The sequence below is a fragment of the Dreissena polymorpha genome, chromosome 1 (assembly GCF_020536995.1).
Source record: "Dreissena polymorpha isolate Duluth1 chromosome 1, UMN_Dpol_1.0, whole genome shotgun sequence".
In the NCBI taxonomy this organism is placed as follows: domain Eukaryota; kingdom Metazoa; phylum Mollusca; class Bivalvia; order Myida; family Dreissenidae; genus Dreissena; species Dreissena polymorpha.
The window spans coordinates 184,758,348-184,902,526 of record NC_068355.1 but is presented as its reverse complement, the minus strand read 5'-3'; the positions used below and the strand labels follow the sequence as shown (position 1 = coordinate 184,902,526).

At 35.5% G+C, this 144,179-nt stretch overlaps 3 protein-coding genes and 2 long non-coding RNA genes across 6 annotated transcripts in view; 2 read left to right on the top strand and 3 right to left on the bottom strand.

Annotated features, from left to right (window-relative positions):
• LOC127864235 (uncharacterized) overlaps positions 1 to 12,157 on the bottom strand; it is a 181,755-nt gene extending 169,598 nt beyond the window's left edge. Inside the window, exon 1 of the mRNA XM_052403927.1 lies at positions 12,059 to 12,157. The gene's annotated coding sequence lies outside the window, so the exon portion shown is untranslated. The remainder of the gene's footprint in view (positions 1 to 12,058) is intronic.
• Positions 12,158 to 21,204: 9,047 nt separating this feature from the next.
• On the top strand, positions 21,205 to 22,361 carry LOC127864237 (uncharacterized). The gene is made up of 2 exons (XM_052403931.1): positions 21,205 to 21,267; positions 21,761 to 22,361. Exon 2 carries the CDS (start codon positions 21,798 to 21,800, stop codon positions 22,311 to 22,313), a length of 516 nt encoding a protein of 171 aa, XP_052259891.1. The 5' UTR covers positions 21,205 to 21,267; positions 21,761 to 21,797; the 3' UTR covers positions 22,314 to 22,361.
• Positions 22,362 to 35,714: 13,353 nt separating this feature from the next.
• LOC127864246 (uncharacterized) lies at positions 35,715 to 61,057 on the bottom strand. 2 transcript variants are annotated; one of them, XR_008041633.1, is made up of 10 exons: positions 61,043 to 61,057; positions 60,368 to 60,425; positions 56,015 to 56,737; positions 54,268 to 54,435; positions 52,379 to 52,505; positions 49,543 to 51,112; positions 48,420 to 48,571; positions 47,846 to 47,934; positions 38,573 to 38,717; positions 35,715 to 38,133 (listed from the first exon to the last, which is right to left on the bottom strand). It is a non-coding gene; the product is annotated as an uncharacterized LOC127864246 (long non-coding RNA). The 2 variants fall into 2 exon arrangements; XR_008041634.1 differs by lacking the exons at positions 54,268 to 54,435; positions 56,015 to 56,737; positions 60,368 to 60,425; positions 61,043 to 61,057 and adding an exon at positions 53,902 to 54,194.
• On the top strand, positions 49,235 to 49,497 carry LOC127864274 (uncharacterized). The gene is made up of 2 exons (XR_008041669.1): positions 49,235 to 49,352; positions 49,459 to 49,497. It is a non-coding gene; the product is annotated as an uncharacterized LOC127864274 (long non-coding RNA).
• A 200-nt stretch (positions 61,058 to 61,257) lies between the features above and the next one.
• Positions 61,258 to 93,511, bottom strand: LOC127864962 (golgin subfamily A member 6-like protein 1). The gene is made up of 13 exons (XM_052404857.1): positions 93,393 to 93,511; positions 90,374 to 90,432; positions 89,781 to 89,983; positions 87,092 to 87,145; positions 83,906 to 83,995; positions 82,095 to 82,247; positions 74,511 to 74,606; positions 73,907 to 74,095; positions 69,284 to 69,433; positions 68,754 to 68,876; positions 66,777 to 66,862; positions 62,319 to 62,839; positions 61,258 to 61,322 (listed from the first exon to the last, which is right to left on the bottom strand). The coding sequence occupies exons 3-13, from the start codon at positions 89,940 to 89,942 to the stop codon at positions 61,258 to 61,260; spliced, it is 1,689 nt and encodes a 562-aa protein (XP_052260817.1). The 5' UTR covers positions 89,943 to 89,983; positions 90,374 to 90,432; positions 93,393 to 93,511.
• Positions 93,512 to 144,179: the final 50,668 nt, after the last annotated feature.

Here is a 144,179-nt window from a genome sequence, read left to right as displayed (position 1 = left end):
TGTAGATATTTTAGCCTGATGCCTTTCGAAAAAAAGATAATGTCTCTAATAAAATTATGTCTCTAATAAAATTATGTATATGCTTCCTAAATGTGTTGATCATTACCATGTGTGTATTAATAACTAAAAGTGTTTATAATACTTTAATAAACAGAGTATACATTGATCTACAAATGTTCCAAATTTCATGAAGATATCTCTAAAAATAAAAAAGTTATGGCAATTTTACTATGTAAAAATGTATGAACTTTAATTTCCGGTGCCGCGAATGTCGCGCTTCCTTGTTCACTTTATATAGGGAGAAAATTCAGAATTTGTGCGCATTTTAGCAATATTCAAATTCCCATAACTTTTTTATTTTTTAAGATATTTTAAAAAGAAAAACTGTTCTGAAAAGCTCTTAAAGAGCTCTTTTCAAATATGCAATTGCCTTTAAAAACAGATGTTGATGAAAAATTAGCTGGGGTTGCTATATTTAACTATGCTAAAATAATTATCAAAGACCCTGGATGCAAACTTGTCAATTATTGAATTAAATGGATTATTTGTGGATTTTAAGGGATTATTAAAGGTAAGATACTAGTTCGAACGTGTTTTGTTTGTACTTTTGTTGTTCCCTGTTTTTGGAGAAATGATTTTAACATGGGCGCCATTGATGCATCGGATCACACACGGCATACCCATAACAGAATATAAGAAACACGTTCTGTGCGTCCTTAAATTCGTCGTCCGAAGTCGGAAATCGTATTGCTCTGTAAATTAAGTCAAATAAAGTGTCAGTTGCTGCAATTTGTTGTTTACTCGTCGACATTGTGAAGGTCGTCGATGGTTAGCTTTTATAGTGTCGCGCCGCGGCCAGTTTGTGTAAGTTACCTCTCGGTTACTTGTACTTACCCACCTAGGGAAGCAGGGTATGTTTTAACTGGGTTTTAACCGATCGGTATAACTAACCAATTGTATACAACGCTTACCGACCAGTAACCAACATGTTACCGACTTTTAACCGCTGGTATGTGGTTAACCGCCGGTTTAACTGTTTATACAATCGGGTGCCAGAAGAACTTGCAACCTTTCCATTATCATCATATAAGCGCGCTTGAATAACTTGCCACCTTTCCCTTATTATCATTTAAGCGCGCTTGAATTATATACTTGCCACCGTTCCCTTATTATCATAAAAGCCTGCTGGAAGAACTTGCCACCTTTCTCCCAAAGGTTAAAAAACACTGATTTCATTCTCTGTTTATGCAAACATGTGATTGTCTAGTCAGTAATACAAGAAAAAAAGTTTATTTTAATAGCTCGATTTTGATTTGCATTATATTTTACAGCCTGTGCGTTTTGGATTAGCAAAAAATAACACTATAAACCATGAGTTTGGGAAAACTTTAACGTTATTTATATGAATATCAATAGCAGTAAACATGTATCCCAATTGTTTGTATGTGCATGTTTGATAGCATTTTTTAATTCATATAAAACAAGTTCTGCTTAAATCTCTTCTTACAATCAATACTATGACAATCTTTGCTTAATAATATCCTTTTCATATGCATGTTAAAGGGGCATTTTCACAGATTTTGGTATGTATTGAAGTTTGTCATTAAATACTTTATATTTATAAATGTAAACATTGGATCTAAAAATATCAAGTTAAAAACAAGAATACAATTAAAAAAGAAAAAAAAGTAACCCACAACTGGGCTCGAATCACTGACTCCTGGAGACCCAGAGTAAAAGTCAACCGCTTTTGACCACCCGGCCATCCGTGCTCACACAATTAGGGATGTATTTTATACTTTATGTAAGAAATCCATGTAGAATCACAAAATATAACGACAATAGAACTCTCCAAATTATTCATTCGTTTGCCGTTGCAACACTTGATAATTTTCAGGTGTTTAAATCGTCAAACGCCTGACGTGATGTTCATGTATTTATACAACACAAAATACACCCACACTTTCCAAACGACGTTCTACATGTCTGCATAATTTTCGCGCGCTTTTTATGAAACAAAGGATATTTTAGCACTGTTTATTTGACGCTATAATTTGCCAAAGGTCGCGTTTGCATCTAAATTCTGAAGTGTGTTTCGCATTTCAAATGTAATAATGATAATTTGATAATCGAACGAAACATTAACAGTTGCGTGTAATTAATTCAACCATAATTTGTTAAAGCGCATTACGCGTCATATCGCTTATTAAAACGTGAAAATAATAATTATGAAACCAGCGTAAATCTTGGTTTTTACGCTACACATACATGTAAGTACATGTAAGTGGATATCTTTTCACTCGATCTGCCGCATACGTATGCGGCGGATTTACTCCGCGAAAGTACGCGAAGTTAATACAGACTCAGCGTCGTTGCGCGGATCTATGCCGAGTGCCATGGCGAAACGCCGCGTGAACACACGATTCGGCCGCCGCGTACTAATAATCTGGCCGTGGCATAGCCGCGGATTATGTTTGTGCCGCGTTGGCTGTACTGTAAATGTTCAGTAGTACTGTTTCCTCAATAAAACAAAAATTTGCGAATCTGAAACAACGGCCTTTTAAAGTGTGTTTATTTACCAAAACCTTAAAGACCCCGTTATACTTGCAATAATCTATATAATTTTAAGTACACAGTTTTAACATGTTACTTTTTAATGTTATGAATTTAATACAGTAAATGATTTTTTTTAATAAACTACCTGGAAAACATATACAAATGTAAATATATACACTTAAGTGTTCTTGTTATGTTTTTGATGTATTAAACTGAGTTTATTTTATATTGACCTTAAATTAATGTGTACTTTTCAATATCTTGCAACAGGTTTTGTCCCCATCTTTGAGAAGACCTATTTTTCCCCTTTTACAGAGATTTTCCCCAAAACAATAGTATCTAAAAAAAAAGGAAAAAATATTCAGCTTTTTTGGGGAACCTTTAATTATATAAATTAACTTGATTCAGTGTAGAAAATAGAAAAATATTGCATAAATAAATTATCAGTTGCCTTGAATTTCTTTTAAAAACAGTAAAATATGTTAAATTGAGTATTTAGGACATTCCTTATTTTTCCCCAAAAACTCAGCATTTCGCGCGATTTTTCCCTCAACAAAGGCCAGGCCCTTTCCCCCAAATCAGAAAAAAAAACTGTTGCAACATGATATCACATTCAAGTTCCATGTTTTTTTTTACTTAAGTTAACAGTATATTGTGACAAGCACAATACAATAAAGTAGAATACGTGTATGCATCTGATTATACAAAGATCTGCTAATATAAAAGTCAATTCATGTTTGTCTTTTCAAATGATAATCTGATCTGAACTGTTCTTACTTTATACAAGACTGAACTCCAATTAGCTAACATTCTTTTCCTTGACATACTTTAATGTGTAAATTTCCAATAAATACGAGATGTTTGTAAATAAATTTTTTTTCACCATTATCAATTGACATACGCATTACATTTATCCTGCATAACTATATGATGTCCATCATTAAATTTGATTGTTTTTGTCATTTTCATGATAATGACATACGCGACAGATGAGCAAAGCAATGTACAATAATTGTTTTTCAGCGACAACTTGACATGTTCAATCTGCACTACGGAATTCATAATCACCGTATAACCATCTTATTGAGATTATTGGAAAAGCATGGCATTTTGGGGGCAAATTGTGGTCAGACTTCCAGGAACAAAAAATACTTTTTTCCATTGACAGGATGCAAGAGGCTGCAATTTTCAACAAAACAATGATCAATCACTGCTTTATATTGACTAATCAAACTAAACCTGCATTACAGAAACCACGTGCTGTATTGGCAATTCAGAGCACCGCATCAATGAACTTTAAAACATGCAAACGGAAGTTTTATAGCTTCGGCCATGCAAACTGGATCGAACCTTCGTGGGGCCAATCATCAGTGTCATGATGTGGTTTAATGTATTTTTTATGATTTAATATATGGTATACAAACACTATAAATTTATTATAAAAAAGGCCTACCACACTTGCATCGTTGGTGTTGCAGAATGGAGATTTGTAGTCCTTTATTGGATATACACGAATTTTTACCGCGTTTTTTACTGCGTCGATATTTTATGTGGTCGTGATAATCGCTGCTGTTAGATCAATTCGTTCCTCCGAATTTCGTACCAAAAATGTACGTAAATTTCTTATCCCAACTCGGTGATAGCGTCGCTGCTATGCCGAATAATAGAAAAAGTATAAAATTTCCATAAAAATAATGCCAACTAATATCACAGGTGGTTAGCGTGTGGCTATGATATTAATTAGTGAAAACATCATTTTGAATGATAAATAATCATATTATAACGAAAAATTAACTTTTCTGAAAAAAAAATAGTTCACTATCAAATATATATATAACAAGGTATGCAACTCAAAATCAGCCCAAAACGGGGTGCATCGCTTTGAACAGCCATATCTTCATAAATTTTGCAGCGATTTTCACGATCTCGGTCTTATTCAACGCAGAAATGAATTTCCTTTCTGGAAATGTATATGTCTTGCAATATTTTAACAAATGCTGGGTCAACTTTTAAGAAATAACACGATACACAACACGCATGACCCAGTTGACAGTGATCATGCTGTCTTTAAGACTGAAATCTTCACGGAGTAAAGGGCAACTTCCCTACAAAGTTCATGTAGTTCGATACCATAATTCAATAAAACGTATGAAAAAACATTATTACCGTTCTTGTCGTTACATTCTGCATCAAGACTAACTGTCCAGCGCCGTTTGAAACCTGTGTTTACATACATTTCAACTAACTGACATTTTAAACATACGAGTGATTTCATTGGTCCAATGCGGAGGTGTGTCTTTACGACTGGAGATTTCATTCATAAAGAATACATGATCACTGTCAACTGGGTCATGCGTGTTGTGTATCGTGTTATTTCTTAAAAGTTGACCCAGCATTTGTAAAAATATTGCAATACATATACATTTCCAGAAAGGAAATTCATTTCTGCGTTGAATAAGACCGAGATCGTGAAAATCGCTGCACAATTGATGAAGATATGGCTGTTCAAAGCGATGCACCCCGTTTTGGGGTGATTTTGAGTTGCATACCTTGTTATATATATATTTGATAGTGAAATTTTTTTTTTCAGAAAAGTTAATTTTTCGTTATAATATGATTATTTATCATTCAAAATGATGTTTTCACTAATTAATATCATAGCCACACGCTAACCACCTGTGACTAATATCAGTTGCTGCATAATCACATAAATTCACTTAACAAGAGGCACGTTTTCTACCTTTAAAATATCGAAATAAATTAAAATATTGAACATTCAAACGTCGCAGTCTTATTTAATTTTTTTGTCTTTGATTAAGTTTCAGCTCTTTTACAAACATTGATACTTGTATTTTTTAAGAAAAAAAGGTGTCAGGGTTCCTACGCTTAATAGGGGTCAGGTTTTGAAACAACGAAATTTGTATGCGTTCTATAACGTTGTAGTCGTTCACTGTAAAAATCGCACCGGTTTTGGGGAGAGAAAAAAACGTGTACCTTATAATATGTTACAGGTGTGCAAAGGATATTTGTACCTTTCTCAACTTAGGCACTATTCATCCCTCAACATTGGCGAAACCTGGCAATTCTCTATTCATTAACCAGGTTTTCCGAAGGAAAAAACTGGTTATTAGATTGGCGAGTGTGGGCTGGCTGGCTGGCGGGCTGGCGGGCGGGCGGAACAAGCATGTCCGGGCCATAACTTTGTCGTTCATTGTGAGATTTTAAAATCATTTGGCACATTTGTTAACCATCATTAGACGGTGTGTCGCGCCAAAAAATTACGTCAATATCTCCAAGGTCAAGGTCACACTTTGAGGTCAAAGGTAAAAAACAGCCATAAATGAGCTTGTCTGGGCTATAACTATGTCATTCATTATGAGATTTTAAAATCATTTGGCACATTTGTTCACCATCATGGGACGGTGTGTCGCACGAAAGAATCACGTCAATATCTCCAATGTCAAGGTCGCCACGACTAAAAATAGATTTATTTTAAAACAAACTTACAAAGGGGGTTAATTTTGTTTGTTCATTTCAAAAGTTCATTTTGGGTTGACTCCCTTTATCAGATTTTTTTCACAATGAAAACCTGGTTTTGTGACAATTTTGTCCCTTGTTTTAATTTTAAAATCGCGAATGTCTTTGTGTATGATTCAGCCAATTATAAAGTCGCGAATGTCAAAAAATGCACAAATCGACAGATTAACACAACTTATTAATTAATATAGCTTTTTTTTTATTTTAAAAGCAAGCGTCTTTAAATTTTGCAAATTGATAGATTGCATACATCTCAACTACCTCTCAACATTTCATAAAGATATCTTGTTTTATAATACATGGTTTGTTATTTCAAAACTTTTGAAGCGTTTTTTTCAAAATCACTTTTTGAACTATCTTGCATTTATAATAAGTGCGACGAAATATTGAAATTAGCGAATGTTTTTTGTTAATGTTGAGATATTGGTTTGTTATACGTATGTTTTCAACCTAGTATAATGCATTAAAGAAATTCAATATTGATCTGCGCAAAAACGTATATATATATATATACGTTCTAATATACAAATATCATACCACTAAACCTATTTATAAAACAAAAAAATCTTAACCGCACCTCCCTCAGCAGTTATCAATGCAATTATAGCAAACATCTTTCCAGATATCGAATCAGTATAGGTTTGGTATGTTTTTATAATTTAATGAAAATGAGAGGAATCTTTTACAAAAACGTCATTTCTTTATTGATCTGTGTTTAAGAGACAAGAAAGTTAAATGTAAATATTATGTCAATCGTATTTCATATTTGCTTGTAAAATAAGACACTATTAAGTGTGACTTTTCGCAACGGTCTGCGCAGTATGAATATTCATGAGTGTAATATAACAAATCAAAACTAGGTAGCGGCACATAAGGCTACCCGCTTGTTTCAAGAAAGTGGTAAACGTTACAAAGTGAGATAATAATATTTTACAAGAAAACCAGTTAATAAATATTTAATGAGCCACGCTCTGGGAAAACGGGGTTTAATGCATATGCGTAAAGTGGCGTCACAGGTTTCTCTGTGCAGTCCGCAAAGGTTGATCAAGGGCGTAAGCAGGAATTTTTGCTCAAAACAATCTTCCTTTAAACGAAAACACAAAAGCATACAAGCGGACAGTGTAATCTGGAACAACAATTACTCTTATTCATTTAGCCCCGCTTTTCCCGGGGCGCAGCTCAAATTTAAAGGTGTTTATGAAGCACGTCGTTTAACAGTTTATGCTAAGCTTTCTGAATCGGTTAATACTAATTTGAATTTAATTAAAAAACGGCGGTCATTTACAGTTGTGATATTATTAACCAAACTGTAATATGGTGACAGCAAAGAAGGAACTGGGATTTTGAAAGTAACTGTTTTAATGTACTTTGTCTACTTCCATTTAGACTTTGTCACATTATTTCCATAGCTGACACACGCTAGCGTCCGTTTTTGTTTTCATCAATTTTCTTCCTTCATTATTTGTTGCGTGTATTATTATTATATCCGTTTGCAAGACATATGAACACGCAGGAGATCATTACAATTTGATAGATTTTTATTGATGTGTAACTTTAACTTGAGATTTTATTGTTCGATAAAAGTGTTGCTTGATTTGATTTTGATCAAACCAATTATGAGCGTATTAGTCAATAACAAAATGTGCTACGTGTGAAACAATACGATTTACAAATCGTATTAATGTCGGCTACATACTGCAACATACTGTGTCGGATTTAATTGTATATACAAAAAAATGGGTGTACCAATTAATTAACTAGAGTGTATGTTGATATAAACATGCGCCAGAGTGTCCGTATGGGTTCGTGACGTTTAATAAGTCAAAGAAGTCTTGCAAATGAAAGGGATATATTTAAAGCCACATAAATACTCAAAAGCAACAAATATTTCGTAAAATAAAGATAACCGTTAAAAATCAGTGTTCCTTAAAGCGATATATAAACTTTCAACGCTAGATGTGGTATGGTAATATACATTTAACGAGATACAAAATGTTCGTTTTTATTTTTAGTGTGACAATATTTTCCATGTGAATCGGCCTCTGCGATATCCGAAGATTTACGAGCAAAGGCAAGATCGGCTTCGGGCGGCGTAGGAAGCACGATGTTATTCTCATGTTCATCATTAGTATTGGTAGGATATAAGTGCTCCATGATATTGTCGGTTGACCGTATTGGTGGGATATAAGTGTTCCATGATGTTGTCGGTTGACCGTATTGGTGGGATATAAGTGTTCCATGATGTTGTCGGTTGACCAATTCGTGAATAAAACATAAACACCTAGGAAAGTGACCGACGCAAATTACTTTTTTTTCCAAAATCCGAAACCCATAAATGAACGTGTCTACGAACAAGTAAACACAAAACACAAACAAATTCCATGCGAACAAATATAGATTATTTTACAGAATTTTATTGACTGACACATCTGAAATGTGGAATAATCAATAGAGAAATGCGCAAACGATAGTTAAGTACTTTTTTAGCTGGCTTGGTGGACCGACAGTTCCCAGTTTCTCAAACATACTTCTGAACAGTGGACGTATAGTAACCACTTTTCAAAAAATATATATATTCTCGAACAGTGGACTGATCGTTCTCAGTTCCCAAAGTCAGTTAATAAATAGCGGATGATAATTCATTGTTTCCAAATCTAAACCTGTGTAATCGACCGAAAGTTCCCAGTTTCTCAAATATAATAATGAATATTCGATCGATAGTTGCAAGGTCCCTAATATTTACCTGTAATTTGAACCTATTGTTCCCAGATTCCCAAATATTTATCTGACTTTTGGAATGGTTATTCCCATTTCCCAAATATTTACCTCAATATTGGACCTATAGTTTCCAGATTCCCAAAATCTTTACGTGAATAGAGAACTGATATATTTATAGATACCCAAATCTTTAGTAAACTGATATTACTTGGTATTCATACATTTACCCAAACGGATTTGTCATGTTAATAGATTGCTTCTCAATTGGTTTAATCTTTGATATCGCTAAGTTGTTTTCGAGTGTTACATTTTCATTGTATACGGTAATATCAAATACCACTTATTGCGTCATGTTATTATAACAATTGGCATTGTCGACGACCGGATTTAATAGATGTTCGATTTCGTATGTAAATGGGGGTTATTGGCAATGTAAAATTATATATATTAAGCTCAAGTATAGTTTACAGTTATGATAAAGTAATTTAGAAGAAGGAATCGAAATATAATACGTCAAACAAATGTGTGTACACTACTCTAAAACTGCTAAATCTAGTTTGAAAAAAGATACTTTTTAACACATGCAAACAATCAGTGGCGTATTTAGGTGGGGGGCTAGGGGGCTAAAGCCCCCCCAGCTGGCTGGCTAGATATGATTTAAAAAAAATGAGCCCCTTACAGTTCCAATCCACTTGTGTATTTCCTGTCATATGCTCCTAATTAGGCCACTAACAGCTGTCAGTTTGTATGATAAGCCCCCAGGCATGTGTACAGACAATCTAACCTTCGCCAGCTAAACTGCACGCTTCATTGACTGTAAGTGATAAACTGCGCTATTTGATTGGCTGAAGGAGATACATTCAACTTATGAAATTCATCGATACATTTAGCTATAGGTAAATGTTTACAAATGGCTGCCGCATGGGACTTGTGAAAAACAATATCCTCCAATTACCTTCAGTCGAGCGGTTAAGGAAACAACTAAAATAATTTCTGAATGAATTCAAACATTGCCGCAATAAACGATGTACCTAAAAAGATTTATTTCATTCCTGTTAAATCCATGTCAAAATTGTTTATTTATAGCGTGTTTAACCATACAAAGCCGATAGTTCCATACACATCCACAAATGACATACACTTCGCGCGTTGTTTACCTTGAGTCGAGAGGTAACATCCGAAAAGCGAGAGTACTGGATTGCAATAGACATGAGGTCAACAAAACTTCGAAAATTCGATTCACTGAACAAATTTAGAGAAACATAAAGATTAATTTTACTTTTTTATAACTTTTATTTACCATTTAACAAGTTTCTGTTTTAACGGTCGATCTTCTTTTGAGCAACATTGACATGAAAAAGTGCTCAAGAACTGAAAAAAACTACATCGTTCGCAATTTGTTCCAATACAATTTCGGCATATATATATATATATATATATATATATATATATATATATATATATATATATATATATATATATATATATATATATATATATTACTATGGAAAGATTTGATAAAATTATCATCAAATCGGGACAGGGTATACCCACTGAACATGTGGATATCGGCATGTCTCATATTTTCGCGATGATTGTTCCATGCAACAATTTCTGGGAATCGTGAAAAAGTAAACGAATTTTCTTTAAAATATATCAAATACTTGAAATTATGTTATTACACTAGCGCAGTGGTCTGCAATTTATGCGCAAGTTTAATGAAGAGTACCGAAAAAATGCACGGAAAAGGCATTAATTTGGACTATTTCAGTTGAAGTATTATTTTTAATGCAATTAAACTGGTTTTTTTCTTATTTTAGTCGTGTCTATAATTATTTTCAAGGGTAGAAATGTTATTAAAACAAAATACTTGTTTGAGAGACATTTGATTTACCCCTGTGTGTCTGTCTGTCTGTGTGAAAATTCGATTCACTGATTTTTTTTAGAGAAACATAAAGATTAATTTTACTTTTTTATAACTTTTATTTACCATTTAACAAGTTTCTGTTTTAACGGTCGATCTTCTTTTGAGCAACATTGACATGAAAAAGTGCTCAAGAACTGAAAAAAAACGTTCGCAATTTGTTCCAATACAATTTCGGCATATATATTACTATTAAAAGATTTGATAAAATTATCATCAAATCAGGACAGGGTATACCCACTGAACATGTGGATATCGGCATGTCTCATATTTTCGCGATGTGCGCGCACATATTGTTCCATGCAACAATTTCTGGGAATCGTGAAAAAGTAAACGAATTTTCTTTAAAATAAATCAAATACTTGAAATTATGTGTTTACACTAGCGCAGTGGTCTGCAATTTATGCGCAAGTTTAATGAAGAGTACCGAAAAAATGCACGGAAAAGGCATACATTTTGGACTATTTCAGTTGAAGTAAGATTAATGCAATTAAACTGTTGTTTTTTCTTATTTTAGTCGTGTCTATAATTATTTTCAAGCGTAGTAATGTTATTAAAACAAAATACTGATTTGAGAGACATTTGATTTACCCCTGTGTGTGTGTCTGTCTGTCTGTCTGTGTGTCTGACACACTTGATGTCTGAACTCAAGTCCTTGTTTTACATGCACTTTTATCATGCAAAATGCTGATTAGATAGCATGAATTGCATCATTTGAAGGTACGATTTCAAAAAAAAAATCAACGACGGAAGGGGACACCCCTCCCGCACCCTCCCCAGTTGAGCCCCCCCTCGGAAAAAAATCTGGATACGCCTCTGACAATTGTTTTGAATTTAATTATTATGGAGGTTATTTTACATTTAAATAACAGTGCATATATAACTGTATGTATAATTATCTTTATTTGCATCGAATGTATCATAGTGACATGGAGGGCACGTGTACGATCCCCAAAGTAGGAGCATTCTTTAGATCCCCCAAAATACGCCAACCACTGGTTCTTTATATCTCCCCATATACATCTATTACTGATTCTACCGAGGAAACGGACTCGAAAGCATGCAAATAGCCTTTGCCTTTCGATGCAATCGAGCTCAAATAAATAGGTTACAATTAACTAACTAAAGAAATAAAAAAATTACAGTTCAAAACCACCAGCAACAAGTTGACGATACTACATAGAAAGTTCATGACGGATATAACAGAACATACACCCATCATTAGAAGAAGAATTTAAACATGAAACTGGCCCCTTCTTTGCCAAACGCTTTTATAAGTACATAAATATAACCTTTCGCACGGTGGTTACGGCTACCAAATACCTCTTAGCGCAATTCAGCTGTCGATAACATCATGGGAATATCGCCATCTGCGCGTCACATCTAGACTTTATCCCTATTGATTCAACATTTGTATCACCCGCGTGTTGTTGTATATTTAAAACACGTAGATCTTTTAAGTTGTGAGTAAGCACGTAGCTTTCTTAAAGGAGTTTATTCATGAAACATTGGACTTTTCCTGACACGGAATGTTACGTCCTTGCTTAGCCTGTGAACACTTTGCAAAATCTCGCTGGAGTAGAATGACACTTTACGCACACTTTATGCACATCCTTAAAGGGATCTTTTCACGCTTTGGTAAATTGACAAAATTGAAAAAAGTTGTTTCAGATTCGCAAATTTTCGTTTTAGTTATGATATTTGTGAGGAAACAGTAATACTGAACATTTACCATGGTCTAATATAGCCATTATATGCATCTTTTGACGATTTTAAAACCTAAAAATTATAAAGCGTTGCAACGCGAAACGATTGAATAATTTGGAGAGTTCTGTTTTTGTCGTTAAATTTTGTGAAACTACGAAGATTGCTTATATAAGGTATAAAATACTTCATGTATATGTACTCGGCGGAATAGCTCAGTAGGCTAAAGCGTTTTTTATTCAGGAGTCTGGCAGGACTCCAGGGGTCACTGGTTCGAAACCTGGTTCGGGCAATGTTCTTTTCCTTTTTTTAATTTTATTATTGATTTTTCACTGGAGCTTTTACGGTCCAATGTTTACATTTATCGATATAAAGCATTTAATGAATAAGTTAAAAAATGCCAAAATCTGTGAAAAGGCCCCTTTAAAGCGGTACAATTAAGACTGTAAATTTGTCGTGCAATCTACAGAAAGGTTTGATGCATCTCTGAATTTAATTTCGATAAAATTAACGCTATGGAGTGGACGTTTTCCGTTCATGTGTAATATGGGCATGTTTTGTCAGTGAGCTATTTTGTTATTGAATACAAAACTTGGTTCAGGTCGAATATGATAATCATTCGATTAACAGACCGCATATGTTTGCTATGTTTTACGTACATGTATGGAATATAATATTGTATTAAGGTGCTTCGTTTACTGACTGACCCGGTGCCACATTTACTGCCGTTTGAAATGTCTTCAGTACCACCTAAAGGGTTTTAACATCGGCGGCTAGAGATAATGTTTTATATTGAATAATGTATTTCGTTAGGGTAAAGCCATTTAAACAAATACGTATTGTAATTAATATTTTATGCACGTCGTTACGGTAAAGGCATCGATTTTAAAGTGTATTTGATACATCGTTTTACATGGACTTCATGAAGGTCACATTTAAAACATTTTTACAAGTTGTCCGTCACGATGATTGTGTACGTTGTTCGTTTGTATCTGTGCCTACGCGTGAACAAAAAATTACAAGGTCGATCTGATTTTGGGATAAACAGGTTTATGATCATTTTATGTTTTGAATCGGTGCTGTAAGCTCTTGCATTCCATGGCAAAACAAACATGAATCATGCCAGGCGTTGAAAGATTTGAGCCCCGTTATAAGAGAAACCTTTACTGCACTATCGTCAAGTGGCATTCCAAATACCGGTACACATGTGCAGTCCGCACAGGCTAATCAGGGACGACACTTTCAGCTTTATAGATGGTTTTGTTTAAAGGATATCCCTTCTAAACAAAAATCCAATTGAGGCGGAAAGTGTCGTCCCTGATAAGCCTGCGTTTACTGCACATGCTAATGTAGTGCGAAACTTTACGCACATGCATTTAGCCCTGTTTTCCCAGAACGAGGATCTAATATAGCAATATTTGACGCGTAGGCAAATGCAACACGTTTAGTCAGTTTATATTTAAGCTTTTAATTCTATTTTTGCACCAACTTTGTTTAGAAACTTTACTTTAATTGACGTCAATGCAATACAGTTCGTCTACATATGACGTCATAACTTGCATATTATGTACAGGAACTCGAAAATGAAACGCATTCTTGAACAAAAACACAACAAGTATGTTGTTTTTTATTTAAAGAATTTGTTCTCAATGGCTGGAAAGTGAGTGGCATTAAAAACAATACAAGTAATAAAGGGTTTACAAGGGCGAAACATACCTGCCTCGGCGTGGACGTCGCCTTCTCGACTATGACGTGATTACCCCCTCTGTGTAACTTACAGTAACAAGTAGTTCGTATCAGACCTTTAACCAAGACGATCGCAATCTGGATCAGCCGACGAATTATTGCATTCATTGCAAGTATGTTTTCTTATACAAAATTTAACATATATAGTGAGTATAACCCAAGGTCGTCCATTAGCTTTGTCTTTTTTATACCCACACATGTCACAGAAGATCAAAGCTTGGGTTGCATATCACATGTTTCATGTCTTAATCCATCGTTTACATGCTTACTAAGAATAACATTATGTGAACTTATATAAAGGTCAAAATTGCAATATGCCTTGTCAGGTTTTTGAGCGGCGCTCTGGGAAAACCGGGCTTAATACATGTTTGTTTGTACAGTGTCGTCCCAGATTTTCTTGTGCAGTCCACAGTATCTAATTTGGGACGACACGTTCAACCGCAATTATATGTAATTATTAGTTTTTCGCGTAAAGAGAGAGTTCATTAAAACAAAATGTTATAAAAGCGGATAGTGTTTTCTCAGGTTAGCCTGTGTGGAATGAACAGGCTGATCTGGAACTACACTGTAAGCACATTCATGAAGCCATGTTTTCCTAGAATGAGTCTCATTTGTGTTGAAGATGTACACAATTTCACAAAGGATAACATTACCGCGTTAACGTTTCTATGTACGAAACACCGCACGTGTATTATTACCGACAATGCTAAATATATATTATGTTGTTTTTTTCTTCCATTGCTCCCAAACCTTTTTTATCACCAAAACTTATTATTGTTGTGTGTAAAACTTACCATAGTTATTATTATTATGTGTGTGTGCAGATATCTAACATGACGTAACGTGCCTCACCATTAACCGGTTATATATTTCTATGTCTTATATTATATGTGGAATGATGGGCACATTTCCTTTTTTCTGAATAAAAAATAAATAAATAAAAAAATACACATATATGAATACCGTACATAGGCGTGGTTTATCAATGATGATGTTTCTAGTGTTGCATGTCAGGCATACCTTCCCGAGGTATTGAATTGTGAACGCCATGACGTGTCTGTCAAACCTCAAATTACACACACGTTCCATAATAAATGATTACATGATTCTGTATTTAGGTTAATTATGAAAAAGTATTAAGTGGGGCTGGGTCAATAAAGTAGAATAGTACCAGATGGCTGAGAGCATTATATGTTTTATTCTCACTCGTGCACAAATAAATTCCCTCTCCTGTTCTAAATAAAGTTTTGAATGTTTGATGTCAATTTTAATCATGACCAAACAACTCTCCCATATACAACCATACATTAATTGAAATACAAGTAAATACACTTTTGAAAAATAAGCTGAAAATGTAAGCGTTTTACTTGAAAAAAGCACTAAGATATTACACACCGTCGTTTAATTAAGGCATGGATGGGGACATACAGAGCATAAACATAAACACACTGATATAAGACTTTAATTCATTTTCATAAGTCAATGCAAAGAAAGAGGTTGTTCTCTAATTGCATACATATATATACCTTCAAATCGATACTACGTTTAAACTTTGTTTTATAATGTCTATGGAGTATGTACTTAATCGTGTGCTTTTATTATCAACCATACAGCCTTCATCTCGGGACTTCAGGTCTACGCATATACAATCCTCGGACACATGTCGCTGAGGTTATGTTTTGTATTAACACTTTATCTTGGATAAATGTACCATTATTAATGAGTGAATGTTAGTCTTGAAAGGTTGCCCTGTCGCGGATAAAGAGTGAAAATTAAAAAACCGCGATCACGTTGGTTGAACGAACGGTTTTATAGATATGTTTAACTATATTTTATGAAATATAAATCAGTTAATAAGCTTTCGTGACGCATCAGCGCGATCTGTTCACACTATATAATTAATATATGTACAATAAAAAAGAATCGCACATTCTGCCAAATTGTTTTAATTGTTGTAAGCACTTTTCAGGCAAAACAGAAATTCCTATTATTTGATCTGCAAAAGAATACCATGTTTAAAGGGGCCTTTTAAAAGAATGTATGCATGTTTTGAAAATTCTCATCTAATGCTTAAAATTGGTAAGTGTTTACATCGGAATTAAATAGTTCCAGTATAAAACGAAAATAAAATTAAAGAAAAAAAAAGTAATTCAATCATGGACTCGATCTCTTGGAGTAATAATATTGCACTAAAAGCACTCGGCCACACTTGCTAACGTAATAGTGCATGTATTTTATTCTTTATAAACATGGTAACCAATACTCGTATTTTCACAAAATAAAACGATAACAATCAAATTTTCCAAATTATCCAATCGTTTTGCTTTTGTAACGCTTGATAGTTTTCATATTTTTAAATCGTCAAAAGGTGCAAAAAATGGTTTTTATTTGTACATGTTTAGTATTACTGTTTCCTAGCAAAGAAAGAAAATAAATACAACGACAATTTGCAAATTTTAAGTTTCTTTTCCATTTTGTCAATTTATCAAAACGTTCAAAGGTCCCTTTAACTTCTCATTGAAAATCAAAGAGAGGTGTTGCGTAATTCGTTTATCTGCGGTTAGGCATAGCACGATAAAATAAATGAATTGCTTTGTTGATCTGGTTTTGTAATAAAAGTGTTAATGTCTTTTTTTGTGACATAGATTTTGTTAACATGGCACGCATCTTTGAAATAGGCGATGACCGTAGACACGTTTTTTAATTATTTAACCTGAACGAATTTTCGGCTTAAGAATGATGTTATGGTGTTAATTTGGTGCAAAAACAAAACAGACATAACACAACAGACACAACCCTTTTTAAAGAGACTTGTTCACATATTTTAGTTTAAAAAATAGCATTAACAACATATTTTACTAACAAAACTGGACTATTTGGAACAGCTTGAAACATATATAATAAAAAATAACCATGTTCTGCGGATAGAAGCTGGTACCTTTGAGCTAACTCGAAGCCATTACACCAAGCACGTTTTTAACATTTACAGCATTGTTCAAACCCTACGTTTGAAATACACGCTTTTGCTCAATTATCAATGAAAAGCGCTACAAACGGTTAAATTTTTATTTTATTTTGTATGATGTTCATCAATATCTGTTTAATGTTTTTCTAGTCGAGGGTGTTATTTTGCTTGGTTATCTACATATATTATTTTTTTAATTGATGACATTTTTATTGTTTATATGTATTATGCCAAACTGGAAACACGTCACTTAATATGCGTGTGAAATTTTAATTTGGCACCAATGATTTGTAGTTTACATGCCTCAGTTTTTTCCCCAGAAGGTTTTAGCACAGCGGTCCTGCGGTGCTTGTACTTCAAAATCAATTTCGCAGCAGAATGATTTACAAGTCGTTTCTCGGTCAAAAAGCTGAAGCGTGCACGTCGCGACCGGAGAAAGTGACAATCACAGAGGATCTTCTTGGAGACTTCTCGGAAGAAGCCGAGCCGAATGCTTATGGTCGATGGGCGGGTCTGAAGAGGGTCGGTTAGGGAACTTCTGCGAGTGGCTCTGCAAATCACGCGAGTACCGTCATCTCTCCAGTCTTTCGTCCTCTGCCGCTGACTTCGCTGATTCACACAATTTTGAAGAATCGCCAAGCGGAATGCGAAAAGTCCTTATGTGGGTATTCACAGGCAATTCGAAACCTCCCGGAAATATAATAAAACACGAGATATTCTAGTTAGCGTCGACTTGTAACTAAACTTTTTTATTACAAATCATTTGGAGAAACCATGGTCGTTATGCATTTGTAAGTCTAATAATCACATTTACAAAAACGTTCATTTTGCAACAGGATTTCACTGAATTACCTGTATTAGTTTTACATCCCTACCAAAGAACACAATTTCCCCTTTAATATTTGTCGAAATAATACAAGTTGTAATTTTCGTAAAATTATGTACATTTCAGTGGGTATAATTATGCGTGATAAACATCATGAACTAAAGACTTTTTCCGAGTTTAGTCCTCGAACCGTTTACCCAATCTTGTAAGAACGTTATTGTTGTATTTGTGCAACGTATAAGAAAGAGTATGAATACAATATAACATTAAAAACGCATGTGAAAGAATTTGCTTACTTAATTATTTAAAGCAGTATTACGTTAAGGTAGAAGCAGTATCATGGAATCGGCAAATATCGGTTCATGTCGACTTTGTTCGTAACCAATCGGTTTATCTCGGTATATTGACGGACATTGTCGGAGATGGTATTATCGAAACGAAACATTGTATGACATATCATAACCTACACATTATTGATACAATTAACGTTAATCTAATGTGTAGCTATCAGTTTGAATAATAGCACGCTTTCGTTTCGGGAGTATATGTATCTTAACATGTATATGAAAACCCGCGTTAACCGTAAACACGGAAATCAATTGTCTCAACACAACAGCTAACCGGCAAATAAAAGACAAGTGAAAATATACTGGTCTAACAAGGGGGGGGTGACAGAGTAATGGTGCAGGTCATACGTACGAACGTCTTCTATATATATATATATATATATATATATATATATATATATTATATATATATATATATATATATATATATATATATATATATATATATATATATATATATATATATAGTTTGTTGAAATGTTTTATTTTGTCTTAACAAATATCGAACATAACAGACATAAAAATACATTCGGCTTAAACAAGACTTTCGCTTAGACTTCCTTTAAACGAAAAATACCATAAAAGCGGATGGTGTCGTTTTGAACAGCCTCAGCGGACTGTTAGTCGGTGAAGTTAATATACGCACGTGCATTTACCTCAGAATCAGATAACCTGATATTTCAAACACAACATTCAACCGATTAAGTCATCCCTTTAAACACGTTGCCTATATGTGACTTTAATTAGAATTTATATAAGATTTCGGAGCATCATATATGAACTTGTTATACTCATTGCAACGGAGTGCATGTTAATCTTTATTTTTAAACGGTGACATGCGATGATAATGAATTCACATCCGGCCAGTTTGGTAACGTAGGGTAAACGAACGATTCATTGAAGGTTCAAATAACAATAACTACAATCCGTTTCAGTTTTGTCCGCGTTCTTCCGTGATAATCTTACTTTTCTCACATAACAATTGCAACCTTTGACGCAAGTTTAACAGGGATTGTAGCTGATATTTATCAATCAACGGACGTCTGTGGTGGTGTGAGTTATTTAATAATTTTATATAGTCTTATGTGAAGTTATTTTTTATGCCATTACGTATACATGTACATAATACTTTTCAAACCAGCGTGAAGCGCTTGTAGTCGAACCAGTGTCACGTAAGTCTGTTGCAGTTACCTTGGTGGTCTGTATTTTAATTTTTAAATGTTTGCTCCGTGTTTAAGCAAACGTTAAGGCTGTTAAAATGAATCGAGCCGCGCTATAGGAAAAAGGGTTTAAATGCATGTGTGAAATGTGTCGTACCTGATGAGCATGTGCAGTCTTCACTGGGTAATCATGGTCTTCTATTTCGGCCAAAACTGGAGTTTCATTTAAAAGATACTTCCTTTAAACGACACAAATCATAAAAGCGGAAAGTGTCGTGCCTGATAAGGCTGTGCGGACTAGTATTTCAACCAAAAAATAAGTCAACAACTTGATTACTATCACACATATTTCAATATTTTGAATTAAAAAAGAAACACAAATGAAAACTATATTCCTTCGACGTTGTTATTATATATAGTTAGTGGTCGCTGAAATACATGTAATTACGGCCTGACGCGATCGTGTAGTTGCTAACAGTCGAAAAGACGGTACATCTTTATGTATGACGTCTTTTCTGCAAGCCTAAGTAAGGTTAATCATATTGCTTGGCCTGAGGTGTTCTATTTTAGTGTAAACGTTTAATTTTGGTCCCTGTCGGATCTGATGAAAGTTTACTGGCTGCATTGATAGAAACATTGGGGTGCAGTTCATACCGAAACAGTGTAAATATACATGCATGTATCAAATAAAGCACCGTTTCTAGTGTTTGAAGTTAATAAAAAGAAAAAGTTATCCCACACGGGGTGTTTGGGGGGAACGCTCCCACACGGGGTGTTTTGGGGGAACGCTCCCACGTGGGGTGTTTGGGGGGGAACGCTCCCACATGGGCTAGTACTTGAGGTTTTTTTTTTGGGGGGGGACGCTCACACATGGGCTAGTATAGTTAAGTAACTCAATAAAACAAATTTATGAGACATTTTAACAATTTACAGACTCGCTGCGTTTTTCATGTCACGCAGATTTTTGACCGTCATACGTACATTGATTTTTTTCGGCGTAAGCTGTATTAAGCCAGCTTTTCACCTTAGCCTGACCTTTGTAAGTGTCCAATAAAATTCAAATAAAATTTCCCGCGGCTAGGTACGAATGAATACACTTCATTTATTTTACTATTTTTTTTATTAATAAAAATCATTTTGCAGTTTGCCAAATTTATTGTCAAATCTGTATGACATCATTCGAATAGTTAAATAACATGTTAAAGAACTTTAAGCACACATTAAACAACTAACACTTTTGTTCTGAATAACATGTTAAAGAACTTTAAACACACATTAAACAACTAACACTTTTGTTCTGAAACTCAAAAGCAACTTGTTACTCTAAAGTACATTTAAGATTAAACAAAGAAAAATATAAATGTATTATTACATGCGATGATTTTATTAGATTGTATAGAGTTTTGAAGTCAACAGTATTTGCCTGATATTTTCTATGCGTGAAATGAAATTGAACTGCGTTCTTGGAAAACGGGGCTTAATGCATTTGCGTAAGGGGGTCGCCCAAAATAATCCCAGGTTAATCAGGGACGACAAGTTTTGTTTCAACGTAGTTTTCGTTTAAAGGAAGTCTCTCCTAATTGAAAATCCAGTCATGATGTGAAGTGTCGTGTCTGATGAGACTGTGCGGACTTCACAGGCTGATCTTGCATGAGACATTTCGCACATGCATTAAGAATAGTTGTTACACGACGAGGCTTAATTATTGCTTCCATTTAAGATCACGTGTCTGCGAATAAAGACTCCGAAGAAAGCGTGAAATCTTTCCTGAAGTCACTGACAAGGTATAGTATATTCATTGTCACTCGTGTCTTTAATTATCAACATTTATTAACAGTAAAGCTGCCTTGGTAAGTTATTCAACATTAAATGTGCGATTTTGCCCTAGCAATTTAATAAATATCATTAAGGCGATGTGTTGGATTCGCGGTGTATAAGACATATGTGTAAACTATAACACGAAACAAAAATATTTGCACACAGGTCGCAGTGGCGAAGTGAATAATGTGTTCGTGATCAGTAGGTCACGGGTTCGAGTCCTACTGTTGGGTCCTTCTTTAGATTTCCCTATAGACACCAAAAATTGCTTCTAGTCCCAGGAAGCGGACTTGAGAGCGTTTCAATTAAGCTTTATGCTTTCTATGCAATCGAGCTAAAATGAATATTTTTTAACTAATATATACATACGCATATTCAAACACATTTGTCCATTTCATTCAAAAACACACCCCAAGAATCAGCAAAGGTACCTTTTCAACATGGAAATTTCTATTCCAGTTCGCTGCGAGACGGAAGTTCCTTTTATGTCGACGGTATGACTAGAGCCTTCTCCGGCGCCATTTCCGGCGGTGGTAGTGGACCGGATACGATTTCTCGCAATGCAGCATATCGAATAATTAAGAACATCTTGGCCAGTGGCGACACCGATAAATATCTCGTAGAAACCGTCGAGAAGTTGATCAACCTACGAGACGTCGTGAATAATAGACAGCAGCGCAACGGAAGTCGGGCGAACGCGGAACTGAATTCAGAACGAGTCGGCATGGAACATGAACGGTCACTAGCACAAGACCAAACATCGGAACCGGCTGTTGCTGAGCGCGACTTCCATAACAAAAACTGCTTCAAGCTTGGGCAGATCTGCGGCTTCTACCGAGACTCCTGCTCCGCGCGCGATACAGAATACGACTCAAACGCGCCGCTCTGCTGCATCAGGCTTTCCGGCGGCGGAAATTTCCTCCTGAGTGACCATTACGGGAACTGCGTGCCGATCAACGACTCCTACACGTGCGAAGAGATGCAGATGATGCACACACTTTGGCAGCGTTAAGCGGCCGTTGCAACGGACATGACACAATTTATAGGTGTAGGTGCCTGTTAGCGCGGTCTGTTGTGTTTTTATCATAAGCTCGTTTAAAAACATTTTAAACGTTGTTCTTCGCGTACGTTCGTTTGTTCGGGGATATTTCAAGAAGAATACTGTATATGATTTGTGATCACTTACTATTTAATGTAGAATGTTCATTATGATTTTGTTGTTTGAATTATTATTAAATTAGTGCCTTTGTATTTATCTTACTACACATACGAAGGATGCATAGGTTCAGTACAATCGTCATTATTCTGTGACATCGTGATTACTCGTGTGAAATCGTGATTACTCGTGTGACACCGTGATTACTCGTGTGACACCGTGATTTCTCGTTCGACATCGCGATTACTTTTGTGACACCTGATTATTCTGTGGCATGTATTTTCATTAATTTCGTGGGTTAAGCGATTCTAAAATTGAAGATCACAACGAACAATTAGTTGTTATTATGTTTGCTGTTATTGTTTTTTAAGAGGGGAAGGTCAAAGTTCAATGAATTTACGTGTACAAAAAATTGTAAGTTTTTCATCTACGAATTTTATACCGCCGTATATCAATGATTCTACAGTATTTGCTCGTTGGTGAAAAGTACGAGTGTTCTGAGGATATTCCTCAAGTCGCGCAAGTCGTGCTTTATTGAATTGTAGTTTTCAATTGCCGTCCTTCTGAGGTAAAAACGTGCATATCAGAGCCTCGCTCTGTGAAAACGGTGCTTAATGCATGCTCGAAAAGTATCGTCCTAGATTAGCCTGTGAAAATTGCACGAACCAGGGTAGATGATGTCCGCTTTTATGATATCGTTTGGTTAAAGGAAGTCTCTTCTTAGCGAAAATCCAGTTAAGGCGAAATTGTAGCCCCTAATTAGCATGGACTGTGCAGGCTAATTTTGGACGACACTGTTCACACCAGCATTAAACCCCGTTTTCCCAAAGCGACGCTCATTTGATCAGTTTCAGTTTGTGAAACTCTCGTTTAAATATATCCGTAGGAATTTGATTTTTGTTTTTATTGCTTTAACGCTCTGCACGATTTAGCAACATCTCATTTTACAAAAGTGTAGAAAAAGCAAACAGCCGATCAAAATGTGTATACTTAAATTCCCCTTTTAATGCACATTTCATATTTAAAAGTACACAGATATGACTTTTATTGTCGCTTACAGTCATTTTTAATGTGTATTTTATATGAAGTCATGTTTTATTATTCCCACGTGTGTCGTATGTCATATTTAATTCCAATGTTTACACTTTAAAAGTTTAAAGTCATGTACGCTAAGTGTCCATCTAGTAAATAAAATACTGGAACCAAAAAAAAAATTGTTTAATCCCGATATCTAAATGAAATCACGACTATTATTGATGATGCTGATATCTAAATGAAATCACGACTATTATTGATGATGATGATATCTCAATGAAATCACGACTATTATTGATGATGCTGATATCTAAATGAAATCACGACTATTATTGATGAAGCTGATATCTAAATGAAATCACGACTATTATTGATGATGCTGATATCTCAATGAAATCACGACTATTATTGATGAAGCTGATATCTAAATGAAATCACGACTATTATTGATGATGATGATATCTCAATGAAATCACGACTATTATTGATGATGCTGATATCTAAATGAAATCACGACTATTATTGATGATGATGATATCTAAATGATATCACGACTATTATTGATGATGATGATATCTAAATGATATCACGACTATTATTGATGATGATGATATCTAAATGATATCACGACTATTATTGATGATGCTGATTCTGTAAAAAGTAAGCCTCACACTGGGAATAAGGGCTTTAATGCAGGTTCGTAAAGTGGTATGGGAACAAGGGGTTTAATGCAGGTTCGTAAAGTGGTCTAGGAGCACGGGGTTTAATGCATGTTCGTAAAGTGATTTAGAAGCACGGGGTTTAATGCATGTTCGTAAAGTGATCTAGGAGCACGGGGTTTAATGCATGTTCGTAAAGTGATCTAGGAGCACGGGGTTTAATGCATGTTCGTAAAGTGATCTAGGAGCACGGGGTTGAATGCATGTTCGTAAAGTGATCTAGGAGCACGGGGTTCAATGCATGTTCGTAAAGTGGTCTAGGAGCACGGGGTTTAATGCATGTTCGTAAAGTAATCTAGGAGCACGGGGTTTAATGCATGTTCGTAAAGTGGTCTAGGAGCACGGGGTTTAATGAAGGTTCGTAAAGTGATCTAGGAGCACGGGGTTTAATGCATGTTCGTAAAGTGGTCTGGGAACACGGTGTTTAATGCAGGTTCGTAAAGTGGTCTGGGAACACGGGGTTTCATGCATGTTTGTAAAGTGGTTTTGGAACACGGGGTTTAATGCATGTTCGTAAAGTCGTCTGGGAACACGGGGTGTAATGCAGGTTTGTTAAGTGGTCTGGGAACACGGGAATTAATGCAGGTTCGTAAAGTGGTCTAGGAGCACGGGATTTAATGCATGTTCGCAAAGTGGTCTAGGAGCACGGGGTTTAATGCATGTTCGTAAAGTTGTCTGGGAACACGGTGTTTAATGCAGGTTCGTAAAGTTGTCTGGGAACACGGTGTTTAATGCAGGTTCTTAAAGTGGTCTGGGAACACGGGGTTTAATGCATGTTCGTAAAGTGGTCTTGGAACACGGGGTTTACTGCAAGTTCGTTAAGTGGTATTGGAACACGGAATTTCATGCATGTTCGTAAAGTGTTCTGGGAACACGGAATATACTGGATGTTCGTAAAGTGTTGTGGCAACAAATGATCTGGAAACACGGGGTTTAATGCATGTTCGTAAAGTTGTCTGGGAACACGGTGTTTAATGCAGGTTCGTAAAGTTGTCTGGGAACACGGTGTTTAATGCAGGTTCTTAAAGTGGTCTGGGAACACGGGGTTTAATGCATGTTCGTAAAGTGGTCTTGGAACACGGGGTTTACTGCAAGTTCGTTAAGTGGTATTGGAACACGGAATTTCATGCATGTTCGTAAAGTGTTCTGGGAACACGGAATATACTGCATGTTCGTAAAGTGTTGTGGCAACAAATGATCTGGAAACACGGGGTTTAATGCATGTTCGTTAAGTGTTCTGGAAACAAAGGGGTTTAATGCATGTTCGTAAAGTGTTCTGGCAACACGGGATATAATGCATGTTCGATAAGTGATCTGGCAACACGGGGTTTACTGCATGTTCGTAAAGTGGTCTGGTAACACGGGGTTTAATGCATGTTCGTTGAGTGTTCTGGAATCAAGGGGGTTTAAGGATTCCGTATGTTAAAATGTAATCAGTTTACACGTTTTAAACCACATCTGAAAAGTAAAACAAACAACAGACATCCTTAGCTAATGGCAAAATGGCATCATTATATTCCGCGAATCTAAATCACTTTGCTTTTCATTCGTTAAATGACGGCTAATAAACTAGTGAGGCGTAAATATTGAGCTCACCGGTGACGTCGGCTATCTAGCCGTAATAAGCTTGCACGGAAGCAGTGACCCTAGGGATATCATCGTGCAGGCAGTTTCCGGACCCGAAACGGATTATTTCTGCAGCTCCCAACTTCCATTCCCCCGCCGACACACCAGGGAACCGCCAGAATCACCCCGTATATGTCAGACAGTTTGGTTTACCATGTTTTCATTTAAACAACAAAAATAGAAACAACAACACTATTAATTCCGTAAAAATAACAAACTCATAGCCTACAAGCGAGCTACTATGTCGAAATCACAATCGTATTTTACAATTTTTGATGACATTTGCGTTCAGATTCTGATAATTATTAAATAGCGTGTTTTCATTGGTCCGCATGCATACAATTAGTTTTTCATGATCTTTTTCTTGATAAACTTAAAATGTGGTCCATTCTCATCTGATTCTTGACGAGATTGTGTAATCACACCAGGATGTCGTTGCACTGTAGAACGATTTTACAATCATGTTATAGAAATTGTAAGTTGGAAATGAGCAGTCTTACTAATAATGACGAATATCTCCCTCCCCCCACACCTAACACCCACATTTAAAACCCGAAAGGATGTCGCACGTTGTAACAACCAAGTAAAACATAATGTAATATACGAGATCGACAGTCTCAATCATGAAGCAAATACTTTCCCAAATTTTCACTTGCGAAGTTTACGCGAAAAAGCTTCGCATTATGCGTCAAATAAACACTAGCCCCTTTTAACATTTTAAGCAATATCTGGCCGCAGTTTCACTTACAGACCTTGCATGGAAAAACTTTGCCTTAAGGGATTGATAAACCACTAGCTCCAGTTCTCATCGTACTTTCGAAGCACGTGGGCGCTCCCGGTCCCTCAATGGCGATGCAGACGACTTCACTGCGGAAGTTGTAGTAGCCGTTCTCTTGAAGCCACGTGTTTCGGCAGATTTAGGTTAGCACGAGATGCACGCGTTTCAGTTGAAGTTGCCACGCAGGCGCCATGGACGAAAACGGGTCAGAAAAGATTTGTGTTATTATAATATCTCGCACAATTTTAACAAGGTTTCGAGGAAATTGGAAAATAATTGTAGAATGAAGTTATAGAATAATGTTTAACAAGATGGAATGGTTAACACCACCGGCGCGCCTCTTATGTCACATGCGAACATTTTCTTAACACCCCTAAATGTACATTAATGTAGATTGATGGAGTTGCCTTAATAAAAATGAGCCTCGCTCTGGAAAAACAGGGATAAATGAAAAGTGTCGTCCCAGATTAGCCTGGGCAGTCCGCATATTAATCCATCTAGACTAGATTTTCGTTGAGAAGAGAATTATTATAAAAATAAATTCCATTAAAGTTGAAAGAGTCTTCCCTTATTAGCCTGTGCGGACAGTGTACGCAAATACATTAATTCTTGTTTTCACAGGGCGAGGCTCACGTACATTCATCATACAAGTAAGTGTTACTTTAATGAAACTGTAAATAGGGCAAGTATACATGACCTGTCGCACCTTTATATATTCAATTTTTATGGTTTCAGCTGTTAAATATTAAGGACTTAAATTAGTTAATTGCAAATGGCATAGTACATGTATTGTGAATCACCCAAACGTGAACAGTTATCAAGCCGTTTCGCAGAAGAAAATAACGCGCATATTTCAAACAAGTGTATCCGTTTTAAACTTAGAACGTTATGATGATGGTGATGATGATGATGATGGTGATGATGATGTTGATGGTGGTGGTGGTGGTGGTGGTGATGTTGTTGTTGATGATGATGATGATGATGATGATGATGATGATGATGATGATGATGATGATGATGATGATGATGATGATGGTGGTGATGATGATGATGATTGATGATGGTGGTGGTGGTGATGATGATGATGATGATGATGATGATGATGATGATGATGATGATGATGATGATGATGATGATGATGATGATGATGATGATGATAATGATGACGATGACGATGATTAATATAATCATGGTATTCATAGTGCTGCTGATGATTATAATGATAATAAGCATCATAAAGAGTTCTATTTTGGCGATAATAACGCTGTTGTTTAAAATGTATGGTTTTTCCTCAACGATAATTACGTTACGCCATCCTTAAATGAAACCATTTTACGATCTCACCATCAAGGATGTCTTCGGTCGCTCTGTGCCCAGTAACGTAAAATTCGGCATCAACGTAAGCATCATAAACGGTCGACACTGACGTCACATGCGCAACGCCGCTAACCGGAAAGTAGCGGCGATGAAAAGGCACACCGGGCAGTTGTAGTTGAAGAGGAAGGCCGGATATTCCAGTCGCAGTATCGCGATGTCGTTCGCCGGGTAGGGTTCGCCTATGTATCCAGTCTCTTTAAACAATAAAGATATGAGTGATAGTAGTAACGCGTGTACGGACGTAGTTTTATCAAAAGGCATTTACATAATGACTCTTATAAATGAAAGTTAAATAATAACCATTTAGTTAAGCGCTTAGTTATAAAGCCCTTTTAGCTGTATTTATAAGACAGCTTTTTTGGTGATGTAGCGCTACAATACTTTATCGTATGTGTTGGTGACCCGAATCGTCTGCATCCAGTCATCGGAAGTGAACAAAGAGTCGACGCTGAGGACTACCGAGTATTCTTTATCCGAAGGCAGCCTGTTTATTATACAATAAATAAGCGACTTACATTGCAAAATGTATCATTCACATTGTGTTTATATATTATACGTATTTTTTTAATTACTTAACAACTCAATTTGTGCAGGCGTTTAATGATTAATTAATCAGGAAAATCTTCAACAAAAGCACACATTATTTTAAACTTTAGTCGACGCTTTTGATGTTTTTTATTTATTTAAAGGACATGAATATAATTTATACATTAATTTTATATAAATGAATCATTGCACAGTTAATATATGATTGTCGTTTTCAATTTACTTGACTGTCATGAAATGTGAAGCGGATGCGTTATATCACGTTATAATCAAAATTGCGACGTCCATGCCGAGACATGTTTTTTCCGCCGTTTATACCCTTTATTTCGTTTGTTTAATTTTTTAAAATGACTCTCACTTTCCAGCTATATCAGTAAACATGTGTGTGTTTTGCATATCTACACTTCATGGGCAAAGCATATTTTAAGTTCCAATTTAATCTACTGAGACATTTCCAGACCGAACTTATAACATTTCATGCGGAATAAAAATAATTGATATACAATCAGGTTGATTTTTGTTTACGCGTTTGCGTTTTGTGATAATTCTGGGCAAAGTATGGGGTGAATTCCTCAATCGTTTTAAACCACAAATGTATGCAGTGATTTTTCAAAAGCAGTCACATCCGCTGTATTCATTCGTTTATGTTTAATGTATTGTATGCATTTCCTCTACTTGTAAATAAGCAAGCCGTTTGTAATAACGGGGCTTAATGCACGTGTGTAAAGTGATGTCCATATTAGCCGCCCACACAGTAGGACGGAACTTACCACTGAGTTTTGATTTTGGTTTAGAAGAGACTTCCTTTATATCGAACAATTCCATATTAAAGGAGAGTGTCGTCCCTGATTAGCCTGTAATCCCCTTTTTGCAATAGTGAGGATCATATGAATATGTCATTTGCATTAAATAAATGAATATCGCACAACTATATACTCATTATGATACTGGAGTTTCATTTCTCATATATATCTAATGGATGTTGCATTATATTGAGAACCTACGTCTCATAGATTTAAAGCCATACAACATATTTTATTACTTTATTACTTTGATATATTCCATTTCAGGTTTCAAAATTAATAAGCAATCCGGCATTCTGCATTCACAAGATATATGACCGATACAGGGAATCTAGATGAACAAATATGACTATCAAGAAACTTTGAATAATAACATATAGTATGCAATATTATATAATGCAGGTATGCGTTATGGCATGCAATTCTACAGCAGCTAGACGATTTACATTCTCTCTACTACCAGAAATGTTGCACTGAGTTTTAAGCTTTAGAACATTTGTGAACGGCTCATTAATATTACTTAAAGCAACATTAACACATTGAATCGCAAAGTAACAATTATGATTTGACATTCGGATTAACATTACCGTTTGAGTTTATGAGATTGACACATGGGAAAATGCTAATATTTAAAATCATCAGATTTAAATTATTACAAACACTGACGAATAACAAATTCAGTTACAAGCCATGTACAAACCTCTTCAAAGCGTTAAAATAACGGACACATAACATTTTAAAGGAGCTTTAACTTTTTAGTAATGAATCAAACAAGCCTTCTCATTTCGTTAAACGATTGTTAACAAATCGTTAATATGTAATATATTATGAAACATTGTAAAGTATTACATTCATTTTCTAGCGTACTAGTAATAATGTTTTTCATCTTAAGCATGTATAAATTTCCGAAAAATAAATTGCCTCAAAGAAAAGTTCTGATATATGCTTGCGCTATCAATAAATGTTAGGATATTAATAAACAAGATAAACGTTTCAGTAATATCACAACTGGTTAGTTACCTGTTAATTTTGATAAAACATTTGTCATTGACAGATATTTGAATAATCCAGCGCTTCACTATTCATTTCGGAACACCACAAGAAGCGGGAATGTATCGGCCGGCTAAGATTCGCATTCCGAGTGAAAGACAATCAGTTTCCTTTCGTCGCAATAACGCCAGCAGAAAAGCCGAGTACATTATTTTAAATCAAAGCGATGAAGGCACTGAAGTTGTTCGCTGTTGTATAATCTTAGACGCAACTCAGTTTTCAAAATTATGTTATAGCTTTTTATATCGCAAGTTTGAAATGAACACAACCTATTCACATTTATAAAGAGTGTGTCTTAAGGCACAGGTCGAGATGTGTTTTTTTCTAATCATTAATAAAAAGGTAATTAAAGCATCATTTTGGGAAAACATGATTTAATGCATATGCATTTATTTTCATTCCAGTACCAGAGACTGTCTTTAAACGTAAAACACCATAACATCAGAAAGAGTCGTCCTTAATTAGCTTGTGCGCATTGCACAGGCTAATCAGTGTGCACTGGCTATTATTATTTTGACATGCATTATGCCCCGTTTTCCATGAACGAAGCCAATATGTAGAGATTTCAATGATAAACACTAGACTGGCCAATGTCGTCTTACAAGCTGTTAAACACTATTGATTAAATACACACTGCAGTAGTAGAGCAGACGCCTCTAGCATTCGTCGTCTGCATAATTTTACTGCAAGTAGTGAAGACAGGCAGAGGTTATCGTTCATAGCTTAGCAAACAACAGACTGACTTGCAGATATCGTTCCTAGCGTAGTTAAAATCAAACTGGCTTTCAAAACTGCCTCTCTACATTAGTGTGAGCTAACGCTCATAACTAACAACAAGCAGCCGCGCTCTTGGACAATGGGGCTTAACTCGTGCGCTATTGCCACAAAACAGCGGGTTAAATTATGACATACAATACGCTATAAATGATATGATTTTACGTGGCGTATAAATAATTTCGACAATCCATATTCTTATCAGAGATGCTTAAGGTTTTAAAATTAAAGCCTGAAACAGTAGCCTTGAGTGCGACTGAGGTGTTGACTATCAAGACGTAGCGGTATTCGTCAGGGTCTAAACGGAACAGAGACTTCAGCGATATTCCCGGGGATCCGATTTCTATTGTCCAAATGGATTTCACAGGGATTCATTTGTCTTTTCCATCTGATTGTATTTGTGCGGTATTTAGCTGCTGACCACTACGTTGTGATCGTTTTTTATTTGCAGAGTCGCTTTCCGTATCAATGGCGGTGTAGACGTTTAGCATCCGATTGAGCCTCGTTCTGGGAAAACTGGATTGTATACATGTACGTAAAGTGTCGTCACAGATTAGCGTTGGCAGTCCGCAAAGGATAAACAGAAAGTTGAATACATGTACGTAAAGTGTCGTACCAGATTAGTGTTAGCAGTCCGCATTGGGTAAACAGAAGGTGTTACACATGTACGTAAAGTGTCGTACCAGATTAGCGTTAGCAGTTCGCATAGGTTTAACAAAAGGTTTTATACATGTACGTAAAGAGCCCGCAAAGGGTAAACAGAAGATTTTATACATGTACGTAAGGTGTCGTCCCAGATTAGCTTAAGCAGTCCGCATAGGGTAAACAGAAGGTTTTACACATGTACTTAAAGTGTCATATCAGATAAGTGTAAGCAGTTCGCATATGATAAACATAAGGTTTTATACGCGTACGTAAAGTGTCGTCCCAGATTAGCGTTAACAGTTCGCCTATGGTAAACAGAAGGGTTTACACGTGTACGTTAAGTGTCGTCCCAGATTAGCGTAAGCAGTCCGCAAAGCGTAAACAGAAGGTTTTATACATGTACGTAAAGTGTCGTCCCAGATTAGCGTTAGCAGTTCGCTTAATATGGTAAACATAAGGTTTTATGCGTGACGTAAAGTGTCGTCCCAGATTAGCGTAAGCAGTCCGCATAGGGTAAACAGGAACGACACTTTCCGCCTAAGTTGGATTCTTCTTTACAGGAGACTTTCCTCAAACTTAATATTCCATAAAAGCGAAAAGTGTCATCCCTAATTATTAGGCCGTTCGGACATGCCTAAGCCCCGTTTCACAGAACGCGGCACAAGTGAATACAAATGTGGTCCGTGCAAGCAGTCAAATGTGCACGTTGAATCATTTCAACGATTCGTGTTCTACTCTAAAGTAATGGTAACATTGCTTCAAGTATAAAGAAAAACAACTATAATCAATTCAGGGCCACTTCGCGTTCAATTTACCGTTGGTTTTCTATCAACAAATAACTCGTATCGCTTTACCTCAACATCATGCAAACTTAGATTGTGTTTTCATGTAGACTGTTTAACAGTTTATCAGTTTATTTAAGAATAATCCACAATACATAATAACAATTATAACAATAAATGATGCATAGCATGTATGAATGTAATGTAAATGATCTATGTGCATCAACCAAATAAATGCTCTTCCAAGTGGTGGGGGAACTATTGAGACGGCACTAATACACAGCCTGGCTCCTACAAACATATACGTGTTCGTATAAATCGTAGGTAAATTTAACTAGTTCTATCAAAACATCTTTGGGACTAATAATCTTTGGGAATATCGAATACCTATCTCACTAAGAATATGATTTCATGATGAAAATTCCCTGCACACAACTTTTAATTTTGGCACAATATACAAAGTCCAAACATACAATAAGATAATTGATGACAATAAATATGCGAGCAATACTTTTTACTCACGAATAAGGTAGTTATAAAGACAGCCCTTTTGACCCGTACTGTGTTGTTTATGCATTACTCGTACCCTAGCAGTTCACACGGTGTCAACAACTCTGACCTTAACATAGGTATAGAGCACTAATGCGCTTTTTCGGCACAGCTGTTTACCCAGCTTTTCACATTAAATGACTTTTACATAACGCCAGCAGACACGCATATATATTTTCGAATATTTCATAAGCTGATTCGAGATAAAACCCCTGAACTTTTGCTACATTACTATGTCTGTGCTCAGCGCAAAGGATGTATCCCTGTTCAGTGTAAGGAATTCCGGACTTCTGTATGTTCAAACGACACACATTGTGGCCCAGTTACGCGTTAACATCTATCTCCAAGAATTTCAGTGTCAGTACTCGTTCACTAAATCGTCCGGTGAATATATAATTGACTATCGATAAACACAGTTTTGCTTTCAAGATGAGAAAGCATACATTACCGAAATAGTAAAGTGTCACGATAAGAGAAAAATCGTTTAATTATCCAACCACAATATTTGCCGTACTTGGTCAGCACGTGTGGAAATTGTTCCTGAACGCCTGGATAGGCCGCCATTATTTATTAAGTTTGCTATTTTGAATTCAATTTTGTATCGAAAAGCATTGTGCTTAAATGTGCCATTTACAATTCGCAATGAGATTTTTAATGACCCTCGTGATGCAAAAATGGATCTTTATTTCGTATGCGCCAATCCTATATATAGCCCATTGAGTGAATTTATAGCCAATAGCATCGCCTCTGACCAGACTGCGAAAAACGCACATGTTGGGTTTAACCCTTTGCATGCTGGGAAATTTGTCGTCTGCTAAAATGTCGTCTGCTGAATTTCTAAAATTAGCCTTTTCTTTGATTTTTTTCCAAAGAATACTATCAGAATAGCAAACAGTTTGGATCCAGATGAGACGCCACGTTCTGTGGCGTCTCATCTGGATCCAAACTGTTTGCAAAGGCCTTCAAAATTCGGTTCCCGCACTGAAAGAGTTAAGATACCCTGAACGAAACGCATAAGACCCATTTTTGCATGACGCGGCTATTCAAGTGTGGTTTAAATGTGTCAAAGAAAACTGCGTTTAAATCAAATATTAACATACGATTTATATTTTGATAGTGAAGAAATATACTCATAATAAGGCATGTGAGGACACATGATGTGCGCTCCCGTAGTATAATTTTATCTACTGACACTAATGTGTGGTTTGACAATGATATCACACATTTCATGCGACAATTATGCGTCTTTCAAGTGAAAAAAAAAGTATGGTAATATACAAATGCATGCATTTTGGTGTTCTTTAGTGTAATTTTGTAATAATATTTTGGTTGCTTGTTAGATAAGAAGTAGTGCAACAACAACAGTAATATTGTTCACGTGACTACGCATTTAAGAGTACGTTTGTAGTCGTGCTCAGAAGGTCTCCATGTCATCGATCACACCTCACTAACTTTTTCTAGCAAATTATTTTAAAACAGATGCGACTACGTCTCTCATGTTCGCTCTAGCCTGTTACGAAACATTTATGCCGGTTTGTACTTTGTAGCCATATACTTACAGTTACTGGTCACGCGATTTTCCAATATTTTGCTATCAAATGGTCAGCATTCTTTTCACAAAACATTGTTTTCGATTGTTTAGAGATTAAGAAATTCTTATGGTGTATAATGTACATCTCTTTTTGACCAACGTTAATACAGTGATTCGTATTGTTTAACCATTTAACGACCTTGGACTAAAATATAATTTAACTTATTAAAACAACATAATAAATACATGTTTGATATAAGTTTGTATTCTGTTGAATATATATGTGTGCCATTTCATCACTTCAGCAAGTATTCTTTACATTTCAACAGAATGACAGACAAGACCGAATCACTATAATCCCCTGACTTGGAAGATATGACATGTAAATATGTTTGATACGAAAAATAAAATTTCATATAAATGTGTACTAGATGTTACCTTTAAGAACGAAAACAAATTTTCAGAACGAACACATGTTTCTCCCATTCATTTAGCCTGATGTCAGATAGTGGTCAACATTTGTCTTAAATAATCCCAAAGTGCCACATTGAATCAAATACAAACTAAAAATCACATACTTTATCAAACGTTCTGCCTGACATACTTAACCTACTCTCAATAGGAGTGGGCTTCGTCTGCTGAAAATACCAATCATGGCGTGAAATGTACGTGTGCACAGCTTAACGTGTACGTTTTTAAGTTTGTCATTCCCATGAATTGGTGACTTGTTCCCATGATTAAGAACGTCATTCTTACTTTCTCATTCCCACGGGTAAGCTTTTTCATTCTCAATACAAAGTTATCTCGTTCCCACTACCTTATTACTCGTGAAAACAACATAACAAGTCTTTGGAGCGACATACATAATATCTGCATGAAGAACAATCCCCAAGTGAAGATCTGTCAGAATAGTTATTAAGGTTCTGAAAGGTATCCGAGGCTGACCAAAGTATGACAGGGGACAAACGAAAAATCGGACAGACAGACCAAATCACAATATGCCATCGCCAAAAGGGACATTTATATAGAAGCGAAGAAACAATTAACATACATTTTTTATTTGCTATAACAACATTTTTTTCACAGTACAACAATATTCCTGCTCTATGCATGGCTATATACATTAAATGGAGTGAAACAACAAGAAATGGATCAGCAAATCACATACATTAACATGATTATATCCCTAAACATACCAAAACAATGATATTATATTATATGACATGTGCTATGTCTTTAAAAAAACAACAACAATTAATGTGCACCAAACTACAGAAATTATTCAATTTAATAACACAAACATTATAACCGTGCAAAGGCAATTATTAATTTCTGATTAAGTCCTGATCGTTAGTAATACACAATCAATGGTTAAAAGACCTGGTGGTACGTTGCATCAAGTTTTCTTTATTCAAAAAGTTTTGCTATTGCAATATGTTAATTTGGGATAATCGAACAAATTAAGACATGATTTTGAACCTTAAATCTACTTTTACCAATATAGTTTATTGCTTATAAATAGGTTGTTTATATATTATAGAAACAATTTTATTATAGCTAAATATACATACAAATAAACAAAATATATTTTTGTTGGAAATAAAAAATTAAAAGCCAAAATTTGAAATGTTACACAATTTTGTCCAATAAAAAGCTGTGTATAATTGTTCAACAACAAAGCAGACATGTTTAATGCAAAGCAAGCTGATATAAACAACCATGTGTGTATGGAATCTAATCATAAGACAGCAGATGAGTTGGGAGTTTTACGGAACCTGGCCGTAGTGAATGCGCGTCAATGACATTTAATGTGGAGCGGTCAACATGAAAACAACTTTTACAAACTTGTAAAAATCAACTAAAAGCAATTATTCAAAACTGGAAAATAGTCACAATCAATTAATAGCTATAATTCAAAATTAGACACCTTAACAAGCAACAACAAGTCACTAAATAAAAATTAATATATTAACACATATTGCTTCAGTGTTAAAATATACAATGTGAATTTGTATGAGAACATGCACTTATAATATTCAGAATACCAAACTTTTAGCACTGTATGGCCAATTTTGGCAATTAAAATATGATGAACTTAAATTGATGCCATACTGGTGAATTTGGTATAACGCATAGAAATAAACAATTATGCAAACCATATTTCTTTAGTGATTATTGAATGCATATAGTATATAGTTTATAGTGTAGAATAATAAAAAAAAGATTCAATGTTCTTGTTACGTTGAGAGGTACAATTATACTCTAACAAGGGAGACGACTTTTATTTAGTATATCACAATTGCTCTCCCTTGAATCGTTCTTTACTGTTTTCCAAATTTCCAGTTAATAGTTGCTTATTATAATAACTGAAAAGCTTGACATAAAACAAGGTGTTTCTAATGCTTAAAGTATATTATTATGTTAATGATCTGATATTATGCATGTCTTAATTAACTATACAGGTTAATGTGCGCATTCATCCAAAGCAATTCTTTTTCTCTATTGCCTGATATGTAAATGATGTTTAATATGAAACAATTTTGTACAAATGAATTCAAACAGTGAATGTATCTGTTTGAAATGGCAACATTTTATGAATAATGTACAAACAAAAACATTAGCTTTGCAGTTGATCTATTTACAAACGACAAAATAAACTTATATACAGTGACACATAAATCTGTGTAACGTTATTCACTAATTACATTAGAAAAGCTGGTCGCAAATGTGTACATACAAATATTTAAAGCATAATGAACTTTTAATGCTAGAATGCAAATGTCAACATAAATAATGAGCATGTCAGTATATGATACAACAAGAACAATCTACAACCATATCTAGGAACATTATTCATGAAAATACTCACTTTGAAACAAAATTAATTGTGGATGAATTACTATCATATTTTCAACAATGAAAGCATCCTTTTTTAATAATTAAATAAACTCCATTACAATTATGATGCACTTCTAAATTCCACTTTATTTAAATAGTTTTTCAATTAATGTGTGCATTAATTATCGCAATTCACATGTACATTCACACAATTTTTATAACGCGCTTAACTGTTGTTAATATTAAACAAAGTGTCTGTTGTCAATAAATAAATCAATAATTAACAGAAGGTAAATATAGTTTGAATAAATAAAATTATTATTTGATATTTTAGTATTACATCACTACATGAAATTCTCAACTAAATACTGCCTCAAAAGAGCAAACGGATGAGAAATATGTACACAGACAGAATGACAGACATATCAAAATAGAAGCATCACAATTATGAACCGTTCTCAGGACTGTGAGTAGTTTAAGAAGCCAACGCAGGCACTTATTGACTATCATGCTTAAATTGTATGTATAAATGATCTTCAAAGGCATGCATGGCGTCAATCTAATGACAAGTGCTGTACCAGGCTATCTTTTTGATTGGCCGGTTTAATTACATCGATTGGGATCTGAAATAAAGACAGGTATGTTAATGTTAATTTCAGTTCATTATTCTGATTGTGTTACTTAGGAAAGCAATGAAAAAGAACAAAACTGACATATGGTGCTAAAGCTTCATTGATTTGAATATATAGATTAGTGGTCCGAGATATATTTCTTAATTATTAAATATTTACTGCAAAATAATATGAACATGTAATGAAAAAAGTTTTTTATCTCTAATTCCACTAATGCAAAAGGAAGCTGATATACAATACGCAACAGTACACGTCCACATGCTGATTAACATGTTTGGAGAGTTGCATAACAAAATAAGAAATATGTTTTGAGGTTATATATGCCACACAACCTGACAGGCGGACAAACGTTTAGATGGACCAGCATTCCCTTAAACTGTCTCTGAAAGTAGGTATTTACAAAAAGCCTACGCACGTCTCACTAACTCACAAAGGTTCTATGTGCAGGATGTTCACAGGCAGCAGGTCAGGTAACATGGAGAGGAGAGAATCTTAATACATCGACAGCTGCTGGCTTGAAAGCTGTGACTGTAACTGCATCCAGAAGAAACTTAACGCCTTGATATTCAGGATGTCTGGAAAAAGTAGATTGTGTGTCAAACTTGACAGATAATTGTGCAAATATGTCAAGCATTATAGAAATTGTCTTTGTCAACCATAAGCTTCCATATCGCTCTGCCAACATAAACAGATTTGAACACAACCAATTTTGTGGCAACAACGTTTCAGAGATGGAAAGCTTCTGAAAATGATATAGACATGCAATGCAATCATTTTAAATCAACAGAGAACATGTGTTGAGTTAATTTCAGTATATTATTAAACTTTATTTCACAGGTGGTAATAGAGAAACAAATATGTTCACCAGGTGCATAGCAATTGGGGAAAGGGACTTTCCCTTAAAGGTGAACTGTCGATTTTATAACGAAAAATGCATTTTTATAAATATGTATATTCTAAAACGAGTGGAATCATCAAGAGCTATGGCAAAAAATGTTACGATACTAAAAAACGATGTTTTAGTTTTCCGTAAACCGCCCGGGTATTTCCGCCACCTATTTTGGTTGTGACGTCACAGGCACTCAACGCGCATGAATCGGAAACTCGTCAATTGTTATTACGAATCGAAGCGTGAACACTTCGCGCTTAATGTCAAATTTGACACTCAATAGATCTATCACGTTAGCATAATACAATTCTTTTACACAAGTTTTATTGAAATCGTGTGCTTTTTCTGTATTTTTTGCATGACAATTGTTATTCGATATGGTTCAGTGTGTTGCTTTCGGGTGCAAAGAACGTGAGGAAAAGGGAAAGAAGGTTTTTTTCCGTTTTCCGAAGGATGATGTTACTTGTAAGAAATGGATAAAGGCAGTCAATTCCAGGAGAGTAATCGATGGGAGACTGGTTGATTTCAAACCGAGTAAGGCATTTAGATTGTGCTTGAAACATTTTGACGACAGTCGTTTTTTTTCATCCTCCAAGTGTTATGGCTACAGTAGTGTTGGAATGGAGTTAAAGCTCAAGCTCAAAGCTGGTGCAATTCCAACGATATTTCCGGAAACAGAGGCATACACAGCTTCAAAGAAAGCTCCACTAAATCCCAACGACCTTGGACCAGGGAAGCACAACCGAGCGAAGTATGGCGCCTATTCTAAAAGGAACCAGAAACCGGTAATTATGTTTCTAATGACTAATCTATGCTTGTTTATTTTGATATTCACAGTGCTTAATAATTTTAGTCTGATTAGACAGCATATTATTACAAATGATTTCAAGACATTTGTATTAAAAAATGCGTTGACATCTGGTTAGAAAATAATGCACAATAGTCTCCGATGCAAGTTTATTTCAAATACTGGTCAGGCTAATACAAAGGAGAGGAAGCTGTACTGTAGAAATATTGTTTGACCTATAGACTATAGTATTCTCACACATTGTTTTGTCAAACATTTGAATCCGCAAACAACTTATAAGTATTTCTTCACAGCATTAACCATGCATTATATTTAAATAAATTATATTTTATCAATAACATAAAGGTGGTCTTATAAGCGCAGTAGTTGATATGTGTCCTCAGCTAGGTGACCTGAGCTCAAGGCCATTTCCTGTATATTGTTGAGTAATGTCAGAGCTGTTGATGGTCAACATACAGGATGGATTAGGTTTTTCTGGATAATGAGCCTTTCACTCAGAACACATCCGCAAAAAATGGAAATCTTTCTGTACCAAGTAGCTGGAAAATGCTGCTTATATGATAATTCCAATTTGATCCACACTTTAAAAGTCTAGTCAGTTTATAAGGAATGCTGGGGCACACATGGGTTAGATCATGTACAGCCTTATGCCCAGTACGGATATGCCTAATTATTTTACCTTTTAATATATATTTTTCAAAATTTACTTATATTTTGTATGCATGTATGAATTAATGGCTTAGTGACAAACAATTAATTAAAACACTTCTCTTATTAACAAGGAAAAATAGGTTAAAAACAGCTTTAAAACTGACAAAAACATTCCATTTGATAAATAAATAAGACTAGCTAACTCACCAAAAATATTCAAAATATAAAAATAATATTGGGCTTATTTCAATTACATTTCCATAAGATAAGAAAGTATGAGAGAATCAAAATGCTGGTAAAACAATAATTATGTAAACTTTCTTATACTGATATATTGAACAAATTAAAAAAAGTACTGTTTATTACACAGATGATTAAAAGACATTGTAAAAGTAAATTAGAATAGTATTAATAAAAATATTAATAGTATTTACTAACACCATTCAGCATGCTGTATTGAATTATTCAGATAAAAATGTAAATTGAGAAGGGTTTTGTGCATGGACTGTAATTATTTGTACAATTTATTATTTCTTAAACAATGAACAGCTTGGCATTTCTCTGAAATAATATTCTCTAGATTCAATTAAATATAACAAAGCACATGATTGCTTCTTAGTTTCTTAAGTTTCAAGAATGTCCATGGTTACCAGTCAAATTGACACCAGTTACCAGTGTTGTGTATTAATCCATACAGAACTGCCATCAGTGTCTTGGAGTTTATGGCTATAGGAGGTTTTTGTGTGACGTCACAAGAGGGGTTTTCCGTTACTAAAAATAGATTGGCCGTCAACTTCTTGATCGCGGCCAATTACATTGTATCAGAGTAAAGGTCGTCGGAAGACTTAATACTTACAATTTCACAAAGCAAAACTATAAATACCCGTATTCTTTTTTAAAATAAGAATTTAATAAATGATATTTCAAAAATAAAAATAAAACATAATAATTTGAATATTATTATAAGTGGTGTGGATGCGATAGTGTTATTTTTCATCCGCGATTGAACTTGGTGTAAGGGGTGCATTGAATCAGTTATAAAACAAAGCCCTAAAATAACTCAATACATTTCAATCTTGAAATGTATTTTTTATTTTCTTTTACATTGAATGAATTTTCGTTTCGTAAACATTGAATGAAAATATTAATAAATTTAAGCATTCAAATTGAAAAACACCTGCATATTTTGCAAATTGAACTGTCTTTGCATGTACACGTATATTAAAAACTGGTCTGTAGTGATAATGAGCGATACAAATCTAGCATTTTATGATACCATTAATCTACACATTTAATTTATTTAAGGCAAGTATTTTATATCCCTATAATGACCAAACGCGATCGCTTGTTTTCATGATTATGTTTCGAACACTGCAGTAACGCACGATCTTTATACATTATAGCAGAGTTTACATTTGCAGGTACCCGTTAAATACGTAAATTGTATAGCAGTAAATGTGTAAAATATTTTAAATGTATAGTTATAAAACACTTTATAATTATGTTTAAACTGGCTAATATATGTACTTAATAGTTCCTAGCTGTTAATCCATTTAGGAAAAATATCTATGTTTAAAGGTGCCTTTTCACAGATTTTGGCATTTTTTAACTTATTCGTTAAATGCTTTATATCGATAAATGTAAACATTGGATCGTAAAAGCTCCAGTAAAAAATCAAGAATAAAATTAAAAAAAGGAAAAGAACATTGCCCGGACCAGGTTTCGAACCAGTGACCCCTGGAGTCCTGCCAGAGTCCTGAAGTAAAAACGCTTTAGCCTACTGAGCTATTCCGCCGAGTACACGTACTTGGCGTATTTTATACCTTATATAAGCAATCTTCGTAGTTTCACAGAATTTAACGACAAAAACAGAACTCTCCAAATTATTCAATCGTTTCGCGTTGCAACGCTTTATAATTTTTAAGTTTTAAAATCGTCAAAAGATGCATATAATGGCTATATTAGACCATGGTAAATGTTCAGTATTACTGTTTCCTCACAAATATCATAACTAAAACGAAAATTTGCGAATCTGAAACAACTTTTTTCAATTTTGTCAATTTACCAAAGCGTGAAAAGATCCCTTTAAATATGTTCAAATATTTTATTAATGCAACTGTTAAGTTTTTGACTTAGTATGTCGAGAGATGACATGGAGGTATCATAAATTGTGTTTAATGACCAGACACATGTGGTTTATGCAGAGACCCCATACAGAGTCATACAAGTATAGGTTCCTGGGTTTATGACACACTGTTTTCTTAGTAATTGTCTGGACAGTATCCGATCATATCGAGATAATTGGTTTGTGATAAAGAAAGGGGCAATTTAACACTGGGTTAAAATGCTGAAACAAAGAGTGTCAAATTGGTGTGAACAATTAAAAAAAAACATTAATATTTATCAAGAGGATTTAGTAAATCTGTAACAAGGTAAGTTTTTACAGACAAATAGGTTCAAATCAGTTTCTATATGTTGATTACATAAAATCAATCAATTTGTTTTTTGTTTTCGTCCTTATATCTGTACGTTCATTGGATTCAATTTAATCTGAAAAAATTTCAATTTCTGAGTATTTTTTGTTCTTCAAAAGGGTCGCGAATATGTTTGTAACCTTATCACGATGCGCTTCATCAATGCAAACAATAGCAGAATGGCCGCAGTTTTGACGGCCAAAATTTGAGCATGCGCAAACGTGACGTCATTATCGGAATCCCCAAAACCTCCTATTTGGTTGTTGAATTGCGCCTTATCTTTGGATATATCACAAGATTATGGTAGAACACAGTATGGTTTCAAGATAAAAGATTATTCCTAGCCCAATTAAATCAACAAACAATCATAAAATGTATTACTATCAGAACACTGCCCTAGCTTAGCTCACCAAGGGGTGCAGTTCCAAGTCCCACCCAAGGTCTCACTATGCCCTACACCATGCTCTTGTGTGGATTTTATCATATGATTATAAAGGAAGTTGTATTTATCAATAAATTAATATAAATGTTCAAACTGAAACTAGTTTTATTTATAATAGAAATTGTGTTTTCAATTAACAATCATGTTATTAGAAATATTTACTTAGTAATTATAATGAAACACATGCTTTTATATTAAAATTATGCAAATGAGATAATATGGCTATGTGCACTGAAGAGCTCTTTTAAGAATTAGCACCCTTCAATTTCAAAATCCGAAAAGGAAACTGATCAGACTATCCCCACTACCACTAAAAGGCTAATGATTGCAATATATCTGTCGCGTTCTGAGAAAACTAGGCATAATGCCTGTGCATAAAGTGTCGTCCCATATTAGCCTGTGCAGTCCGCACAGGCTAAATAGGGACAACACTTACCGTCTTAACAAGATTTTCAGTAAGAAGGGACTCCCTTTAAACAAAAAATACCATTCCAGCGGAAAGTGTCGTCCCTGATTAGTCTGTGCGGACTGCACAGGCTAATCTGGGACAACACTTTACGCACCTGCATTATGCCCAGTTTCACAGAGTGCGACACATATTTTTTCAAAGTTCAATAGCATAGTTTGGCTTATATTAAGTGATATAAACATTTGTGTCATTCTGTCATTATTCTGTGTGAATTTATAAAAAGTAACATGACAATTATTTGTAGGACCCATATTCATCATGTGTGGAAGAGCCAGATGTCTGTGAAGAAATGTCTTGTGAACAGTCGCCTGTTCGATTCAGTGATCCTGAATCACATTTTGATAATGTGTATTGGCAGTCATCACAGACATCTGAGGTTCGTTATAATGTCAATTAATAATTAGTTTGTTTAACAATCTCCAAACAATGTCAATTATTAATAAGTGTGTTTAATTATTTCCAAACAGCCTGTTTTTTTATGTGATAGGAGTTACATATTTACTTTGGCTTGAAAAAAAATCCTCAATTCTTGTGATATAGTTTTTATTCTTTATTTTCTGTTTCTATACATGGGGAAACTTTCTATTTTTTATGCTCCCAAAGGGTTGCATATAGTTTTTGAACTGTCCATCAGTTCATCCGTCTGTCAGTCTGTTAGTCCGTTCGAAAACTTTAAAATTGGTCATAACTTTAGCAATATTGAAGATAGCAACTTGATAATAGGCATGCATGTGCATCTTACGGAGCTGCACATTTTGAGTGGTGAAAGGTCAAGGTCAAGGCTATCCTTTAAGGTTAAATGTCAAATATATGCTTTAAAGTGGCGCAGCAGGGGGCATTGTGTTTTTCTGAAAAATGCAAAATGTTCATCATTTCAGACGGTTGTATTTCGGCCAACAGAACATAAGGGATTCACTGTCAAACCACAGGGAAAGGACAAAAGTGTTGGGGCCTCTGTTGTGTGTCTCAGTTCATATTGTTATTCATTTAAATAATGTTACTTTTAAATTGCAGACTACATCTTGCTGCTTTGCATTCCGTGGCAAATGCAAACCGCAAGCAGGCTGAGACCAGACAGGGGGAAAAAAGATACAGACTCTCCTATCCTAAGTACAAGGCTGGACACCATGTGGTTAAAGCAGTTAAAGAGAATTGCACTTATGGTAATGTATTGATAATGAATTTTATTGTATAAATAATAACCACAGATAGCAATATTGAAATATCTTGTTGAAGAATTTTGTTTTTGCACATAAAAAAATACATTACCGCTTACAGAAATCACCTGAACTTGTCCAATATGTTGAAACAAAATTTAGAAATTATGATTCTAAAATCTGGTGATTATTCTGAATGTAAAACAACATTAAATGTATTTGCATTTTGAACTTGTTGAGTTTTTAGAATAATCTTAATACAAGTCTCTTTTTCTGAAAAGATAGTGAAATTATCTAAGATATCAAAATAAATACATGAGTTAACATGCAATCTTTTATCAAAATGTTTGGTTTCTTAAAGCAATAGATTTCTGTAATACATGGTTGAAGACAACAATACAAAAAACATTCATTGTTTATTATTCTCTAATAAGAAGGAACAATTTATCAATAATTATAATTTATTTTAATATAACTTTCAGACTATGTTGATGAACTAACGGCAGAGCTGCTTAGGATGAAAGAGGAGTACAAGAGCGATGCCAATGCAAGGGCTGCCTCTGGCAACATTCTGTTTTCACCGCCACCCCTGTCTTCATCTGCAAACAGAATCCTGAAGTCAGATGCTGTGCAGAACCATCGTTCGCGATTTAATTAGCGAACAGGGATGGAAATTAGTGGTTGCCCGTTTTGTTGTATAGTTATCTATTACTTTTAAAGAAAGTATTGGTTACACATGACACTACATGTACATAGTACTGGGCGCGTTAAGGCATACGATGGGAAACCAAAAAACTATAGATGGTTGTCCATGTGGGCAACCAACTGTAAAACGTTAGTTTCCATCCCTGACGAAGCAAAATCCAATGTATGAGTCGGACGGAAATCTCTGGCGAATGGTTGCCACAGGGCATGACGGAAGAGGTCGTCTGTCCTTCTTGCTCATACGGTGCCAAATCCAACGAGCCAGTCTTCTATATGCAATATATCTGTATACTCTGAAGTTATAAATGTATAAGGATACCATTATGATAAATATTAGTATGTTTAGTAAAACAAAGGTACTTTTCAACTTGACAATTACACAAGCCATGCTGTAGCAGATTCTTACTTAAGTTTACAGTTTAACAAACTTATTCAGCTTGAATATAATATTATATAATATATATTTTACTGAAAATATGTCAGAAATCAGATTTTGTAAGCAACTTCACATCATGTTGTAGCAGGTTGTTATTGTAGTGTACTTTTGAAAAAATTAAACAGCTTGTATTTATATTTTTATTTCAAATGTTGAAAAACAATAATGAACAGGCATTTGTAAGTAACCAAAAATCATTGTGTAGCAAATTGATGCTTCATTTTACAATTAGATAACCCAGTTATCTTGTATACACGCGTATTTTAATGTTGATTAAAATTGTTGTCTTTTTTATGTTATTTTTATTATTTGTATCAAAACATATTTACAGTATGAAATACAAATAACAAGTTCACACAAAACTTTGTGTTATTTAATGTCTACAGTGTATTTTCTTTACAAACAATCTGTCCTGGTTTCATAAACATTTTTAATGATTAATGACAACTTACTCATGTATTGGTTCTTCATCACCGATGGGACCATTTGCATCAAGGAACTCATAAAACGAAACTTCAATGACATCTGGATGGAGACAGTTAGCTTTGAAGCCAGTATGCTCAGTTATGCACTTTACCCCTGCCTCGTCCATCCTTTCCATCAGCTCTGGGTATTCTGTGCAGCATTTGCACTCAATCTGCACACGATATGGTGTGCAACATGAACATGCACACCTGAAAATAAAAGAAATACGTCGAATTGCAATACAAACATTCCTTCCTAATCAGAACAGGTTCAAGTATCCGTTCTAATTTATAATAATTAGACCATACAACCTAGTCATATTCAACAAGCTTGTACTGTAGAATAACAATCAAAGAATAATTTTATTTTGTTTTTTTGCCGACACCTGCATGTAACAAAATTATATATTTACCAATCCGTATTTCCAACACGATGGTCGTCTTGGGCATCGGCAAAATTTTCCTCGCTGTCCGAGTCAGAATCAGAAAAATCTGATTGACTGTCACTAAATTCTGGCTCATACATATACGGTTGAACGGAAAACTCATCGTAATCGCTATCATCTTCCATTTTTCAACAATTTTTTAACTAAAGTTGCAAGATATAATACATCCGAAGCCATTTATAATGCCGGCTCGTAATTGAGTCGTTATTGAGTGCCTGTGACGTCACTTCCGGTTTGAATGAAAATGGCGAGAACATCGGAATGTGTGAAAAATAGCGACTTTGTTCTATTCGTTCTCGCTAATACCACCGTATTTGAAATGAAGTGAGGTGCAAAATAGTTTAGATATGCACTAAATTCGATAAATAAAGGTGTTTTACGGGTTTTTAAAACCGTGGCAGGTGAACTTTAATCCCGGAGTGTAATAAATATCCTAATATTTCATCACTTTACATTGGCATTACGTAAAAATACATGAAAATAGCTCAGATATCATGTCTTTGCGTAATACTGTATTCATGTGGGACCTAAGTCAAGTGGTGGGATGCTGGTCTAGGAATCGAAAGGACCCAAGGTAGAATTCTGCTCAGACCACAGAACTGTGCATATCAAACAATTAATCCCATTCTTGTTCTATTGGGTACCTGTGAGGGAAATAAGCAAATCTGCTGTGGTTGCATACTGTGCAGAATGTAAACGGACGACTTATATCCCAGTGATCTGGTGCCACAGTGTACGTTTTGCAATGGTTAGGGGACTTACCTATTGAGATGTAGTGACTGAGTTGGAGTTGTTAGGATTTTTCTCTGTGAACAGAACACCAGCTCTTTGCGCATCACTGACATATGGCCCTGTAAACCAAATAATTAATGCATTCTGAAATAGCCTCAGTTGTATTGGAGGTCAATCAATGTTGTTTGATTAAATAATATAAGAAATACATTATGTGTGAAGGCTCTTGATACAAATTAGGTATACAATAAACATTTCACACACAGCCTACTCTATACTGTACACTTGATACAATCATTTTTCATCCATATCTAACCAATCTGCATTAAGTTACGTGTAACTCCAAAAGAGTTGGACGGACATAAGGAAGAATGGAAGGACGGAGAGAATTTTACAATTCTATACGACCTCCCCCCTGCACCCTTTCAAGGCAATACAAAATGGCAACTATTATGAATATTTACAATTACGTAATGAATTAAGTTTAAGATAGCAGCAAGGATAGAGTATTACCAATGTATAACACACAAACACGCTATTGAAATAAAATTTTGAGTAGTAACACACTGCACATTATACACGGTAAATTACAGGACCAATGTACCTTGTAGAAGAGGTAATATCAGCCCACTTGGCAGGAAAGTTTGGAGCCCCAGCTTTAGACTGGCTGCACCTATCCGGGCCCAGCTTACCAGACAGCCTGTTGTTCAGCTGGGTACCGATCTGTGACAGCATGGGATCCTGTAGGAACCGGCTCTTAAAACAAAATTCAGGAACTTAAATAAATATTGAAGGGAATATTTGTATAATGTGCTGAAGTCGTTTAAATAATTGTTTTGCGAAAATAAATACAATTTAACAAGTCTATTACAGCGGATTTTACATGCAAGGATAAACGCTTCGTTCAAGGGCTGAATTTCAGCCGAAACGTAGACAAAACTATGCCTTGACCTTCTATGATTAAACCTGATCAATTGCTATTTGCTATTTATTTATCAAGTTGATTAATTTTAAAAACACCTACTTACCATTTGATGCTTGGACCTTTTTCTTAATCAGGCACATAAAAGGACTGAAGTTAAGTGAACTATATGAGCTTCATTCTGGGAAAATAGGGCTTAATGTATGTGCAGTCTGCACAGGCTAATCAGGGATGACACTTTAATAGGGCTTAATGTATGTGCAGTCTGCACAGGATATTCTGGGATGACACTTTAAGCACATACATGCACAGGCTAATCTGGGATGACACTTTAATAGGGCTTAATGTATGTGCAGTCTGCACAGGCTAATTTGGGATGACACTTTAATGGGAATCAATGTATGTGCAGTCTGCACAGGCTAATCTGGGATGACACTTTAATAGAACTTAATGTATGTGCAGTCTGCACAGGCTAATCTGGGATGACACTTTAATAGAACTTAATGTATGTGCAGTCTGCACATGCTAATCTGGGATGACACTTTAATAGAACTTAATGTATGTGCAGTCTGCACATGCTAATCTGGGATGACACTTTAATAGGACTTAATGTATGTGCAATCTGCACAGGCTAATCTGGGATGACACTTTAATAGGACTTAATGTATGTGCAGTCTGCACAGGCTAATCTGGGATGACACTTTAATAGGACTCAATGTAGGTGCAGTCTGCACAGGCTAATCTGGGATGACAATTTAAGCACATACATGAAGCCCCATATCCCAGAACACCGCTAAGATACTACTTATTGTTCTTGTTGCTGCTGCTGCTGCGACTTGGCCATAGACAGAGATGGAGCGAGTCCCGACGCCGAAGTTGCCACCCCAAACCCGAGAACTGCCGACAATATCTGTTGTTGAATGGCGTCAAATGCATACTGCTCTCCAGGCCTAAGGTTCACATTATTCGAGAACAACATATCAAGGTCAGTCACATTAACGGACGTGTCACGCAACGCCTGCTCTACCTGTTGGATCAGATCGTTTCAGTTCGAGCGACTTATCCGGCCTAATTTGTCGACGCCAATCATCCAATTGTTGCTAAGCGACATCAATGCTGAGACGGAAGTCGAACTCACCAAAGCTCTGCTGTTGGAAGTATTGATGTACCCAATATGGGAGGAGATATTGATAGGAACCAAGTCTTTACTGCCTTTCTGTGTCAGCATGGATGTATTGTGCTCTGGGTGTTTACATCCAAGTCATTACTGCCTTTCTGTGTCAGCATGGATGTATTGTACTTTGGGTGTTTACATCCAAGTCATTACTGCCTTTCTGTGCCAGCATGGATATATTGTGCTCTGGGTGTTCACAGCATAGTCATTACTGCCTTTCTGTGTCAGCATGGATGTATCGTGCTCTATGTTTACAGCAAAGCCATTACTGCCTTTCTGTGTCAACCAGGATGTATTGTGCTCTGTGTTCACAACCAAGTCATAACTGCCATTCTGTGCCAGCATGGATGTATTGTGCTCTGTGTTCACAGCCAAGTCATTACTGCCTTTCTGTGTCAACAAGGATGTATTGTGCTCTGTGTTTACAACCAAGTCATTACTGCCTTTCTGTATCAGCATGGATGTACGGTGTTTTGTGCTCACAGCCAATTCATTACTGCCTTTCTGTGTCAGCATGGATATATCTTGCTCTGGGTGTTCACAGCATAGTCATTACTGCCTTTCTGTGTCAGCATGGATATATCGTGCTCTGGGTATTCACAACCAAGTCATTATTGCCTTTCTTTGTCAGAAATATGGCCAAAAGTCCGTTCTATTATGATATCCAGGGCGCTGAGAGGACAATCTGGGGCAGTCCGTAACCCTACTGTTGTTCAAACTATCAACAGCAGATGTATCCAACTTGGAAAGCTTACGCTTTTATTGTTCCTTGATTTTCTTCCGTTCAATTTCTGTTTGTCCCATAAAGATTGGAACAACTTATTGAAATTTTTATTCTTCATGATATTTGTTGTGATGTCCAACAGCAACAACTGACTGTTAGCGTTACCATAACTACTGCTATAACTGTTTGTGTCTGTAACACTTGTCCCTTTCAGGCCCACGCGGAACTCTAGCTTAACAAAACTACCCAGGCTTATGTTTGGAAAACGTGACGTGGGCATTGCGTTTGTTCAGAACAGAATCATGCTCAGAATTTGCTGCAGAACGGAGTTGTTCAATGATGCTGACTTTTTGAGGCAGGCGGTCAAGGGAGAGGAGCTAGAAGTCAAGGGAGGGGAAGGGTTGTTCTGGACTGGGGCTCCTGCAGGCGGGACTGGTGCGGTTGCTGGGCCAACTCGATATCAATGCTGGTGCTCTGCTGAAAACAACAACAACACAGTGGGTGATAGGAACTTGTTGCAAATTATTTTACAATCTATCACAAATTATGCCTCTTGACTGGCTGGGAAGGTTTTCAACAACATGAATTTCTAATCTGGCATTTTATTGGTTCCTTGTCCTTAATAGCATGAAAATAAATACAATTAAGTCATTTTGTATAAAAACAAGAAAAGTGTTCGCTTATGCTATACTTATCTGTTCATTTATATCTATTTTTACTCCATTTTCAGAGATGTATTTTCATAAGCCAATATGCGGATCACTTATGTTAGAAAGTGTCGTCCCAGATTAGCATGTGAAATTCACATAAGCTAATAAGGGAGGGTACTTTCTGACTAGACTGGATTTTCATAAAGAGGATTATTTGTTCAATGAAAAATACCTTTAAGAGGAAAGAGTTGTCCATGATTAGCCTGTGTGGGCTGCACAGGCTAATCTGTGACAACAATTTAAGCACATGCATTAGGCCCCATTTTTCCACATCACAGCTTATTTATCTATTAGCCTATCTATTTTTTGCTGCATAAAAAAAAGAAGGAAAACCATCTGGTTAAACATTTAATATTTTTTTATTGTACTTATTCTATTAATCAGGTCTACGCTGCTGACCAAGGCCTTTTTTCCAGACGCTAGGCATAAATGGGTTAATAGTCCTTGTAAATTTAACTTAAATGGGAAATTTGTTAGCTTTTGGGGTAATACAGTGAATTCTTTTTCTCAGCAAAGTAAGAAAATAGATATGTTTACGAGCACCTGCGGAAACATGTAAACTTCCTCACTCCACTGAAAACAATAATTGACTGTCTTACCCCAAAAACAAACAAATGTTCCTTTTTGAATATTCGCAATAATGGCATCAGTTATATCAGAAGTCAATCAATGTTGTTTGATTATAAATATATTTAAGAAATAAAGTATGTTTGATGGATCTTCATACAAATGAGATATAAACTAAACACTTGATACAAACATTATATGTCCCTTTGGGACTTAAATAAGGATGAAAGGAAGGACAGGGAAAATTACAGACAAGGACAAATTTGTATGCTTCCACTCCCATCAAGCCCTTTCAAGGCAATACAAATGGCAGCTATTATAAATAGTTTACAATTACATTAATGATTTGTTTTAGTTAGCAGTAAGAATAGAGTTTTATTAATATTAAACACACACAAACTATTTTTTTTGACATTTGGAGTAAAACACTACAAATTATACATGGTAAATTACATTACCAACGCACCTTATTGACGAGGTAGTCTTGGCCCCTGGCCAAGAAAGTATGGAGCCCCGGATTCAGAGTGGCTTCATCCTGTGGGTAGTACTATTTGAACATTTGTCCAAAGGTCCTGGACCAGGAGGAACAGGCTCTTAAAACAAAATGCAGGAATTAAATTAAATATTGAAAATAAATGAAGAAAATAATTTTTAAATGTGCTGAATGCATTTAAATATTTTTTTACTCAAATTAAAGAGAATTCAACAATTCGATTTAAGCAGATATTTTAATTATGCAAGGAGAAACTTTTGGTTCAGGGTTTAAATTTTGGCCCCAAAATAGACAAAACTATGTTCTGACCTTCTATGACTAAAACTGATATCAGATCAACTTTTATTTATTATTTATTTTCCAAGTTTGATCAATTTAAAAACGAATAATTCACATTTGATGTTAGGAGCTTTTCTTCAATCAGGCAGAAAAAGGACTGATGTTAAGTGAACTATATGAGCCTCATTCTTGGAAAATAGGTCTTAACGTATGTGCAGTCTGCACAGGCTAATCTGGGATGACACTTTAATAGGACTTAATGTATGTGCAGTCTGCACAGGCTAATCTGCGATGTAGTGCTGCAACAATACGCCAAAAACCGTATTGCAATATATTGTCAGTTCAAAAACCCGTATTGCAATATATCGCAATATATTGCGAACTTGTACCAGAATTATAACTAGCCAATTACCTGATAATCCCGTATATACTAGTTTTAAAGCAAATTCTGGTAAATATTTACTATAAATGTTCTCAAGAATAACAAGAAACACAAACGTTCGCAAATTTTCTTCAGTATCAAAAACATTATGGCATTTGTTACTTTTTAAAGATGTGATGAAATAACGTCCAACCGGGACGTTTTTGTTTTCACTGAACACGCGTAATTTGTCTGACGTGATGTTCCCGTTTTTATACAACACAAAATATACCCATACTTTTCATGCGACGTTCTACATGTCTGCATAATTTTCGCGCGCTTTTTATTGAGACAAAGGATAAAGGACTTTTTATTTGACGCTATTTTTTATTGTCGCGTAAGCATTAACATTTGGAAGCGTGTTTCCGAAATTCCGATTACAAATTAAAAATGCTCAATTCAGAATCGAACGAAACATTTACAGTTGTGCGCAATTAATTTAACGATTATCTGTTCAAAAGCATCGAACGAATGCTCCCATGTAATAACGCTACTCTGTATAATACACTTTTTAGAATGCTATTTTTACGTAAAAATTTATTTACACCGCTTTGCTTTGTTTACCTTGATATCGTTATTTCGGATGGCTTTTCTGGCAAAATGTGAATGAATTTTTGTAAAATTTTTGTACCGGTATGATGAAAATCGTATCGCAATACAATATGCGGATTGCGTATTGCGATATATACCGATATACCGGTATATTGTTGCAGCACTACTGGGATGACACTTTAATAGGACTTGATGTATGAGCAATCTGCACAGGATATTCTGGGATGACACTTTAAGCACATACATGAAGCCCCGTGTCCCAGAGCACCGCTCAGATACTACTTGTTGTTCTTATTGCTGCTGCTGCTGCTTTGACCGGGCCATAGACAGAGATGGAGCGAGTCCCGACGCCAAAGTTGCCACCTCAAACACGGGAATTCTCAACAACAACAGTTGTTAAATGGCGTCAATTGCATACTGGCATAATGTTCACATTATTCGAGAGAAACTTATCGAGGTCAGTCGCAATAAGGGACAAGTCACGCAACGCCTGCTCTATCTGTTGGATCAGATTGTTTCTGTGTAAGCGACTTGTCTAGAACAATTTGTCAATGCCCAGCATTGAATTGTTGCTAAGCAACATCGATGCTGGGATGGAAGTCGAACTCACCAAGGCTCCGCTGTAAAGTGTTGATGTAGCCAACACGGGAGAAGATGTTTGGAGGCTTGCTACTCTGACGCAAGACGTTTTTGTGCTGAATTTCTTAAGCGAAGGGGTCAGGATTGTCATCGACTTTCACTTCAACGATGTTTTTATCTTGGCGGCTTATAGTGTTTGCTGAAAAGAAAATAGAAAGTAAACTAAAACCCGATTGGTTTAGACTTAGTGACAAATGAATTTGCCCTGCAACAAAATACTTTACACACCTGCTTTTTAATGCCAAACATTGTGTCTATAATTGATATTTAAAATATCGCAATTAATGTTTCACCAATAAGAACTCAGAATAACGTTGTATCAATATGTTATACCCAAAAAACTTAATTTTGAAATTTTTGGGTTTTAAACCGCGAAAAATACATAGTAAAGTACAGTTCATAGCAATGTGTAATACTTTTTTTTAACAAGAGATGTGTTTGTCAGAAACACAATGCCCCTACTGCGCCGCTTTGATTATATATTTTTGATTTTGATTATACCCCCTTACAAATATTACTTCCCTTGTAAAAATGATCTGTACCTGCCAAATGATAAATATAAATTATCTCCCTTTTAAGCGTGTTACCGGTACTTCCATTGGATTTGTTTGTTTTTACTTTTTATCTTCAAGGATGACTTTGACCTTTCACCACTTAAATTTTGCGACTCTATGAGATACACATGCATGCCAAATATCACATTATGATTTTTAATATTGCAAAAGTTATGGCCTATATTAATGTTTTCAGACGGACGGACTGACAGACAGTTCAACTGCCATTTTGCCACCCTACCGGGGGCATAAAAATAAATTTAAAAAAACAGGCATGACTTCAGTAATTTTAAGTGCGAGACTTTCCCCCTTAATAGTTTTGACTACAACAACTTTCATTGTGAACCTTTACAACTTTAAATGTGAGAATTAACAACTTTAAATGTAAGACTACATAATTTTAAATGTGATACTCGGCAACTTTAACTGTAAATCAATACAACTTTTAACATGACACTAAACAACTTAAAATATGAGACTGTACACATTTAAATGTGCTCAACTTATTACGAGAGACTAAACAACTTTAAATGTTAGACAATACAACAAGTCATAAGAAACAATACTGTAAGTGTACGAGTACTTGATCACACACGTTTTGCCTATGGTTTGGACAGAAATGCAAAAGCATATAAAAGTTTATGGTGAATTAAGTATATGATTCTCTGTCTTGCTACCAGGGGCCATTATATAGTAATTATAGCCTATTCTGGTTAAATCTATTATATGTACTTGAAATTGAATCGATACTAGTTGATGTCTACATTTTATGCCAATGTTTTTGTAAGACAGACCTTAGATGTAAAGTTTAGTCACTGGCGTTGAAAGTGTGTGCATAAAGATATGAAAGCAGTATAGTAATTTTGTCTTTGCAAACATCCGGTTTCTTATTTAAATAAAAATCATAATCAGTTATACGTGAACACAAATACTTAACAACTTAGAATTTTTTATTTGTATTTTAATTGTACTAATTTTCAACTTATACAGCTTAATAAGGCAAGTAACTCATTGTTCCAACCTATCAAACACTTTTAATATGGCAAATATTGCATTGTAAATTTTAACCAATAAATATTTATAAAAACAAAATAGACTTTTTGAGGAATGGGGCTGAATTTAGGCCCAATCTTTGACAAAGTTACTAACACTGTAAGGTCTCACCTGAAGCTCAGAAGCTGAGCTGATATGCTGGCCTCGCGGATATTGTTAAGGGCCGCGTTTGAGTTCTGATTAACTTCGGGTTGAGAGTCGAAGGGTGTACTGGACCGTACAACAAAACTGGGGTCATGTTTTCAAGCCTTCTTTAGTCTCAATTCAATGCGACGCCCTCTCAATAATGGGCGGAATTCGCGTCTGATGCGCACCACATGAATAAATGGTGCACTGAGGACAGTCCGTAACGCTACCACTGTCCTAACTATCTACAGCAGATATACTTCCGAATATATTGTTTCGATTGTTCCTTGATTTGCTCCCGTTCCTCGCTGAATAAAAAGCTGTCTTATAAAGAATTAAACAAATTATTCAACATTTAATTCTTCGTGATGTCCACAGCGAGAACTAACTGTTAGCGTTAACTGTTAGCGTTACCATAAGTACTGCTATAACGTCTCTCTTCTGTAACACTCATCCCACTCGGGCACTAGAGCTAAACAAAACTACTCGGGCTTGCTTGGGGAAACCTCAACACAGACATTTTGGTTGTTCATAACAGCGCGTGAAAACTTGACGTGCTGAGGATTTATTGCAGAACAGACTTGTGTAACGATGCTGACCCTTTGAGGCCGGAGGTCCAGTGGGAGGAGCTAGGGATCAGGGAAGGCAAAGGATCATTTAGTATTAGGGCTCCTGCTTGGCCAACTGGATATCAATGCTGGTGCTCACCTGAAAACAACAACACTAGAGTGGGGGATATGAACTTGTAACACATTTTTATATTACAATGTATAATACACTACATATATGCCTCTTGATTGGATGTGAAGGTTTTCAACAGCAAAACATAATTATCTGAATTACTAATTTGCAATTTAATTGGTGCCTTGTCCTAAATAGCAATTAATGAAAATTAATGCAATTAAACCATTTCATATTAAAACATTAAGTGTTGGCTAATGCTTTAATAACCTGTAAATTCATAATTATTATTCTTACTTAACTTGCAGTGTAATTTTATAAGCCAAATTGCTGCTCATCAATATTAGAAGCTTTCTTCCCAGATTAGCATGTGAAATCCACATAAGCAAATCAGGGAGGACACTTTCTGACGATACTGGATTTTCACAAAAGAAGATACTTATTTTCAACCAAACATACCTTTTAAGAGGTAATTGTTGTCCCTAAGTAGCCTGTGCGGACTGCACAGGCTAATCTGGGACTACAATCTAAGCACATGCATTAAGCCCTATTTTTCCACAGCGTGGCTCATAGATGTCTTAAGCCAGTTTTTTCCTGCATAACAACAAAAAAGAATGGAAAATCATCTTGTTAAAAATAATTAATTGTTTATTGTACTCATAATCATAATTGGTTAACTTTTACAATTCTTTCACAGAGGTTTTACTGCTAATACAAGTTTCAACAAGCAAATTTGTTGAATTGATATCCCCGCTAATATGCTTCTGGACACATAAGTGTTATATTTAACACTCAAAAAAGCATTTTTCCAAGATACAAAGGGCCATAACTCCATTATTAACAGATGGTGTACAATGCCATTTGGCGTGCATCATTCTCTTATCCATATATATACTCATACCAAGTTTCAATGCAATCCGCTAAAGCACTTCTGGACGAATGGACGGACGGAAAGACGGACAGACGGACAACGCTAAAACAATATCCCTCCACCTATGGCGGGGGATAATAATAAATGGGAGGCAACAACTTCATATTAATGTATTCCCAAAGTTACAAAACGCACACACCATTTTTACCATGCCTTTACAGGTCTTTGGTGTTAAACTCTGTTTAAATTCACACTAGACAACAGTTCCAAAGTAAACCATCATGTCATAAAAGTTGTAAGACATCTTACAAATTAATAAAATATGAAACAATTTAATGGCAACAACTTACTGCTGGTACATATTGACAGTTCTCTCCCTTGTTAGTGTAAGCTAAATTAATTAAAGGCCACAATATACTAAATGATTTCCCTATAGAATTCAATGTAAAAGCGACAACTTTAAGAGAAAATAAATGCAACATTTAGAATATAGAGACCACCATAACCATACTTTTTCTGAAAGTTCATTCTAAGCTGAATAGATTTAAGCAATAAAAAAGATATGTCATGTTAAAACCGAACATTAACTTTACTCAAGTCAAACTCTACTTCTTTTGCGCCTTAGATTTTCCGGCCATTTTCTAGTGCAATGTAACTGTTTACAGGCCAAATTTTTATACTTAAGTCTCTAACTTTATCATATGTCAGGGATTAAGTAGCGAGCATCTTTTCTCTCCCTTCCAATATATCCAAGAGATAAAGCAAGAACACCAGTCTAAAGTGTTAATCATGGCTTCGAGTAAAATATGATTTTTTGTGTGAGTATAGCCCTACATGAAACGATTATTTAGTATAATGTAACCTATAAGGCAACCTGAACTGTTTAAAATGCAAAAAATATGCACTTCCTTATCATTTTTCATCTATCCTCAATGTGCATGCCAAATTGCAGATCAATCCTTCACGTAGAAATGTTTGAACAATGAAAATTATTATAATAATGCCTGATAAGACATATGGCTTCCATTGTCGGTGCTTAGATTTATAAAGGGCTTTCAAGAGCAAATAACATTAACTTATATAACAGAATACAGTAAATATACTGTAAACTTCTTATATGCTATATCGTAGAAGAAATATAATATTATTAAAACGTGTTTGGGCTTCTTTCAGTGCGAAATTGTGAGTTTAGAGGTGCTCAATACGAGTTTCTTTACTTATTATTATCCCCCGCCATAGGCGGAGAGATATTGTTTTGGCATTGTCTGTCAGTCCTTCTGTCCGTCTGTCCGGAGCCATATCTTGTAAGTGCTTTGGCGGATTTCATTGAAACTTGGTATGAGTATGCATATGGATAAGAGGATGATGCATGCCAAATGGCATTGTACACCATCAGTTAATAATAGAGATATGGCCATTTGTTTCTTGAAAAATGCTTTTTGTGTGTCCGGAGCCATATTTTTAAAGTGCTTTGGCAGATTTTATTGAAACATGAAATGAGTATATATATGGATAAGAGGATGATGCACGCCAAATGACATTGTACACCATCTGTTAATAACGGAGTTATGGCCCTTTGTATCTTGAAACCATGTTGTTTTGAGTGTCAAATATAATACTTTTGTGTCCAGAAGCATATTGGCGTGGGCAGCAATTCAACGAAATGCTTGTTTTAATTATTTTCCCATACAAATTTTCCCATTTAATTATTTTTCTTTACACTTTTCAATACTCGTTAACTCCATAAAACAAAACACATTTATTCCATGAAACTAACAAGAACGCATAATATCCCGTAAAAAAATGGTTTTATGTAAATCATGCTCCTTTGTGACGGGGCCTGTTTTGACAAAAAAAACAACACTGTATACACAATGAAAACTTAACACATCCTCGCAAACATACTCTATACGGCATTAGATGGAATAGATTCCAATCAAATAGGCATAATTGAATATCTCACAGCTTTATAAAAACTCAAAGCCTGCATGGGGATGACAGACATTATTGTGGTGTTGTGTTTCTGAGGTGTCTGTATCGGTAAGTTGGAAAGCATCAAGCTGGAGAAGGGTTTGAGTTATTGATCATCAAGCAAAATAAATTGTACTGTAAACACGATATACACAAAAATAGACGCCATTTTACCTTCTGTGAAATCATATCATATCATTCTCGTCCACTTAACTTATTTATACACTGCAAAAAAATTATTATTTGCGGGACATTATTTTTTATTGATTTTAAGGGTTGAACAATCCACAAATTAAATACAAATATACTGGAAAATAACTGACACAAATTCCATATTTATTGTTTCCGAACTGAGAAAGTCACGCATTAACTACCACGTCCATGAGTCTTTTTTAACCACGAAATAACATGCGGACGAGTATATATGATTTTACAAAAAACAAACAATTTAAAAGGATATTTTACCTTATGTAAATTCATACCATTCTTTTCCACTTCATCTTAATAAACAGGAAATACACAAGCAGGGCTTTTCCTTGAGTATTTATGGGTCTGTTAAACGGACCCATACCCAAAGCGTGTTATATGCTGTTCCTTATGAAAATTATATCTCAATTATGTTTCAGTTAGATCTAACAAAGTTTATAACTATTATAATAGGATTTTATTCCTATCATTTGAAGTATTATTAATACTTATATTAAATGTGTTTTTCCCAAATCAATGGACTTTTAGCATGAAACAAATTCAAAATCCCAAAATTGCATTTTTTCCCAAAGTGGAGAAGAAAGGGCCTGACAAAGCGTCTCTTTTACCTTCTGCTTCATGCTTGTCCCCCACATCCTCAACATCGTTGTCTCGACCCAGCAGCAACTGGAGCAGCAGAGTAGCTCGATGTATTTCTTGTATGTATATTTAGGACTCACACACATTTACATAAATGTAATAAAAAAAGTATAAGACATGTTCAACATCATAAAATATGGCAAATTAATCAATCTCACATCAAGTGTTACCTTTCTGTAAACATTGCTTAAAATATCAATATACACTCCTCCAAAGATAACTTAAACAATGTCATACTTCATTAAAAAAGTATTCATCCATATACATTTCTTACATGGCATGGTGTTTATAGAAATGAAAGTCTAAAAATAGCCTCAGTTGCTATGTACATGTGCATATATGTAGAAATATTAAATTTTCAGTTGAAATGCTTTGTTTTTTTCATGCACAGTTTACAAGAACTAAATGTTAGGACCATAATGACACAAATGTTATGACAACATAACATAATATGCATTAGATCTAATGTTCAAACAAAAACCCTCACAATGTGTAATTAGATAACAATATGTGCACATAAATTATTTGTATCTTTAACTACTCACACAATGTTGTATTGTAACATCACACACTACTATGTTCGTATGCTAACCAACACATTGTCATTGAAATACTAATCACTAATTACAACAACTAATACATACATGTTCACACTATTCCACTCTGAACACCAGGATGTTGTCGTCCCCAGCCAGTCCCACAATGATGGATGATGTTGTGCTGCTGTAGCAGACTGACCGTGGCCACACCACTCCATCCTCCTGTGTAGCAAGAGTAGCCAGCTTACTCTCTCCCTCCCTGCCCACCTGTAGTACAGTGTCGGGCCAGCATCCACAGACCAGCACCTGGCCTGCAGGGGTCACATGTAGACCAGATGGGCGCCATAGTGCTGGGTCTGAGTATGTAGCCAGGAGTGTGCCATCCCTGGCCAGGGTAAGAAGCTTGTTCTGCTCAGGGCTGGTGATGTACAGCCTGTCTCCTGTGGGACTCACAGCACAACTGTATACTGCAAAACAGAGTAACATCAAGATATTGAATTACTGTAAATGTTAAATAATCTTATTAAACATACTGCATTGATATTGTAGTACACATGTGTTGTTACATGTATGCATCAAATTGATTAATAATAAATAGTTTTGTGTGGCATGAAGGTTCTGTATAAGTTTTTTGTGTAAAGGTTTGACATGTTGAAATGGGACTAATGAGTTAGAAATTAAATGTTATGTACAATTACAAACATGGAAAAAATTACACAGATGACAACAAGTACACAGTTCAATCACCATGTGTATATTATGAATGATACTATATGCACTAATAATAGATTTCCTAAACATGTACAAATATGATAACAGTGTACTCACATAAGTGAAATTGACACAGGCAGACATACTGAATAGATGTGCGGTGTTACGACTGTAGTTGTGTTTGTCAAGTGTTTGTAAAAAGAACACTAATGTTTCAAACAACCAATTTTGAAACTTTTCCTTTATATTGTTTTTCACTAAACCACTTACAGAAGCAAGTTGTTAAAAAATAATATTTAATTATCTCCATACAGACGTTTAAATACTTCTTATAATCCAACTAGAACAATTTAAACAGTATCTATTTTATATTATGTATTTTTAATTGAGAAAACATATTATACATGTGCAGTAATTGACAACCACAAACAAATGAAGACCAGTTCAGAAAGTGTCTCACTGCCAGGAACTCAGTTTCTATTTATAGACATGCCATGTAATGACACTCAAAATACTGCATTACTCATGTTAATAAATCAATAATAACAAATAATTTTCTTGCTGTTGTAACAATATATTGACACATAAATTTTTTAAAAATATGAAGTTTCAAAATAATTTTTAATACATATTCCAAATGATATCAGGATGAATCCACCATAATTCTTACCTGTCAATTCATCTGATTGATTCTCATAAAGTCTGCAGACCTGTTTGCCACTCAGTGTGTACTTGAACAGTGCTTCACCAGAGCAGATAAACAGGTCACCCTGGTAGTGCGCAATACCACTACATTCATGTTGTAACCGAAACTTCCTGCCAGAAACTAGCTTGCTCTGTGTGACTGTGATAAACTGGACCTCATGTTTTTTACTATCACCATACACAGCCACTGCAACCTCACTGGGTGTGATGAGACACATGTCCAGTACTCTGTTAGTCACACCACAGTGACTAAACACCTGGTACTGCTGGTCCAGCAGCTTGACTTTCTTATTACTGTGGTCTGCAACCAGGACCTTTCCATCTGGGAGGACACAGATGGCTGTGAAAGAGCATATGTCTGAATCACTTGGTATGGACACATTGTGGGTAGACTTCCACTGGACAGTGAATACCTTGTCTGGATTCCCCTGCACAGACCTTGTGGACTGCAGTTTTAACCACTCAGGTTTCTCATTATGGTAGTCTCTGAAAGGATCATATTAACATATAAATCACACAAGAAAAAACATTTGTAAAATGTATGTAAAGTTTTGATCATAGTATCCAGATAAAGAGATAAAGAGTTTTTTTGAATGAACTGCCACACATATATGTTAAGTGTTTTAACAACAAGAGGGCCAAAATGGCCCTAGTTCGCTCACCTGAGATGAGTCGGTTCACTCAATCTTTACCAAATGTCAAACTTGACCTAGATATTGTCCAGACAAACATCCTGGTCAAGTTTCACCATTATTTCATCTGCGAGTCATGATCAATGTACCTATGAAGTTTCATGATCCTAGGTTCTTGAGTTATCATCCGGAAACCATTTTTCTAAGTTGAGTCAGCGTGACCTTGACAGCCATTGTGTGCAGAGGGCCAGATAAGATGCGTATTTGCGTAAAATACGCATGACAAAAAAGAAAATACGCATGACTTAAAAATTTTGTTGAGTAATTTTAATGCGTATTAGCCGTTGATGCATGCATATAATACTTTCATGTAAACATGACTGGTTTCTGTCATTGTGTCCACACCTGTTAAAACGTAGCGACATCACCATCTATGTACAGAATGTGGTTCCCGACCTATTTACTCCTCTGTCAAAAGACTCAGAACGGTATCATTTCATGTTGGCCCACGATTAAGGCCGATGTTGACACAACGGGCTCCCCGCTGCATTGTTGAGAATCGATATACGCTTATGGTGAAATCACTTGACATCACATTCGATAAAACCCTAATCACCCAACTTCAAGCATATACTTTTTGCTATCAGTTCATCTCTTTTGTGGCACTATGGAAAAACCTTTAATCTTCAAGCACTTTTAAAATGGCGCCAAAATACACATATAATAAACAAGGTTTGTGGGCCAAGCTTAGAAGATTTTGATCGTGGCTGTACAGTGTGTGCTAAACAGTGGCTTGCCAAATCAAGATGGAAAAAGGGATTAATGGCTGCTTATAAGCCAAGGGTAAACACAATCAGGAAAACTGTTACATAAAACAAAAGTGATTGCTTTCTTGTGAACAGGACTGCTTGTTAAAGCGAGTTAACATTACATGTACAATTTATTATTAATTCTGATCCTTTAAACATTAATACTCCTTACAATTATCGTATTTTGATTTTTACTCATCAATTAAAAATTTCATGAGTGAAATACCCCTCGGCTGAAAAAAATATCTGGAGATCTGATTGTGTAAATAAGTATTTTGGCACTGTGACCTTGACCTTTGACCTAGTGACCCGATAATCAATAGGGGTCATTTGCGAGTCATGATCAATATACCTATGAAGTTTCATGAACCTAGGCATAAGCGTTCTTGAGTTATCATCCGGAAACCATTTTTCCATTTCAGGTCACCATGACCTTGACCTTTGACCTAGTGACCTGATAATCATTAGGTGTAATCTGCGAGTCATGATCATTGTACCTTTGAAGTTTCATGATCCTAGGCATAAGCTTTCTTGAGTTATCATCCAGAAACCATTCTACTATTTCATGTCACCGTGACCTTGACCTTTGACCTAGTGACCTGAAAATCAATAGGGGTCATCTTCCAGTCATGATCAATGTACCAATAAAGTTTATGATCCTAGACATAAGCGTTCTTGAGTTATCATCTCGAAACCATTTTACTATTTCGGGTCACCATGACCTTAACCTTTGACCTAGTGACCTGAAAATCAATAGAGGCCATCTACGAGTCATGATCAATGAACCAATGAAGTTTCATGATCCTAGGCCTAAACATTCTTGAGTTATCATCCGGAAACCATTTTACTATTTTGGGTCATCGTGACCTGGACTTTTGACCAAGTGACCTGAAAATCAATAGGGGTCATCTACGAGTTATGATCAATGTACCTATTAAGTTTCATGATCCTAGGCATAAGCGTTCTTGAGTTATCATCTGGAAACCATTTTACTGCTTTTGGTCACCGAGACCTTGACCTTTGACCTAGTGACCTGAAAATCAATAGTGGTCATCTGCGAGTCATGATCAATGTATCTATGTAGTTTCATGATCCTAGGCATAAGTGTTCTTGACTTATCATCGGAAACCATTTTACTAATTCAGGTCATTGTGACCTTGACTTTTGACCTAGTGACCTGAAAATCAATAGGGGTCATCTGCGAGTCATGATCAATGTACCTATGAAGTTTCATGATCCTTGGCATAAGCGCTCCTGAGTTATCTGGAAACCATCTGGTGGACGGACGGACCGACATGAGCAAAACAATACCCCCTCTTCTTCGAAAGGGGGGGGGAGCATAATGAGAAAACTTCCCCCCTCCCGTCAGCCATGTTATTCAACTGACCGGAACCATTTTTTAACTCAACTCTCGTATCAAGGAAACAAATGTTTTGAGCAAATTTCATGAAAATTGGGCCAAAAATGTGACTTCTACTGTGTTCACATGTTTTCACTATATACATATTGAGAAAAATGCCCCGCCCACTGGCGGCCATGTTTTTTCACCGATCCCGACCATTTTCAAACTTTTCGGAGATATCAATAAAACCAATGTTTTGACCAACTTTTATGATGATTGGGCAAAAATTGTGACTTCCAGAGTGTTTACAAGGTTTCTCTATAGCCAAATAGGGAAAACTGCCACTAAATACATATAGAGAAAAATGCCCCGCCCACTGGCGGCCATGTTTTTTCACCGATCTCGACCATTTTCGAACTCGTCCGAGACATCAATTGAACCAATGTTTTGACCAACTTTCATGATGATTGGGCAAAAATTGTGACTTCTAGAGTGTTTACAAGGTTTCTCTATAGCCAAATAAGGAAAACTGCCCCGCCCACTGACGGCCATGTCTTTCAACGAATCAGAACCACTTTCGAACTCAACCAAGATATCATTAAGACAAACATTTTGACAAAGTTACATGAAGATTGGGCATGAAATGTGACTTCTACAGTGTTTACAAGGTTTTTCTTTTGTTTGACCTAGTCACCTAGTTTTTGACCCGGCACAACCCAGTTTTGAACTCGGCCGAGATTTCATTGGGACAAAGCTTCTGACCAAGTTTCATGAAGATGGGACAAGAAATGTAGCCTCTAGACTGTTTACGAGCAAATGTTAACGGATGGACTGACGGACAGACGGACTTACGACGGACAAAGACCGGTCACAAAAGCTCACCTGAGCAATCAGGTGAGCTAAAAATGTGTACCCACCTATAGAATTGTAAAAATTAAGCACAAAAATTTCATGAAGTATTATACTATATATGCTAAACCGTATATGCTCAACGAAACAGTCAAATGCTTTGTATTTCACAAACAATGACATTGTACATGTACAAACCTTTGCAGATGGACTTTATTGATTCTTAATTTATAACACGTTTTTATAGACATGATATCAATTAAGTAAATGTCAGCAGATAATTGAAAGCCTTACCAGTCCATATTCTATCCAGTAAATCTGTTATTTTATCAGAACAACAGGTTTCTTGCTCATTTACGTGAGTCATGTTTACATGTGGTTTCGGAAAATATTTTATTTATTTTGTAATTTAAATTATTACAAATATTTTACACCATTTGAAACCCTAGTGGCATGATTTGAAACAAAAGCTTAAAGTTTAACGAACCAATTTTGGTTATTCCGGTCCTTGTGGTTTCATAAAAAAAGACGTTAATTTTCTTTTAAAGTATATGCTAGTATTACCCATTTGACCCGGGAGCAGGTTTGACCCCAGGGACAGGAATTTAACAAAAGTTGTAGGGGTCCACTATACATATCTTACTATGTTACATACAAAGGATTACTCATCAGGTCTTTATCATTCATAACATATTTTTTAAAGTTATTTAGCTACATAAATCAAGTGGCATCACCCAAGGTGTGCCGCTAGGGTTATGAATTGTTTAAACAAATTTGTAGAATGCACATACTGTTTCTCTGTGGACTCCCTGGAATGCAGGTTGCCTGCTGGATTCCAGCTTGCCCCCTCACTGGATGCAGTATATGGTTTGAGGCCCTGAAATAAACTTCTATACATCATTTGGCCTATAATGAACCTATACATCATTTGGCCTATAATGAACCTATACATCATTTGGCCTATAATGAACCTATACATCATTTGGCCTATAATGAACCTATACATCATTTGGCCTATAATGAACCTATACATCATTTGGCCTATAATGAACATGTCTAAGTATTATTGAGAGGTCAGTACAAGGTGTCAATTTTTCCTGTCATAAGAATGCTTTCACTTTGATTTAATATTTCTGTAGTTGCTATGTTAATATGATACTAAATAGTGTAAGATTTCAATCAAAATCCTTAAAATAAATATTTCATTTACCATACATTTTAATACCTCTGCCTCTGCCTTTTTCTGTTTCTATTTAGGTCACTAAAAACCCTTAAATCAATGTTGAAACCACCTTTATTTGTATAAATTATATAATTGTAAAAAAAAATAACAATAACCTTTCTATAACCACTGTTATCCCCAATAAAAACAAGATATGTGTTTGTCAGAAACACAATGCCCCCCTCTGCGCCGCTTTGAAGCCATATATTTGACCTTTGACCTTGAAGGACGACCTTGACCTTTCACCACTCAAAATTTGCAGCTCTATGAGATACACATGCATGCCAAATATCAAGTTGCTATCTTCAATATTGCAAAAGTTATGACCAATGTTAAAGTTTTCGGACGGACGGACAGACTGACTGACGGACAGTTCAAAAACTATATGCCACCATTCCGGGGCATAAAAAATAAGAAACAGAAGAAAATATTTAACTCAAGGCATCATTAAGGGTAGTAAATAAACCAGTAATTGTTACATTTGTTACAATAACAATTGTAAACAAGGGACAAAATTGTCACAAAACCAGGTTTTCATTGTGAAAAAAAATCTGATAAAGGGAGACAACTCAAACTGATCTTTTGAAATGAACAAACAAAATTAACCCCCTTTGTAAGTTTGTTTTAAAATAAATATATTTTTAGTCGTGGCGACCTTGACATTGGAGATATTTACGTGATTCTTTCGTGCGACACACCGTCCCATGATGGTGAACAAATGTGCCGAATGATTTTAAAATCTCATAATGAATGACATAGTTATAGCCCAGAAGAGCTCATTTATGGCTATTTGTTACCTTTGAACTCAAAGTGTGACCTTGACCTTGGAGATATTGACGTAATTTTTTCGCTCGACACACCGTCTAATGATGGTTAACAAATGTGCCAAATGATTTTAAAATCTCACAATGAACGACATAGTTATGGCCCGGACAAGCTTGTTCCGCCCGCCCGCCAGCCCGCCAGCCAGCCCGCCCGCATTCGCCAATCTAATAACCAGTTTTTTCCTTCGGAAAACCTGGTTAATAATTATATCAGAAATAAATGACATTAAAGTTTTATAATCACAAAGTAGAGAATGAAATCACCCATAGTAGATGCATAGAGCCTACATGGGTTTCCAGCAACAAGAGGACCAGTTTACAACACCCAACACATTTAACCCTTTGAGCGCTGGAACCGGAATTTGAAGGCCTTTGCAAACAGTTTGGATCCAGATGAGACGCCACAAACTGTTTGCTATTCAGATAGTATTCTTTGAAAAAATTGAAGAAAATGCTATTTTTAGATATTGAGCAGACGACATTTTAGCAGACGACAAATTACCCAGCATGCAAAGGGTTAAAGATGAGTCAAACACAACTTGTATCTGTGGCATGGCCAGGTACACTGTACGGAACACAATTACAAGTTATCTACCTTTCCTTGCATAGCTGGTACTGGGGGAGATTTTACTACATCCTCTGCCATTTTCTCAGGCTAAAAAGGGCAAACAGCAAGCATGCTAACCCTTTAGTTAAGGTAATTCAATTTGTGGCATGTGTACCTGTTCCCGCTCCCTTCTTTTCCGCTCTATCTGTTCCTGATGCTTTCTCAATTTCTCGTCATCTGCTTCTCGCCGCTTCTGTTCTGCTTCCTTCTTCATTTCGTCTGCTTGACGCTTTAGTACCTGGATCATACAACGAGCCAGCATATACAGAACAGTGTGCTGATCATAACAATATGACAATCAATTGCAGACTTTTTCTACTATTTTTTAAGTCATCAAGTCCGTATAAATGACAAAATATTGATACTTCTAATAATATTTTGCCAGAAATGTGTTCACCAACAACCTGAACCTTTTTCATAACGTTTGTGTGTGGAAGTTAAGCTCAATTTATCTCACATCTACACAGCTGACTTCAATTCACAACATAAAAAAAACAATAAATGCTGAACCTAGATATTTTTAGAATTTTGTTAAAAATGATCTATATGCCTTAATCTTCTTCTGCTCCTCTTAATACTCACACTGCATACATACTCGCTGCCCCTACCTACCCTTAACCCCCCCTCTTCCTCCCCTCTGCCTACCTCTGCCTCTCTAGCCTTAATCTTCTTCTGTGCCTCTTCATACTCGAGCTGCATACTCACTCGCTGCTCTTCTAGACGACGTTTCTCTCGCTCCTCTTTCCTCACCCGTTCTTTCTCCAACTGCTGCAGATGACGTTCTCGGTTGTTCAACTAAGTCATGGAAGTACAAACTGTTAAGTTTGCGTAATAAAAGTATAATATACAAATATGGAAGGAACAAATAAACCCTAGGGCAGGGTCAACTTTGAACCCAAAGGAATGATTTGAGAACCAACCTATGATCGTACACACCAAATATTGAACACTTGACCCTTGTGGTTTCAAATGAAAAACAATAATTTATATAATTTATACTATAATGTTATTATTATTATTTTGAAAAGCGTAGGGATATTGTGGTTATCTCTGCCGCCGTCTCTCTGTCTGTCTGTCCTGGCCACTATCTCCTCCTACACTATTTTCACTACAACCTTGAAACTTACACACATGGTAGCTATGAGCATATGTGCGACCCTGCACTATATGTAATTTTGATCTGACCCCTGGGTCAAAAGTTATGGGGGTTGGGGTGGGGCCGGGTCAGAGATTTTCACTCATTTCTTTAGGTTATTTTACATTAACTTCTTCATTTCTACACCGATTCACTTCAAATTGATACTGAACCTCTCTAATGACAATACGGTCATTCTCAACTATGCATGGCCCCATTACCAACCCTGGGGCGCCCCGCCCACATAGACCACGCCAACCCAAAATTGCCTTTTACTATAATATCTTCATTTCTACACCGATTCACTTCAAATTGATACTGAACCTCTCTTATGACAATACGGTCAATCTCAACTATGCATAGCCCCATTACCAACCCTGGGGCGCCCCGCCCACATAGACCACACCCACCCAAAATTGCCTTTTACTATAATTTTTTCATTTCTTCACCGATTCACTTCAAATTGATACTGAACCTCTCTTATGACAATACAGTCAATCTAAACTATGCATGGCCCCATTACCAACCCTGGGGCGCCCCGCCCACATAGACCACACCCACCCAAAATTGCCTTTTACTATAATTTCTTCATTTCTACACCGATTCACTTCTAATTGATACTGAACTTCTCTTATGACAAAACGGTCAATCTCAACTATGCATGGCCCCATTACCAACCCTGAGGCGCCCCTGGGTCAAACATGCGGCGTGGGGATACGCCTCGGCCTTTGCCGCGCCATTTCAAGTTAATAAGTTGAATTCATATTGGCTTTGTTATCAAGCTCAAGACAGCTGTATTGGCCTGAGGCCGCATGCCGAAGCACCATACGGCTGTCTGAAGCTCAATAACAAAGCCAATATGAATTCAACTAATAAATGACAATTTTATTAATTAACTTAATAATATTATTCTAATTTCAGCAAGAAAAGCTTAAATTTCACTTTCAAATTACAGGTTTTTGCTATAAAATGACAGTGTTTTTTTTTAATTCAAAATCGGTCCAGTAATCGGACCCATTCCCAATAGAAATCAAAGTACTGACAGTACTGGTGTGACAATGCTTTTGAAGAGGATGGATTTATAAGCATCAATTAAAGTTTATCTACATCACCACAATTGTGTATGTGGTTATGAAAATTTTGGGTACAAAAAAAATGGGTACGATAATTTTGGGTACACAAATTATGCGAACAAAATGGGTACAAAAAAAATTTGGGTACGAAAAAACAATTTGGGTTACGAAACAAAATTTGTGTACACAAAAAAAATGGGTACGAAAAATGTTGGGTACGAAATTTTTTTGGGGGGTACGGGGAAGTAGTACACATGGGGAACTTGACCCTTTCAGCGAAACTGGGAGGCGGGTTACATTCTCGATCAAATATAACAAGAAATATCTTTAAAAAGATATTCAACATGTATTTTCTGTACCATTTATATTTAAAAAAACGTTCTGTTACAGTAAAACGTTTGTGGATTATAACATTACGTTTCAGCATATAAATTCAAAACCTGACATGCTCTTTAATTACACCATGCTCTTTAATTTCACATGTATATCAAACCAAACTTTATATTTCGTTGTTTCTTTCCTAAGTTTATGATGTTATGTGTACAGACGTGATATTACCTGCCCATGTGCATGAACATATAATTTTTCTCTTTTGATTATTGTTTTTTCTCTAATTCAATAAGCTTAGGCATGTTTGTTAAGTACGGCAATAATTTCATGGTGATTCCCGAAAGGAGGTATGAGCACATACATGTAGTCGAATACGACTTGAATACGTAAGTTGGCCCATGAACACATGGTTCAGGTTAACTAAATCTCCGCAATAAGACCTAATATGTGTTTAAAACAGCAAACACTATCCAACAAACGAATGAATTATCAAACATAGTGTGTGCACTGATGTGGCTCTGTAATTCCTGTTTGAAAAGTTTATAAAATATACAAAATGAGAGAGCACGCAGAAGAGCGAGTTTCATAGATATTGTACAGCTATTATACTGTTTATATACCATACTCGCTATAACGTTTACAAATGGCAGGTTCGAAATAATTTGTTTTCTTTACACTCGTGATCGCCTTAAACGTTAATAATACGTTTTCATTCGCAATGTATTTACAGAATCACGACAAGTGTCAAATACAATACAGAAAATGCATAGTTGTTTCATTGATCTATAAACATATAATAGATTCAATACAACTGATTTAAAATTAATGTTTTCAAACTATTATTAAATCTTTTTCCAAGAATATGCTGTCCTATTTATAGCTGAGCTTCCTTTACCTTTATCAATGATAATCAGCAAGGTATGCCGATTAGAAAAATCGAGCTATCTCAATCGGACTGGCTCGGTCTTTTACATAGGTCGCCATTGTGAAGAATTTTTTCATGGTATGATTACTTAGACGAGCTGCTTCGCAGCATCGTCAAAAAGTATATATTTTTCCCAAATGGGAGCTAAAAAATCCCAAAGGAATGTCTCCTTTTTTTTTAAATCTCAATATTTTGTTCATCTCCCATCCATATAAGTTCAACCTTAATTAATATAATACTGGGCACACTTGTATCCTCATTTTTGAAACATTTTTAAGCAAAACAACAACAACACTAATTTTCCCAATTTTAGTCAAAACGCCGCAAAATTATCTCAATCCAAAGGGACCCGGGCCCATTCCCAAAACGTTGAAAAAAAACACTGAATCAAGTATGAAGTTTTGAAGAGTAGCAAAATTTCTGTTCTATACAACTTTTTCCCTGTTTATATTCCCATGCAAAATGCTTTGAAAATGTTATGTACACCCAAATACCTTTTAAGAGATATCTTGTTAATTTAAAACGAATATTGAATATTGTTGCAAGAGGAAACATATGTTCCATGCATTTAATTGCAGAAGAATAATTATTATTTCATTAATATTGTAATATGAAGGCGATATTACTGATAAAGCATAGGAACAATACCATTTAAACTTAGTATATGACAGAAGATGCTTTCGAGACATTACATGATGGAGGAACACAATTTGTCAAGTCGCAAAACTATGCAAAATTTACCTGAATAACATTCCAGCCACACTGGATTCACTACCATTGTTTTAAATACAACTCAGAAAGACATTAAGGATTGATAACTTACTTATTGCCATAAGGACTTGCATTTTTAATCTGTAAATCCTCCATGATTTTTAATTAGTTTTGCTTTCGGCGCTCATTGTAGCTTGAAAATATACAAAGTTGTTATTTATGTACATATGCTCAAATATTGAACCTTACTGTTGTGGTTACACTGCACAATTGTTTTTGTCGAAAAAGGGAGCTTAATATATAAGGGGCCGAGTGCTTTAAGTAAACTGCAATATTATATTTTTAAAGATTAAAACTTTTGCACCAAAACTAAGCATACAACTTCAAAATGGCGTCCACAATTGTCGAAATTTTAGATTCTCATATAAGGCAGAGTTTTTCCTGATTTCTGATTGGCTGAATCTCGTATTGGCCGACCTTTTTCAGTATTGGCCGTGTTTTTCCATATTGGCCGCCTTTTTCTCGTATAAGGCGAGTTTTGAGTTTTATTGGCGAGGGTCAACTTGTATAGGGCAAACAAATTGAACACATTCTCGTCTAATATTATAAAGTTACTTAATAAAAGTCCATATAAAGCTTGTGACCCTTGAAAAGTTTTGACCCCCAGGGGCATGATTTGAACAAACTTGGTAGAGAACAACTACACGATGTTACATGTCAAGGACCAAACCTATCACCCTTGGTGTTTCAGAGAAGAACATTTAAAGTTATTTTCTTGAAAAGTCTAAGACAATCTAGTGACCCCTGGGGCGTGGTCAGTTTTGACCCAAGAAACATGATTTAAACAAACTTAATATAGGACCACAAGAAAAATTACGCCCCAAATATTGAGCCCCTGACCCTTGTGGTTTCCTAGACTTTCAAAGTTTTCTTTTTAAAAATATTTTTCAAGCTCCACTGAACTCCTTATTCATCAAGTTGGAATAATTTAAACATATTTGATAGTGTCACTTCTTCTGCACCTCCCCATATTCACACTGCATACACACTTACTGCCTATACCTATCCTGTACCACCTTCCTCCTTCTGCCTACCTCCTCCTCTCTAGCCTTAATCTTCTTCTTCTCCTCCTCATACTCAAGCTGCATTCGCACTCGCTGCTCCTCCAGACGACGGTTCTCTTGCTCTTTCTGTTCCTGCTGCTTTCTCAATTTCTCGTCATCTGCTTCTCGCCGCTTCTGTTCTGCTTCCTTCTTCATTTCGTCTGCTTGACGCTTTAGTACCTGGTTCATACAACGAGCCAGCATATACCATCCAGAACAGTGTGCTGATCATAACAATATGACAATCAATTGCAGACTTTTTCTATTATTTTTTAATTCATCATGTCCATATAAATGACAAAATATTGATACTTCTAATAATATTTTGCCAGAAATATGTTCATCAACAACCTGAACCTTTTTCATAATGTTTGTGTGTGGAAGTTAAGCTCAATTTATCTCACATCTACACTGACTTCAATTAACAACATAAAAAAAACAATAAATGCTGAACCTAGATATTTTTAGCATTTTGTAAAAACTGATCTATATGCCTTAATCTTCTTTTGCTCACACTGCATACATACTCACTGCCCCTACCTACCCTTAACCCCCCTCCCCCCCCCCCCCCCCCCTCTTCCATCCCTCTGCCTACCTCTGCCTCTCTAGCCTTAATCTTCTTCTGTGCCTCTTCATACTCGAGCTGCATACTCACTCGCTGCTCTTCTAGATGACGTTCTCGGTTGTTCAACTAAGACATGGAAGTACAAACTGTTAAGTTTGCGTAATAAAAGTATAATATACAAATATGGAAGGAACAAATAAACCCTACGGCAGGGTCAACTTTGAACCCAAAGGAATGATTTGAGAACAACCTATGATGGTACACACCAAATATTGAACACTTGACCCTTGTGGTTTCAAATGAAAAACAATAATTTATATAATTTATACTATAATGTTATTATTATTATTTTGAAAAGCGTAGGGATATTGTGGTTATCTCCGCCGCCGTCTCTCTGTCTGTCTGTCTGTCTGTCCTGGCCACTATCTCCTCCTACACTATTTTCACTACAACCTTGAAACTTACACACATGGTAGCTATGAGCATATGTGCAACCCTGCACTATATGTAATTTTGATCTGACCCCTGGGTCAAAAGTTATGGGGGTTGGGATGGGGCGGGGTCAGAGATTTTCACTAATTTCTTTAGGTTATTTTACATTAACTTCTTCATTTCTACGCCGATTCACTTCAAATTGATACTGAACCTCTCTAATGACAATACGGTCATTCTCAACTATGCATGGCCCCATTACCAACCCTGGGGCGCCCCGCCCACATAGACCACGTCAACCCAAAATTGCCTTTTACTATAATTTCTTCATTTCTACACCGATTCACTTCAAATTGATACTGAACCTCTCTTATGACAATACGGTCAATCTCAACTATGCATGGCCCCATTACCAACCCTGGGACGCCCCACCCACATAGACCACACCCATCCAAAATTGCCTTTTACTTTAATTTTTTCATTTCTTCACCGATTCACTTCAAATTGATACTGAACCTCTCTTAAGACAATACAGTCAATCTAAACTATGCATGGCCCCATTACCAACCCTGGGGCGCCGCGCCCACATAGACCACACCCACCCAAAATTGCCTTTTACTATAATTTCTTCATTTCTACACAGATTCACTTCTTATTGATACTGAACTTCTCTTATGACTATACGGTCAATCTCAACTATGCATGGCCCCATTACCAACCCAGAGGCGCCCCTGGGTCAAACATGCGGCGTGGGGATACGCGTCAGCCTTTGCCGCGGCATTTCTTGTTAATAAGTTGAATTCATATTGGCTTTGTTATTGAGCTCAAGACAGCCGTATTGGCCTGAGGCCGCATGCCGAAGCACCATACGGCTGTCTGAAGCTCAATAACAAAGCCAATATGAATTCAACTAATAAATGACAATTTTATTAATTAACTTAATAATATTATTCTAATTTCAGCAAGAAAAGCTTAAATTTCACTTTCAAATAACAGGTTTTTGCTATTAAATGAATGTGGTTTCTTTTAATTCAAAATCGGTCCAGTAATCAGACCCATTCCCAATAGAAATCAAATACTGAAAGTACTGGTGTGACGATGCTTTTGAAGAGGATGGATATAAAAGCATCAAGTAAAGTTTATCTATATCACCACAATTGTGTATGTGGGTACGAAAAAAAATTTGGGTACAAAAAAAATGGGTACGATAATTTTGGGTACACAAATTATGCGAAAAAAATACAAAAAAATTTGGGTACGAAACAAAAATTGGGTACGAAAAACAATTTGGGTATGAAACAAAATTTGGGTACAAAAAAACAATGGGTAAGAAAAATGTTGGGTACGCAAAAAATTTTGGGGGTATGGGGAAGTAGTACACATGGGGAACTTGACCCATTCAGCGAAACTGGGAGGCGGGTTACATTCTTGATCAAATATAACAAGAAATATCTTTAAAAAGATATTTGACGTGTATTTTCTGTACTATTTATATTAAAAAAAACGTTCTGTTACAGTAAAACGTTTGTTGGTTATAACATTACGTTACGTAGCAGATATATTCAAAACCTGACATGCTCTTTAATTACATCATGCTCTTTAATTTCACATGTATATCAAACCAAACTTTATATTTCGTTGTTTCCTTTCCTAAGTTTATGATGTTATGTGTACAGACGTGATTTCACCTGCCCATGTGCATGAACATATAATTTTTCTCTTTTGATTATTGTTTTTTCTCTAATTCAATAAGCTTAGGCATGTTTGTTTGTTAAGTACGGCAATAATTTCATGATGATTCCCGAAAGGAGGTATGAGCACATAGTCGAATACGACTTCGTTGTTTCCTTTCCTAAGTTTATGATGTTATGTGTACAGACGTGATTTCACCTGCCCATGTGCATGAACATATAATTTTTCTCTTTTGATTATTGTTTTTTCTCTAGTTCAATAAGCTTAGGCATGTTTGTTTGTTAAGTACGGCAATAATTTCATGATGATTCCAGAAAGGAGGTATGAGCACATAGTCGAATACGACTTGAATACATGAGTTCGCCCAAGAACACATGGTTCAGGTTAACTAAATCTCCGCGATATGACCTAATATGTGTTTAAAACAGCAAACACTATCCAACAAACAAATGAATTATCAAACATAGTTTGTGCACTGATGTGGCTCTGTAATTCCTGTTTGAAAAGTATATAAAATTTGCAAAATGAGAGAGCACGCAGAAGAGCGAGTTTCATAGATATTGTACAGCTAATATGCTGTTTATATACCATACTTGCTATAACGTTTACAAATGATCGCGTCAAACGTTAATTATACACGTTTTCATTCGCAATGTATTTACAGAATCACGACAAGTGTCAAATTCAATACAGAAAATGCATACTTGTTTCATTGATCTATAAACATATAATGGATTGAATATAACGGATATAAAATTAACGTTTTCAAACTATTATTAAATCTTTTTCCCAGAATATGCTGTCCTATTTATAGCTGAGCTTCCTTTACCTTTATCAATGATAATCAGCGAGGTATGCCGATTAGAAAAATCGAGCTATGTCAATCGGACTGGCTCGGTCTTTAACATAGGTCGCCATTGTGAAGAATTTTTTCATGGTATGATTACTTAGACGAGCTGCTTCGCAGCATCGTCAAAAAGTATATATTTTTCCCAAATGGGAGCTAAAAAATCCCAATGGAATGTCTCCTTTTTTTTTTTAATCTTAATATTTTGTTCATCTCCCATCCATATAAGTTCAACCTTAATTAATATAATACTGGGCACACTTGAACCCTCATTTTTGAAGCATTTTTTAGCAAAACAACAACAACACTAATTTTCCCAATTTTAGTCAAAACGCCGCAAAATTATCTCAATCCAAAGGGACACCCGGGCCCATTCACAAAAAGTGGAAAAAAAAACACTGAATCAAGTATGAAGTTTTGAAAAGTAGCAAAAATTCTGTTCTATACAACTTTTTCCCTGTTTATATTCCCATGCAAAATGCTTTGAAAATGTAATGTACACCAAAATACCTTTTAAGAGATATCTTGTTAATTTAAAACGAATATTGAATATTGTTGCAAGAGGAAACATATGTTCCATGCATTTAATTGCAGAAGAATAATTATTATTTCATTAATATTGTAATATGAAGGCGATATTACTGATAAAGCATAGGAACAATACCATTTAAACTTAGTATATGACAAAAGATGCTTTCGACACATTACATAATGGAAGAACACAATTTGTCAGGTCGCAAAATTATGCAAAATTTACCTGAATAACATTCCAGCCACACTGGATTCACTACCATTGTTTTTAATACAACTCAGAAAGACATTAAGGATTGAAAACTTACTTATTGCCATTAGGAATTGCATTTCTAATCTGTAAATCCTCCATGATTTTGAATTAGTTTTGCTTTCGGCGCTCATTGTAGCTTGAAAATAGACCGTTCCATAATCGATAAATTGACCGCCGCCATATTGTCAGTCACGTGACTGTCCGCCATTACACTGCTGCTAACTTGTCCGAGTCTGCGATTCCAAAAGTCAAAGACGTAGAGAATACCCGCTTCGCCGTTGTCGGATAAATAAATTACTTAATGAATTAATGTGAGGCGATTATCACATTTTTGTTGTTTAAATGATTGTTTGAAGTTGACATTTGATTGTTACAAATAAAATGTTTAAAATGCTTTCGTGTATTTGTTTTTTTATCTGTAATCAAGTGGTAATCATCGGCGAAAATTTGCCGGTTCAGTCGCTCATACTATGTCTTTGATTAGACTTGTTACTTTTAACGTTTCACAAACAATTCACGCATGTATTGTTGTGTTGATTTTAATAGCCGCAACATCAAGCAGATTATATTTTAATTAATACTTATAAAAGATTCTCGCGCAATTAATTACCGCTAATTGTTTGTAATTGGTCTCATTTGGTGAAAAACTACATTCCAAAATAATAACATATTATATTAAGTATGATGTTTTTGATACGCCTTCCATTATTTTTCTTGTTCTAACTGATATCAGAGATAAAAAAATTTGGTTTGGATTTATTTATTTCTTTATATGGAATTTTGTCACGTTAAAAAACGAGCTTTTTATCATGAGAGAGTGATATTGATCTTGACGATCTTTTATGTGATTATTCGGAAGATGAAGAGAATGTGATCTATGTGATATATCTATATTTTCATCTTTGAATCATTTAACAGCTATAAAGCTTAAATACTAAAAAATGTATTTTATAGGTCTTTGAAGTAACGCAAAACATATGGATAACGGCACCAAATGTTTAGTCAATTAATCCACACAAAAAAAAACTCCGAAAAAAAACAACACCTAAGTAATGTTTCAAAAATATATGATTAAGCGCCAAACGAATTTATTAATACATTTATTTGCAACTTTCAAAACGCGGCATAAGCATCAAATTAAAGATTATCTGAAGACTGAAAGGCCGACAATTTGACACAACAAAGAGCTCTATGCATAAGCCGTAATATTTTTTTGCAGAAAAGCTTCAATAAATTACAATAGTAATACATCTATTTATAAAAATATAATTATCAATGGCATGAGTACGTAAGTGTGATAAATAAATGAGTGTTAGAAAGTGTAAGGAGTGCTTTGAAAATAAACATACTACAAAGCCATATTAAAAGCAAAGGACATGACAGTATTTACATGTAATTTTAATTTGATGGGTTTTGTACAAAGAATGACGCTATTGAGGAATATTAACATACATGCAAAAAAAATCAAAATAAACATACTAACAACTTTATTTATACGAGTTCAACAGTGTCTTTTCAGTATTATACAATTTTATTTTTCAAATACCTTCATATGACCAAACTGTGCTAAGATTGCATGCCTTAGATGAATTTTTACATATTTCACAATTAAAACGGGCCTCCCCTTCAATCTTTTCAACGATTAGCCACGGGACTTGTCCCTTCTACTCGTTCAATGTTTTGTTTTTCGTTTAAGTTTGGACCCGTCGTGTCGCGTTTTTGTTTAGCTTTTCCGACTGAACATACAACATCGTATAAGATCTTTTCTATAATGTCTTTCTAAACATTAAACTTCGGCTCACTTTGTGTACAATATGTTAAAAGCGTGTTTTTGGACGCTTTGCAGTTTTTTAGGACGCTCTCTGGCCGCCGCCATTGTTTTTTGACAGATAGACTGTATAAGCCGCTTTTATTGGAAAAAATGCGCTTTGTTAAACAAACCCGATAACCATTCTATATAAGCATCGCAAAGATCTTTAATACGCGAAAAAAAAACTCAATAAAAATCGATACGAACCAATGTAAAAATAATATTCGTAACTTTATTTTGTAATTCTTAATGGTACGACAAGATTTTAAAATAAATGCGTAACGGACTTGAAAATAATTCGTAATTACGAAAATACGACTCTTATCTGGAGCTCTGCATATCGAACATTTTAACACACATATATTTATATACATATATATATTTTTTAAATATTTTTTACCTCTGTTTGGTGTCAAATGTAATTTCTTGTTTTTATGTTATCGTTCTTGCATTGCCGTAACATCAAATCTTCATACGGAATGACGTAGTTTTAATTAACCTATACCCGCTAAATATTTTAAATGTTTTTTTGTTTTTTTTTTAAATACTTTATTTTTTCATAAATTAAACGGGCTAGTATCTTTACGGTGTACAATTTCTGATATTCTATATTGGACATAACTTTTAATTTGTAAAATATGTAACATATGTAATTTACGCAACTGTTAAGTATGTCGGAGGTAAATTATCTTACCAAATGACTGCTTAATACTACCAGGAAGATGAGACATGGTGGCATCATCAATTGTGTTTAATGACCAGACTGTCATCTGCCACCCAGTGTGGTTTATGACACCATGTGGTAAGTTAAGTCTGGACAATATCTGATCAAAACGAGATAATCGGATTATGCAGAACAAAGGGGCAATTAAACACTGGAATGCAAAGGCATACACGATTTAAAGATTGATGCAAATAATCAAATGGAAAATAATGCATTTAATTTAATTAGATGCTTTTTTTAATGTGTCAATGTGTTAGTTTTCCAAGACAACCAAGACCATGTAATGACGGCCTTAGAATTTAGAAATTCATCCGTTGAATAATCGGTGCTCTCTTATATATGTTACCGATTGTTAAGCAGCAGTGTAATGGCGGACGCGGAGAGAATTCAGGGGAGGTAATTATGTAATGACTAAATTATGGGACGGTCTATATACAAAGTTGTTATTTATGTACATATGTTCAAATATTGAACCTTACTGTTGTGGTTACACTGCACAATTGTTTTTGTCGAAAAAGGGAGCTAAATATATAAGGGGCCGAGTGCTTTAAGTAAACTGCAATATTATATTTTTAAAGATTAAAACTTTTGCACCAAAACTAAGCATACAACTTCAAAATGGTGTCCACAATTGTCGAAATTTTTGATTCTCATATAAGGCAGAGTTTTTCCTGGTTTCTGATTGGCTGAATCTCGTATTGGACGACCTTTTTCAGTATTGGCCGTGTTTTTCCATATTGGCCGCCTTTTTCTCGTATAAGGCGAGTTTTGAGTTTTATTGGCGAGGGTCAACTTGTATGGGGCAATCAAATTGAACACATTCTCGTCTAATATTATAAAGTAACTTAATAAAGTCCATATAAAGCTTGTGACCCTTGAAAAGTTTTGACCCCCAGGGGCATGATTTGAACAAACTTGGTAGAGAACAACTACACGATGTTACATGTCAAATACCAAACCTATCACCCTTGGTGTTTCAGAGAAGAACATTTAAAGTTATTTTCTTGAAAAATCTAAGACAATCTAGTGACCCCTGGGGCGGGGTCAGTTTTGACCCAAGAAACATGATTTAAACAAACTTAATATAGGACCACAAGAAAAATTACACCCCAAATATTGAGCCCCTGACCCTTGTGGTTTCCTAGACTTTCAAAGTTTTCTTTTTTAAAATATTTTTCAAGCTCCACTGAACTCCTTATTCATCAAGTTGGAATAATTTGAACATATTTGATAGAGTGTCACTTCTTCTGCGCCTGCCCATATTCACACTGCATACACACTTACTGCCTATACCTATCCTGTACCACCTTCCTCCTTCTGCCTACCTCCTCCTCTCTAGCCTTAATCTTCTTCTTCTCCTCCTCATACTCAAGCTGCATTCGCACTCGCTGCTCCTCCAGACGACGGTTCTCTTGCTCTTTCTCATTCCTAACCCGTTCAACCTCCAACTGCTGCAGACGACGCTCTAGGTCGCTCATCTAAGTCATGTACATAAAAACTGTTGTCTGCAGGCTTCATGATATTAGCATAAAAACTGTTATGTGCAGACTTTATGATATTAGCATAAAAACTGTTATGTGCAGACTTCATAATATTAGCATAAAAACTGTTATGTGCAGACTTTATGATGTTAGTGTAAAAACTGCTATGTGCAGACTTTATGATGTTGACCTAAAAACTGTTATGTGCAGACTTTATGATATTAGCAGAAAACTGTTATGTGCAGACTTTATGATATTAGCATAAAAACTGTTATGTGCAGACTTTATGATGTTTGCCTAAAAACTATTATGTGCAGACTTTTTGGTGTTTGCTTAAAAACTGTTATGTGCTGACTTTATGATGTTTGCATAAAAACTGTTGTCTGCAGGCTTTATGATTTTGGCCTAAAAACTGGATGTGCAGACTATGTTTGCCTGAAAAATGTTATGTGCAGGCTTTATGATATTACCATAAAAACTGTTATGTGCAGAATGTATGATGTTTGCCTAAAAACTGTTATCTGCAGTCTTTATGGTGTTGGCCTAAAAACTGTTATGTGCAGACTGTATGATGTTTGCTTAAAAACTGTTATGTGCAGGCTTTATAATGTTGGCCTAAAAACTGTTATGTGCAGACTTAATGATGTTAGCGTAAAAACTGTTATTTGCAGACTTAATGATGTTTGCCTAAAAACTGTTATCTGCAGGCTTTATAATAATTAGCATAAAAACTGTTTATGTGCAGACTTGATGATGTTAGCCTAAAAACTGTTATGTGCAGGCTTTATGATATTAGCATAGAAACTGTTATGTGCAGACTTTATGATGTTGGCCTTGAAACTGTTATGCGCAGACTTAATGATGTTTGAGTAAAAACTGTTATGTGCAGACTTAATGATGTTAGCGTCATAACTGGTATGTGCAGACTTAATGAAGTTGACCTTAAAACTGGTAAGTGCAGACTTTATGATGTTGGCCTAAAAACTGTTATGTGCAGACTTAATGATGTTAGCGTATAAACTGTTAAGGGCAGACTTTATGATGTTAGCTTAAAAAACTGTTATGTGCAGACTTAATGATATTGGCATAAAAACTGTTATGTGCAGACTTAATGATGTTGGCCTAAAAACTGTTATGTGCAGACTTAATGATGTTGGCCTAAAAATTGTTATGTGCAGACTTAATGATGTTGGCCTAAAAACTGTTATGTGCAGACTTTATGATGTTTGCTTTAAAACTGTAATGTGCAGACTTAATAATGTTTGTGTTATAACACTTTGAAATACAAACAAGGGCTGTTTGAAAAACATGCATGCCCCCCATAAGAGCTGTCTGTTGTAGTGGCAGCCATTGTGTGAATACGATTTTTGTCACTGTGACCTTGACATTTGACCTAGTGACCTGAAAATTAATAGGGGTCATCTGCGAGTCACGATCAATGTACCTATTAAGTGTCATGATCCTAGGCAAAAGCGTTCTTGAGTTATCATCTGCAAATCATTTTACTATTTCGGGTCACACTGCATACACACTCGCTGCCCCTACCTACCCTTAACCCCCCCCCCCCCCCCCCCCTCTTCCTCCCCTCTGCCTACCTCTGCCTCTCTAGCCTTAATCTTATTCTGTGCCTCTTCATACTCGAGCTGCATACTCACTCGCTGCTCTTCTAGACGACGTTTCTCTCGCTCCTCTTTCCTCACCCTTTCTTTCTCCAACTGCTGCGGATGACGTTCTCGGTTGTTCAACTAAGACATGGAAGTACAAACTGTTAAGTTTGCGTAATAAAAGTATAATATACAAATATGGAAGGAACAAGTAAACTCTAGGGCAGGGTCAACTTTGAACCCAAAGGAATGATTTGAGAACCAACCTATGATCGTACACACCAAATATTGAACACTTGACCCGTGTGGTTTCAAATAAAAAACAATTATTTATATAATTTATACTATATTATATAATGTTATTAGTATTATTTTGAAAAGCGTAGGGATATTGTGGTTATCTCCGCCACCGTCTGTCTGTCTGTCCTGGCCACTATCTCCTCCTACACTATTTTCACTACAACCTTGAAACTTACACACATGGTAGCTATGAGCATATGTGCGACCCTGCACTATATGTAATTATGATCTAACCCCTGGGTCAAAAGTTATGGGGTTGGGGTGGGGCCGGGTCAGAGATTTACACTCATTTCTTTAGGTTATTTTACATTAACTTCTTCATTTCTACACCGATTCACTTCAAATTGATACTGAACCTCTCTAATGACAATACGGTCAATCTCAACTATGCATGGCCCCATTACCAACCCTGGGGCGCCCTGCCCACATAGACGATGCCAACCCAAAATTGCCTTTTACTATAATTTCTTCATTTCTACACAGATTCACTTCAAATTGATACTGAACCTCTCTTATGACAATACGGTCAATCTCAATTATGCATGGCCCCATTACCAACCCTGGGGCGCCCCGCCCACATAGACCACACCCACCCAAAATTGCCTTTTACTATAATTTCTTCATTTCTACACCGATTCACTTCAAATTGATACTGAACCTCTTTTATGACAAAACAGTCAATCTAAACTATGCCTGGCCCCATTACCAACCCTGGGGCACCCAGCCCACATAGACCACACCCAGCCAAAAATGCCTTTTACTGATTTTATGATGTTTGTTTTAAAACTGTAATGTGCAGACTTAATAATGTTTGTGTTATAACACTTTGAAATACAAACAAGGGCTGTTTGTAAAACATGCATGCCCCCCATATGGGCTGTCCGTTGTAGTGGCAGCCATTGTGTGAATATGATTTTTGTCACTGTGACCTTGACCTTTGACCTAGTGACCTCAAAATCAATAGGGGTCATCTGCGAGTCATGATCAATCTACCTATGAAGTTTCATGATCCTAGGCTAAGCGTTCTTGAGTTATCATCCGAAAACCCTTTTACTTTTTCGGGTCACCGTGACCTTTGACCTAGTGACCTAAAAATCAACAGGGGTCATCTGCGAGTCATGATCAATGTACCTATGCAGTTTTATGATCCTAGGCCCAAGCGTTCTTGAGTTATCATCTGACAACCACCTGGTGGACGGACCGACAGACCAACCGACATGAGCAAAGCAATATACCCCCTCTTCTTCTAAGGGGGGCATAAAAAAAAATGAGGGGGGGGGGGGGTGGGGGGTAGGGGGGGTGGGGGGGTACGGGGGGTGGGGGGGTAGGGGGGGGTGAGAGGGGAATATAATGTGGGGTGTGGTAATTTATAAGATGTTTAATTGGGGGGTGTGGGTGGGTAGGAGGGGGGGTAGGGAGAATGAGAGGGGGGTATAATGTGGGGTGGGGTTATTTATTAGATGTTTAAAAAATATATGGGCTGTCTGTTGTACTGGCAGCCATTGTGTGAATACTTTTTTGTCACTGTGACCTTGACCTTTGACCTAGTGACCTAAAAATCAATAGGGGTCATCTGCGAGTCACGATCAATGTACCTATGAAATGTTATCATCCGAAAATCATTTTACTACTTCGGGTCACCGTGACCTTGACCTTTGACCTTGTGACCTCAAAATCAATAGGGGTCATCTGCGAGTCATGATCAATCAGCCTATGAAGTTTCATGATCCTAGGCGTATGCGTTCTTGAGTTATCATCCGGAAACCATTTTACTATTTCGGATCACCGTGACCTTGACCTTTGACCTAGTGACCTCAAAATCAATAGGGGTCATCTGCGAGTCATGATCAATGTACCTATGAAGTTTCATGATCCTAGGCCCAAGCGTTCTTGAGTTATCATCTGACAACCACCTGGTGGACGGACCGACAAACCGACCGACATGAGCAAAGCAATTTACCCCCTCTTCTTTGAAGGGGGGCATAATAAATAAAACAAGAAAACCCTAGGGCAAGCCCAATTTTGAACTCAATGGAATGATTTGATGCCCAACCTATAAGGGTTACACACCAAATATTGAACACCTGACCATTGCGGTTTCAGAGATTTTTTTTGTAATTTACGATATAAGTCTACATAAATCTTGTGACCATTCGATGCGGCCAGTTATGAGTCCAGGGGAATGAGTTGAACATCCTTGGTAGCTAGAACAACTATACAATGTTATATGCCAAATACACAAGCTCTTGCCCTTTGACTTTTAGAGAAAAGGATTTTAAAAGTTATTTACCCCTTTGAAATGTAACCCCTGGGGATAGCCAGTTTTGATCCCAAAAACAGTATTTGAACACACTTAATTTAGGACCACGATACAAAGTCAGACATCAAATATTAAATCCCTGACCCTTATAAGATTGTCAAAGTATTCTTTTTTTAAATATTCTTTTGCACCTTTGACCTCAATTTCCAAAATAATTAGAACAAATTGCAAAGAGATTCAACCAAGGATGATTCCTGTGAAGTTTTGTATAGATCTGCAGAGCAGTTGAGGAGAGGCGTTGCGTTGAAAAAAGTTAATGGGTGCAGACTGACGAATAACAGAGTCCTTAAATCTCTCAGTGCGGGAACCGAATTTTGAAGGCTTTTGCAAACAGTTTGGATCCAGATGAGACGCCACAGAACGGGGCGTCTCATCAGGATCCAAACTGTTTGCTATTCTGATAATATTCTTTGAAAGAAAATCGAAGAAAATGCTAATTTTAGAAATTCAGCAGACGACATTTTAGCAGACGACAAATTTCCCAGCATGCAAAGGGTTAAATCTCCTTATCAGCAGTATATGTGCTTACATGAGCTTTAAATAAACAGATTAAGATAAATAAAAGTCCAACTTAAATTGAATTTATTCAACAAGTCAGAAAATGAAAAGTTTTATACCTGATTTCGAAGTTCGTCTTTAAATAATTCTGACTGGTCTTTCTCAGCATCCGTCTGCAATAACAATCTTATGTGCTTAACTTCATTCTACAAAGCTTGCCCAGTATATGTGTAACCTTTTATAGCGTATGTGTATTAAATTTACTGCAGTTATGGATATATTTTGTTCACAAAATTTTGAAATGCACTTTCTATAAATATTATTAGTATGCAATATTCTAGTTGATTTGTGGGTAATTTTCATAAAATGTTACACCACAATTTTTTTATATACTATTTTATAAATATATGACCATGAATCATAGGAAATAAAATATCAAACTTTGGTCGTTATATTTGTTGTCAAATTTTGTTTTTCTGTTGACATCAAAATAATCGATTATGTTGATTGTGTCCAACCGCCATATTGAAAATAATGGTTCTTCTTAAGATGTGGATTCTGAATGGATGTCCCAATTTCCAGATTTGCATGCTATAAATAGCCTTTAAACTGACATTGAAGGTGAGAGGATAATTTCTTGCGAAAAACAGATTTCAACAGACGATGTTGCATGGAAATACTCATAAATAAACTATTTTTTGTTACTTAAAAACACTATATGGACAATAAATTAAGGAGGCAATATTTGATAAGAACGTATGGAGTTATGATGTATCACAAAAGTCACCTGATTTTGTCACATTTTGGATCAGCAAAACGATGGTGACTGTGTCAAAACTTCTTTCTGTAACGAACTTCATCATATGCGAGCGTTCTATCTATCAATTTCACACAATCTCTATACCCACAACTCAAAAAAGAACGCACGACTAAACAATAACTTACCATATCATTTATCTTTACAAATAATTGTCATCGTGTAGGTACATATTGTCATGGTTACTTTCGTTTCACTACTGTACTTTAACGTGAATTACGCGCAGTGTGGTAACCCCTAATTTCAATATTACACAACACTGCTTATGAGTGAAAAATTCATTTTGCAAGTGTATTTATTCATAATAAACACCATGTTTTTTTCCAGAATACTTCACCCTATTATCTTGCTGGTTGAAAGGGCTATTGTTGACATAACAAACAGCGGGTAACTGTAGGTGTGAATGAGGTAGTAGCAATTTGTATAGCAATAAAACTATTTGAATAGATACGAAAAACATGTTTTCATTTGAGTTTCACTTTGTAATAGACAACATTTGTGGAGTAATTTGAGACGGAAAGTGACACTTGAGAATATGAAATTAATGATCACATTGATTAGTGTGTGAAAATATTGAACGTTGAATAGTGTTGGGTTAGAATAGTATCTGCACAGCAATCAAAGTATTATTAACCCTTTGCATGCTGGGTAATTTGTCATCTGCTAAAATGTCGTCTGCTGAATTTCTAAAATTAGCATTTTCTTCGATTTTTTTCAAAGAATACTATCAGAATAGCAAACAGTTTGGATTCAGATGAGACGCCACGTTCTGTGGCGTCTCATCTGGATCCAAACTGTTTGCAAAGGCCTTCAAAAATTCGGTTCCAGCACTGTGAGGGTTAAAATCCCCATAAAAGCGGGGATGTTAATCTGTTCACACAATGGTTTTTAAAGTACAATACCCTGATCAGTAAGTGTTATTTTATAAATTGTAATTTTAAGAGTGACGATTATGGAGAATTTTTTTTGTCTGGATGCTTAAGACATCAAATAGAGACCACTGTGAAGAAATACACATAAACTTACTGAAAAAAACTACCCTTTACAGGAACTTGAATATTCTCGAGAGAATTTTCCAAAAATGTGTCAACTGTACAGTGCCACATAACCTATGCTCATGATCATAAAAAGGCTTCATGTTTTGAATATGAAGTAACAGTTATCCATTAAGTGACACTGGTCAACGTTTTAGTCACAAGATCAACTGATTTCAAGTCCACTTTGCAAGATTTCTTTATAAGATATCTTTAGTTCCTCCATTTTGGCATAGGGAGGTCACACACAAGAAGGCAAGAAAAAAAGCTGGATGGACAATGTGAAAGGGTGGACGTCCCTACCATGGTTCAGCTACTCCCAGAAGCCCACAACAGATCTTCCTAGCTGAGGAGCTCTGTGTGGTCATGGCTCATTTCCTCCCAAAGGATTAGGGAATGATGATGATGATTTATGTGCTACAGATCTTTTGAATCATTGACACCTTTAACATTTAAACTAGTTTATTCAATAATGTTTCATCTGATTGTTATTTGCAGATGACTTTTATAAAAATATTGTACTCTTAAATGCAATTGAAAGCATTACAGGTAAAGATAAATTACATAAGTAAGTCATAAGATAAAGATACATGCAAATGCAGGTTTATTGTACATAGAAATTTACTTTTACTTTGTGCATGTTGCATTCAATCTAGATTTAAATTCACTTATCCCTTTGTTGTTATAATTTAATTAGAACAGTGCCTCATGCCCTTGTGACCTTAAAAATGCATGAAATCTGACCATGCACAATCTCTAAACATAAGAACCATTGAATGAATGCTGTATGTTTAAAATTTTAGATGAATATCTTCGGAGAACTCTGTGTCTGCTGACAAACTGACAGACAGATGAACATGCTGATTCAAGTATAACCCCTTTGATAACTACCTTTGTAGAGGGCGTGTAACAGTAACAATCATTACAGCAAACATTTCGTCCATATAAAGTCCGTACCGTGAATGTGCCTTCTCTCATTGGATTTTTCTTGTCATCATTCCAGCCTGCCCTCCTACCAGACACATTGTCGCTGGATACGTGTCCTTGTGCACCAGCTGTGGAGGCGTCCCTGCTTGGCCTGATGGTCTCCTGACCCTGGGAAGGTTTCTTGGCAGGCATTTCTACTGCTTTAGAAGTCTTAGAAACTCGCTGCTCAATAGCTTAGGAAGTTAAAAGAAGATTTAGAAATGTGAAATACATTATTTTCAGAGACAACACCAATTCTGTGTGTTCTGTTGTTTTTTTTAATTTGTCTAACTTTATTTTTACTAAATGGTGTGGAAAGTATGGGCTAAATAAACAGTCTTTTTGAAACCACGTCATAATTTAGAATCACAGAGCAACTTTCTACAATGCAGATGCCTAGGTGAATAGCATTGTTTGCATTTTCAAACAAAATTTAACCTCACGATGTCATACAAAAAAATTTCAACGAAAATGTGATTTTTTTCCCAGAAATTCATTTTATCTACTGGCCATGAATCAACATCAAATATTAACTTAGCTAGGCTGTAAAAAGACATATTGAAGATATAAAAAGATTCTGTTACCTGCAATTTTGTTCAACACACGATTCTTTGAGGGGTCCTTATTACCTGGTTGAGGTCTACTACAAAGAAACAACATACGTTAAGCATCATTATAGTTACTTTTCCAAGAATCTAAACTTTTGCGACATTTTCAACATACATGGCATATGTATCGAAAGGATTGCCTCGGTTTTGCAAGTTCTGTCCCTGCATCCCTCTGAGATTCCATTTGTCCGTATCAACACAAATAAATAATTGCACAATGCAGTCTGTACAGTTAATACCTGTATCAGTCCTAATTAAAATAATACCCATTAAATATGTGTCAAAGTCAAGTTGAAATGATACCCTACAAGCAATTGTTTTGCCCATAAGTGTACTCCACATTTTGTGTTCTTTTTGCAATAACGAAACATTCATTATTTATCAGATACAACTATAATGCGCTCCAGATTTATGCAATGCGCATCTGTAATAAAGGCATTAAGTTGCCTTTGTGTAATGTAACCCACAAAAGAGGGTGTGTTTGAGTGTTCTTCCTTGTGAATGGGTTTGGCAATCTTACAACTGTGTTTATATCAGTATATTTAGTGATATTACTTGGATTTCTTGATTATTTTATATTTCACAAATATTTTTTTTTTAATAAAAATTATATGTAAAGTATTTTTATGCTTTTGATTAAAATTTAAAATGCAATTGACTGGCAATTCTAATGAAAAGTCTACCATTTAAATTACCATATCTTAAAGTTTTTGCTTTTTTTGGCAGAAAAACAATTGTATTGGCAATCTTAAAGTGTCCTGCTCAACAGGCAAACATTCTGACTAATAGTGCATTGTCTGGTTTTGGCCTGCAATAATTATGGCATTTATATTTGAACCTTATTTTAAAAAATAGTTGGAGGATGTCCAGTAAAAGTAGCAGTGTCAATGCTACATTCTTTTGTTTGATTAACACTCATTGACGTGTAAAGCAATCTTTAGATAACAGACTTTATAAAGTTTGGATGAAAACTGTTGGCCAAAATGACTTTGCTTTAAAAAAAACAATGTAAGCAATAGTACCATTACATAACAGTGTTTTTTTAAATGGCAATTTTGGGGCCAATATTCGGCCCCATTCCCCTCAAACAATAGTATATATTGTCCCCCTATTTTGTAGAAAAAATCCCCTCCAGAAGTAAAAAAAACAAAAAAAATAAATAATAAATAATATTAATATGATTTTGAATTATCATAAAGAGTTAAATTAGTTTTTCCCAAATCAGTGGTCACTTTTCACATCAATTTCATTTTTTCCCAAAATGGCCAGGAAAAGGCCTGATGTACCTATATTGTGTCGATATTTGTTGATAAAAATATTCCAATTTGCTCCATTTTATTGATAAAAAATGCTCAAATTTGCCATTTTATCGATTAAAAAAATTCCAATTAGACTCAAATTGGCTAGGAAAACTGAGACTGTGCATGACGGCTGAACTGTCTGAAACTAATGTTGAAACAATCATTGATATATATTTAAGAAAAAGGACAGAGACATTCAGCTGTGAATATTGTATTCATACATACATGTGTATTCATATAATAAATATCATTACATATAAAAGAGTGAATTTGTAATTTTCCCCTATTCCTAAAAAACGACGTGTTTTTCCCCTTTGGAAGGGCCCCGCCACCATTCCCATATAGGTGAAAAAAAAACACTGCATAAAAGTCCCTGTGTTGATGAGATCAGCCTTCACACATGGCTAGCATATAATAAGTTAACATTCTCAACAATATTGGTAAAGATTAAAAAAAATCAACTCAGAATGAGGAACAGTCAAACCAGCTCATTTGATATAATTCAGAGTTTGCTGCTTATCTGACATACAAAATTTAAAGAGTTTTGTGAACATAGTTCAACTGTTAGGCAGTGAAAACATCTATACCATTAATTCCATGAAAACCATTTTTATTTTACTTTTTAATTTTGTTATGAAGTATCATTTGGTAAATGAGTTATTTTAACAAGATAGTTATATTGAGTGCATAAATCTGTCACCCTAAAATAATATTCAAATTTGGCATGTAATGACTGAGTTGAAAGTGATACTGTTGCATAACCTATTTATAAGATACACTAATTCCCAACTCCACACACACTTTGTATCTTATTAGCCCGACTGTTTTCGGAGAAAACCCGAGGTATTGTCGTAGCCAGCTCGTCGTGTCCGCCGTCGTGTCCGTCGTCGTCCGCTAAAACCTGAACATTTTGTTAAGGTTTTGAACATTGCTTCTAAACTAAAAGTGCTTCCACCTACAACATTGAAACTTCATATGTAGCTGCACCTTGATGAGTTCTACACACCACACCCATTTTTGGGTCACTAGGTCAAAGGTCAAGGTCACTTGTTCTTGCTCTTGTTTTACTTATAGGTGTGAAGCTTTCTTCCGTTATTGACAAAAACATTTTTAGGAAATCATGTTCTAAAAGGAGCAACATTAACATATCATGGAGTGTACCAATATTTTCATTTGAGCTGTTTCAATTATAATGTTTCAACTATATCTGAACTAACATGATTAGACTACTCATAGCTTTTCTTGAGTTTATCCTCCTGAAAGATCAGATTTTAAGGGAATTAATGCCCTAAAACCATATAATCCAAATTTTCTGGTAGAGTAACTGTGTCCTTAGTCAAAGTTTCAATTTTTTAAATATTGCATGTATTTAACAAGAGCACCGCAATTTTCCAAGTATAAAAAGGGCACATAATTCTGTCAAAATGCACGCCAGAGTTATCTAACTTTGCCTGCCCAGTCCCCTCATGATAGTAAGTAAGTGTACAAAGTTTGAATGCAATAGCTTTGATACTTTATGAGAAAAGTGGACCTAAACACAAAACTTAACCGGACGCCGACGCCGACGCTGACGCCGACGCAGACGCCGACGCCAAGGTGATGACAATAGCTCATAATTAAAAAAAAAATAAAATAGATGAGCTAAAAATGAGATTTATAATAAAACTTTACAAACAAAGGCATTTTATAAATACCTGGAGTCCACTTTCAATTTCTGTGATGTGCTGTCTTTCTCTTTGGATACAGACCATTTATTTTCATGTTCCTTTCCAAGAACATTATGACCCCTAAACAACTGGTCATGTAAGCCACAACACTTCTTACAGAAGAACTTGTCACACGTTTCACAGTAAACCTCAGCATTCATCACAGTGCTCTTGTCTTTGCAGGCACTACCACTACATAAATATTCAGGAACGAAATCAGAACCCTCCTCAATAGAAGACTGAGAAAATGATGCCATTTTGTAGTGTATTAGTAAAACACAAACTGCAATTTGTATTTGCAAGTAAAAGTACTCAATGTATCTCTGTCAATATAGCAACCTATTCCACAAACACAGAGGTTGATTTAAAGTTTACTTTTTTTAAAAAGGTGTTTAACTTAACAGGAACAAATCCGATAAACAGCTAAGAGTGCTATGATCTCTGTACTAATGTGCAGCCCAATTTTGTGTTACCAGTAAACAGTGTAACTATTTTAACTGACTATCACATGATTATGAAACCAGTAAATAGCCAATCAATATTCACTGAACTATCACGTGGGCATTGGGGAGGTGTTAGGTTTCCTAAAACTGTACTGTCACACAGACCATTTTACATTGGATATCATTTCATGCATGTTCTTTGGTTAAATAGTTTGCAAATTTAATTCACAATTGATCACAGAATTCAAAGGGGAACTAATAATTGACACTTATTGACACTTAATGTGGTACATTACTTTATAAAATAAGTCCATCTTTGATAAAGTATGCATTAAATTGTTGCTTAATTGACACTTAATGTCTTGTTTTTGTTATTGCTTATATAACATTGATTTTTATCAAACTAAAACATTATCCCAGGAACACTAAATAGCAGCAGGAAAATCCAAGGCAGTAATAAAATATGAATAAAGCTTTGCTTAAAGTATGCATATCAACAACAGAACTTAAGGGTAGTAAAAGTCTTATTAAAGAAAGCTATCTTTGTATGATTGAGTTAGAGTCCCGTGTGTAAGATCAATTTTGTTTGGGATAATATACATACCATATTTTATTAAACAAGTTCAGGAATTTTGTTAGTAATGAGCCTTTGGCGAGCTTACTAACAAATATCCTGGACGAGTTAAATAAAACATGGTATGAAATGACAAAGAGTGTCAGATCTTTTTTATCACATGCTTTAAAATGAGGAAATTAAATAAATATTTACGCAAACATAATGATAAATCCCGAATGTTGTTTACATTTTGTGACGTCATTTGACGTTGCAATGTCATTTCAGCAAAATAACAAAAGGCGATTGGTCAATCGAACGAAAACTTAGCCAATGATAATGCTTAAAAATGTGACACTTTTTCTGTTTAGTCATCACTGTCCTAGTAACGTGAGATGCATGGTCACGGGCGAAATACATTTAAGACAACAATGACGTACATTCGACCATATCTGGCAGTCAAGATAGTGTTAATTATACACGAACTGCTTATAAAAACAGCTTATATAAACAGGTTAAATAAGCCTATATAGTTAGAAATAATTTAACGACCAAAAAGTGATAGACATTGTTATAACCCGTTTATAGTTATATTTTTTATGGTTATGAGTTTATGTCAAAGTGATGGATAACGCTGTTTACTCCCTAAAACAAGTGGGTCAACGCCAAGGTTACCATTTTTGTATAAAACGGACCGTGTTATAACCTCTAGTCGAGTCGAGCCTTTGTGGTAGCGCACAGTATACTTCCCAATTTAAAGCTTCACGGGAAAGTGCTTGAGACGGACATTTGTTTTTCTGGACGGATTATATTTTGTGTTGGAGTATCTCGTTTATTTCTTTACTGATTATTTCTTGTCTCGATTTCTTAAAGAAGAATTATATACTAATAAGAATAAGATACGTTTACAGACAATATATACACGAACATTTAATCAAGAATAAAAGTTGTTATATGCTAGAAAAAGACTTGTTGCCTTATTTTGCAAACTGATGAGTAATTTACGAACCTGGAATATTTAAGTCAAAACAAAAAATTACACAACGCGACTTAAAACGAACTTTGAGAACCAATAGATTACATAAGGACAGAAGTGCCACAGAAGTGCCACAAAAAGTATGTAACACATGTGTAAGATAAAAATATTCCTAATGGTTATATTACATGGGGAACAGGGTATGGCATGTGATAAATAATTTTTCTTTAACAAGTTCATTAATATAACATTTTTAATAGATAAACATCAGCGAAGATTAATTCAGCCAAAACTGTACACAAACAAACATTCTCAACCCATTTAAAAACATGAGAACCTTTATAAGTTGTGGCATGGTGGAGTTTAAAAAAGCATTTTGACGAGTTTTTCCTGTGTGACAAGAAAATTTCCAAAGCCCTAATGATAGGAGGTGGCACCAATGCAGGATGTATCAATTTACAGTCGTATCACAACGACATAATCACATGCCGTACATTTGATAGATAATGTATTTTTTTTTTTTTTTTTTTTTCAACGTTCAAACGAAGGCTCAAAACTTTACAGAACATAAATACATTCTATAATAAATAATATGTAGTATTTAGCTCGGTTGTTTTGGGAGGAAACCCGAGGTATTGTCATAGCCAGCTCGTTGTGTCGTTCCGCCGTAGGCGTCGTGCTCAAACCTTAACATTGGCTCTAAAATGAAAGTGCTTCCACCTACAACTTTGAAACTTCATATGTAGCTGCACCTTGATGATTTCTACACGCCACACCCATTTTTGGGTCACTAGGTCAAGGGTCAAGGTCAATGTGACCTCTAAAAAAAATCTTCTGACAAGCTTTCATTTTTTCAAAACTGCGACCGCAGCCGAGCATTGGCACCCGTTTTGCGGTGCTCTTGTTTAAATATATAAGTGATCAACTCAATTAAGATGTCACCAACGTGAATAAAACCAGGACTTTTTTTCCTTCTTTGAGACAGGCCGTGGACGGACATTTCACAATTTTGTCACGGACAATCACAAATCTAATATGGCCGATAATTTACAACAGACATTTCAATATGATGCAAGTATTGCTGAATGGGTCAAGTTTCCCACGGGTACTAATTCCCCTTACCCTGGGTACTTTGAAGTATACATCACAGTACACCGATTTTCAAATGATACTTTTAGGTACCCCTGCATACTTACAGGTACCCCATCTTTCCTAATAAAAAAATCATACCCAAAATTTTTCGTACAGAATTTTTTTCGTACCCATTTTTTTTTTGTGATCACAGAAAAAATATTTTTTCACTCGTGGCTGGGCCACCAGTGAAAATATCATTTTCTATGATCACTCGTGAATTAAAATCGATATTCCACCAAATCCAAAAAATATCCTCTATTTTATGCAAATTTAAGTTCTAGTTAGCAGTTGTTGGCCCCTATTACCAGGTGACTGTTACACTCAGATGTTATATGTAATTATTTGTGTTGGGGGACTGAGGGCCTGAGGGAGACCAAAACCAATCTAGACTGAGGCTATAGCCACATGACCACTATACTCAGGTGACTGCAGTCAGTTAGGACTGTGAACAAATAAAATTATCAACTACATCTTTAATTGACCAGCTTTAAATTAAAATTGAATTTTGAGACAATCCAGAATAATTCACTGCATGCCACATTCCAGGCTGCATATGTTTTGAACTTTTGAGGTTTGACCTCCGAGCATTTCCTTTTCCTTAAACATAGCCAGCCGCCTTCTTATTACCATTAGGTAAAGCAATTGTTTTTTAAAATTGCTCATTGAACGGTAAAGTCATTTGGAAGCAATTCCATATTTTCACAACAATTCATGCATTTTGAACTTTTACTTCAGTATTTAACATTGACTAAAAATTAGCCATGTGCATGGGACAAACATACTTCAAGAATGCACTTGTCCTGCAGGATGAGTGCCTTACAATTTTCACTTATCCTGCAAACAAATGCACTTGTTCTTCAAATAGGTGTGAAATACACATTGCAAGGGGCTAATATACAGTTTTCTATATCACTGCAGATGTTGTTTTCTAAGAGTACTCATGCAAACTGATAGTGGTTCTTGGGTAAAACATGCCGTCTCATTAAGGTTTACATATTTCCCAATGATTTCAGTGCATGACTGGACTAAATCAATGACAGATGGACATAGTGATTCTTATATTCAACCCTACCTTCTGAAAGTGGGGGTATCCTTATGGTCTTTAACAATAACAATTAAAATTGTCTTAAATCAAATAATTAAATGTGTGAGTGTTTTATTTGATTGTCTATCTTCTATCAGTTTGAAATATCATTCAACTTTGCATTCCACAATAAAGATTTGCACTACCAAATCTATCAAGATGTTCAAAATCACCGTATAATGAGCATTTGGCTTCTTATCAAATCACAGACAATGTGCCATACATGATATGGCGTGCAATCACACAAGTATTATTCACAACATTTATGTCAGAATATCTTGTTGATCATAAATGAACAAGTCCAATTATGCAGCAGGTCATTTTAAATTATATCAACTTCCAACCCAATCCATGCATTACCTTTATGTGAATAAATGTTTAATCAAACAAAGCCAATTAGGATAGGGATAACCCTTGACCAGCCTTTTGAATTGTTGTAACGATAGTATCCCAAAAAAGCATGTGCTTAATTAAATCTGTTTTACCATAAAGCTTTTGGGTATTTTATGAGGTCATTTTTTACACAATGAAATTCACTGCAGAGGGTATTTATTTTATCTCAAATCTTTCAGTTCCTATTGAGGTCTACATATTTGTTTACAACTGGTTTCACATTCCACAATAAAATCATTATAACAGTATTGTTAGCTTACAACTGGTTTCACATTCCACAATAAAATCATTATAACAGTTTCATGGAATATGGTCTATTCTTTTTAAACACTTCGTAACTGTATACCATTTATTGATTACTTTTTGTATAGTTCCCTGAACAAAAGCAAGTATTTCATGCCAAATATCTGAGTGTTACCCTTTTTGGTTTTAAAGATATTATGCCCCCCTTCGAAGAGCATATTGCTTTGCACATGTCGGTCTGTCGGTCGGTCTGTCGGTCGGTCCGTCCACCAGGTGGTTTCTGGATGATAACTCAAAAACGCTTGGGTCTAGGATCATGAAACTTTATAGGTACATTGATCATGACTTGCAGATGACCCCTAATGATTTTGAGGTCACTAGGTCAAAGGTCAAGGTCACGGTGACCCGAAATTGTAAAATGGTTTCCGGATGATAACTCAAGAACGCTAATGGCTACGATCATGAAACTTTATAGGTACATTGATCATGACTCCCAGATGACCCCTATTGATTTTGAGGTCACTAGGTCAAAGGTCAAGGTCATGGTGACCCGAAATAGTAAAATAGTTTTCGGATGATAACTCAAGAACGCTTATGCTTAGGATCATGAAATTACATAGGTACATTGATCATAACTCGCAGATGACCCCTATCGATTTTGAGGTCACTAGGTCAAAAGTCAAGTTCACGGTGACCCGTATTAGTAAAATGGTTTCCGGATGATAACTCAAGAACGCTTATGCCTAGGATCATGAAACTTGATAGGTAGATTGATCATGACTCGCAGATGACCCCTATTGATTTTCAGGTCACTAGGTAAAGGTCAAGGTCATGGTGACCCGAAATAGTAAAATGGTTTCCGGATGATAACTCAAGAGCGCTTATGACTAGGATCATGAAACTTCATAGGTACATTGATCATGACTGGCAGATGACCCCTATTGATTTTCAGGTCACTAGGTCAAAGGTCAAGGTCACAGTGACAAAAACATATTCACACAATGGCTGTCACTTCAACGGAGAGCCCATATGGGGGGCATGCATGTTTTACAAACAGCCCTTGTTTTTCAGGTTTTTTCTCTACAAGTATGATGTACATTTTGTTGACTGTACAAAAATATATGGAGTATTATACTTGGATTGACATCTAGAAACATATACTTTTTTGGGATAAAAACTCCATAACTCCACTGCAACATGGCCTATACAAAATGTGACATAAACTGACAGTTAGTCAAGTCTTCAAGTTCTGTTATGAGATCATTTTAACAGTCCATGTCCCAATTTGTCCCAACATGCAAACTTATTTATATAGTTATAAAACAGCTCTTTGACTAATAATGTGTCATGCCGACCACTAAATCATATGTCAAAGCATCTCTACATGTTGTGATCTTGGCAGAACATACTGCCACATCGCCATAAATAGTGAAATTAAGTAGATGTCATCATTATTATTGTTTTTTATTATTGTCAGTTATACATTTGAAAGTTATTAAAAAGTTCGAACCTGGATTGCCCTTCTCTTCACATTTACAACCAAACTACAATTATAATACGATCGCCGAAAATACATATCAAATCCCTTTGACCTTAATGTTTATAAACATCCTTAAGTTCCATCCAAGTAACTACAGTACAGCCAACGCGGCACAAACCTAATCCGAAGCTACGCCACGGCCAGATTATTAGTACGCGGCGGCCGAATCGTGTGTTGACGCGGGGTATCGCCGTGGCACTCGGCATCGATCCGCGCAACGACACCTAGTCTGTATTAACCTCGCGTACTTTCGCGGAGTAAATCCGCCGCATACGTACACGGCGGATCGAGTGCAAAGATATCCACCTACATGTACATACATGTATGTGTAGCGTAGAAACCAAGATTTACGCTGGTTTCATAATTATTATTTTCACGTTTTAATAAGCGAGATGACACGTTATGCGCTTTAACAAATTTTCGTTGAATTAATTGCGCGCAACTGTTAATGTTTCGTTCGATTATCAAATTATCATTATTAAATTTGTAATCTGAAACACACTTCCGAATTTTAATGCTAACGCGACCTTTGGCAAATTCTAGCCTCAAACAAACAGTGCTAAAATATCCTTTGTTTCATAAAAAGCGCACGAAAATTATGCAGACATGTAGAACTTTGTTTGGAAAGTTTGGGTGTATTTTGTGTTGTATAAATACATGAACATCACGTCAGGCGTAAATCGCGTGTTCAGTGGAAAAAAAACGCCCCGATTAGACGTTATTTCATCATCTCTTTAAATAGTAACAAATGCCAAAATGTATTTGATACTTAAGGAAATATGGAGAATGTTTGTGTATCGTAAATATTTACAAGCATTTGCTTTAAAACTGGAATATACGGGATTATCGGGTAATTAGTAGCGATATTAACTGTATAATATGAACAAAATAAAACATGTTTATATACGCATATTCAAACAGTAGTTAAAATAAGCTGATAATTAACAAAACAACAAATACGTCTTCACCGTCTTGATTTTTGATGTGTCTTCAAACTGCTAATTTTCTCAGCTTAAATATAAAATCAACATGCAATTAATTTATAAATCCACCATATGCTGGAGCCTTGACCACTTGCATGTGCGAAAACAAAATTACGTGACCTTGTTTATGTGTGAAATACATACACTAAAGGCGGGAAACAAACTTAATTGGCCAGACACATTAACTTTGCTTACATGTATATGCTAATACAATCCGCGCACAATTAATTTATTATGATTTTAATTATTATTATAATTGTTCTTTCAAAATTTGTTAACTACATGTAACTAATAATTTTAAAAAGATTTTTTATTTCATGATGCGCATCGACTTGGCATCATGTCGCGGATCGCGGCATGCCTCGGCGGACAGATGCGAAGCTTCAAGGCGAAATGCGACTTGACGCCGCATACTGACATGGCTTTAACGACTGACGCGGCATCGACTCGTTTCGGCTTGCCCCCGCAGATCGCGAAATACATTTGTTCCGCTTTGGCTGTACTGTACCATACTCATTTTGCGGTTTTGTTTATAACGTGGGTTCCCAGCTTGGACCACATCAACCACGTTATATTAGAGTTCCAGTTTATCAATATCTGAGTTATTTCGTCTGAAGATTGTTCTATTGCACAACTTTTTAATATGCATTTGACCTTTGATTTTCTAATTAAAATTTTCACGCAACAATACTATATCAAAACTATTTTTAATCTAATATAAATGTGTACAATTTACACACTGGTATCCTTTAATTGTTCTTTCCAGGATGGTTTTTAACTTTGACCAATCAGAAACAGTGTATTAAAATACTGAAGGTAAACAGCCAATGAGCAGTAGGGTACTGAAACGCAGCATGTAAACTCTTTCTTTGAGTAGATTCATGTTCATGAATGTGAGCTTGAAATGGAGCTAATCCATTAAACAAATTTGCTATGATATCCTAAGAACAACCTCAGAGTATATTTCATGATAATTGGGAAAATACATGTATGACTTCTATCTAGTGTTTGTAATGTTTTGCGAAAGCTATACAAGAAAAACTGACCACCCCTCTGGCAGCAATGTTTTCCAATAGACCAGAACCATTTTCAAATTTAGCATTTAAACAGAATAATGGTATGAGCAAGATTCAAGAGAATTATAAGGCAAACCATGTTAACGCTGGAGTGGTCATAAATTAACTTTTCCTTTATTTTGACCTCATGACATAGTTTTGTTTACCCCAATTCACCCATGTTCAAACATGGCAAAGATATCATTAATACGATTGTTCTGACCAATTATAATTGGACATGAAATCAAGCCTCTAGAGTATCAGCATCAAAATTAAAAACAACAGACAACCCATGCCGGATGACAAAATCCCCCTTTTGAGCTACAAAGGACTTAAGTAAGGTACATCTGTGCTGGAATGAGAGCGCTGATAACATGTTTGTTTTTTATCCTTATTTTGAGAATAGAGCGATATTGTTAAAATAAAAGCTGAAAATGGAATTTGTGTTTGTTTGCTCACATATAAAATACAAATGAGAATTGAAGTGTTGTCTTTTTTATAACCTCTTACATTCAATTAACTTTTACGAATAAAATCAGAAAACAGATACACATAAGGGCTATCACCTTACGTCATTCACACTCACAGACTCTGATATAATTGTAAATATGAACCAATTTAGAATAACTCTAGCATATAGTGCTGCAACAATATACCGGTATATCGGTATATATCGCAATACGCATATTGTATTGCGATACGATTTTCGTCATACCGGTACGAAAATTTTACAAACATGCATCTACATTTCGTTCAGAAAAGCCATCCAAACTAATGATATCAAGGTAAACAAAACAAAGCGGTATTTTGTAAAAATAAATTGTTACGTAAAAATGGCATTCTAAAAAGTCTATTATACAGAGTAGCGTTGTTACATGGGAGCATTTATTATATGCTTTTAAACGAATTATCGTTGAATTAATTACGCACAACTAAATGTTTCGTTCGATTCTGAAATGAGCATTATAAAATTTGTAATCCGAATTTCAGAAACACGCTTCCGAAATGTAATGCTAACGCAACAATAAAAAAAGTGCTTTATTCTTTTTCTCAATAAAAAGCGCGCGAAAATTATACAGACATGTAGAACGTCGCGTGGAAAGTGTGGGTGTATTTGTGTTGTATAAAATGGGAACATCACGTCAGGCGATTTACGCGTGCTCAGTGGGAAAAAAAACGCCCGATTGGAGTTATTTCATCACATCTTTAAATAGTAACAAATGCCAAAATGTATTTGATATTTAAGAAAATTGGCGAATGTTTGTGTTTTGTGTTATTCTTGTGCATTTTTATAGTGAACATTTACCAGAATTTGCTTTAAAACTGGAATATACGGGATTATCCGGTAATTGGCAAGTTATATTTCTGGTACAAGTAAGCAATATATTGCGATATATTGCAATACGGGTTTTTGAACTGACAATATATCGCAATACGCTTTTTGGCGTATTGTTGCAGCACTACTAGAATACATCTACTTTGACATATTTGAATCAGAATAGCAAGCTTTAAACAAGAGCTACATTTGTGAAACACAATTCTACTACAATTTGAAGTCCCACAGCAGCTATTTTAAGAGAAAACAAGGCCCATAACTTAGCCAAAAGTCAATCAAAAACAAAACTCGCACTTCATCTGTAAGTAATGTTGGTAGACTCAAATACCAAAAATTAACTCAATATCTGAAAGCCATGTGTAAAAAAACTATGGAAAAAAAGGTTATAATACAGATAATTTGTAAGTCCTTGGCCAATAACTTGGCCAAAAATCAATGGACCGGAACATATTTCAAACTTCATCTGAAGGTCATGTAGGTAGACTTGCACACCAAAAATCAGCTCAATATCTTGAAGTGTTGCGTAAAAAACATCTGGAAAATGGAAGGCCTAATGAACAGACGGACAAATGGACAGAAAGAGCGACTGATATGCCTCCCTACCGAAGGCATACAAATTGGATTTAAACACAAATGTTAAATTAAATTGACACATTTTCCATTATTATTGCCATAAATAGTACATTTTTACACATAAACTAGCGCTAAACTTTACACAAGTCATTTGCTGTCATCATCAGATGCTTATTGATAAAATAAGTAACTTTCACATGTTTTACTAAGGATGTTTGCTTTTTAAATTAGAAACAAAAAAGGCTGAATTTTAGAAAATATTGTGACGTCAGATGATTGTACACAGTAGATGTCACACGAATGTAATTTAGCGCCTACATTGAAAGAACTTTAGTCAAAATTAAACATTTCTTTATAAAAACACGATAAGATTGATGTTTATAGGTAACAGATTTGTAGATCACATGGACAACATAATAATATAGTCCAATACAATCAAATAGCTTAAAATCCATGTACATAAACTTTTTGATTCTTGAAATTACACAATATTGTAGTCAAATAAAATACACAAAATAGTAAAGTATAGCACACAGGGAGTGAATAAATTATTATGTTAATATACTTTCCAGTCAGCCTTCAAAATGAACAATTAAAAAAAAATGTTTGGAAACTTTCATCTGGGAATTTAGGTTTTGAGACATTTAGGAAAGATGATTATATACTTTTTGACATAGGAAATTTGGTCCAATTTCAGCCCAAAATTTGACATAATACTCTGTTTAAACAAAGCTAGCCAGTCTTATTTTATCTGTTATTTCAATCAAACAAGGAATTCATCAACAGATTGGTTTACACCTCACATAAAAGACAGCTAAATGGTACAATGGTCAAGGTAAATGCGTTTACCTGATACTGCAAGACTTGTGGTAAACATCTATTCAGGTGAGTTAAATTAACCTCAATAACAACTACAAAAAAACAGGAAGGTTTTAATGTGATTACGAAAATGCTTGACATGAAAGAGATCTAAACACGCGATCCTACCAATTCAATGTGCCTTAATAGAATCCTACACCAAACATCTTTTGACATCACCTGCTTTTACAGGTATCGATATGACAGCGTTTGTGCAATTCTAAATAAGTATCAAGATATTCATGCACATTTCCTCAATTAACATTTGTTTGTGATGCTAAAATGGTCAAATGATATGCTTGAAAAAAAATCAAAACGTTGGCTTTAATGTTTTGTCCAACTTGAGTCCCAAACCAATTTAATCCTGATAAAATAGGGTTTGAAAACAACTTTTTGTAATTTATCTTTTTTCTAGTTATTACAATTATTCAAGATTTTTTTCTTGTTAGTAAATTAATTTAATTTCATTTTTTTATTCTTCTTAAAATGTACAGTCAAAACTGAGAACAGCGGTCAGTTAAGGGAAATGACCAAAATGACCGTTGTTGACGAGTGATCGCTATTCTTGGATCACCACTTTTTAGATGGTTGATCAGTTGGTAGTAATAAAACTGTTGCTACGTCGTTACCCCACCCAGTCGTTCGCACACAGTGTAAAACAAAGGCTCATTGCCGATTACTATGCATAATAACATGAATAATTTTTATTAAATTATCCAGAATAATGTCTTATAAATTTATTAAATTTCATTACTATTTTTAAACTAAATCTATGACTTTGTGCAAGATAGAATTGTTGTTTATTTATGCATCTCGTTTATTCACTAAATCCAACAGTTCGAATAACATTCATTGGGATGTATTTTTAAATAAAAATTGACACATGTCAGGACGTCATGTCCAAACAATTATAAAAGCGGATTTGCTGTCATAAAACAAAAATACAGTGCAACTAAAAAATATTTAGTTTGTTATCAGGGATTTCAATAGACGCAGAATCCTGCGTTTTGACGCAAGCAAATTAAAAATGACTTGTTTTTGACGCAACCCTTTTTTTCTGCTGTGCGTCATTTTGACGCATCGGAAATAAGAGCCGTGCATCAGTCAGTTAACATATCAAGTTCCATGGTAATAAATCCCGCTGTGCTTCTCATTGAAATTAATGTATCAGAATTTGAAACTCTGTTTATAATCGAGAGAATACCCCGGGCGTTGTTTATCTTATCTCATCTCTTCCAATCTACATGGCACCGTCTAAATAGTGCGTGCGCACTAACTGGGTAATTAGCAGCCGTGATTACGTGATAATTGATTGACCATCCGATCATTGCAGAGTTTTTTGCAGACTTTGCAGACGGCAAGGTTAAAGAAAGTCGGCAAAAATAAAGAAAAAACAAAATTGATCAAAGGTCTATTAATTACGTAGATCCACTAGTAAGTCCAGCGAGTTTTGTCAGTTTGTTAATCTACCGATAATTACGAGTAACACCCATATACCTTATATAAACTGGAATACCAGTTAATTTTTTTTATACTAACAAGTAATAATACTACACATAAACATTGAGAAAACACATTTCTTCGATTATATATAAATTATCCGAGTAGAATTAAATTTCTACGTCATGACTTTAGACATTGTAAATCGCTGACGTATTGTAAATTAAATTATAACCCGCATTTAATTCAAAGCTGGCAATCCAAATTACAAGTAATGGTGATTCAATAATGGAGAAAGCATTAACTGGATTTAACAAACATTTGATAAGGTTTGTTAAACCATGCAGAAATCAAAAATGAAAATTTGGATTATTAAATTTAAACTACTACAGGTAAGGCATTCTTATGTGTACATATTTTGGACATGTATAGTATTAGGATAAACAGTAATAGATATACAAGAGGGCCATGATGGCCCTGTATCGCTCCACTGTTTTTTTATGCGAAAAAACGCGCAATGCGCATGGGTTGAAATGTACTCAAGCATGTAACTTTCTCTGTCTATCCCTCGTCCCATTGGGCGCTTAAAGTTCGAAGGGTGAGCATTTTTATATATGGAAAAAGATACTACCGTGTTAACTAAACAGACTAAAAAGCCCGGGAATTGTTCCTTTGAAGCACAGTCCCATTGCTTATAACGTAAGTACATTTATCTCTCCAAAAGATATTGTTGTTCTTTCTATTTCACATATTTTTAGATGCTGAAGATCAAATATACGCATTTGATTTGAAACAGATTCACAAGACCCGTAGGAATCAAAATGCCTTAACCCTTTACCAAACGACACATTTTGGACTTTGCCAATTTGAAAAAGGTTGCAGACGACAATTAAATTGTAATGGAATATTAAGGAAATAATCAAATAGGGTAGAAATAATTGTGATAAAAAGAGAAATTGCTCATCTTGAGCAATTTCTCATTTTATCATAATTTTTTATAAAGTCGTCAGCTATAAACCCGTAAAATCCTGTTGGTGTTTGGTAAAGGGTTAATAATCTCTGGTTCCTTCTTAGAGCCTTTCACACATTTATAACAAATACAATAGTAGCATCTATCTTTGAAAAGAATCATCTCAAACAAGGGCTGTTTGTAAAACATGCATGCCCCCCATATGGGCTGTCAGTTGTAGTGGCAGCCATTGAGTGAATACATATTTTGGCACTGTGACCTTGACCTTTGACCTAGTGACCTGAAAATCAATAGGGGTCCATCTGTGAGTCATGATTAATGTACCTATGAAGTTTCATGATCCTAGGCGTAAGCTTTCTTTAGTTATCATCCGGAAACCATTTTTGTGTGTGAAGTCACCGTGACCTTGACCTTTGACCTAGTGACCTGAAAGTCAATAGGGGTCATCTGCGAGTCATGATCAATGTACCTATCGATGGTCATAATTTAAAATGCCGAACCTACATTTTTGGCATTTCACGATTTTGATACTGTGCAAAGCGGGAAATCAAAGCGCATATACCCACAAAATAACGAATTAGTTAACCAAGTGCAACAGCTAAAAAAAAGTCATGTGATGTAATGACGAACCGCAATTGGTTGAAGTCAAAATGACGAAGCTACAAAAAAATGTAACTTCGGCATTTTGCGTGCTAATTAATGCATAAAAGTATCAATATAGCCATGTATTTTTAAGGAAAATTGACGAAAAGTAAACTTTTTCTGATATAATAATTTAATGATGTACATTTTATAGCATTGATGAACGCAAAAAGAGATCAAAATAATATAAAATGTTGAGGCCTTAACTTAGTAACTTGTGGCCACAACTCATAGCTTGTTCCTTGAGGTATCAACATGATAAGTTGTTCCTTCAACTAAATAACTTCTGGCCGCAAGTTACTAAGCTGAGACCACAACTTAATTAGTTGTGGAAACAACTTACTTAGTTTGGACGACAACATAGTTTAACCAATTAGATAGGCCGTTTCATCTTTACCGTTTTATCACTGTTAGTACCCTTATACTCGAACTATTGTGTGTTCGGGTTCAAGCGCCGGTTTGAGCACTATCTCTGTAAGCTATGGATCCCGGGATTTAGCCCCTGTCTGAGCACTTGCCTTGTTAGCGACTGGGTTCAGGGTTCCATCCCCGGTCTGAGCACTAGCAACGTAAGCGTCGGTTCCCGGTTTCGAGTCCCGAAGCACTCGCTTCATAAAAGAGTGGTCCATGGTTTTTGGATTCTAACCCGGGACCCTTCTTGTAAAGGGCGATTGCTCTGACCGGGGCTTAATCCCGGAAAACCATCGCTTACGAGGCGAGTGCTAGATGCCTAAGTTTTCGACGGTCCCTGGGTTCGAATCACGGTAAGAGCACTAGTCCTTAAAGCTAATTTGGAGTTTTCGACGGTCCCGGGGTCCGAATCACTGAACTAGCACTAGCCATGAAAGCAGCTTTGGGTCTCTAGATCGAGCCTCGGTTTGAGGACTTACCCTATAAGCGAAGGCTTGAATTCCGATGTGCGAACTTGCACCAACAGTGACAGGTCCCGGAATCGAGCCCCAGTCTGAGTACTAGCCCTGAAAGCTATGGAACCCGGGTTCAAGCCTGTGTCTTACCACTTGCCCAGTAAGGAAAGGATCCCGGTTGCGACCCTCAGTCTGAGCGTTCGCACCGAAAGCTACGGGTTCACACAGGGACTCGAACCAAACAGCCGTCGCTAACATACCATACTGAGCACTCGCCTTCTAAGCGACCGGTTGCCAAAATAAGCACTAGCTCCGTAAGCAACATTTCCTGGTTTCGAGTCCCAAAATGAGAGCTCGCCTCGCAAGCTATGGGTGTTTGGGTTTGAGCGCCGGTCTGAGCACTAGCCATGTTAGCTATAAATCCCGCTTTTTGGGGGTCCGGCACTAAGGCTAGGACTTGGATCAGGGTCCGTTTGCTTAAATGTTAAGTACTTAAACCGGGATTTGATCCCGGGCCCATAGCATACACGGTGAGTGCTCAGACAGAGCCTCCAAATCGGGACCCGTAACGTAAGGTGCGAATGCTAAGACTAGGGTCCCAGTCGCTTACAGGGAAAGTCCTTAGACTGGGGCTAAAACCCAAAGAACCGTCGTTTAAAAGAAGAGCTATCAGGCCTAGATTCGAAACCGGAATCCGTCGCTTATGTGGCTAGTTTTCACACCAGGGTTTAAAACCTGAACCCAGTCGCTAACTTGGCGATTGCTCAGATAGAGGCTCAAATCTGGAATCCATGGCGTACATGGCAAGTGCTCAGACAGGGCTCGAACTGCGGATCTATAGCTAACAGAGATAGTGCTCAGACCGGCGCTCGAACCCGAGCACCTAGTAGTATAAGGGGTAGTAATTGTGATAAAACGGTAAAGATGAAACGGCCAATCTGATTGGTTAAACTTAAAGAAGTGACCTTAACTTAGTTAGTTGGTCCTACAAGTTATTTAGTTGAGGCAACAACTTATAAGTTGTGGGAACAAGTTATGAAGTTGTCGCCACAAGTTTCTAAGCTGAGGCCTCGACTTAATAAGTTGTTCCCGCAAATTATTAAGTTGAAGTAATAACTTAAATGAACAAATTACAAAGTTGAGACCACAACTTAAAAAGTTTTGGGAACACGTTATGAAGTTGTAGTCACACGTTATTAAGCTGAGGCCTCAATTTAATATGTTGTGGGGACAACGTACTTAGTTGTTTCCACAAGTTATTAAGTTAAAGCCACAACTTATGAAGTGGTTCCCAAAACTTTATAAGTTGTTCCCACAAGTTACTAGGTTGAGGCCACAATATAAATAAAGAATTGCGGTTGTCACCTCTGTGCCACCGTGTAAAACAGAAAATAACACGCATTGCTTTGCTATATTTAATGGAAAACAGTGGAATAATTCATTCTATTGAAACAAAATCCATTACAATTAGCTGTCCAATTTGCCGAAGCATCACATAAATGCAAGTCTAAATGACGAAGATACATTTTACAGCAGATTTATTAACTTAACGTCAAAATAATTTCATACGAACATACTCCATCATGAGGCACTTTTAAAAATGTTAAAAATAATATTTATTTGATTTTGTGTAAGAAATGTTTAACAAAAATACGTCTCCTGAAAACTTGCGTTTTTGTAGGTTCGGCCTTTTAAATTATGACCATCGCTATGAAGTTTCATGATCCTAGGCGTAAGTGTTCTTGATTTATAATCCAGAAACCATCTGGTGGATGGACATACGGATGACGGACGGACCGACATGTGCAAAGCAATAAACACCCTCTTCTTCGAAGAGGGGCATACATATAATTAACAACCCACACATCCCTTAGACCAACATGCCTGAGAATATTATGATAATCTAAAGATTATTTCTTATATTTATAAATGTATTTAATTAAGTAATACATATGACTTCTAAGATCAATTCATAACTTATATAAAGAAAATAATAAAATGATCAGAAATTTATATAGATCGTTGAGCAATTGACAATCATATCTCCACAATTCATGAGTAACAATTCACAAATGGAACAATGAATCATCAGATGATTAGTTATTAAAAAGCAGCATATAGACAGTTAAGAACATTGCACTTCATTAATTCCAACACCTTCTCTTGGATACAAAGTTTGAGTTTACAATGCAGAATCATATATTGACTTTTATGGAAATAATTATGCTCATGGAAGTTGTGTTTTAAAATCAATAAGATATTATTAAACTGGTTTAAGCACTACAAAAAAGACATTAAATAAACATGTCATCCGAAATTTTTTTATCCGGATATATGGTCACTTTCGACATATTTAAATAAAACCCGACTTTTTTCAGTTTATAAGAAAAACATTCAGAACACATGTTTTTACTTCAATTCCTTTGTAAGCAGTCACCATCTGATCTAAAATGGCACTAAATGACAGGGTTTTATCTCATGTTTACAAGATGTTGTTGTTGTTGTTGGTCACAGCCACACGGCCGCAGTAATCTCCCCTGGTAAACGTCATATGTTCAGTTTTGTGACCTCCCGGGACAGGGTCAAATTTGAGCCCTGGGGAATAATTTGAACAAATTTGGTAGAGAACTATTAGATATCACAACATACCAAATTTAGTAGCCCTAGGCTCTATAATTAAGAACAAGAAGATGTTTGAAGTTTGCACAAAATAGGCCTTATTTAAGCATACATGTATGTTCATTTTTGTGACCCCTGGGGCAATTTCAAATTTGTTCCCAGGGGCATAATTTGAAAAAACTAAGTAGAGAACTATTAGATGTCACTACCTACCAAATTTGATAGAAATAGGCCCAATTGTTATGGACAAGAAGATTTTTATAGTTTGCACAAAATGGGCCCAATATAAGCATATGTTCAATTTTGTGACCCCTGGGGAACGGTCAAATTTGATCCCAGGGGCTTAATTTGAACAAACTTGGTGAGGACTATAAGATGTCATTACATACCAAATTTGGTAGCCCTATGCCATAGGGTTATGGACTAGAAGATTTTTAAAGTTTGAACAAAATAGGACTAATATAAGCAAATTTTCGATTTTTTGACCCCCCAGGGCGGGGTCAAATTTGACCCCAGGGGCATAATTTGAACAAACTTGGTAGAGGACTATTAGATGTCACTACATACAAAATTTGGTAGCCCTAGGCCCAATGGTTATGGACAAGAAGATTTTTAAAGTTTTCACAAAATAGGCCTTATTTAAGCAAATTTTTTCAATTTTTTGACCCCCCCGGGTAGGGTCAAATTTGATCCCAGGGGCTTCATTTAAACAAACTTGGTAGAGGACAATAAGATGTCACTACATACCAAATTTGGTAGCCCTTGGCTCAATGGTTATGGACAAGAAAATTTTGAAAGTTTTCACAAAATACGCCTTATATAAGCAAATGTTCAATTTTTTGACCCCCCCGGGCAGGGTCAAATGTGACCCCAGGGGCATAATTTGAACAAACTTGGTAGAAGACTATAAGATGTCACTACATAGCAAATTTGGTAGCCCTAGGCCCAATGGTTATGGTTAAAATGATTTTTAAAGTTTGCACAAAGTAGGCCCTATATAAGCAAATTTTCTATTTTTTAACCCCCCCGGGGCAGGGTCAAATTTGACCCCAGAGGCATAATTTGAACAAACTTGGTAGAGGACTATAAGATGTCACTACATAGAAAATTTGGTAGCCCTAGGCCCAATGGTTATGGACAAGAAGATTTTTAAAGTTTGCACAAAATAGGCCTTATAAAAGCAAATTTTCAATTTTTTAACCCCCCGGGGCAGGTTCAAATTTGACACCAGGGGCATAGTTTGAACAAACTTGGTAGAAAACTATAAGATGTCACTACATAGCAAATTTGATAGCCCTAGGCCCAATGGTTATGGGCAAGAAGATTTTTAAAGTTTGCACAAAATAGGCCTTATATAGCAAATTTTCAATTATTTAACCCCCCGGGGCAGGGTCAAATTTGACCCCAGGGGCATAATTTGAACAAACTTGGTAGAGGACTATAAGATGTCACTACATACCAAATTTGGTAGCCCTAGGCCCAATGGTTATAATTAAAAAGATATTTAAAGTTTGCACAAAGTAGGCCCTATATAAGCAAATTTTCTATTTTTTAACACCCCCGGGGCGGGGTCAAATTTGACCCCAGAGGCATAATTTGAACAAACTTGGTAGAGGACTATAAGATGTCACTACATAGAAAATTTGGTAGCCCTAGGCCCAATGGTTATGGACAAGAAGATTTTTTAAGTTTGCACAAAATAGGCCTTATAAAAGCAAATTTTCAATTTTTTAACCCCCCGGGGCAGGTTCAAATTTGACCCCAGGGGCATGGTTTGAACAAACTTGGTAGAAAACTAAAAGATGTCACTACATACCAAATTTGATAGCCCTAGGCCCAATGGTTATGGACAAGAAGATTTTTAAAGTTTGCACAAAATAGGCCTTATATAGCAAATTTTCAATTTTTTAACCCCCCGGGGCAGGGTCAAATTTGACCCCAGGGGCATAATTTGAACAAACATGGTAGAGGACTATAAGATGTCACTACATACCAAATTTGGTAGCCCTACGCCATACGGTTATGGACAAGATGATTTATAAAGTTTGCACAAAATAGGCCTTATATAAGCAAATTTTCAATTTTTTGACCCCCCGGGGCAGGGTCAAATTTGACCCCAGGGGCATAATTTGAACAAACATGGTAGAGGACTATAAGATGTCACTACATACCAAATTTGGTAGCCCTACGCCATACGGTTATGGACAAGATGATTTATAAAGTTTGCACAAAATAGGCCTTATATAAGCAAATTTTCAATTTTTTGACCCCCAGGGGCAAAGTCAAATTTGACCCCAGAGGCATCATTTGAACAAATTTGAAAGAGGTTCACCACAGGAACATTCCTGATAAATTTCATCAGAATTGGACCAGTAGTTTAGGAGATGTTTTAAGAAAAAGTTAACGCACGCACGCACAGACGCACGCACACACGACGGACACAGGACCATGACATAAGCCCCGCTGGCCTTTGGCCAGTGGAGCTAACTAGATGTTCCATGCATTTAGACTGTGTTTTGTTACAAAAGCTATCATAGGGATGATGATAATATAATGACGATAAATATGTGATGAAAAGGTGCTACCATATATCTTAAATTACTTAAATGTGTTAAAAGACTTAAATGTGTTATGATGAAGTAGATTTTAATGAGCATTTATTGTTTTTACAAATAAACATAGTTACATAATAGTGATAGAAATAATAAAAGTTGTGAAATGAAGTGGATATTATTTGCACAAATTATTTATGTTTTGTCATTATCTTTGTGTACCATTAAAAAATATTGTGTAATGTATCATGGTATTGTTATTTAATAAAGCAGTATAACTTTTTAAGATATTGTGTTACTCTTAGAGCATATGTTTATCAAAAAAAAAATTATAATACAGAAAAAAACACAATAAACGCGCTTCGAAATTGATCCCAGCATTTTTCAATTTGACTCCTCAAAATTTCAGTCCAGGGGTCATTGACTCCTGGTTTTTAAAATCTATTGAAATCCCTGGTTATAAAAGTTGCAATTCAATATTTATTTTCCTGAATAATCACTAATCCTTTAATTGTCTTCTTATATCAACACTCGCCAGCTTAGTGTTGTCTTTAACACCTTATCGGCGATAAAGATCTATTGACTTTGTCACCCGCTAATGCTTTGGTGTTATGAATGCAGCCGATAATTGCTACTAATACACATTTTTATTGTTATTGCACCTGTTTCGTTTGTGTTCTTTATTTTTGCGACTCGAAACGACTGTCGCATGACCGTTGTTTTCAGTTTAAACATGACTTTCGAATTGAAATATACTGGCTGTTGGCCGCTATGGACAATTGACCTTTATTCTCAAGTGTTTTATAGAATAATTTTCGTCAGGGAAATCCAGACTGACCAGTTTTGACTGAACTTATGTTTTGAAATATTATTACTATGTCAGCCAGCTTCAACACGCTTCTTTATTTATAGAAAACATAATGATCTCTCAGCATGGCTATTTTTAACTTCATCAAAATAGTGTACAAAACCACACTACCCCAGAGGTCCAGAATGGCAGTAAATGTGCAACATGTGCACACATATTTGGAAAATATGAAAGAATGTAAAAAGGTGGATGTACATTTATGACAAGCATTCGAATGTTTGTATATGTGAAATACAGAAAAAGAAATACGGTAAGACTTTTATGCCATATTAAAAGACTGCATAATACAGGGTTAATATTATGATACTCTAGCCTTATCCTGTGGAATTTCAATGAATATAACTACAACTATACAGTATAAATTTACCCCCACAAGGTATGAAGTGAGTATAATGCTTTTTACCAACTTTCTATCTGAATAAAGTCTAAAACCATGGTCCATGCCAAATAAATGGATTATCTGTTTCATAAAACATTTTTTTAACTTTCCTGCATAGGGAAATAATCTTAATGTTGTTTTTTTTAACCTTTTTGTAAATGTGTGGGGAATTATTTTGAAATGTGGAAACCTTTTCTATAAATAAATAAAAATGTTTAAGCAGTACCTACTGTTGGTATTGATATGTGATATGCACATTTATTGGATAAACCTCTGTGTGGAGGGCGTGTATCGAGCTGCCTGAGCAATGATTGGCTGATATGATAATCCAGAACAATTTGATTGACAGCTGGCAAAGCAGGTGTCAAGGGTGACAGGCGCAATGAACCTGATAATCTTTAAGAAGGCAAATGGAGTTATTTAAGAAATAATATTTTTCTATCATGGTTTGTTGTCGAATAACCCACAGTAAGAAGTATAGATGCGTAGGAATTAAATCACGAGTGCGAAGCACCTGTGATTTGATAACACGCATCTATACTCCTTACTGTGGGTTATTCAACTACAAACCATCATAGAAAAATATTATTTCGATTCTAACACAATTCTGATTGATTTGGTTCAAGCTTTTGGACGCAGGGCTATAGATAACAAGCAAATTCGTTGAATTGATATCCCCCGCCTATATGCTTCTGGACTGAAAAAGTATTATATTTGACACTCAAAAAAGCATTTTTTTAAGATACAAAGGGCCATAACTCTGTTATTCACAGATGGTGTACAATGCCATTTGGAGTCCATCATCCTCTTATCCATATATATACTCATACCAAGTTTCAATGAAATCCGCCAAAGCACTTCCAAGATATGGCTCCGGACGAAAAAGGGACGGACGGACAGCCAGACAACGCCAAAACAATATCCCTGCGCCTCTGGCCTCTGGCGGGGGATATATACTCATACCAAGTTTCAATTAAATCTGCCAAAGCACTTTCAAGATATGGCTCAGGACACAAAAGTGCCTATAAGAAAAAGGATTTTTTCAAGATACAAAGGGCCATAACTCTGGTTTTAACAGATGGTGTACAATGCAATTTGGCATGAATCATCCTCTTATGCATATATATATAGTCTGAGAAGTTTCAATGAAATACGCCAAAGCACTTCCAAGATATGGCTCCGGACACAAAAGTGACAGCCGGACGGACAGCGCCAAAACAATATCCCTCCGCCTCTGGCGGGGGATATATACTCATACCAAGTTTCAATGAAATCCGCATAAGCACTTCCAAGATATGGCTCCGGACACAAAAGTGCTTATAGTAAAAAGCAATTGTTCAAGATACAAAGGGCCATAACTCTGTTTTTAACAGATGGTGTACAATGCCATTTGGCGTGCATCATCCTCTTATGCATATACATACTCATACCAAGTTTCAATGAAATCCGCAAAAGCGCTTCCAAGATATGGTTCTGGACACAAAAGTTCCTATAGTAAAAAGCATTTTTTCAGGATACAAAGGGCCATAACTCTGTTTTTAATAGATGGTGTACAATGCCATTTGGCGTGCATCATCCTCTTATGCATATATATATATACTCAAACCAAGTTTCAATGAAATCCGCAAAAGCACTTCCAAGATATGGCTCTGGACACATAAGTGCTTATAGTAAAAAGCATTATTTCAAGATACAAAGGGCCATAACTTTGTTTTTAACAGATGGTGTACAATGCCATTTGGCGTGCATCATCCTCTTATGCATTATATACTCATACCAAGTTTCAATGAAATCCGCCAAAGCACTTCCAAGATATGGCTCCGGACACAAAAGTGCGGGACGGCCAGCCGGCCGGACGGACAATCCAAGATATGGCTCCGGACACAAAAGTGCCGGACGGCCGGCCGGCCGGACGGACAATCCAATATATGGCTCCGGACACAAAAGTTCCTATAGTAAAAAGCATTTTTTCAGGATACAAAGGGCCATAACTTTGTTTTTAACAGATGGTGTACAATGCCATTTGGCTTGCATCATCCTCTTATGCATATATATACTCATACCAAGTTTCAATGAAATCCGCCTAAGTACTTCCAAGATATGGCTCCGGACACAAAAGTGCTTATAGTAAAAAGCATTTTTTCAAGATACAAAGGGCCATGACTCTATTTTTAACAGATGGTGTACAATGCCATTTGGCGTGCATCATTCTCCTATGCATATATATACTCATACCAAGTTTCAATGAAATCCGCCAAAGCACTTCCAAGATATGGCTCCGGACACAAAAGTGCCGGCTTTTCGGACGGAAGGACAGCCAAACGGACGGACGGACAACGCCAAAACAATATCCCTCCGCCTCTGGCGGGGAATAATAAGCTTATGTGCCTTTTTACACAATTAAAATAACCAAAAACGTAATTAAATTCAAATCAAGTTTACAAAACGCAAGTATAAATTTAATAACGTAATTCCCGTAAAAAAACTTTCGTCATGAAACGCAATTCTTACAAACACCGAGCTTATTTTTTTAGACTGGTTATTTCCCATACAAAAATGTACAGAATGGTTTATATAACGTCCTATGAAGAAAAGAAGGCAGTCTTTCCAGCGGTTATCAACCTTTGGGGTAAATTACTGTAATTATTCGTAGACCCGTCTGATTTCTACTTTCATTTTCTTAAAATATCCAAATGGCCACTAATGGCCGTAGAAAGAGAATCCTCACACAAACAAACACTTTAGACAGGTATTTACGCCAGAATATTGGGGAAACCGAAAGCTTCTGTGCTGCTTTGCTGAACAATCTGTTGGAATATATGATCATTTCTCCTAAGAATTTAGTTTGCCCGTTATTATCGGAGATTTTGAACGAGGTTGTCAAACCCAAAAAACACGTTATGAACTTATGGGGAGTGTAAGTGAAAAAAACATAATAGAGTGGCCAAACAAACACCCATGGCTGGGGATGGATATGGAAAGTGGAGTTAGGAAATGTACATTATGCACAAACATGAAAAGTAAATGAAAACTAACCAATGTTGCTAAAAATGTTGATTTATTTTTCACATGCACATAATAATAAAGTAATCTTAGTAGATTTTTATTATGTTATATATGTCATTCCCTAAATTACTCGATTGAGTTAAAAAAAAAACAGGGGTGAAAAACCCAATTAAGCTCAAAAGTAGGGGGTAAATTTTTTTGCTGAAACTATTGAATTTACAAAAGCCCTATTGTTGTCAAAACAGGAGGTGAAAAACCCAATTACCCAAAAAATTATCTATAGCCCTGGGACATAAACTATATTTTTCAATACTCCGCCCTTCTTAGTACAAAGTTCACTATTTAGTGATGTCATTAAATTGTACAAACATAACTTTTTATGACGTCGTTTTCATTCATAAATATTTTGCAAATGATGTCACTTTCATCGAGAACAACAATCGTAGAAACTAAAGGACGTCACGTTTATTGCATGATGCTACTGAAAAGCTGATGTGCTATAAATGTTTTCTTAATTACGTTTCTTTACAAATAACATTCTTTGCAGGCGTGGTTATGCCACTTATCTCCAAATATACAATTTGTTGTTTCATAACAATCATATACATGCTACATTAACTACATTTCTTTTAGAGCCAGTTAAAGCACGCGAATTTTACTGCAATATTTTCTTTATTTATTCGGAACTTTTTTCAAAACATTAAGCTCCGCCCAAAATTTATTGCAGAATAACCCACACTTGATTTCCTTCTTTGTCTATAGAAAGCAAGTGGCGTGCCGTGTTATAATGTTTGTCGAACTACACAAGCGTAATTATGATGCTCACTGAAGACGCACAAACCTGTACCAAACTCTATTTTATGGCGCACCAAAGGGGTCGAAACTTTAACTTCTATGCTTTAACTTCTAATTTAAATGCTGCTCGAGCAGCAAAATTCCTGCTTGCGCAGCAATATGCTTCTCGAGAAGCATTTATTTTTAGAATAAGCCATTGAACCCGTCAGCCAATCAAATTTAAGCTAACAAACGGACGACATAAGCTATCTCTGAGGAAACGAAATAGACCTGTGTAGCTTGAATATTGTCAGATCGTGAGATCTGTCACATAAATCGGAAATCTGACGATTTTCACAGTACCCCCGTGAGATTGCTCCGATCAGTGGCCGTGAAAAATGTCAGATTAATGAAAACTAATATTTAACGCAATTCAACTTAATTTCGCGTTTTAACAGCTTGCAGTTATTTTCGGACATCTTTTTTTTGGACGTTGAACCTAAACACGTTGTTCACAACAAAGATATCAAAACAGTAGTTCTAACACCATGCAAACATTTGAATTTTAAAACGATTTAAAACGAACAAATATGGTAATGCCTTATTTACAGTCATGAGTGTTGCAATGTTTTAATACAAAGATATAACATTGATTTAAGAAAATATTTTCAGATAAAATATATATTTATATATATTATTTCAGCTTAAAAAAGTTAAAACTTATTATGAACCAAATTCAGTTCCAGAAATGTATAATCCCAATCAGTGTTTTTATCATTATTTTAGCTAATTCACATGTACACTCAATTCAGGAAAACTGTTGTATTATATTTCACACAATCATAGTTACCACTATCATCATTTATTTAATCTGTCAATAAGCTCGATTGGTAATTGTCGGTTCAGCTCGGGTAATGCTTTAAAGTACCCCGTGTACTCTAAAGAATACTTTAATGTACCCCAGGTACGCTAAATATACTTAAACGTACAGTCGGTCTGTCTGTTAGTGCAGTCACAAACTTTTCAGGGCTTTATCTTAGAAACTCAATATAAGTTTTCAACATGAAACTTTATGGGTGTATAAATATAGCTGAAGAGAGGTGCCATGCACAAGAACCATAACCCGTCGCTTTCTGAAATAAGAGTTATTGCCCTTTGTTGTTTTTGTATGATGTAACTAAGGCTATATCTCAGATACTATGCAAGATTTTAACATGAAACTTCATGGGTGTATAATTATCAATGCACAAGAACCATAACCGTATACTTTCTTACATAACGGTTATTGCCCTTTCTTGTTATTGTTATTTTATGATGTAACTTTTCAGGGCTATATCTCATTTGTAGAACCATGCATAAAAACCATAACCCTTCACTTTCTTAAGTAAGAGTTATTGCCCTTTGTTGTTTTTGTATGATGTAACTTTTCAGGGCTGTATCTCAGAAACTATAAATGCAAGATTTCAACATGAAATTTCATGGGTGTATAAATTGTCCATGAGAATAAGTGCCATGCACAAGAAACATAACACTAGTACATATGTACATGTCTGATGTTACTTTTCAGGACTATATCACATATACTTTACACGATTTAAAGACAATTAATGTCACGTCTAGAGTGTTAACAAGGTTTTAATAAAGCCATATAAGGTAAAATGCCCTGCCCCATGGCAGCCATGTTTTTTAACCAACCAGAACCATTTTCAAACTCGTCCAAGATACCATTAGGACAAATCTTCTAACCAAATTTAATGGAGATCAAGCAATAAATGTGGCCTCTAGTGTGTTAACAATGCAAATGTTGAGGCCGCACGACACACAACACACTACCTCACCATTAAACAATAATCGTGATGCTAATGTGAACAGATTTTTAAAAACATCAAATATTCCCGATTTATTGCAATTTGGGATTTCAATAAAGAAACAAAAGATTTCTACAGAAGGTTTTTTTTACAATGCACTATTAAAACGAACATGGATTAAATTATAAGAAAATTCATTTGAAATTTTGATGAAAGCACATGATTTATGTATTGATAACCGAGAGCGAGACTTGTTATTCTGTATATTATCCATTTACAATTGTTAATATTGGTTAAACTTAAGTATAAATGTTGTCCATTTATATGAACATTGATTTTAATGCATTTTCATGGTGCGAAGAAATGTTCAAACAGTGTATGTGTTTATGCTTTGTAAAATCTGAAAAAAAATATAATAAATGGTTGACATTTCTTACACAAGTTGTTTGTGCAAGTCAAGTTATTGACAGGGGTCAGGCTTTTCTTTGGTTTAAGATCTATTGTTGATCTAATTATAAGTGGTTATTTGTTGAAAGAAAGTGTCAAGACAATGAAAATATGATTAATGCATTTATACTTAAAGACATTTCAATATTAGGCAAGTACATGTATTAAACATGCTTTTACTATCTTTATTCTTAATTAACTGAATTTCACAATGTGTACAAGTTCGCAACTTGTTTTTTCACAATTTTCACAAGTTTGCGTATCATTCTTTTACAATTTTGAAAAGTTTGCGACTCAATTTTTCACAAAGTGAGGCGGCCAGGGCAGCTTCACAAAATCAGGAAAAAAAGCCCTGCATATGCCTATAAATTCAATGCAGCTTGTATTAAAAACTTAAAAAGCGTTGAGAAAGTCCTAAATGTTGTTATTTTTTAGCCAGATTTTGTTTACAGCTTTTTTCTTACTCGCATCATGTAATGGAGGAATGGAGAACACTATCCTGATACTTTTCAAACTTTTGGGAGCTCCCTTCAACACACGACAGTTGTATGCAAGTTAAAATCTATTAGTAATTCAAATAAATTATATATCTGCAAATGTGAAATTATAATGTTCAAAAGCTATTATATATTATCACTATGACGCCATCTTAAATGGATCATACAGATTGCACATGTTTAAGGTATTGAGAGGAACAAATATTTCTACATCAGTAAACTTGACTTGCGCTTCGGCCAGCCCCACACAATGGTCAATGCACAGTGCCATTACGATAGCATGCATATATCAATCTAAATTTATAGAAAGCAAAACATTTGTGTACTTTGAGTTATACTCTTTAAATTCACCATGAATTCAGCCACCTACCCAACATGAATTCATAAGCATGATCATAATACAAAATTTCAATGAATAAAGTTGCTCCATTTGTTGCAATCAAGGAATTGAGCATACAAGATATTTTTTAGTTGTGATGTAAATGAATGCCAGAATTTGTATCTGGATATCCATATGTAATATCTGTATACTATCATGATAACCATATTAATCAGTAATATTGATCGAGATATTAAGTGTTGTTTTCATATTATTTTAGCAAAAATCTTTAATAAAAATAGTAAGTCATACTAACTGTATTATGTATATCACTTTTGATGAATTATTACCCATCAAATTACTAAAATCATTAGGAAAGTGACAGGTAAAGTAAAACATAACCATTATGCTACATGAAGGCTTGCCTGCACTGGGGGTTCAAAACCCAGGACAAAAAGAAGCAAATACTAAAACATAACCACTATACGCCATGTGGACCTGCCTGCCCTAAGGGTTCAATACCCAGGACAACGAGGAGCAAATACTAAAACATACGGAATCCTGATAGTGCCATATATAATCTTGCACATCTTTCATCAAGGGCAAAACTAGACACACAAAGCGATACTTGATATTTTTCTTAAAAGTGGCGGCGACGCACAATATTTTTCTTGACAGTCGCGGCGACGCATGATATATTTAATACGATATATCGACCTTGTGTAGGTGATGATGATGTGGTTGATCTGGTTCTGGGTCCTGCCGTCTGGTGATGTCCATGTAAGTTTGTGGATCTCCTTGTGCACAAACAGGGTCCCTCCTATGACCAAGTCGTTCTGTTGGCAGAAGTTGACTAGTGTCTCCCCGTTGTTGGTGATCACATCCAGTCCATGTCTTCCCATGGTCCTCTTTTTGTCTTTGTTGTCGCAGCAAACCTTAGCATTGAAGTCGCCGAGCAACATCAGCCATTCTGTTGGGGGATGTCCTCTAAAACACTTTGAAGGGCGTCGTAGAATGCATCCTTCTCCTCTTCTTCTGCGTCGTCTTCTTCATATATAGAAACTTAAGAGTATTGATTTTAAAGGTTTTGTAAGTGATTTAAATTACAGTAATTAAACAATTGCAATATCAAAGCTACTATTTCACACAAATCTGACATGCAAATTGCACATAAAGTTATACAAATAAAATGTTGATAAGTTTCCAATTCTTGGAATGGGTTAAATAAACCATTGGCTAATTTGCTTAAATATCATATTGAACATTATTCAGCTTAAAGGAAACATAATAAAACAAGAAACCATCGGAGACCGGTGATCAATGCTCCCCAAAGTTTTTTTTTGTCACAATATTGCACTATAAATTCAGATAAAAGGAAACGTCTTGAGGGCACAGTAGTTGGGGGGACAATAATTGTTTTATACAAAATTTCAAAGGGCCATAACTCTGTGAAAAATCATCCGACCAGAACCCGCTAATAATAAGCACATCTCTTCTTGGTAGTGAAGCTTCCCATAAAGTTTCATTGAATTCCGGTCATTAGTTGCTGAAATATAGCCCGGACAAAAATTGCATTATATGTAAAGTTAATGGAAAATTTCAAAGGGCCATAACTCTGTGATTAATCATCGGACCAGAACCCGCTGATAATATGCACATCTTCTCTTGGTAGTGAAGCTTCCCATAAAGTTTTATTGAATTCCGGTTATTAGTTGCTGAGAAATAGCCCGGACAAGAATTGCACTATATATACAGTTAATGGAAAATTTCAAAGGGCCATGACTCTGTGAAAAATCATCCGACCAGAACCCGCTGATAATATGCACATCTCCTCTTGGTTGTGAAGCTTCCCATAAAGTTTCATTGAATTCTGGTCATTAGTTGCTGAGAAATAGCCTGGACAAGAATTGCACTCTATGTACAATTAATGGAAAATTTCAAAGGGCCATAACTCTGTAAAAAATCATCCGACCAGAACCCGCTGATAATAATATTTATGCATATGCATTTTTTTCTCAAGGACCAAAATCTGAGGCCTACACCATTTATCAGAGTAAAGAGTACAATGCATTATGGGACACAACTTTCATTGGACGAGCAAATTTTAATTTAGATTAAATGCAATACGATCATGTACAAAAAATGTTTTATTGTGTCATACAAAGTATGTTAAAAAGTGCTTTCTGGGGACTTTCTGATAACGGTAAAAATGAAAATGAATATCTGTTCACAGTTACACTGCGTTAGCATGTACACAAATCATCTTCATAATTTCATTTATTTTTCTTACACATACTGCTCTGATAGGGAAAACATGTAATAAACTCTGACTCTTTAGTTTTTTACAACTTTATTGACATTACACAACAGATAAACACCAATTAGTTGTCGAAAGTGGTTTAACCTCTACGCAGTTAAAAATCTAAAATCTAAAATTGGTGAAATGGACAAATAAAGCAATGAAGCTGTGATCGCCGCTATCTTTGTACCGGATTGCTGAATTTTGAATTTCAGATTTCCAGTTTGCGAAGTCATTTTTTGCCATTTCCCCATCAGCCGAATATTTATTATTTCTGTTATTTACAATGTATCCTAGTTAGCGGAATGCATATTTCCGAATCCCATGTTGCCGACTCCTTTTCATCGGGAAACAAGGTAAATTACGGCCAAACAACGAGGTAAGTAGCTTGTCCATCCCCCGGGAAGTGTCACCCATCGAGAAATGTGAACACTGCTGACGGGCTTTTTTGTTTAAGTACACGGTGTCTGTACTGTAGTCAGGAAAATATAAAATATGAAATGACATTGAAATCCTTCTAGGAATGCACACATTACAGAGATGATACTAATTTCATACAGAATACTCACACACATACACACACAAGAACTCAGGATTAGAGGTAAAGTGTGACTAATATATGCCCTCCTCAATAATGGCCAAATGTTTGAACAAGTTCGTTAAATTGCTGATCACCAGTGGATTTTAAATTGAAAGTTTCAGCTATGGTTCTCATATTGCAGCCATTACTAGTCAAAGGCTTCGAGTGATTTGGCAGGTATGATATGAAAGAAATTCCATCGATTGTAGATCTTTTTCAAATTGCCTGACACTACACTCACACAAAGAAATGTGCGGAGCGATTATATCTTATAAATATAATACAATGTTCAGGTATTCAATGGGTAGGGTAATCTGATTATAGGAGCTATTGAAGCATGGGTACTGACTAATTTTTAAATGTCATAATTGGACCAAAGAACATTTTTAAGGCATAGCATGTCCATTATAATTATTTAAGAGTGTTATCAATTCAAATCATCAATTAAGCTATGTCAATTTTGTGCCATTAGTATTGTCAGAGAGAAATATGTAAATAGATGTGTTATTCAGCTTTTAAAAATGTATTTCACATTCCAATAAATCTAAGTTAAATTTTATACCCCATGGACATTTCTATTTTGCAAAATTATTGTAAAGCTATTGAGTTGGTCACAAGTGATACATTATCTTGTGCTTCTCAATTTCTTAATTTTATAATCATACATGTACTTCACATATTTATACATAAACCATAAACTGCAATAATGGGGTTGGGCTTTTCCATGGTTTTAGATAGAGTTTACCAGTCCGAATATTGCTGATCTAACAGTAAGTGGTTATTTGTTGGAAGAAAGTGTCAAGACAATGAAAACAAGAGCACCGCCTTGCGGGTGCAGACCGCTCATCTATTTTCTTTTTAAAGGTGAAGGGACTCTCATTTTCAATCACAAAGGAGGGAGGAGTGGAGTGAAGAGGGGTGTATAGTGTGGGGTTGTGGACATTTATTACATTATCTTCCAAAAAAGCGAAAAAAAAAAAAAAAAAAAAAAAAAAATCGGGGGGGGGGGGGGGGGGGGGGGTATAGTGTGAGGGTGTGGTGATAATTTGTGAGATGATCTTAAAAAAAAAAAAAAAAAAAAAAAAAAAAAATCAAAAAAAAAATTTGGGGGGGGGTGGGGGGGGTGGGGTGGGGGGTATAGTGTGAGGGTGTGGTGGTCATTTGTGAGATGATCTTATAAAAAAAAAAAAAAAAAAAAAAATTAGGGGGGGGGGGGGGAGGGGGGGGAGGGGGGGGAGGGCACGGGGGATGGTTTGGGTGAAGTCTATTGTGGTATGTCAGGTAAGAGTAGTTTCATCAAAGTATCAATCAAATCTAATCATAAATAAAGAAGTTATGGCAATTTTAGCAAAATTTAATAATTTGACCTTGAGAGTCAAGGTCATTCAAAGGTCAAAGTAAAATTCAAGTTGCCAGGTACAGTAACCTCATGATAGCATGTAAGTATTTGAAGTTTGAAAGCAATAGCCTTGATACTTCGAGTGGATCGAAACACAAAATTTAACCATATATTAAAAGTTACTAAGTCAAAAAAGGGCCATAATTCCGTAACAATGACAACCAGAGTTATGCAACTTGTCCTTTTACTGTACCCTTATGATAGTTTGTGAGTGTTCCAAGTATGAAAGCAATATCTATGATACTTTAGGGGTAAAGTGACCAAAACATAAATCTTAACCAAATTTTCAATTTTCTAAGTATAAAGGGCCCATAATTCCGTCCAAATGCCAGTCAGAGTTACATAACTTTGCCTGCACCGTCCCCTTATGATAGTTCATAAATCTTGCAAGTATGAAAGCAATAGCTTTGATACTGTAGGAATAAAGTGGACCTAAACACAAAACTTAATCAAATTTTCAATTTTCTAAGTATAAAAAGGGCACATAATTCTGTCAAAATGCCAGTCAGAGTTACATTACTTTGCCTGCACAGTCCCCTTATGATAGTTAGTAAGTGTTGCAAGTATGAAAGCAATAGCTTTGATGCTTAAGGAATAAAATGGACCTAAACACAAAACTTAACCAAAATTGTCAATTTTCTAAGTATAAAAAGGGCACATAATTCTGTCAAAATGCATGCCAGAGTTATCTAACTTTGCCTGCCCAGTCCCCTCATGATAGTAAGTAAGTGTACCAAGTTTGAATGCAATAGCATTGATACTTACTGAGAAAAGTGGAACTAAACGCAAAACTTAACCAAAATTTGCAATTTTTTAAGTACAAAAAGGGCACATAATTCTGTCAAAATGCACGCCAGAGTTATCTAACTTTGCCTGCCTAGTCCCCTCATGATAGTAAGTAAGTGTACCAAGTTTGAATGCAATAGCATTGATACTTTCTGAGAAAAGTGGACCTAAACGCAAAACTTAACCGGACGCCGACGCCAACGCCAACGCCAACGCCAACGCCAACGCCGACGCCAAGGTGATGACAATAGCTCATAATTTTTTTTCAAAAAATAGATGAGCTAATAAATGAATGCCAGACTTTGTATATGGATATCAGTATGTAATATCTGAATACTATGATGATAACCATATAAATCAGTAATAATGGCTGAGATATTAAGTCTTGTTTGTATATTCTTTTAGCAAAGATCTTTAATAAGTAGTAAGTCATATATAATACACTGAAACTCCAATACAACGCGGATGACGGGGTCCAAGCCACGCAACAGCGTTATAAACGGACAGCGTTATAAGTTTTGAACTTATTTATTTAAGGGGCTATTAAAACAGGTAAAGTATAGCCTATAATATAGGTCCTGTGTATCGTCATGCTGTGTTGTCATCCGCAAATACATGCATATAAACCGAATCGAACGATAACAGTATACATACCGCTTTTCTAATGTGCACATTTATCCGATAATCCAATATAATTACATCACTTACGAAAAAATAATGATTAACATTTATGACAAGAAATATGTTTACAAACTTTGTAAACAAATTCATATGCCAACGCCATTTTTCAGAAAAAAATTAGTACAGTGCATTATGGGACACAGCTTTCATTGGACGAGCGAATTTAAATTTAGATTGAATGCAATACGATACATGTACAAAGAAATGTTTTATTGCGTCATATGAAGCATGTAAAAAAACGTGCTTTCCGTGGACTTTCTGATAACGGGCAAAAATTTAAGTGCATCTCTGTTAATTATTACACTGCGTTAGCATGTAAATAAATCGTCAGGATTTTATGTCCCCCACTACTATATTGTTTTTGCCCTGTCCGTTGGTCTGTCTGTTGGTCTGTCTGTTTGCGCCAACTTTAACATTTTGCAATAACTTTTGCTATGTTGAAGATAGAAACTTCATATTTGGCATGCATGTGTATCTCATGAAGCTGCACATTTTGAGTGATGAAAGGTCAAGGTCAAGGTCATCCTTCAAGGTCAGAGGTCAAATATATATGGCCAAAATCACTCATTTTATAATTACTTTTGCAATATTGAAGATAGGAACGTGATATTTGGCATGCATGTGTATCTCATAGAGCTGCACATTTTGAGTGGTGAAAGGTCAAGGTCAAGGTCATCCTTTAAGGTCAGAGGTCAAATATATGTGGCCCAAATCGCTTATTTTATAAATACTTTTGCAATATTGAAGATAGCAACTTGATATTTGGCATGCATGTGCATCTCATGGAGCTGCACATTTTGAGTGGTGAAAGGTCAAGGTCATCCTTCAAGGTCAGAGGTCAAATATATGTGGCCCAAATCGCTTATTTTATGAATACTTTTGCAATATTGAATATAGCAACTTGACATTTGGCATGCATGTGTATCTCATGGAGCTGCACATTTTGAGTGGTGAAAGGTCAAGGTCGGTCAAGGTCATCCTTCAAGGTCAGAGGTCAAATATATGTGGCCCAAATCGCTTATTTTATGAATACTTTTGCAATATTGAATATAGCAACTTGACATTTGGCATGCATGTGTATCTCATGGAGCTGCACATTTTGAGTGGTGAAAGGTCAAGGTCATCCTTCACAAGGTCAAGGTCATCCTTCAAAGTCAAACGTCATATAGGGGGACATTGTGTTTCACAAACGCATCTTGTTAAATTTATTTTTCATATACGTACTGAAACATTAAACACACACAAAGATATTTTTATTTATCAAGCATGTGTAGCATATAATAAACGATAACACACTTACACAGCCATAGTTTATACAAAAAAATACAATACACGATAAATACAAAACATAGACAGGTAATCGTTTTAAATAACTTTAATTTGATAATTATTCCGCTTGCACTTGCCTTATTGAAATTAGCGCACCGAACCGCTCTGATAGGGAATACATGTAATAAACACTGACTTGCGAGTTTTCACACCTTTATTGACATTACACAACAGATTAACACCAATTAGCTGTCGAGTGTCGTTTAACCTCTAATCGATTAAAATCGGTTTAACGGACAGATAAAGCAATCAAGCTGTGATCGCTGGCTTCTTTGAATTTATGAAAATACATGAAGTTGCATAACATGGATTTGAATCAGTATGGAAGGTTGGAGAAAAAACGGGATCCAAGGACCCCCCGCATTATATTGGACACAGCGTTATAACGGACGGCACTATATTGAAGTTACAGTGTATTTAACATATTTTTAGATGCTGAAGATCAAATCTACGCATTCGATTTGAAACTCGATTCACAAGACCCATAGGAATCAAAATGCCTTAACCCTTTACCAAACAACACATTTTGGACTTACCCAATTTAAAAGAGGTTGCAGACGTCAATTGAATTAAAATGGAATATGAAGGAAATGATCAGGTAGGGTAGAAATAATTGTGATAAAAGGAGAAATTGCTCATCAACCCACACATCCCTAAGACCAACAGGCCTGAGAATATTATGATAATCTAAAGATTATTTCTTTATATTTATAAATGTTTTTAATTAAGTAATACATTTGACTTCTAAGATCAATTCATAACTTATATTAAGAAAATTATAAAATGGTCAGAAATATATATGGATTGTTGAGCAATTGACAATCATATCCACAATTCATGAGTCTCGATTCACAAATGGAACAATGAATCATTAGTTATTAAAAAGCAGCATATACGATAGTTAAGAACATTGCACTTCATTAATTTCAACACCTTCTCTTGGATACAAAGTTTGAGTTTACCGTGCAGTATCATATATTGACTTTTCTTGAAATAATTATGTTCATGGAAGTTGTGTTTTTAAAATCAATAATATATTATTAAACTGGTTTAAACACTACAAAAAAGACATAAAATTAACATGTCATCCAAAATATTTTCATCCAGATATATGGTCACTTTCGACATATTTAAATAAAACCCGACTTTTTTCAGTTTGTAAAAAAAACATTCACACATGTTCTTACTTCAATGCCTTTGTAGGCAGTCACCATCTGACCTAAAATGGCACTAAATGACAGGGTTTTATCTCATGTTTACAAGATGTTGATGTTGTTGTTGGTCACAGCAAAATGGCCGCAGTAATCTCCACTGGTAAACGTCATATGTTCAGATTTGTGACACCCGGGGCCGGGTAAAATTTGAGCCCAGGGGAATAATTTGAACAAATTTGGTAGAGGACTATTAGATATCACTACATACCAAATTTAGTAGCCCTAGGCTCTATAATTAAGAACAAGAAGATTTTTAAAGTTTGCACACAATAGGCCTTATTTAAGCATATGTTCATTTTTGTGACCCCTGGGGCAAGGTCACATTTGTTCCCAGGGGCATAATTTGAAATGACTAAGTAGAGAACTATTATATGTCACTACCTACCGAATTCAGTAGAAATAGGCCCAATGGTTATGGACAAGAAGATTTTTATAGTTTGCACAAAATGGGCCCAATATAAGCATATGTTCAATTTTGTGACCCCTGGGGAACAGTCAAATTTGATCCCAGTGGCTTAATTTGAACAAACTTGGTAGAGGACTATAAGATGTCATTACATACCAAATTTGGTAGCCCTATGACATACAATTTAGGACAAGAAGATTTTTAAAGTTTGCACAAAAAAGGCCTTATATAAGCAAATTTTCGATTTTTGACACCCCCAGGGCAGGGTCAAATTTGACCCCAGGGGCATAATTTGAACAAACTTGGCAGAGGACTATTAGATGTCACTACATACCAAATTTGGTAGCCCTACGCCCAATGGTTATGGACGTAAAGATTTTTAAAGTTTTCACAAAATAGGCCTTATATAAGCATATTTTCAATTTTTTGACCCCCCAAGGCAGGGTAAAATTTGAGTCATGTTGGTAAAGAAGTATGCATAATATTAAAGCAATATGTCAAGGGACATAGGAAATACTTGGGGTGGAACGCAAACTTTAACATAGAGTTATTAATAATATGCATATTCTAAGTGTAAAAAAGGCTATTATTCTTACAAAATGCTTGATACAGTTGTCTGCTCTTGTTTGTAATTTGGGGTTATGTTGGTAAAGAAGTATGCAAAATATTCAAGAAATACAGTACAGCCAATGCGGCACAAACATAATCCGCGGCTACGCCACGGCCAGATTATTAGTACGCAGCGGCCAAATCGTGTGTTCACGCGGCGTATCGCCGTGGCACTCGGCATCAATCCGCGCAACGACGCCGAGTCTGTATTAACCTCGCGTACTTACCCGGAGTAAATCCGCTGCATATGTACGCGGCGGATCGAGTTAAAAGATATCAACCTTACATGTACATATATGTATGTGCAGCGTATAATTAATTACGCGCAACTGTTAATGTTTCGTTCGATTATCATTATTAAATTTGTAATCCGAAACACTCTTCCGAATTTTAATGCTAACGCGACCTTTGGCAAATTCTAGTGTCAAATAAACAGTGCTAAAATATCCTTTGTTTCATAAAAAGTGCGCGAAAATTATGCAGACATGTAGAACGTCGTTTGGAAAGTTTGGGTGTATTTTGTGTTGTATAAATACATGAACATCACGTCAGGCGTAAATCGCGTGTTCAGTGGAAAAAAACGCCCCGATTAGACGTTATTTCATCATCTCTATAAATAGTAACAAATGCCAAAATGTTTTTGATACTTAAGGAAATATCGAGAATGTTTGTGTATCGTAAGTATTTACCAGCATTTGCTTTAAACTGGAATATACGGGATTATCGGGTAATTAGTAGCGATATTAACTGTTTAATATGAACAAAATAAAACGTGTTTATATACGCACATTCAAACAATAGTTATAATAAGCTGATAATTAAGAAAACAACAAATACGTTGTCACCGTCTTGATAATTGATGTGGCTTCAAACAGCTAATTTTCTCAACTTAAATATAATAGCAAAATCAACATGCAATTAATTTATAAATCCACCATATGCTGGAGCCTTGACCACTTGTATGTGCGAAAACATAATAACGTGACCTTGTTTATGTGTGAAATACATACACTACGGGCGGAAAACAAACTTAATTGGCCAGACACATTAACTTTGCTTACATGTATATGCTAATACAATCCGCACACAATAAATTTATTATGATTTTAATTATTATTATAATTGTTCTTTCAAAATATGTTAACTTCATGCAACTAATAATTTGAAAAAGATTTTTTATTTTATGATGTGCATCGACTCGGCATCATGTTGCGGATCGCAGCATGCCTCGGCGGACAAATGCCAAGTTTTGCGGCGAAATGCAACTTGCCGCCGCATACTGACGCGGCTTCAATGACTGGCGGGGCATAGACTCATTTCGCCTTGCCGCCGCGGATTGCGAAATACGTTTGTTCCGCTTTGGCTGTACTGTATGTCATGGGACATAAAAAATATTTGGGGTAGTATGCAAACTTTAACATTTGCACGCTAACGCTTACAGGAAGCCGATACCGGGGTGATGAGGATTGCTCCACTATATATATTTCATATACAATAGTCAAGCTAAAAAATGTTAAAGTTGGCGCAAACCAACCAACCAACAGACCAACCAACAGACAGGGCAAAAACAATATGTCCCCCACTATTATAGTGGGGGACATAAAAATAATGTCTTCTAGTGCATCTGGGGCATCACCAGCCTTACCAGCTGCATCGCAAGAAAGAGAGCAATCCTTTGTCACAACTCCCATAAACTTGTCCACGTTGAAGTTTTACAAGAATGGTTGAATATGAGCACCAAATATTTTCTCTCCCAAGTACCTTGGTATGTTTTGCTGGTTGTGTGCATGTCGGAATGTTGGTGGAACTCTGGTTGAGCCAAGTTCTGGACCACTGTTACCGTCATATCTTCTAATGGTGAATCATTGGCATCATCTCCTGCATCACAAAATCGAAAGCCATGTTTAATCACAACATCAATCTACATAACTGTCTAGTGTCCATCTAATTATTGTATTCAGGAAATGATTCATAAGACATGCTTGCCAAGAATTGTATGTCCTCATTTTGATGAAATAAAGAGTTTTTGGAGGTTAATGCTTATTTCCAAAAAAAACTAATTGAAGGGCAACTCATTATTTTGATAAAATGAATTGTGTATCAAGTCCTCACTTTTATGATAAATCAATTGTATGTCAAGTCCTCACTTTTATAATAAAATAAGTTTTGTGTAAAGTCCTCATTTTGATTGATAAGAATTTTTTTTGAGAAAGTTCTTATTTAAAAAAACTGGAGTCATCATTTTGATAAAATGAAGTGTGTATCAAGTCCTCACTTTTATGATAAATCAATTGTATGTCAAGTCCTCACTTTTATAATAAAATAAGTTTTGTGTACAGGGATCATCCTAGCCCAACATTTTAGGGAGAAGTGACTTCTCCTTCCAATGGTATTGGGGAGAAGTGAGCGGAGCTTTGATCACACGCGTAAGGAACTTTAATATTAATGTTTCACAATTAATAACCATACATATATCTGAAATAAAATATGCTGAAACACTAACTAAAACTAAACATTTTATTTTAAACTGCCATGATGTTGAAGAGATATTGCCCTCTTAAATACTGTAAAACGTGTGTTTAATTTGGCCAAAATACACATTTCATTCATATGTAATTACTACTTAAGCCAAAAGCCTGAGCTGAAGATGTAGGATAAAGGGAATATAGGGCAGAGCCCTAGCATATTGTTCTTTTTTTAGTCTTTCTAGGTGCAATTTCTGGTCAGTACATTGCGAAATATTGTCAACCAGACCATCCGTAACATTGCATGTTTATTCGTCATTCTATAAAAATGTTATAAAGGACGTACAAAAATAATTAAAATTGACGAACCATTCGTATCTGTAAAGGACTGTCCGAAAACATGTCGATATACGTCTTCATCACATGCATATCGTTTGACGGCAGAAAATTAAAACCAGTAACCTGTAACCTAGCAAATAAGCAATCAATATATTATTATCCCCACGCTTTTTGAAAAAAAGGTGGGGATATTGTGGTTATCTCCGCCGTCCGTCCGTCCGTCCGTCTGTCTGTCTGTCTGTCTGTCCGTCCTGGCCACTATCTCCTCCTACACTAAAAGCACTAGAACCTTGAAACTTACACACATGGTAGCTATGAGCATATGTGCGACCCTGCACTATTTGGAATTTTGATCTGACCCCTGGGTCAAAAGTTATAGCGGTTGGGGTGGGGCCGCGTCAGAAATTATCACTCATTTTTTTAGGTTATTTTACATTTACTTCTTTATTTCTACACCGATTCACTTCAAATTGATACTGGACCTCTCTTATGACAATACGGTCAATCTCAACCATGCATGGCCCCATTCCCAACCCTGGGGCGCCCCGCCCACATAGGCCACACCCACCAAAAATTTCCATTTACTATAATTTTTTCATTTCTACACAGATTCACTTCAAATTGATACTGAAGTTTTGTTATGACATTAGGGTCAATCTCAACTATGCATGGCCCCAATCCCAACCCTGGGGCGCCCGCCCACATAGGCCACACCCACCAAAAAATTCCATTTACTATAATTTTTTCATTTCTACACGGATTCACTTCAAATTGATACTGAACTTCTCTTATGACATTAGGGTCAATCTCAACTATGCATGGCCCCATAACCAACCCTGGGGCCCCGCCCACATAGACCACACCCACCCAAAATTGCCTTTACTATAATTTCTTCATTTCTACACCGATTCACTTCAAACTGATATTGAACTTCTCTTATGACAATACAGTCAATCTCAACTATGCATGGCCCCATTACCAACCCTGGGGCGCCCCGCCCACATAGACCACACCCACCCAAAATTGCCTTTTACTATAATTTCTTCATTTCTACACCGATTCACTTCAAATTGATACTGAACCTCTCTTATGACAATACGGTATATCTCAACTATGCATGGCCCCATTACCAACCCTGGGGCCCCGCCCACATAGACCACACCCGCCCAAAATTGCCTTTTACTATAATTTCTTCATTTCTACACCGATTCACTTCAAATTGATACTGAACTTCTCTTATGACAATACGGTATATCTCAACTATGCATGGCACAATTACCAACCCTGGGGCGCCCTGCCCACATATGTCACACCCACCCAAAATTGCCTTTTACTATAACTTCTTCATTTCTACACCAATTCACTTCTAATTGATGATGAACTTCTCTTATGACAATACAGTCAATCTCAGCTATGCATGGCCCCATTACCAACCCTGGGGCACACCTAGGTCAAACATTCGGCGTGGGGATACGCGTCGGCCTCTGCCGCGCCATTTCTAGTTTGGTTGACATAATGCTTTAAAATACAATATTGCAGTGCTTTACTTTGCTAATAGATAGTTTAATATAGCAAGATTACGGACATTAGCAACATCCATAGATTGTACAGGTTTCGGACAGTACCGAAGAGGTTTCATTAGTTACTGCTCATGTCAGTACCAATCAGAAATCAATAATTAAAAGACCGGACAATGTCTCATGGCGATATAATAAACACATAACATTCGTAATGCTATATTTTATCCCCTTTGCGCACAATAAGTCACCGTTTAGCATTTGGTTATTTCTATTCGATTTTTATCGCATATGCACATTTTAAACTGAATTTAAATTGGCAATTTATCCCAATCAATTCCGCATTAAGCAGCAGTCTCAATTTGCAATTTGACTAACGACAGAGAGTAACTTGTTCCCTTAAAAAAAAACGATCATTTCGTGGGAGATTCTTCAACAATACATGTTTATGTTCTATGCCGGCCATAGCTAAATCAGTGTCCGACAAATCCGTTGCCCGGAGCCCGGGGGCTACCGAAATTTTTCATCGGGCTACTGAAATTTTCCAGCTGACGCCCGCCGGGCTACTATAAATCTATAAGAGCGGTAGCCCGGTTTATTGACAGACATGCGTAGAATAAACTCGCTGACCATGTGTTTGTACACTGTGTATTGCTTATAATCCGATAACAAAGTGCAATCAATTATCCAATCAGTCACCGATCACTTGCGGTAATGTCTTAAACAGTAACAGTGTATTTTAATCATCCAATCAGAATCAACATTTGTCGTCTGCTAATAATATAATGAGAGCCGGTTGGATAGTTGGCGCACATGATGCAACATCATTTCGCAGTTTGGAATTCTTTGTTAACCACAACAATGAGCAATAGCGACAACGTTTTTGATGTCGTTAAATATCCAAGGACGCCAAACATTAAATAAATCAAAACAATAGCGGATTCTTCAAAACGGTAACGAAACCGAAAATGAATATTCAAATGACAAATTTGTGAATGCGGTTAACACATGCTAATTAGTTTGCATTGTCAATTAATAATTGGATTAATCGACTGTTAATCAATAATCCCATATATGCCCGATTTATATTTTTAAAACCAAATTATGGGTGGGTAATATCGACGATAAGATCATAAACACAAACGTTTGAAATTTTCTAAAGTGTCAAATGAATTTCGGCATATGGTTCTATTTAAAGATATGATGAAATAAGCTCCCAATCAGGACCGTTGTATTGCAACATGCGTAAATAACCTGCCACGGTTTGCACGCTTTGTGTACAGCTATTTTAGGTTACAAAATTCTACGTTTAAGAAATGAATTTCTTTGTTCTGATAAAAAGCGCGCGAAAATTGGCGTGGGTGTATTTATTTGTAAATAAAAATTTTGTAGCGGGTACAACATTGAGATCATTTAATTTCCATTAAAAGTTTCGTTGTGAATTTCAACTAAAGTACCGGGGTATCTCGCGAATTATTTGGCATTGACATTTTCTCTAAATAAAATATGTAAACACGCTGTATCGTTACCGTTACACTGCATCAGTTCCTTCATTATTGAAACAATTATTGTATTGTATACTGACTGCACACAAGTGTCGTAACATACGGATGCAATATGTAAATTCGAACAGTACTTAAAGTCGGACACAAGTAAATAAATGATTAAATTTTCTTGATTTCTTGAAACGCGGTATTTGTTGTTAAAAAGGGCAATTGCATTGATTAACACCATACGAGTCAATCGTATTGATCATCTAAACGCTTTATTTACGTTTACGACTTGACGTGCTGTCCGAATTTAAGTACACATACATGTGCACATACATGTAATATCTACATGTAGTATATGATAATCTTTGGTACATTTACATTTAAGTACTCGGTGCCTGTACTGTAACATTAATTTACGATATTGACTGTGTACATCAGACTACTTGCTGTTTTATGTATATGTATGTATACATATTATGTATGTGTAAATGAAGAAATAAAATGAGGATGAAAACCTGCCTCTTATCATTTTGTAGGAAAATTTAAGGGCTACCAAATATTTTTATTGGTAGCCCAGTGGGCTACCTGAAAAATAAGAAATTTGTCGGACACAGGCTAAATTATTTCAAGATTTGTTTTGTTTTATTTGATTATAAATACATAAATTGATGTAACACACCCGTACATTCTGAAATACCCCAAATTGTAATTCTTCCAACTGAGTGTCGCGTGCCGGTAATTCTTATGTTTAAATGGCGTCATTGACTTTAATGGAATGTTCCTACGTGCTTGACTGCGTTTTTGGATTAAACTTTATGTGTAAGTCTGTTTCTCTGTTTGTGATATTTGTTAAGCTCAGTACTCAAATATATTATGACTGAAATTTAGCAGTGAGATTTGGACTGTTTTAAGTTGTACAAATCGTCAAGCATAACAATAAAAGACCATCATGTGAACAATGGCTGTATTGGTTCCCGGCAGCCTTGACAAATAACAAGAGCCTATTGAAAAACTGTAAACGAGGTCGGGAGCCTGGCATTCTATACATAGATGGTTACGTCAATTACACTATTGTCGGTAAGACCGGCGTGTACACAATGCCTCAACTGGAATAAACCAAGGCGACTTGCATCAGCGGTCAGTGATGCGTAGCAAATCCTCTTGCTATCAATAGATCAGATAACCGATAATTGCACACAGCAAACAATGGCAGTATTAGTGACGGCATTGCGCACATGCGCGGCAGATTATCAAAGGAGAAAATATAAGAAAATGTCGGTGATTTTGTTTTCGCTTTGATGTAATCAAAAAGCGATATCAAGCATCGTAAGACGTCGCCCTCTAGGATGATCCCTGGTGTAAAGTCCTCATTTTGATTGCAAATAATTTTTTTGAGAAAGTTCTTATTTTCAAAAAACCTAATTGAAGGGCAAGTCATCATTTTGATGAAAAGAAGTGTGCATTAAGTCCTCACTCTTATGATAAATCAATATGTGTGTCAAGTCCTCACTTTTATAATAAAATAAGTTTTGTGTAAAGTCCTCATTTTGATTGCAAATAATTTTTTTTAGAAAGATCTTATTTTGAAAAAAACTAATTAAAGGGAAAATCATCATTTTGATAAAATGAAGTGTGTATTAAGTCCTAACTTTTATGATAAATCAATCTGTGTGTCAAGTCCTCACTTTTATAACAAAATAAGTTCTGTGTAAAGTCCTCATTTTGATTGATAAGAATGTTTTTGAGAAAAATCTTATTTAAAAAAAACTACATTGTAATTGAAGGAAAAGTTTTATTTTGATCAAATGAATTATGTATCAAGTTCTCACTTTTATTTGAGAAAATTATTATTTTCAAAAAAAATAATTGTAGGACAAGTCTTTATTTTCATCAAATGAATTGTGTGTCTTAAGTCCTCACTTTAAATTATATAAAGATTTTTGGGGGAAATTCTTATTTGCAAACAACTAATTAAGGGCAAGTCTTCATTTTGATAAATAAATTTAATATGAAGTTCTCACTTTTATAATAAAAACAACAAGAAAATTCGTTTAATTGATATCCCCCACCAAATAAATTTTGTTTATTGATGGGTGAATAACTAAAAGAAAGCTTATTTGTAGGGTTGTGCCTTTTCTTACTTTTTTGTAGTTACATCATACAAAATAAAACAAAGGGCAATATCTCTTATTTAAGAAAGTGTAGGGGTATGGTTCTTGTGCATGGAGCTTCTCCTTATTAATATCTATACGCCCATGAAGTTTCATGTTGAAATCTTGTATCATATCTGAGATATAGCCCTGAAAAGTTACATCATACAAAAACAACAAATGGCAATAACTCTCATTTAAGAAAGTAAAGGGTTATGGTTCTTGTTAATGGCACTTCTCCTCATTAATATCTATACATCCATGAAGTTTCATGTTGAAATCTTGTATCGTATCTGAGAGATAGCCCTGAAAAGTTACATCATACAAAAACAACAAATAGCAATAACCCTTATTTAAGAAAGTGTAGGGTTATGGTTCTTGTGCACGGCACTTCTCCTCATTGATATCTATAAATTCATTAAGTTTCATGATGCAATCTTATAATTATAGTTTCTGAGATATAGACCTGAAAAGTTTGTGATGGACAGACTAACAGATGACAGACTGACAGACAACACCAAAACTATATCCCATCGCCTTTGGCGGGGGATAAAAATGTGTCAAGTCCTTGTTTACTTGACTTTGTGTTATTCTGTAATACATATATAAATTGCATTAAACGTAACAAGAAAACATTTCTTCTGAACAAACATTAATTTAACTAAACAATTAATACTGTGTGTCAGAACTGTGTTATCTAAAGATAATTGTTATTATTGCTGTTAATTGAGTACTGTACTTTATGAAAATAAACACTAAAATAATCAACACTTTGTGAGTTGCTTTTGAGCGTCTTCCGAACTACGAACTGCATCTCAAACACCAATCATCCACTGTGGCATAATGTATGTTCTATTATTTGTGTGACACACATATTGACATTTTCTAAACTGTATTATATACGAGAGCGCCGATGGCGTTAAAAGCATAGGTGCAAGATACAGGGAAGAATGGCGTCACGTGGTATAATGAAGTTTGATATCGCCATCCGCAAATTTCTCAAATCAATAATTACAAACAATTACCGACTATTTAAATAGATAATCTTTCCATTTACATCAGTGTTTGAAACGCTTATGAAAAATAATTACCCAAGCCTTTCAAAATTTAAGCACGGACAGATCTGTATCGAATTATTCTTTTCACAAATGAAAATAGACGCTACCTTATTCGTCTGCGTCAAGAATTTGTCATAAAACTTGTGGTAAGCGTTAGATGCAGACGTGCACAACAGATTGAGTTCTGAGGTCATAATACACCAAATAGTTTCCCTATATAATTCAATGTAAAAGCGACAACTTTGAGCGAAAATAAATGCAACATTTTGCACATAGAGACCCCCATAACCATACCTTTTCTTAAAGGCCATTCTAAGCGGAATCTATTTATGCAATAAAAAAGATATGTCATGTACAAAGCAAGAAAGAACTTGACACAAATCAAAATCGACTGTTTTTGCAACTTTTTTTTTCGTCCGTTTCTTAGTGAAATGTAACCTTTTCTACTGCAATGGTTTACTTTAGTCTTCAAGTGTATCATATTTCAGGGATTCAGTTGTGAACACCTATTCATGCCCTACCATTATCTCCGCAAGATAACACCAGAAAAAGTAAAAAGTGTAAAACATGCCTTCCTGTCAACTATGATATTTTTTTAGAGAGTACAGCCCTACATGAAGCGATCATTTAGTGTATTGTAACCTATAAGACAACGTTTACTGTTAACATCGCGAAAAATAAGCACTTCTCGATACTTATAAACCTATTTTCTATGTGCATGCCAATTTTCAGACCGATCTTTCACGTAGAAATGCTTGAAAATGCATTTTATTATAACGCCTGATAAGCCATGTGGCTTTCACGTTCGGAGCTTTGATTTATAACGGGCGTTCAGGCGCAAAACGATTACCCTAAATAATTACAATCGGTCAAAATACTGGAATATTGCTACAAGCTATGTAGAAAAAGAAGTAAACAACTATTAAAACGTGTTCATGAGCTCTTTCAGCACAAATTGTTGCGATTTGAGATGCTCAAGACGAGTTTTTGTACGTTTTTTTTCTTATTTTCCTCTGAAAACGTATTTTTTTCTTAAAAACTCACGATGCTCCTTAAATTCGTGAAACAAACGCATTTATTCTGTGAAATTTGCCAAAACGCGTCATATCCCACTAAAAAAATGATGATTTTCTGTAAATACAGCTCCTTTGTGACTAGGCCTGGTTTTGCGTTTAGGTCATAATACACCAAATAGTTTCCCTATATAATTCAATGTAAAAGCGACAACTTTGAGCGAAAATAAATGCAACATTTTGCACATAGAGACCCCCATAACCATACCTTTTCTTAAAGGCCATTCTAAGTGGAATCGATTTATGCAATAAAAAAGATATGTCATGTACAAAGCAAGAAAGAACTTGACACAAATCAAAATCGACTGTTTTTGCAACTTTTTTTTTCGTCCGTTTCTTAGTGAAATGTAACCTTTTCTACTGCAATGGTTTACTTTAGTCTTCAAGTGTATCATATTTCAGGGATTCAGTTGTGAACACCTATTCATGCCCTACCATTATCTCCGCAAGATTACACCCGAATAATGGTAAAAAGTGTAAAACATGCCTTCCTGTCAACTATGATATTTTTTTAGAGAGTACAGCCCTACATGAAGCGATCATTTAGTGTATTGTAACCTATAAATACAGATTTCTGAATGCAGATTAGAAACTCCTCACAGAAGTTACTTCCCTTGCTTCGCCCGGTCAGTAACTTCTAGTATAAGGGAGGCCACTGCGTAGGAGATTGAGATTTATAGTGCAGATAGAATTGTTTTACGAACAAAATTTGTTTTAGGTTATAAGAAGATTTTTTAACATAAAACGATCTTAGAAAAATTCACTAAAAACGGTGTCAGCAATATTCTTGGAAGAAAACGTTAGAAAAACATTTCCAAATAAAAATTGTAAGAATGACCATATACTAAATTAAATAGATATTTCGTCTGATTTTTGATTAGGTAAGGCTTCATAAAGGGCAACCGATCGATGTGGATTTTCGAAATGTGGTATATACCATAAGCATAGGTGCGTAAACGCACCTATGCTAAAAATTTCATTAAATATAAATAATGGTTTTGCTATACATGTATTGCAAAATGTCAATATTTGTCGTAGACTTAATTAGACTAATACCAATTGAAGTCTGTGTTGTTTTCACACATCTAAAAATTATCAATTTTACAGATTTTTTAAATTAAGTAGCTATTAAACATAACAAGCGGGCCATGATGGCCCTTAAGAGCTCATATGAGTTCACGGACACAAATTTACCTGATAGAAGTCATGAACTTAGTAAAAGGAAAATATGATAGACCTAAAAAAAAAAGACGTGTTCATAAGGTACACTTGCCCCCACATTCCACTTTTGTCTCAAAACTACGCTTATGTCAAACACAACCTGTTAATAGCCATATTTGACTATTGACCTGTAAGTGCGACCTTGACCTTTGAGTTCAGCCTCCTCATGTTAGCCATTTGTAAGCATTATATTTTGGAAGTCCCAGGCATAAAATTGCACTTCAATGCTAAGAGTATAATTAAACCATTACAATGCATCACATTATAATAAATATTAATTTTTAATTTAATGTGTTTTAAAAGGGAACAATTTTTAATGTACATGGGTCATTCAAAAGTAATTGTCTGGTAACCTTTTGTTGATTTAGTTATTCCAGGGTATAATCTACATGTGCGTCCCACGTCTATGACGCACAAATATCGAAATAGACGCATCGTTTTGAAATATGTGCGTCCACTCGGACGCATTGCTGAACTGTATCCGTTAACGCATACGCGAATCACAATAAGCACGAACCATCTTGTGTACGAGTCAAAAGTGTAGCAATGAACGCTGAGTTTAACCGAATGAGGCTTGAAGACTCCAGCAAGTCTTTTGATTGGCTCTAGTCGAGCCGCTGATGTATAATACAAACTAATTAGAATCTACCTTTTAAATAGAATGTGTTATGATACGGTATTTTATCGAGTCCCCAGATGAAAACCTGCTTTTAAACTTTGTGTAACTTAGTCATATATAATACAGAAAAAATGCCTCCGAAATAAGGTGTTGAAGCTTAATCCAAAACAAACAAATCTGGCAATACCTTATATTTCTGGAAGTTTTATTGAAGTGTAGAATTGAAAATTGCCTTTTACATAAAATGTCACGCAAAACCTGTACACTTTTTAAGGATATTTTTCAATATATTTTGTTAATGAAGCAAGTTATTGAGAAGAATTTTTACATTTAAGTTAATCACATTGAAACACTTCTGTAAGATAAAAAAAGAACTCAAACATGCTTAATGGTAAGAAAATAAATGCATGTTTTATTTAGGCTTCATTATTTTTTAAATCACCCATATGATATGATGCGGCATTTGTCTTTACAGAATATAAAAAAAATCAATCATTTTTACCCGGAAGTTGGTGCTGTAATAAATTTGCTATTCTGTGTGTTCTTTTACCGAGCGTGATTAGGAATTTTTGAAAACGCGCCATGGAGATTTTCTTTCACCATTAAAAATAATAGTTCGCGGATTCAAACCATAATTCCTGATTAATATGTTGCTACAGTGGATTCCTGTTCTTAGCATACCATGTCAGCAAAAATTATGCTAATAACAAGAATATGCTATTAACAGGAACACACATTTTAGCATAAATATAGCAACTGGGGGCATGCAATAAATCAAATCTGTTAATAATTGATAGTCAAAGTGAAATTTAAATGCAACATTGTATATGGTTGATGTTTAAGATAACTATTTATCAAATGGAATTGTATTCTAAGGTATTTGCAATTGCATTTGAGCATATTTTAGCAGATTTAAAGCATATTTTCTTTGCATTCTGAGAATTTTCTATGCTATATAGACTTTAAGTGAATTCTGAATATTGGGGTTAAAAATTATGCAATTAATAGAAGAACAATACATTAAAATTTAAAGGAATTAATCTGTGCTTTGACATTCTATATGCTTATAATAGAAATATGCTATTATCAGGTATGCTAATAAGTGGAATCCAGAAATTATCCTTCAGTCTGACAGAATTTCCTAGCCTGATTAGATTATTTTAGATTTAGCGGTGTCTG

Coding starts and splice junctions, on each gene's coding strand:
- LOC127864237 (XM_052403931.1), top strand. CDS start 21,798: ATGACTAGAGCCTTCTCCGGCGCCATTTCCGGCGGTGGTAGTGGACCG.
- LOC127864962 (XM_052404857.1), bottom strand. CDS start 89,942: ATGCCTGCCAAGAAACCTTCCCAGGGTCAGGAGACCATCAGGCCAAGC. Junction 69,434..73,906: donor TTAAGGCTAGAGAGGAGGAG/GTAGGCAGAAGG, acceptor TCCATGACTTAG/TTGAACAACCGAGAACGTCA. Junction 62,840..66,776: donor AGGGAGTCCACAGAGAAACA/GTATGTGCATTC, acceptor TGATCCTTTCAG/AGACTACCATAATGAGAAAC.